The following is a 144,179-nucleotide window of genomic DNA, read 5'->3' as shown; positions in this document are numbered from 1 at the left end:
AGCTATTTTTATAAACAAATTATTTGTAACAAGGTTATATATGCAAATTTGTTTAACATATAGATTATTTTCAAAATGTATATATAAATAATAAAATATTATTTAAAGTAACAGATAACAGTTGAATAATTATTTGAAAGTAATGAATATTTAAGAAATAATTTTCTACAATTTAAATAATTATTTACACTTAATATAATACTCAGTGTATTTTTTTTAAGTGTTGGAATATAGAAAATAAAGAGGTTTTTGCTGTATACAGGGACTACTTTTTAACTGCGTAATGTTATTTAGGCTTATTTGGTGCTTCAACAGATCGCGGTTGGATGCTGCTTCGCGTTAGAGAGGATAAGTTTGTTTTAATTGTATTTTAGAAGTTAATGAAGTTAGTGTTAGTGTATGTGTGGTGTGTTTAGGTTTATGTAGATAGGGTTATTAAGAGAAGATTGTGTTTTCGGTGTTAGGTAGAGTGCACGATATTTGATTTTTACCGCGTTTTAGTTGTAGGTGTGTGACGTGAGCTAATATGTTTAAATGTTACAAAGATAATATGTTTGGTGTATAAATATGTGTTTTTATATATGTATGGGTGTTTTTGTGTGGGTGGGTATGTATTTTATTTTTTCCAGGTTATCGTCGCGTTTTACTGTTTTTGAGGAGGTCCTTCTTTTTCGATCAGAGTTGTGTGACGAGTATTATATACTCTTTTTTTTGCACACAAATATTTTGGTTTTCAAGTTTTCCAGGAGCGTTTTTTTCTCAAAATTACTATTTTCGGGTTTTCAATCGTATATCGTGTGTATTACATTGGAGAGGAGTCGCTATGGATTTGCCTGTATTTTTGCTTTTTTTTTGGGCTTCCATGGATTGTATGGGTTTTTGCAATGGTGTCGTATGGATTGCTTGGAATTGGATTACGTTTGAAGGTGCAACAGAAATGTAAGTATTTACAAAAAATTTTATGGGTGGGGAAACTGTTTTAATTTTTGCTTTAGTTACGTTGTATGTAACATTTTGTAAATACATTATCTAAATACATTTTATATATGTTAATATTATGTATTTGATAATTTAATTGCAAATTGTTACATGTAAAAATCAAGGAATTTAGAAAAAAAATGCTTAATGTAACGTGTATAGTTATGTTATGTTTTAAAGAATAGTTTTTGCAATCATTGATAGATATTCTAGTCCTTTGCTAGTTGGATAGAGGGTAACTTGACTTTGGAGTGTGTTATACATTTTTTTCGTTTCTTTGGTGAGTTTAGGTCCGATCAAAGTTACTGATTGCTCCATTCGGAGGTCCTGGTAACTCTGTTCTTTTTGTAAGGATTGTATTAATTTGTGAAGGGTAGGCGTTCCTCGGCCTGTAGTTGCTTGGAAGGCATTGTGCCATCCTTCAACTGCATTGTTTGTTTTTGCTTCCTTATTTAGTGTGCTAAGGTAGACATTCCACCAAGCTATTTGGTATTTGGGTTGTCTTCTATGGCCTGATCTGTTTAGCCTTCCTACCCATGTGTCTTCGAAGTAGTCAAGCATAGGGCTTAGTCTTTCTTCGTTTCTTTTATAGTAGGGGCTGTCTATTAACAAGTTATAGTGCTCAGTGGAACATAGGCTAGGGCGATGAGTTTTTTTATTTGATAAGCAAATGTGCTATCAGTGGCGTATTGGATACTCAAGGTAGATTTTTGTAGATGTCGCCAGATACATTGGTTAAAATGGTAATAGCAACCTTGTATTGCTGTGTGTGGGTATGTTTTAAGGATGCTGTTTATCATTGCTTTTTCAAAGTCAATGATCATTTTTTGTGGAAAATAGTTGTTAGTATGTTGATTGACTACAGTTAGTATTTCTTGATAGGTAGCTTGCTGTTTGTTTGGTAGAAGGGCATAAAGGAATGGAATATTAGCATTTTGGAAATGACCATGAATAGTGTATAATTGATAAAAAGGTTTGGGGCATACAGAAAAAGTACCGTCCATCATCCAAGTTTGGCATTGGGTAAGTTTAGTCATGTTGTTTGCTGTGGCAAACAGTATAATTGTTTTATCTTTAGATTTGTTGTCATAGAGTATAAAATCATCTTTATTGTGAGTTACAGAGAGTTCAGGGGGAATTTGCACTTCTTCAAAAGTTTTTGGTGTGGGAGGAGTAGTGCATGTTGCTCTTTTTTGTCTAGCTACAGTTCTTTTAAGGGATTCGATAGATGGTAATTGGCTAGAAGCATGTTGGGGAAGTACACTTAAATGGTGTTTCAGAATAGCAGTTGTTGGTTGATCAGTACTAGTACTAGCTTCTTTAAGGGAATCTAGCATTTGTCTAATCTCTATTTCAGTTACATTGGGTGGGTGATTATGTTCCTTAGTATAAGTAACAGTAGTTTCCTGAGTTATAGCTCTACCATAACATTTGTTGGCATAATATTTCGTACACTTCCAAAAAACTCTCAAATCTTTTTGTTTCTCTTGAGTGTAGACATATCCCATGTAACAAAGAAGCATTTTCCCTTTTTGTGAATACATGAATTTAGCTCCTTCAGTCATGATTGTATTGTAGTGCTAGGAGGTAATTAAAAGAAAATGTCATTACATTTTTTGCAAAAATAATGTTGTATTCTAATAATACAGTTTAATACATTTCTGATTTACCTGTAAATCTTTTTATGATTTGAAGTAGTTTTTTTCAGGTGTTGATGTTCTTCAAACTGTTATTTTCTGTGTATATATTTTTGTACCTGTGGAAGTTGAGAAAATGTGTACAAATATTTTATAACTATTTATGATATTTTGTTAGAGGTTTTCAGCTAGTTTCTATTTAGTTAGCTATCTATTAAATGTCGAAGTTACATTTAAATTATATACTTACTTATTTATATTTAACTTTTGATGTCCAGGTGTTGTCTAGGTCTTCTGTATTTTCTTTTTGTCTGTAGGATAAATAGTAAAAAAAAAACATATATTTTAGGTATTTGGCTTTTAAACATAGGTGTGAGGTTTGAGAGTTACATTTTCGATGGAAAATAATGTAGTAGTACTTACTTTAGATAGGTGTAGCTGTCTTTATGTTGAAGTCAATAAGTTTTCTTTCAGAAATCCTGCAGAGTTTCGTCTTCCTTTAGTTAGGATATTTAGGCTGCATTTTTAGTTTGCTGTAATCTTGTTTATATAGTATTAGTCTAATAGTTTCTGAAATAGGATTGGTTGTTTAAATTGATTGTCTGTTTTTATTTGTGGATTTGAATTTTTTAACCTGTTATGCTAATAGCTTTCCTTATATGGGTGACGCCAATTAACGTTTATTTAATGTGTAAGGCCTTATTTAGTATATGTAATGTTATCTTTATATTTTTAAAGTGGAGGAATATATATAATTTGCAGTAAGAAATGTTTAGTTGTTCGAAACATTGTTTATGTATTATAAAATGTATGTTTGTATTTATTTTGTGTTATAAATGTTAGGAAAATATATAGTATGTTTTATAGCTTTATAGAAACAATTAGTGAATAATTATGATTAGTATGACAAAATTTTAAGATAATAAAGTGATTTATTCAAGGATGTAGTAATTTCGATATTTTAAAAAAACGATATATTTGCTATCTATATTTTTGTATTCGATATTTTGACTGATTTTCATTTAAAGATGTGATAATCAATGTTTTAGAAATCGATAATGTTGTTAGTCGATATTGTTGTAGTCGTTGTTTTTTTTAGTCGATAATGTGGTTTCGATATTTTTGTGTTTTGTTGTTTAAGTATAGGCAATCGATAATTTTGGAGTCGATAATTTGTCATCGATATTTTGTCCAGTCGATATTCGGTCTGTCGAGGTTATGTCAGTGATCCTCAACGCCAGCAGCAGATTGCCAGTTAACTCCCTGGCGATCAGCAGCTGTACCACAGTGTTCTAATGAGCAACTAGAGTACTAACGTTCTGAAATTATTCCAAAAGTGTGGCACAGCTGAAATTCATCTTGATGGAATTGAAGTGGAAAACTGAAAGAACTTTCTACTGAGGATACTGCAGTAAGGTAAACATTTTCTAGCTAACGAAAAGGAAAGTTTAGATTCTTTTAAGGACAAAGAGCCGATGATTATGCATATCGTTCATCACTTTATTAATCCAGCAGCATTCAAAGAACATCTTAATAAAAAACAGCCTTAACTACATTTCCCATGAACCATCAGCGACTCCAAGAAAGGCATCGAGAAGCGCAGAGGGAGCATGGAATCCTAGGAGCAGCATCGAGCAGCGCAGAAGGAGTGCGGAATCCAAGGAGTGTTGTCAAGCAGCACAGAGGGGTGAAGGAAGTTAGCCGTTTAGGGTCACCCGGGTCACTAATGACCACCTCTCAGCCTACCACACAAAATGAAGAGTCTGTCAGACGGTAGAGAATACAAACCAAATACTGTTTATTCAAAATACACTCAGAGCAGAGCCCGGTTTGCCCAGTCACTAGGAGTGCTGCAGAGGGACTGACATCAGCAAACATAAAGATACATTATGTACATTTCAGAACCAATGAAGGCACGCCCATCACGGAATTTTCCAAGCAGATGTAGCTAAACAGTGAAATACAAGGAGTAAGTTCCTGTTGATTACCTGCTGCGCTGACTGTTGTTGTTTCTGCCCGGGGAGATTGAGGATCGCGTGCCAAGCGATGAGGGCCGCCATTGCCTGCATCAATGCCGGGGGGCAAGGAGACCACACTACCCAGTATCCATCGTGGCTGCTGACGCCGCGCTTCGCGCCAGGATGCGCTTAAAGCTCGCCCAGGGCTCCGGCAGCGCGGGACGCGAGCGGGCATGCCTGTGTGCTGCCCGTGAGAGGCCGAAGAAGTCCGGGCTGGGCCACCCCTCTTAGCGATCCATTAAGGTGAGTGGCATTAAGCAATATGGGGAAGCGTACAGTAACGTCAGGCCCAAGGCCTACTATTACCATTGACAGTATGCTTGAAAGAGCTGTTAGTATCGTCTCATCGGAGATTGAACTAACAGAGAGGAGACTTTCCTTGGGCCTATCAGTATCCCAGCTGCATTCGCCTGAAGGAGCTGAGCGGGGTAATTTAAATGCCCCTCTCCCCCTGACACCTAATGTACTAATTACCACCACCTGCCATCGAGAAACGCGGCCAGTAGATCCTGAGATTGATGAGGCTGATGTGGAGTTTCCTGATTGTCAATCCCTGACTCAAGCCAACGTCAGCACTGGGAATTTGACCCCAAATACTAAAGCAATTGGGTCAAAAAGGAAGAAAACTATGCCAAAACCCACTAGCAGTAAGAGGAAACAGCCACCTCGTCTAAAATCCCAACCCACACCCTTGAGTTCATGGATACAAGGGTCCATTGCTGTGTGCCCAGGTTCTATTGAGCAAACAATCGATATTACTGTGGACTTGACTACATTAGAAGCCGCAGCTAACACTACCAACACTCAGACTGAGCACACCATTACCCCTAGTATTCGTGTTAGGCCGGGGGATATTTCAATTGAAACCATAGTGGACTCCGTTTATGAACGTTTAAAGAATTTAGTAGATAAACAATTCAATGCCCTTTTTAAACGTTCAATCAATCAATCAATCAGGTCATTTATAGAGCGCACTACTCACCCGTAGGGTCTCAAGGCGCTGGTTTGGGGGGGGGTGCCGTTACTGCTCGAACAGCCAGGTCTTGAGCTTCTTCCTGAAGGAGAGGTGGTCTTGGGTCAGGCGCAGGTCGGTTGGGAGTGAGTTCCAGGTCTTGGCGGCCAGGTAGGAGAAGGACCTTCCTCCTGTTGTCGCTCTTCGGACGCGGGGGACGGCGGCGAGGGCGTGGCTGGTTGATCTGAGGAGGCGATTGGGGGTGTAGAAGTTGATCCGGTTGTTGAGGTAGCTCGGGCCTTGGTTGTGTAGGGCTTTGTGTGCGTGGGTGAGGAGACGGAAGGTGATTCTCTTGTTGACCGGGAGCCAGTGCAGATCTCTCAGGTGTCCGGAGATGTGGCTGCGTCGGGGGATGTCGAGGATGAGTCTGGCCGAGGCGTTCTGGATCCGCTGGAGTCTCTTCTGGAGCTTGGCGGTGGTTCCGGCGTAGAGGGCGTTGCCGTAGTCCAGTCGGCTGGTGACGAGTGCCTGGGTGACCGTCTTCCTCGTCTCGGTGGGGATCCACCGGAAGATCTTGCGTAGCATGCGCAGGATGTTGAAGCAAGATGAGGAGACGGCGTTGACTTGTCTGGTCATGGAGAGGGAGGAGTCCAGGATGAAGCCCAGGTTGCGTGCGTGGTCCGTCGGTTTGGGTGCGGTGCCCAGGGCGGGGGGCCACCAGGAGTCGTCCCAGGCGGAGGGCGAGGAGCCCAGGATGAGGACCTCCGTCTTGTCCGAGTTCAGTTTCAGGCGGCTGGTCGACATCCATTCGGCTACCTCTCTCATCCCTTCGTGCAGGTTGGCTCTGGCGGTGGCGGGGTCGTTGGTCAGGGAGAGGATCAGCTGGGTGTCGTCAGCGTAGGAGATTATGTTGAGGTTGTGTTGGCGTGCGATGGCCGCGAGGGGGCTCATGTAGACGTTGAAGAGGGTGGGGCTCAGTGAGGATCCTTGAGGGACGCCGCAGATGACTTTGGTGGCCTCTGACTTGTACGGTGGTAGGCGGACTCTCTGTGTTCTTCCGTCGAGGAAGGAGGTGATCCATTCCAGTGCCTTGTCCTGTATTCCGATGTTGCCGAGGCGCTGTACTAGGGTGCGGTGGCAGACAGTGTCGAAAGCCGCGGAGAGGTCCAGGAGGATGAGGGCCGCTGTTTCTCCGTTGTCCATCAGAGTTCGTATGTCATCGGTGGCAGCGATGAGGGCGGTCTCGGTGCTGTGGTTCGCTCGGAAGCCAGACTGTGAGGGGTCGAGGGATCCGTTCGTCTCGAGGAAGGCGGCCAGCTGTTTGTTGACGGTCTTCTCGATGACTTTGGCCGGGAACGGGAGGAGCGAGATGGGACGGTAGTTCTTGAGGTCGGTGGGGTCTGCTGTGGGTTTCTTGAGAAGAGCGCTGAGTTTGGCGTGCTTCCAGCTCTCAGGGAAGGTGGCGGTGTCGAAGGAGGTGTTGATGATGTCCCGCAGGTGGGGTGCGATGACAGCGTCGGCCTTGTTGAAGACGTGGTGAGGGCAGGGGTCAGTCGGAGATCCGGAATGGATGGAGTTCATTGTGCGGATGGTGTCTTCGGTGCTGATCGGAGTCCAGGTGCGGAGGGTGGTGGTGGGTGGCGTTGTTGTGGTTGTGGCTTGCGTTGGTTGGTTGCTGAAGCTGTTGTGTATGTCCGCGATCTTGTTGTGGAAGTAGGATGCGAGGGAGTTGCAGAGGTCTTGCGACGGGGTGATGTCATTGTTTCCGGCGTTGGGGTTGGAGAGCTCTTTCACGATGTTGAAGAGTTCCTTGCAGTTGTGTGCGTTGTTGTCCAGCCGGTCCTTGTATGTATTTTTCTTGGTGGCGCGGATCAGTTGGTGGTGTTTCCGGGTGGCGAGCTTGAGGGTGGTCATGTTGTCCGTCGTTGGTTCCCTTCTCCAGACTTTCTCAAGGGCTCGACAGTTCTTCTTGGAGCTCTTGAGTTCTTCGGTGAACCATGGTGTTTTTCTGCTGCAGGGTCTTCTGGGCGGGGTTCTCAGAGGGGCGAGTTCGTCCGCGCAGTTGTTGATCCACTTCGTGAGGTTGTCGGCGGCCTGGCTGGGGTTCGCTGAGCTGGCGGGGGGGTGCTGGCTCAAGGAAGCGGTGAGCTGGTCGGCTGTGATCTTGTTCCAGCTTCTTCGGGCAACCTGTTGCTGGTGGTGGTGGATCGTCGTTCTTTTGAAGCTGAAGTGGACGCAGCTGTGGTCCGTCCAGTGGAGTCCTGTTGCGTGGCTGAAGGTGACGTCTTTGCTGGATGAGAAGACGGCGTCGAGTGTGTGTCCGGCGAGGTGGGTGGGGGTGGTCACCAGTTGCTTGAGTCCGAGGTTGGCGAGGTTGTCGAGCAGGCTGATGGTGTTGCGGTCGCTGTTGTTCTCCATGTGGAAGTTGAGGTCCCCCAGGAGGATGTAGTCGGCGGAGGGGAGGGCATGCGGGCTGACGAAGTCGGCGATGTCCTCGCTGAATCGTGTGCGTGGACCCGGGGGTCGGTAGATCAGGGTGCCTCTGAGGGTGGTCTGCGGGTTGGTGTGGATCTGGAAGTGCAGGTGTTCAGCGGTGGTTAGGGTGTCGTCGGTGTTGGTCGTGATGCGGATGGTGTCTCTGTGAATGATGGCAATGCCTCCTCCCGTCAGGTTGGCGGTGCGGTCCCTCCGGATGATCTTGTAGCCCTCTGGGATGGTGATGGCGATGTCTGGGGCTGAGGAGGCGTTCATCCAGGTCTCGGTGAGGAAGGCAACGTCGGGGGCGGTGGTGTCGAGGAGGTTCCAGAGTTATACGGCGTGTCTGTGGACGGAGCGGGTGTTGAGCAGGATGCACTTGAGGTGGTTGCTGCTGAAGTTCGGCTTGGCGAGTGCTGGTGCAGGGTGAGTCCGGATGCAGGTGAACTTGCAGGCGTGGCAGCTGAAGGGTCCGTGGGTGTGCTTCGGGGCGGCTTGAAAATCTGGTAAAGAAATCTGAAACTCAAAAAAATGCAGTTACTATTGTTGATAAAATTAGGGGGGAGCAGCACTTAAAACCAATGGAAATAACTAATCAGAGTATGCCACAGCAGATTGGTGACCATATGCTACCCACTGTTAATTCTGTTAATACTGAGAGAGAGAGACCTTGTTTATTTAGTCCACACCGGATCCACACCAACCCCAACACCACCCTTAGAGGAATACTCATCTGCAGACCCCCCGGACCCTGGGCTCATTTCAGCGACTCCATCGCCGACCTCGCCAGCACCCACACACTCGCCTCCACCGACTACATCCTCCTCGGGGACCTGAACTTCCACCTCGAGAACATCAACAATGCTAACTCCGCCACCCGGATCGACAACCTCGCCAACCTCAGCCTCAGACAACTTGCACCGCACCCACCCACGCCGCCGGCCACACGCTTGACCCCCATCTTCTCTACAGGCTCCCACGTCACCTTCGAACTCACCACCGAACTCCACTGGACCGACCACCGCTGCATCCATTTCACCTTCAAGAAACCAACCACCGCACCCAACAGCTGCCTCGCCGCTGCTGGAGCACAGTCACCGAAGACCAGCTGATAACCTCCCTCGCCAAGAACCCACCCACTGACCCCACCACCCAGACACCGCAGCCCGCAACCTCAGACAGTGGATCAACGACTGCGCCAACACCCGCGCCCCGCTCAAGAAACCCTCCAACAGCCACGCACACAAGAGAGCCACCTGGTTCACCAACGAGCTCCAGGCCTCCAAATGCGCATGCCGGAAACTGGAGAAGACATGGCTCCACAAACGCACACCGGACAACCACGCAGCCCACATGGATGCCACCCGCAGACACCACCACCTCATCAGATTAGCCAAAAGATCCTCCTTCAAAGACTGCTTGGATAACAACGCACACGACAGAAAAGAGCTCTTCAGCATCGTAAAAGAACTCTAAAACCCCAGCGCCATCGCCAACGACATCCCGCCCTCACAAGAACTGTGCGACTCACTAGCCTTCTTCTTCCACCGCAAGATCACTGACATCCACGACAACTTCAATACCACGACCGCCCCGACTACGCCAGACTCCACCCCCCCTGTGAACAGCGCCAACCGCCTGACCTCCTCGTCCAACGTCAACGACAACGAGACACGCAAGGTCATGAACTCCATCCACTCTGGAACTCCGTCATACCCGTGCACTCACCACGTATTCAACAAAGCAGACGCTGCCATCGCACCCCAGCTACGGAAGGTCATCAACATCTCCTTCGAAACAGCAACATTCCCGGAAAGCTGGAAGCATGCCGAAATCAACGTCCTCCTCAAGAAGCCCAATGTGGACCCCAAGGACCTCAAAAACATCCGGCCCATCTCCCTGCTCCCGTTCCCAGCAAAGGTCATCGAGAAAATCGTCAACATACAACTGACCCGCCACCTGGAAGACAACAACATCTTGGACCCATACCAGTCCAGATTCAGACAAAACCACAGCACCGAGACATCCCTCATCTCCGCCACAGACGATAACAGGTGCCAACTAGACAACGGCGAAACATCAGCCCTCATCCTCCTGGACCTGTCTGCTGCCTTCGGCACGGTCTGCCATCGCACTCTAAAGACACGCCTCCTAAAAGCGGGAATCCAACAGAAGGCTCTTGACTTGACTGCTCTCCAGCAGAATCCAGAGCGTCCGCCTCCCACCCTTCCGATCCGAAGCCACCGACATCATCTGCGGCGTCCCCCAGGGCTCATCCCTCATCCTGACACTGTTCAACGTCTATATGGTCCCCCTTGCACAAGTGGCCCTCCATCACAACCTCAACATCATCTCCTACGCCAATGACACCCAGCTCATCCTCTCCCTCACCAAGGACCCACACACCGCCAAAACCAACCTCTTCTAGGGAATGAAGGCCGTCGCCGACTGGATGAAGAGCAGCCGTCTGAAGCTGAACTCGAACAAGACGGAGGTCCTCATCCTCGGACCCACCCCCTCACCCTGGGACAACTCCTGGTGGCCGACCACACTGGGAACAGCACCAAAACCCACCGACCATGTACGCAATCTAGGATTTATCCTCGACTCCTCCCTCTCCATGTCGAGGCAGGTCAACGCCATCTCCTCCTCCTGTTACAACACCCTCCGCATGCTCCGCAGGATCTACAAGTGGATCCCCACCGAAACAAGAAGAACGGTGACACAGGCCTTCGTCAGCAGCAGACTGGACTACGGCAATGCACTCTATGCAGGAAGCCCAGCCAAACACCTAAGACGACTACAACGCATCCAAAACTCCTCCGCCCGACTGATCGTCAACGTCCCCTTCCGCAGCCACATCACCCCCACCTGAGAGACCTACACTGGATCCCCGTCGCCAAGAGGATCACCTTCAAGCTCCTCACCCACGCACACAGAGCACTCCACAACGGATGTATGACGTTACAACGCATACTTTTACCACGACTACCTTTACCACGCAATTTTTACAACGCAGGATCCATCACAACGAAGTACCATTACAACGCATGTATTTACAACGCAGTACCTTTACCACGCATACCATTACAACGTAAGTATTAGTAAGTATATAATATTTTTTGAAATGTAAATTAATTAAAATTAATTTAATTTAATTAATTTAATATAATTTATTTTAATTAATTTAATTTAATTTAATATATTTAATGTAATTTAATGTAATTTAATTAAATTAATTTAATTTAATTTAAGTAATTAAATTTAATGTAATTTAATTTAATTAATTTAATTTATTGTAATTTAATTTAATTAATGTAATTTAATTTATTTTAATTTAATTAATTTAATTTAATTTAATTTAATTAATTTAATTTAATTTAATTTAATGTAATTTAATATAATCAATTTATTTTAATTGAATTTAATTATTTTATTATAATTTAATGTCATTTAATTAAATTAATTTAATTTAATTTAATTTAATTTAATTTAATTTAATTAATTTAATTTAATGTAATTTAATTTAATTAATTTAATTTATTGTAATTTAATTTAATTAATGTAATTTAGTTTATTTTAATTTAATTAATGTAATTTAATTTATTTTTATTTAATTTAATTATTTAATTTAATTAATTTAATTAATTTATTTTTATTTAATTTAATTATTTAATTTAATTTAATTTATCCTGTACCCCTTTACCCCAAAAACCAAAAACTGACCCTGAACCCTAAAAATACCCCTTTACCCAAAAACTGAAAACTGACCCTGAACCCTAAAAATACCCCTTTACTCAAAAACCCAAAAGTAACCCTGAACCCTAAAAATACCCCTTTACCCAAAAACTGAAAACTGACCCTGAACCCTAAAAATACCCCTTTACCCAAAAACTGAAAACTGACCCTGAACCCTAAAAATACCCCTTTACCCAAAAACTGAAAACTGACCCTGAACCCTAAAAATACCCCTTTACCCAAAAACACAAAACTGACCCTGAACCCTAAAAATACCCCTTTACCCAAAAACACAAAACTGACCCTAAACCCTAAAAATACCCCTTTACCCAAAAACCCAAACTTATAATATTTTTGATAAAATTATATACTTACCAATACTTACGTTGTAATGGTATGCGTGGTAAAGGTACTGCGTTGTAAATACATGCGTTGTAATGGTACTTCGTTGTAATGGATCCTGCGTTGTAAAAATTGCGTGGTAAAGGTAGGTCGTGGTAAAAGTTGCGTGGTAAAGGTTGTATACCCTCCACAACACCGGACCAGCCTACCTGAACAGCAGACTCAGTTTCCACACCCCCATCCACCAGCTCCGCTCCGCCAGCCTCGCCCTCGCAGCTGTCCCCCGCATCCAACCTCCGGCGGCAGATCCTTCTCCTACCTCGCCGCCAAGACCTGGAACACCCTCCCTACCCACATACGGCAGACCAAAGACCTTCTCGCCTTCAGAGGCTCCTCAAGACCTGGCTCTTCGAGCAGTAGCAGCATCCCCCCTCCCCCAGCGCATTGGGACCCTTACGGGTAAGTAGCGCGCTTTACAAGTACTCTGATTGATTGATTGATTGAATGTCTGTGAGCGCCTGCTCCTATTAGGGCCTAATCTTCGGGCAATCCCATAATATGTGTAGTAGTGTACCAGGGGTACCTCACTGTCACCAACACTCAGGAGATTTGGACTGGTTATACCGGTAGGTTGCAATCTTTGTGGCCATCTCGATACTGGCCATGTTGTGCATGTTGTATTGTGCCCTGTAATAGACGTCCTCCCATTCTTTAGTCGTGAGTTCCCTGCCGATTTCTGCTTCCCAGCCCATTGAGGAGTAAATCATGTGGTATAGGTCTGAAACAAGGCACTTGTTGGAAGACCTCGACAAGAGCCAGTTTTCGAAGGGGGTGAGTTGTCGTTCAGCACGGGGGCGCATAGAGGGTTGCAGCACCCACTGTCGGATTTGGGTGTAGTTCCAGTGCTCTCTTTCAGGAAGTATAAAGTTTTTATTCGAAGGGGAGTGCACCCTCCAGGTCAAATAGGTAGCCTACTGATCTGCAGCCTGTCTGTACCCAGACTTCGAATGAAGGGTTCTGAGAGTCCAGGTGAAAATCCAGGTTATTAGTTATGGGAGTGAGTGGTGAAGGGAAAGTCGTGAGGCTAGACTGTTCCAAACTGCCAGTGGTGCCTTAGTGATTGGAGAGAGATATAGAGATTTGGGCCTTGTGTGCTTCGGGAGGAACGGGATTCTCCATAGCGCTTGTCCCACTAGTGCCCAGCCATGGTAGGTGTTAGCTGGAGACCTAGATAAGGAATGGATACAGGGACCCTCTGTAAGGGCAAAGCATATCTTAAAGCGTTTAATATCTGTGGCCGGAGAGTAAGGTCGAGAGATTGTGATTTCTGGATGTTTATCTTGAAGTCTGATGCTAAGCCAAAAGCCTTCAACTCAGATCGGAAGGCGGGCAGTGAAGTAGAAGGTTCCTCCAGAGAAGCTATGACATTATCCATGTATACCCTTATAGTATGCGGCTCTCCACCAAATTAGACTACTTTTATCTGTGGGTTGGTGCGCACTTTCTGGGACATGGGTTCTATGTACAGGGCCAACAGCATGGGTGACAGTGGACACCCCTGTCTGGCCCCCCTGGCAACAGGGAAGGGAGAGGATGGGTGCCCATTGACAGTGGCTGTTGGGTGGGAGTAACTGCTGAGGATCCATCTCTGAAAGTGGTCCCCTGTGCCACAGTGGGTCAGAGTGGCTGCCAGATAGGGCTAGTGGACCCTATTGAATGCTTCCTTGGCGTCTTATCCTAAGAGCATTCTTTCGTCTGCATATCTAAGGGTCTATGATGCCGGGAAGGAGAGGGCCAAGCCGAGCGGCAAGAATCCCAGTAAAGATTTTGAGATCTGTGTTCAGGAGGAAGGTGAGATGAAAGGAAGCACAATGAGTCCTGTCTTTCCCGGGTTTGGGGATTACTACTATATCTGCTCGGAGGATCGACAGGGGGAGTGGTGTTGTGCCCCTAATCATGTTAAAGAGCCTCATGAGTTTTGGTGCGAGGCTTTGACAGAAAGTTTTATAAAAGGAGGCTGGAAAACCGTCTGGCCCTGAGGATGTGGAAGGCTTTAGGTGGGACATACTAGAGATAACATCTTCTATCCTGATCGGTTCTTCTAGATCCACAGCCTACGTGGGAGTCAGTGAAGTAGTGGAAGCGCCCTTTAGATAGGATGAGATCACGTCCAGCGACACATCTTGCGGTGTAGAGGATCTGATAGTATTTTCAGAAGGAATCTACAATGTGTGTTTCGTCTGTCCGCTCATTTCCCTCCCTTGCTGGACTCCTGACTCCTGGTGCTGGCCCCATAGCTGACTTGCCAAAAGGCGGCCTGAGCGGTCGCCACCTGTGTAGAACCTATGCCAGAGTCTGAGCGCAGTGTATTCAGCCCTATCAATGTCAAGCCCTGCTCGTTGAGCTCTGACCACTTCAAGCTGCTTCCAAATCCTGAAGGGCCCCTGTCCTTTTGGGTATGTGCTCTAATTCTGTCACTTGGCGAGACAGGCTCTCTCTTTTGTCAGCTGAAGCTATAGCTATAAACTCCCCTCTCACAACCGCCTTCAGGGCATCCCGCAGTATAGAGATCGAGATCTCAGGGGTGCAGTTAGTCATCAGGTAGTCCTGTATTGGCTTGGTTTTCTGGTCTTTGACCTCCGGCCAGTGGAGCAGGGAGTCCCAGAGTCTCCACGTTCAGGGGGAAGCTCTAGAGTGCGGCACTGAGAGGGTCACCGACACTGGGGCGTGGTCAGAAAGGGAGAAAGGCTCGATCTCTGTTGCTTGGACTGCTGTGGATACCTCTGGGGTACCGAGTAGGTTATTGAGTCTGGTATATGTTTTATAGGCATGAGAGTAAAATGTGTAATCGGGAGTTTTGAGGTGTGAGGTTCTCCAAAGGTCTATGTTAGAAATGGGGTTACCAATTCTACGGGGGGTAGAATGGAGCACAGCGGGCAGGCCAAACTCCTGTGGACATGTGAAGCATCCACGCAGTACCCACAGACAACACACCAGGCACACCACAAAAAGAGACAAAACACCAGTTTTGGTTGAAAAAGGATAACTCTTGTATTGTGCTAAGGATGCAGCAGTAAAGCACAGTAATCACAATGGGGCGCCAACTGGCGCCAGGGCAATGGATACCAGGGGGGATTATTTACAGGTAAAATGGGGAAAGCAAGGTGAGTCCATTATTTGCAATGCTGAAGTAGGAACAAAGCATTAACATAAGGCGTGACATTCACTGTGGGCACATCCATTTCAACGTGGGGCCTCAACAGGATCAATAAAACAGTGGTTCTGGATCATTAGATATAAAAACTTCTGCTGGCATGGACCGAAATCATAGGGGCAGGGAACACAGGGCGCAAAGGTCTCTTCCTTAGCAGAACCCTCAGGTAATACTTCTCCAGAGAGACATATGCAATGGTACTCAGCAAACCATCAACATTTCATGCTGTGGACAAGGCATTTGTATAGACAACAACATTCCCTTACAAACCCAGGCAACATTTCCTCATAAAAGCATCGTCATTCAGGGGGAATTCAATTAACATTTCCTTGGGCAGAAGTAGAACCACTATTGCAGCAGAAACAGGTAACATTTAATTAGGCAACCATATGCAAACCTATTCTGCTAGAGATCATTCCATGTTTCATTAGAGGGGCCTAGAATCAGCACTGGCGTAAGCAGGCTCAATAAAACAGCATTCCAGACTTATTTAACGTTTCAGCCACCATCTGCAGGGCACCCTATGAACACTAACCTGGTTTCCTGTTGAAAGGCAGCCTGTAAAGAACAATTCCCCAGCTATTAATTAATTGCGGGTTTCTAACGCGCTAGAATCGACTCCCGAAGGAGTATCTCTGCGCTTTAGACCACTGGGGAACCCATCCTGGCTTTCCCTGTGAGATGGTCCCTACTGGGTATCTCCAAGGTGAAACCAGGCATCCCCGGCGTTTGTGGGGGGCCGTTGTGGAGATGAGGCAAGCTAATGCCCAGAGTTGCAGAGTGTGATCCCTAGTTAGAGTAGGCACCGAGGCGAGAATTATCGAGTCCGCTGACCCTGGTCCAAGACCCTGCCGTGTCGGGAATTGAACGCTGGTCCCAGGCCGTCCTCTGCTCCCGGGTCTGCCGCCTCTATCCAGTGAGCCACACCACTCCTATGGGTAACCTTTCATTACCACCTAGTCACCAAAGGGCTGCTGCCCAATTCAGGGGGGTCCTCAGTCCCATCCTTACGCCACGTTCGGCTTCCTTAACTCAACTGGGGCCAACGGGGCCCAAGTACAGTTCCTCCCCCGGGGAGGGGCGGCGTGGTGCAGGGTGATACGGGGGCAGGCGGGGGCCCGCACGCTCTCTAGAGCACCCATGCCGGAATGGCAGGCCGAACGTGGCAGCAACACACTGGTCCCCGGGGCGGGCACCAACCCTGTGCCCCGACACACCCCCAACTCCTTAATGGGCCCCACTCACCGGCTGTCCCGCGGGGCCTCGACTCTCCTCAGGAGCTCCGGTCTCCCTCCCGGATGGCATCTGGTTCTGTGGGGCTCTCCCCTCCTCACGGGGGCCCCGCAGGCTCTTCCTGGCACTTCCTCAACGGCTCCCGCCCTCCGTACTCTCCTCCTCGGCAGCTTCACCCGGGTCCCTCACCAATCGGTGCATGGCTACCTTGGGGCGCGCCCGCAGCCGCCAATGACAGTGCGGCCTGCGGGGGTACGGCGTCAGCCACCAATCTGTGTGCGGCGGCTGGGAGGCCCGGCCGGTGATGTCACCGGCGCCCCAGCCTTGTGATGCCGCCCTTCCCGGCTTCTGCGGCCTAGCGCGGCCGGGCACTTCTTTCCAGCAGCCCTCTCCTGGCTCCGGGGGCTGCCGCAACGATACTCCTCCCAGCGGGGACCTCTACAGGCGGGCGCCGGGGCGCGGCGGTGATGGCAGCAACTTCTCGGCTGGGTGCCCGGGCGGCGGCAACAATGAGGGGTAGGCTCCCTCCGATCGGGATTTCGCTATGCCAGGTAGGCACTAGCTCCTTCTCTTTCCCCTCTGGCGACCCCCAGGTGGCGGCGGTTATCCTGGGCAGCACACACGCGGGGTAGGCACCGCTTATATTTAAATGAGCAAGAGGGGGCGCCAAAATGCAGGGTAGGCACTCGCGGCGCTTTTAAGCCCACAGTTCTTCCTGGCCCCACAGCGCTCAGCAGACACAGTGCTATGAAGGGGGCAACAGCACTTCAACATACACAGCAGGGCAGTCTTGGTCACGGCGCTCTGCAGACACAAGGCAGTCTCCTGCAGGCCAGCGCTTTCAAGAGCACAGTTCTAGGCTGGATAGCGCTTCCAGGCACACAGTGCTTCTTCTAGCACAGTGCTTTAGGATTGTGGCACTTAGGGGGCAGACATCCCCAGCATCAAGCCCCAGGGGCCACAGGGTAACGCTCCTCTCTTCCTGGGGGGGTCCGGTACAAGGTGCTCCTTCCTTTCCAGGCGCTTTTAGGCGCAGCGCTTGTGTGGCGCCAGGTCCAGCAGCTTCAGGGACCTAGGATGGCACTCCTTCTCCAGGGGCCAGGGAACAGAGCAGCAGGCACTACTGGGCCAGGTCAGCAGCTAGTGGGGACTCATCAAATCAGGGCGGTAGGCTTTCATCATCCTCCACTGTAGCGTGGCCCTCCTCCTACACAGCAGCCTGAACGCCTGAAGTGGGGCTTCCACTAGCCCTGGGGACAGCAGAGGGGTTCTAGATAGGTGCAGGGTCCAGCACACAGGTCCAAGTGTCGGTATCCTCTGGCAGCAGGTCCCCTCAAGTTCCTGTCCCAGCTCTGTCTCAGCACATGGTGGCACATCCCTCTTATTTATATTCCCCCTCACCCCAACTAGTTCTAACTGGCTCAGGGGGAGGAGTAGAGCACCCTGGGTGCAAGGCTTTCCCTCCAAAAGCAGGGGTGGCTGGGTACCTAACATCTAGACCGCTAACCTACTGCAGTCAGGTGGCACAACGCACAGCCATGGCATCCATTTTAAAGATTAGCAGTTCACCAGGGTACATTTCTATCATGGGGTTATCACAGGCGCGCACACCATTGCATTACATTTTCATATTGAACAGGGCATCTCATACCACACGTGGCCTATATATGTCGTTGCCATGGGGGAGACATCCTAAAATAGAGGGGCGAAAGGCGAAAAATTTCGGGGGAAAAGGGTCAAGTCCAACAGTCCACTAAGCTAATATACCTCAGCCACTCCCGACCCGCTGTCGTGAGGGTCCCTGTCTGTCCATGGCGTTGTGCTGAACAATCTGGTTGATCTATTTTGCATTAGAAATGAACATTCAGACATCCTTGTATGTACCAATAACCCTGTTTTAACTACAAGTCACTTCATTTTCACCTATGTCTATAAGTCTGGCTATGGTTACTTCACTTGGGGTTCCTTTATCACTCTCTTTCACTTTTTTCAAAAAGACCACTCACAAAATCTAATGCAAATCAAATAAAAATGTATTTGACCAATAATGACCATAAAAGCACAATTGCACGAATGTATGACGTTACATCGCGGTCTTCAAACTGCGATACGTTTACAACACAGCCATTACAACGCAAGTCATTCCAATGACTTGCGCTGGATGGCGCTGGACTTGGGAATAGTGTGATTTACTATTCCAACTCCAGCCTACGTAACAGTAGGGAAGGTGTTGGAATAGAAAATCATACTATTCCTTAGTGTATAGCGCGATTCAGCGCAAGTTGTTGTAACGACTTGAGTTGTAATGGCCACGTTGTAAACATATCGCGGTGTAAAGACCGTGTTTTAATGGATGTCTCCCCAATAGCGCAGCCCTGGAGTAACATTTTCAAAACTTGTGCAATACTTAATAAAAGGGCGAAACCGATAAATCATGCACAAATTTCCATGTATGAGTCATAAAGCCCTAGTGTATATTAATTTTAATAAAATATAAAAACTACTACATGTCAAAACTACCACCCCTTTTTTGACCTGGATAAAGAGCATTCTGTACAGTACTAAGAAATTATTTAAAACAATGCCCATTAAAATATATCAATTCTAGGGACAAATCAATGCACAATCACATTTTTCTTTCTGCGTAGGGCTCCTTTTAAGAAACTTCCAACCCCAAAGCATATCAAAGGTGAGGACAACATTTGCAGATATATCAGTGCTGGCCTCACTTGTGCAAAATTACAGTGTTTTAAAAGTGGTAAAATGTATCTTGACCGAAGATCATTATAAAATCCACTGAAGAACATAACATTTATGAGATCTTGGTCCAAGAAATCATCACGAGGGCAGAGCTTTACAGCCCCAGGCTTCGAAAAGCCCTTAGGAACTGTGAGGGACCAGAGGATATGATTGAACCTAAACCGGTGGTGTAGAATTTTTAATATAAGACCAGAAGGGTTGTTCTAAATTCCCAGGACTCAAGATTAAGTACTGTCCTATCGTAGGTTTTGTAAGTTCATTATTTTCCCTTTCCACCATCCGCTTAGCTAAAACTTGTCTTTTAATTACCTTCAACTCACCAGGGTGCATTTGTCTAGGATGTATAAAAAGCTCAGAGCGACCTAAATACGCCAGCTGCTGTGAGATGTAACCCAGCCAAGGAATGTCAGCCACCTGTCGAGGCTCATACAATCTTCTAAAACAGTTTGGTTCAGGGTAGGTGTGGGGCTAGACCATATTGTAAGCCACCATATTTAAGGGGCCACTGTTATGCGGTCAGAGATATAACCCCGTCCTAATTCTTCATGCACCATAAAAGATGGGTGCTTGGGGGTACAAATAATAGTTTCCGCAGGAATTTATCTCCTGCCACCTGCTGATCACCAACCTCCTTATAGCCCCATACCTCGCTGTCATATGTGAAATGAATGGAATGAAATAAAAATTGTTCTTCTATAGCGCATGGCTACCCGGGGGCATCCCGGCACTTGGAATCGCAGAAAGGCAGAAAGTCTGAGATTGCTCTTGAGTGATCTTAGTTATATAGCTTCTGGGAAAAGCCAAGTTTTTAGTTTCTTGCGGAAAGTAAGGAGGTTGGGTTCCTGACGAAGGAAGAGAGGTAGAGAGTTCCACAGTTTTGAAGCATTGTAAGAAAAGAGGCGGCCTCCGGTGCGAGACTTACTTATTCTGGGAACTTCTGCCAGATTGAGGTCATTGGACCGCAGGTTTCTGGGCGTTTTATAGGGTCTGATAAGGTTGGCTAAAATTGGAGGACCTTTACCTTGAAGATTTTTATGGATGATACAGAGGGCCTTGAAATGTATCCGTTCTTTTATCGGTAGCCAGTGGAGAGATCTTAGCGCTGGTTTGGCTGAAGAGCGGTGGTTCGTGCTCGTCAGCAGTCTCGCCACTGAGTTCTGGACCACCTGGAGCTTGCAGATCACCGAGGTCGGGGCTCCCAGGTAGATCGCATTTCCATAGTCAAGCCTGGATAAGATCAGGGCCTGAACTAGAATTCTTTTAGCTTTGTCAGGTAACTGGGGAAGGATTTTGCGTATAGATTTTAGCAGGCCAAAACAAGTGGCTGCTGTTTTCCTGGCTTGTACTTTAAACGAGAGATCCTCGTCTAACCAGAGTCCCAGGCTCTTGATCTCACTTTTTGGGGTAGGACCAGGGCCCATACAAGGTGGCCATAGTGTGGGGGCATTGAATGATGCCTGCCTGCTTAATAACATAAGTTCGGTCTTCTCACCGTTGAGTTTGAGATGGGATTGACCCATCCACTTAGCTACTTCCTCCAGACAGACACTCAGACTCGTGGGGACAGCTCTGCTTGGTTCAGAGAGACCACGAGCTGCGTGTCGTCGGCATAGCTGACCAATTCGATCCCATAGGGAGCCACTTTCTCAGCTAAGGGAGACATATATACATTAAAAAGTGTGGGGCTTAGGGAGGAGCCCTGCGGGACCCCACACTGCAAAGGTATAGGGGAGGAATGGCAATCCCCTTCAAATACCTTGAAATACCTCTCCTGAAGGAATGATTCCAACCATGCGAGGGCCTTTCCTGAGACTCCCAGTTTGTTTAGGCGGGCTAAAAGGATGCGGTGATTCACAGTATCAAAGGCGGCGCTGAGGTCCAGGAGGATAATGGCCACATTACCACCTGCGTCCAGAATCCTCCTAGACTCCTCAACCACCTTTACGAGAGCCGTCTCCGTCCCTCGCCCGGGGCGGAAGCCTGTTTGAGATGAATGGAGTAGATTGAAAGTTTCCAACAATGAGGACAATTGGCGGTTTATGAACCTTTCCGCCAATTTACTGATACCTGGGAGAAGGAAAATGGGGCGATAATTAGACAAGTCTCCCGGGTCAAAGTTGGTATTTTTTATCAGTGGTTTGACCATGGCCAGTTTCCTGTCCCCTGGGACTATACCAGCTTCAATCGAAGAATTGACCAAATTACTGATTGGTGCAGTGATAATGGGTAGAATTGATTTCAAGATGTTAATTGGTGCAGTATCGAGCGGCGAGCCACTTTTTATTGCATTGAGCAAAGGAGGTAACAGTTCCTCAGTGAGCGGGGTAAAGGAAAAGAGTTTGGGGAGATTCCCTCGAGAGAGTATTTCAACCTGCAATTGTAGTTCGGAAGTGGGAATGGGTGGAAGGCCCAGAAGAATCTTTTGGATTTTGGTGTGAAAGAAGGTTGCGAGTTCTTCACAGCGGGATCCTGTTGCATCAGGGATTGGAGGGGGGTCGGGAGCTTTCAGAAGAGATTTAACAATTCGGAAGATCTCTTTCGGTGCGTTAGAGGATGCAATAATTTTCTCTGCATAAAAAGCGGTTTTGGCTGCCTTTAAAGCAGATTTGTAGGCCTTGATGGAGGTTCTATATTTAATTTTTTTCTCTAGATTAAAGTCTTTCCTCCATTGTCGCTCCTCTCGTTTACAGTATTTGTGAGAAGTTGGCCTGGTAGGGGATGTTTCCAATTCTGGAACCACCTACTACCTGACCAAACAATCCCCTTATGGTGTCTGGTTGTAAGTCAACCTTATTAGACAAGCTATCCTAGGGGTAGCATGGACTAAGCAGCCTAAAGGCTTAACTTAAGAGGTCGTGTTAAGCGAGCTGTTTTACCACATACAATCCTGTAATACCAAATGAAAGGACACCACACAAGTATATATTATAAAAATATATGTGTTTATTACTAAAAACAATCCCCAGTATTCTTTATGAATAAAGGGGCACAAGCGTTAAATCAAAAGCACTGTTTAAACATACAAGTTGCACAATTATGGATGAGGGCGGGGGGCCACTCAAACCATATACTAAACAAGTGGTATAAGAGAGGCCACTCGAACAGTGGTTAGGCCTAGGGCCTAGGGAATCGCTGGGAGCAGTCAGGACAAGCAATGCTGAAGTCGGGAATGGCCCTCGGGATTCGGGAGATGTGCGGAAAGCGCACGCATGCACCAATGTTAACCAATGGTGCGTAAAAGTCAAATAGTTAAAGTTTAAGGACACTTCCGCTGAACCTAGAGGAACAAAACTTAACACACAGACCCTAGAGGTGTGCACCAGTGTGGGAACACCGGCGGAGCAAAGTTACCTCACCCACAGGAAGTGGGTGCACAGGGTCGAAGTGGCGTCGGGTTTTGACACGCAGGCTCTTGGTGCTTGAAGCTGAAAGGGCTGCAGGCAGGGTGAAGACGAATTGTCCGGTGGAGTCCAAGGGTGGACTCAAGTTGTAGAGTACCTGAAAGCAGAGGGGACAGAGTCTGGGTCACTCAGCAGTGACCAGGGTGGAACCAGGACGGAACCAGGCAATGTCGGGCGCAATCAGGTGGTCGTCGAGGCGCTTCTCTTCGCTGTCACGTGGGCTCTGGGGCATCTGCGACGTCCAGGAGCAGGTCACGATCTGTCCCACGCAGGCTCTCACCGTCGGTGCAGTCGGCTTCCGGTTTGGAGCAAACAAGCCTTGGTAAGAGCAATCCACGTGGGATTGGAAGATGGCGTCTCACTCGGACCAGGAAGGTCAGAGTCGGGGCTCCCTTTCAGGGGAGCTGGTGTGGATCTGGAGCAACCAGAATCACGAGTCTTCTTTTGTAGTTCGTCGGCACAGGGACCACAAGCCAGCTGGCAAGTGACCGGGCCAACGCGTTGAGCCAAATCGTGCCAAAGGGCCCCACGCAGCACTCGTCGAGTGTGGAGGGCTGAACTTCGGCTCAGGAGTAGCTCAGGGTGGGGGCTTCCCAAACCCCGGTGTACAGCTTCGAGGGTCACTCGTGGGCTGCACGGTCAGCGTCTCGTGGTCACTTCAAGATGGCGTGCCCCACGCTTCCGGTCGCCTCCACGGGTCTCAGCTTTGCAGGGACTGTGGATCGGGCTGTTAGAAGCTGGGCAGGCTTGATCTCGTCGATCTCAGTCGCTCGAGTTCCGGCGGGAACTGCAACTAAGTAGACGTCGAGGGCTGGATGGTGCCTGCTGCTGCAGGGTGGTCACTCCTTGACCACAAGGGAGATTCTTCGGGCTTCCACGTTGAGATGGAGGGCGAAGGGTCCAGAATATTGTTTCAAATGTTTCTTCCAGGAAATCTGATGTGCATTGGCACTGCTCCCACTCTTATTCGAATCTGGTGGGCGTGATTACCTGCTAGGTCCCCTCCTATGGGTGGGACCCAGGAAGTGGGTGGATACACCCCCTTCCTTTGATCCAGGCCGCCCTGGCACGAGGGCTGGAGTGCCCCAGAACCGGTTTGGCCGGATTATGCAAGGGGCAGCCTTGTGCGCCCCAGGCAGTGTCTGGTTTCTTTCAAACCTCCCTGCTACAATACACTATCTCCTGTCTGGAGGGCGGTGACACCCTCCTGTGACAGGAAACCCTTTGTCCAGGACCCCCTTGACTGGGTTTCGGTCAGCTCCAGGGGTCCAGACATTTGTCTGTGGCAGAGGCATCCATTTTGTGGATCTTAAGGCCTTTGGAGAAATCAACCGCATTAAAGTGAAGTAACATGCCTTACCCCTCTAGAGGGGTGGAATGCCATCCCCGTCGCCAGAACTGGCGAGGGGATGGTATTCCAAAGCGTATGACACCTTACACGACATGTTTTGATAAAGCCAAACCAGAGTTGCTAAATAACCGCGAGGATTATAAGGCACTTAATAGTATATGGTATGGCATTATCCTGAAACAGCTTAGGGATTTGTTCCCGACGGCTGCAGACAGGCTCAGCTCATGCTAGAGCTCCATCTCACATAAAAACCATGCACCCAGCCTCCAGGATTGGTGAGGCCTGTCTATAGGAGTGGCTCACAGGTTTACATGTGTCCAGATATAGGTTTAGACATAGGTATACTATATCTAAGCAAGGGGTGTGTACACCACCTTACCCCAGCTGAGTGATCAGCCAGTTGTGTCAATTTAAGAACCAGCCAGGGGTGGCAAAAGATATGCTGCAGCCCCTGGTAGGCCTTAGTGGCTCCTATGCCCTGTGCACCTATAGTGCATTCTACAGGGGCTGACAAGGAGTCCATTTCCAATTGGTATGTACCTAGGGTACATGGAATCCATTTTACAGAGAGAGCAGATGGCCTGGGGCCCTGATTAGCAGGGAACCAGGTCAACTAAGTCAAAAAACCAGCTAAACACAGGCAAAAAATCTGGGGTAACCATAGTCAGGTAGCCACCTTCCTACATAACCCCCCCCCCAAACGAAAGGAGATAAGGCTATCCTTGGCCAGGTAAGCCTATATTGCCTGAGTGGCCATATAAGGAAGTACCTGCACTAGCATGGGTACCCCCTGTCTCATGGTCCACTAAGCAGTCCCTCACCCTTTGGGTATTAGAGGGTCTCCACCATAGGGAATCACTACCTTGGGTGTGTTTATGCAAAGTTAAAGGCTGGTTTGGATATGGAGTATTGAAGTGAGGCTCTACTAATTTAGGGCTTAGCTTCCTCCAATTATCTTCCACCATGTGTGCCTTTCTTTCTTTAACTGAGTTGCACTGTGCTCTCAGGGTCAACCTCTGGCTACCTAAAGCTGGAGGCTGGGTCCCTCTGTTTGGCTTGCTGGAGGGACAGTTCAGGTTTGGGCCCTTTGGGTCCCAGGTTTGGCTGTGCCCAACAGAATCCATCTGTGGGAGGTCCCTAACTGTTTTTAAGGGGGCTCCCTTAGGAGTTTTTAAAGTTTTCACCTTACTAGGGCTACTAGTTTTGGTGCACCTAATCTTTTGATGGGGGTGCTTTATTTGACAGGGGGCCCTCTGGGTCTCACTGTCCTTCTTGTCCTCTGCAGCCCTGGGCTGGCTAAGGCAAGGTAGAGAGGGGCAGGTTACCTGCTCCAGACTGGGTCCCACCTGAGAAGGGTCCACCGCCATCAGAGGCTCTGTCAGGCCAGGCCTAACAACCTCTGGGGCAGTTCCTTCATCAGGGGTAAGATCAGTTCCCTGAGGAGGCTGATCCTGTTCTAAAGTCTGGCGAGGGGGAGATTTCTCTTCCTCCTCCATGCTCTCAGTTTGTGTGGAGTTATCCATCATTTCAGGTTTCACAACACACATATCAGTTTGAGTTTGGGCTGTGGCCATCACAGCCCCACCAACCTTTTCAGGAGGAGACTCAGTTTGGGTTTCTGCTGTTATCATAACAGCTTTGCTATTCTGTTCAGGAAGAGCTTTTGCTAAAGATGGGGCAGAGAGTTTCTCAGCCCTACCAACCTTTTCAGGAAGGACATCTTGAATTGGGGCTGTAGCCAGTACAGCCTCACTAACCTTTCCATGGGAATTCACCATTCTAGAATGGGTTTCCTGTTCAACCTCAGCCCAGGCTGAGATTTCTAAATCATTCCCCAGTAGACAGTCTACAGGCAAGTTTGGGGACACTGCCACTCTTTTTGGGCCAGTGACACCTCCCCAGCTGAGACTTACTACTGCCATGGGATGATTTGTTTGGATGCCATCAATGTTTATTACCTGGTATGTGGCACCAGGTAAAAGTTGCTTAGAGGGGACTATGCCATCAGCCACCATGGTGATGCTAGCCCCTGTGTCTCTAAAAGCTTCAACTCTTAAACCATTGATGATGGGTTCTTGTCTATACTTGCTCAAAGTATTTGGGCAAGCAGAGAAGTTGGCAAACCCCATGCCAGCCTCATAAACAAGATCATTGGGTGATGGGGACCTGGATAGGCCAGGGTCCACCTGATTTCCAAAAGTAAACCCACCCAGATTCCTGGGTGTGCTTCCACTTCCTGGGGGATTACTGCTGACAGTAACAGGAGGTGTTGAAGCTGGCTTTGGAGGTATATTTTCTTTATTGTTATTCTTGGGACAACAGCTGTCTGTTTTGTAATGCCCCACCTGTTTACAGGGATAACAATAGGGTTTTTTCTCAGTTGAAGAAGTGTCTTGGGACCCACCCCCATCCTTGGAGTTTTGGGGCCCTGGGGAAGTCTTTTCTTTACTTTTATCCCCACCCTTATCTTGAGGCTTGGTAGACTCCTTCTTCTGGTTACTGTCCTGATTCTTAGGCCTAATCCTGGTTCTGACCCATTTGTCTGCCTTCTTTCCCAATTCTTGGGGAGAGGTCAGATCAGAGTCTACCAGGTGCTGGTGTAAGAGCTGGTTCTGACAATTACTTAGGATCTGCTCCCTCATAATCAAATTATACAATCCTGTAAAGTCATGTACTTTGCTGCCATGTAGCCAACCCTCCAGAGCCTTAGTAGCACAATCTACAAAATCAGTCCAGTCCTGAGTCTGTGTCTTCTGGGTGTCTCTGAACTTGAACCTGTACTGTTCAGTGGTTAAGCCAAACCCATCTATCAGAACACTCTTCAGGACTTTGTAATTGTTTGCATCCTCATGTCTGACAGTGAGGAGCTTGTCCCTCCCTTTCTCTGAAAAGGAGTACCATAAGATTGCTGCCCACTGTTCCTCAGGAACCTGCTGTACCATGCAGGCTCTCTCAAGAGCAGTCATCCATTTGTGGATGTCATCCCCTTCTTTGAAGGGGGGCACAATCTTTGTCAGGTTTCTACTATCATAGGACCTGGGTTTCTCTTTAGGAATATTGCTGCCACCAGTGGCATCTAAGCCACACAATTTCTGCTCTCTTGCCAAGGCAAGTTTAGCTTGAGCCAAGGCTACCTCCTCCCTCTCTATCTGGAGTTTGACAGCCCTCATTCTGGCCCTATGCTCTAACTTTTGAGAAGCATTCATGCCTCTCTGTGATTCCCTGGAGGCACTAGAAAGATGAGAGTCCCCTGAGGGAGATCTCACTCTTCTGTTGCCTGGGGGAATCATATGTTGGGTTCTGGGGAGGTGCTGGCCCTCTCCATTCCCCAGTAGGTCCAAGTTGGCCTGGCTAAGCCTACCAACTGGAACCTGGCTACCCTGATCCTGTACTCCTAAGTCCTCAACATCTGAGTCCTCATCCAAGTCATCATCATCCTCTTCTTCAAGGGGATCAACTGCAGGGGGGTTCCCTCCAGTTCCTGTATCTAGGGAAGCTGCTTTTGCCTTCTCTAAGTCATCCTGTTCTAGGATTTCTACCAGGATTAGGCAGGTGGGGCTTCTGCCCCTTTTTAACCCTCTTGCTTTGCACAAGGCAATCAAGTCTCTGCGGGTTAGTTTGTCATATCCAAAAGTTGCCTGGGTAGGGTCAACTGTCACAGGAGTAGACCCTGAGGCTTTTCCTGTGTCAGACATGGTTACTAGTGAGGTGTAAGTGGTGCACTTACCTACACTAAGTGTTTTCCTACTGGACCTTGCTAGTGAGTTGTAGTCAGGGGTGTGCTACTCCCTTCAACCTACAACTACTAAGTTCAGTAGAACTTAATATGCTAAGCTTTTGATTTTATATGTACCTAGAGGTACTTGATGTGATCTTTCAATTTGATATAAAGATTGCAATGGTAAAACAACAGCAAGCTCAAATCCGCACCGCTGCTCACCAATGTGAGAAGTTGGCCTGGTAGGGGATGTTTCCAATTCTGGAACCACCTACTACCTGACCAAACAATCCCCTTATGGTGTCTGGTTGTAAGTCAACCTTATTAGACAAGCTATCCTAGGGGTAGCATGGACTAAGCAGCCTAAAGGCTTAACTTAAGAGGTCGTGTTAAGCGAGCTGTTTTACCACATACAATCCTGTAATACCAAATGAAAGGACACCACACAAGTATATATTATAAAAATATATGTGTTTATTACTAAAAACAATCCCCAGTATTCTTTATGAATAAAGGGGCACAAGCGTTAAATCAAAAGCACTGTTTAAACATACAAGTTGCACAATTATGGATGAGGGCGGGGGGCCACTCAAACCATATACTAAACAAGTGGTATAAGAGAGGCCACTCGAACAGTGGTTAGGCCTAGGGCCTAGGGAATCGCTGGGAGCAGTCAGGACAAGCAATGCTGAAGTCGGGAATGGCCCTCGGGATTCGGGAGATGTGCGGAAAGCGCACGCATGCACCAATGTTAACCAATGGTGCGTAAAAGTCAAATAGTTAAAGTTTAAGGACACTTCCGCTGAACCTAGAGGAACAAAACTTAACACACAGACCCTAGAGGTGTGCACCAGTGTGGGAACACCGGCGGAGCAAAGTTACCTCACCCACAGGAAGTGGGTGCACAGGGTCGAAGTGGCGTCGGGTTTTGACACGCAGGCTCTTGGTGCTTGAAGCTGAAAGGGCTGCAGGCAGGGTGAAGACGAAGTGTCCGGTGGAGTCCAAGGGTGGACTCAAGTTGTAGAGTACCTGAAAGCAGAGGGGACAGAGTCTGGGTCACTCAGCAGTGACCAGGGTGGAACCAGGACGGAACCAGGCAATGTCGGGCGCAATCAGGTGGTCGTCGAGGCGCTTCTCTTCGCTGTCACGTGGGCTCTGGGGCATCTGCGACGTCCAGGAGCAGGTCACGATCTGTCCCACGCAGGCTCTCACCGTCGGTGCAGTCGGCTTCCGGTTTGGAGCAAACAAGCCTTGGTAAGAGCAATCCACGCGGGATTGGAAGATGGCGTCTCACTCGGACCAGGAAGGTCAGAGTCGGGGCTCCCTTTCAGGGGAGCTGGTGTGGATCTGGAGCAACCAGAATCACGAGTCTTCTTTTGTAGTTCGTCGGCACAGGGACCACAAGCCAGCTGGCAAGTGACCGGGCCAACGCGTTGAGCCAAATCGTGCCAAAGGGCCCCACGCAGCACTCGTCGAGTGTGGAGGGCTGAACTTCGGCTCAGGAGTAGCTCAGGGTGGGGGCTTCCCAAACCCCGGTGTACAGCTTCGAGGGTCACTCGTGGGCTGCACGGTCAGCGTCTCGTGGTCACTTCAAGATGGCGTGCCCCACGCTTCCGGTCGCCTCCACGGGTCTCAGCTTTGCAGGGACTGTGGATCGGGCTGTTAGAAGCTGGGCAGGCTTGATCTCGTCGATCTCAGTCGCTCGAGTTCCGGCGGGAACTGCAACTAAGTAGACGTCGAGGGCTGGATGGTGCCTGCTGCTGCAGGGTGGTCACTCCTTGACCACAAGGGAGATTCTTCGGGCTTCCACGTTGAGATGGAGGGCGAAGGGTCCAGAATATCGTTTCAATTGTTTCTTCCAGGAAATCTGATGTGCATTGGCACTGCTCCCACTCTTATTCGAATCTGGTGGGCGTGATTACCTGCTAGGTCCCCTCCTATGGGTGGGACCCAGGAAGTGGGTGGATACACCCCCTTCCTTTGATCCAGGCCGCCCTGGCACGAGGGCTGGAGTGCCCCAGAACCGGTTTGGCCGGATTATGCAAGGGGCAGCCTTGTGCGCCCCAGGCAGTGTCTGGTTTCTTTCAAACCTCCCTGCTACAATACACTATCTCCTGTCTGGAGGGCGGTGACACCCTCCTGTGACAGGAAACCCTTTGTCCAGGACCCCCTTGACTGGGTTTCGGTCAGCTCCAGGGGTCCAGACATTTGTCTGTGGCAGAGGCATCCATTTTGTGGATCTTAAGGCCTTTGGAGAAATCAACCGCATTAAAGTGAAGTAACATGCCTTACCCCTCTAGAGGGGTGGAATGCCATCCCCGTCGCCAGAACTGGCGAGGGGATGGTATTCCAAAGCGTATGACACCTTACACGACATGTTTTGATAAAGCCAAACCAGAGTTGCTAAATAACCGCGAGGATTATAAGGCACTTAATAGTATATGGTATGGCATTATCCTGAAACAGCTTAGGGATTTGTTCCCGACGGCTGCAGACAGGCTCAGCTCATGCTAGAGCTCCATCTCACATAAAAACCATGCACCCAGCCTCCAGGATTGGTGAGGCCTGTCTATAGGAGTGGCTCACAGGTTTACATGTGTCCAGATATAGGTTTAGACATAGGTATACTATATCTAAGCAAGGGGTGTGTACACCACCTTACCCCAGCTGAGTGATCAGCCAGTTGTGTCAATTTAAGAACCAGCCAGGGGTGGCAAAAGATATGCTGCAGCCCCTGGTAGGCCTTAGTGGCTCCTATGCCCTGTGCACCTATAGTGCATTCTACAGGGGCTGACAAGGAGTCCATTTCCAATTGGTATGTACCTAGGGTACATGGAATCCATTTTACAGAGAGAGCAGATGGCCTGGGGCCCTGATTAGCAGGGAACCAGGTCAACTAAGTCAAAAAACCAGCTAAACACAGGCAAAAAATCTGGGGTAACCATAGTCAGGTAGCCACCTTCCTACAGTATTGTTTAAGTTTCCAGAGCTCCGGACTAATCCATGGATAATTGGTTGCTCCCATCTTTTGAATTATAGATTTCCTGGGGAGCACTGTGTCCAGTGAAAGTTCTATCCAATGATTAAACTCTGAACTTGCTGTAATGATATCATGGTTAGCGGGGGGTTGGGTAGCCCTTAATGCTTGCGACCATTCATTCATCTGAAGTTTGGGCCAATGTCTTGCCTGCGTTCTGCAGAAGGGTTTTATCAGGATCGGGTGGGGAGCACTCCAAGTAAATGGAATTACGGAGTGGTCTGACCATGGGACCGGGCTTGGATCCTTGGTAAATAAGTCTGTAATATTGGAGAAAATAGGGTCAAGAAGGTGTCCCTATGTATGAGTGGCTTGTTGGATTTTTAAAAGCATTTCACATGTCGCCAGGTCTTGGGTCAGATCCATAGCAATTGTGTCTTGTTTATCATCAAAGTGAAGATTCATGTCCCCTAATACGGTAAAGTTAGAGGCTGATCTGGCCAGGTTCACTATCGTTTCCAGTAGTGCTTTATGGAATTGTCCTAGAGATCCTGGTGGGTGGTATACCAGAAGCCCTGAGAAAGAAGCTAATGGTGACAGGGCGATAGAGAAGTGGGCGTTTTCACAGTCAGGGAGTGGGTTACCTAGCAGATGACAAACTAGATGTTCCTTGAAAATGATAGCAATCCCTCCTCCTACCTTCCCTGATCTGTCAATATGCTGAATCAGATACCCCAGGGGCAAAGCCTGGACAATGTCTGGGCCCGAGCTTGATCCCAACCATGTTTCCGTAAGAAACAATACATCAAGTGCCATGTCGTGCAGAAGGATTGAAATATCTATGTCGTGTTTAGGCAGGGATCGACAATTCAATAGTGCCATCTTAAGCTTACACTCAGGTTTCCGTCTATTCTCCTTTATCCCAATCATTTGGAAGGGACAGTGTTGGCATCCGTGTTGGTTTTTCGCTGGGTTTAGCGAGTGCCTACATAGAGAGTTGGTCGTATCTCTTAATTGCAGGAGGGCGGTGCGCGAGTATCTAAGAGGGGCTAACGTGACAGGAGCAAGGGTGCTGGTCCCTGGGCCCGACCTGGTGCGGACGGGCGCAGACGGGCTTCCCTTTGGCGACCCTTCGGCACGCCGCCGACGCGCCGTGTGCGCACGTCCACTGCGCGTCCGGTCAGGCATGTTCATTATATTGAGGATGAAGAAGTCAGGTGCCATTGTGGCCATTGGTATACATTTCTCATTACAGACCTTCAGTAATGCTCGTAGTGATTTGCTCTCCAGTCTCCTAGCAAACTCAATGTCGCTCCGGCTGATCTAGACGGTGTTTTTTTTTGTGTTCGCTGAGCTACCCAAGACCCTTCTTTGTCAAACAGGACAGCAGATTTACAAGAAAGTGACGCAAGATGCGTCACTTTCCCTGCGCCAACCTTTGAAACCCTTGCGCCACTATGGATGCATCATATTTCCAATATGGCGCACCATGGTGCAAGGATTGACAGATGCGTCAGAAAATCAGACGCAGCTGTTGACGCAAAAGTCGCGCATTGCTGGAGTTGTGTCGCAAGCACAACGCAACTCCAACAATGCAGGGGAGGCCTATTCTCCCTGTGCTGTGTCCCTTATTACGCCTGCTTCAAGCAGGCATAAGAATTTGACAGAGTGGCGTCCTAGAAGTGGCGCAGTGAAATCTTGTAGATTTCACTGCGTCACTTCTATGAGGCTTTTTTGCGTTGGAACGCCCACCCTGCATACATTATACCTGACGCAGGTATAATGTGATGCAGGGCTTTACAATGTGACGCGTCTCCCTAGATGCGTCACGTTGTAAATGGCCGCATTTTTACGCGACTGTTGCGTCACAAAAAGTCAAGCAACAGCGGCGCAAAAATGACACAGGGGGCTTGCAAATCTGCCCCAGGATACCCAAACAGGGAAATGAAGCAACATTTGTCAGTTCTCCATGTGTGCATAAACGCGTACGCTTGTCTCGCTTTATTTTACCAGATGACATTATGTTGGACTTCGAGAAATTGATAGAGAGGTTGAGTGGGACCATAAAATCTATAGACGTATTTACAAGTTTTTGCAGCGCCATTGGTGTCCTTGCAAGTAGAACTGCAATATCTGCGTATAAAAGAGCAGGGATGGGTTTAGCACCTGCTCTAGGAGTGTCTTTGATAGCCGATGATAGGGCTGCACCCAGATTGTTAATATATAAGGTAAACAAAACAGGGGCCAAAATACATCCCTGTCTCACCCCTCGCTTAACGTGCCAGGATTCTGTAAGGGAACCATTTTCATTGTATTTGACAGAGGCTGTTAAATGTGGGTGGGACCAATGCAGAAAAGCCACTAGATTGGCATCCACTCCAATCTCTAATAATAAAGGCCATCATTTTGACCTATTTACTCGGTCAAAAGCGGACATTAAGTCCATGAATGCCATATGCATATGTCCCTTTATAGTGAGTGAGTATTTGCCGATAATCATAAGTAGATTTATGCATTGATCCACTGTCTCCATTCCCTTCCTGAAACCGTATTGCAGGTCAGATATTATATTACTTGCATCTATGCATATTGTTACGCGTTGTAAAATCGCCTTCTTCATAATTTTTGCAGCACAGACTAATATTGAGATCGGGCGATAACAAGCAGGGTCATCCCAAGCGCCCTTTTGAATATTGGGTAAAATAACCCCTGTAGATCAAGAGTGGGGTGAACCGCCTACCGTTGCACCATTAAAGACCCTAGCTAGGATCTACGCCCACATCCCAGGGTCAGCTTTATACAGATCTGCAGGGACCCCATCAGGCCCAGGGGCTTTTCGTCCTGATGTGTCCATGATTGCTTCCTGTACCTCAGCTACCTCAAAGCATAGCGAGCGTATCTCTATGCAAGGTACCCGGGGGGGTGATGTTTCTTTCCAAATCCTTTCCTCTATAAATCTGCTCAAAATAACTAACCCATACATCAGCAGGGATGACACGGTCTGTTCTCACAGAGTGCTGTTCTATTAAAAAAAGGACTGTTTATGATTTTTCAAAATGTTTAACTATTCGACAAAACACTAACCTGCTTCAGATTGTGCCATGCTTGTTCCCATATCTTGTCTTTCCTTTGATTTATGGCCAGTTTACAGGCTTTCCTACATGCATTTATCTGTTCTTCATTCTTGGGTTTATATTTTAAGGCACTCATTAGAGCTTTGTGAGATTTAGAGCAGTCTGCGTCGAACCACTTGTACCACTCTAATGTCCCTATCCTTCCTCTCCCCGTTAAACTTTCTGCAATCCGCTTGACAAGATTTCCAAAATCCCCTATTGTCACACTAGCCCCAGCCTGGGAATCAAGACACAATTTAATATCTTCAGCACCCTTCGTATATAACTTATCTAAAAAGGCCTCCCCCACCTCATTTTGCAGACCTGATTTGTTGGTTTAAAGTCCCAATTTGATAAACTCTTTCTCTCCGCTCCATGGAAGTCCAGCTCTCCCATCATTTGTAAAATCAGCGGATTGTGATCACTATAGCAGCTCCACATAGGGTTTACTTTTAATAATATGTCAAGGAACAGGGGAGCAGATACCATATTAAAGTCTATATTCAAAGAACAGCCCCGCCAATAAAAGATGGTACTAACTCTGTCTCACCAGTGTGCTCAAGGCAGTGTAAATTATTTGTGGCAAGTTTTCCGGTCCCTTAAAAATTATTAATGTCTTATTACCCTTGTCCCGAGGAGGCCAAAGAACAAAAGGCTGAAACGTGGTCACGTCGACACTTCTAAGGAGGAGTCCTTGGAACTACAGTTTTCCTTGGAATTGTGTAGTGACACACTAGCGCTAGACCTTAAGTGTTTCACCCGGACTACCTCTGAGTGGTTCACCAAGAATTTATGGGTGGACACTAGTAAGAATAATATTCTACGGTTTCCGTGTAATGTATAACTGTGTTTATGTTGATGATATAATGTTGTGGTATATGTTATTTTCTGTTTTCTTCATTGATTAGGTGCCATTGTTTATGTGTGTTGTAAATACATTGTGATACGTACATTAAGAATAACAACATTTCGGAGAGGGTAATTAAATGTGCCATACTCATAAACTTTTTTGAATCTTTTCCCTCATACCATTTCTTCTTGTATTAAAGTATGTCCCATACCCGGGTATATGAGGGTAATTTGGGTATTTTTTTATTTTTATTTATTTATTTAAAGAGTTTTATATAGCGATGGCTAGACCCGGAGGTATCGGTATACCCCTTTTGTTTATGTTTGCAAGCCCACTAGCAGCATTTGGTGTACAGGCCCTGGGCACACACAGTGCACTGTACTAGAGACTTAACAGTAAACCAAATATGGAAACACTAATCCATGATAACAATTTACAGAGGGAATACTTGCACTTGGGCACTCAACAGCAGTTACCCAAAGCATCTAGACCAGCAAAAACAAAATCCAACACACAGTAAAACACAGGAGGCAAAGGCAAAAAATTCAGGGGAAACCCATGCCAAGGCTGCCAGGTCTGACACTTTTCGGGTTACGCCTAATCTGAGCCATGGTATTTCCTCTAGTCACTTCCTTGAATGCTTCCCAAACTGTAACTGCTGCAGGTACTGGATTTGTAAGTGTGGAACTTACCTGTTAAACTGCATTATTGTTTTCACCATAGGGAATATTGAACTGCTTCAAACATATTCTAAATGCCAACTTTTAAAAGCAAGAAGAATTTTTATTTAAAAACGTACTTACCTTTTTGCGAAGATCTTGGTCTTAAAATAAAATACAAACAAAGTATATTTTTCCAAAAGTGGTGGATCTCCTTATTGCGCCGTGTGTCCATTATTGATCAATGTTGTGCAATAAATGTCTCCCACTCCTCTGTGTGAGGCCTAAGGCTGCTCGCCCTCACTCCCACTAATAGAGCACTTTGGGTTTTACATTGAGCCCTGTACACTTTTGGGGAACCCCTGATCTCTGTGCATGGAATGACCACGGGCATACCATATACAAAGCCAGATTCATACAGCGTCAATGTACATTTTGAAGGGCTTCTCTGAGTGAACCCACCTCGGCTCAGAATTTGACTCACTTTAGTCAAATCCAAGAATCAGCAGAAACATAGACAGCGCCTTTAACCACTTTCTCCAGGAAACATAAGTTTGACTTCTCTCTCAGAAAAGACTGTATGCTCTATCGAGGGCAATTTAGTTGGAGAAACAGCACAGCGTAAAAGTTAAGAGACTGAAGGTACTCGTAGGAACGCAAGTGAGGAACCACTTTGTGGCCATTGTAAAGTTCAACAACTCTGACATGAAGTGTAATTAAACTGAAACACACATGTCATATCTTTTTGCAGAGAGCAGCACTCCTCTGGTCTGAATGCCGGTAGCATAGCTTGGCAGGAACGTGCCAGGGGAGCGCCTATACTGCTTCCAGATGTTTTCATCTGTCAGCAAAGACTATGCTCCTCCCCCTTACTCAGAGGCGCAACTAGAGCCAAATTTCGAGGGGGGGCTACAAAACTTTTCGGGGGGGCTAATTCTTCCAGCAATAGGCGGAGCAGAGTTGCAGGAGCTATAAGAAGGGGTGAAAAAGCAACAAAGCCTCGCTAACAAGTAAATGGCCTTTTAAAGACCTGTGAAGTACTCATGTGCAGCGGCAATGAGACGGACGCTAGACCAGCGGGGCTACAGCAGCTTAAAAACTGTCTGTGTGTGTGCACGGGAAGCTGTCCAAGCCTGGGCTGACACCCAAGACGGGGGGGGGAGAGGGGGAGGCTGAAGTCCTTTGAGCCCTATGGGCGTTGTGTGCCTGCCCTTACTCCAAATGAGCGCTAATGTATGCGCTTCACAGAGCTCGAATCTTTTAGATTCTTAGGAGCCAAAATAAACTATCCTACTGATGAACTCACAGGAAGTGATGTCACATAACATTTGACTATGATAATGTCAGCAGAAGAGATATTAGTGAAATTATAGGAATGATGAGTACACAGTTAAAATCCAAATCATTAATACAGACATCTAAATTAACATTACACCGAATGTATAATCTGTGCAGCCGTCAAGGTGAAATATTGAAGATGTAGTGATATCAAAATGTAGGACAGTGGGTTTGCTGAACTCTATGAAGTGAATAGTGTCTCCCTCTTTAGTTGTAAGCGTCTACTCTGCACACAGTAGAAGTGCGAGCAAAGTCACATATGGAATACTAGGACCCTCCCCCGTCTCCCAGTGATAAGATTCAGCAAGGTGTGAGTGAGACTTCAGCACAGACCTCTAAATGTGTGAGTGTCACTCATGATGAGTGAGACTTGACTGGTCTGATGTGTGCCTGTCGGATCTGATGTCAGTGCCCAGGCATCAAATGCAACTTGCCTGACAGTGCTACGAAGCCCTCCTGCACCCGCACATTGATAGTGCGTGGTCGAGGAGTGACTTATGCTAGGAGAGAGGGTTACCACCTGGCTGGTATATTATAGGCGTGGCATGGGCAGTATTTTAATGATCCGGCCAGTACAAAAAGTAGGAAAATAACCTACCGCTGGTATTGTTTTCTTCAATAAGTGCAAAGTTAAAATATCAAATATAAGAAAAAATCACTTGTTCAATGTGTTCTAGAACTGCCTTAATGAATCATGACTGATAGTTAAAGTAAACAAAGACCGCAAAAGCCATGTTAGTAAATAATACAAACAATTTTACACAAAGTCTTATTGAAGAATAATATCCGGGTCTTTGCAACATGACCAAAGGTGGTAACTCTAATAAGAGCCTGTATGAAGGAGTCTGACATTAGTTAGTGATGGAATACCCTCTCATCCTCAGAGCCGGCACCGGTCACTCACTGCCATGACACTATCCACTGAGGGAGAAATCTGTGAGAGTCAGACCTGATTGTTCTGTCTTATGAAGTTATTGTGACTACAATCTTCTTAATCTTTCTTTGTTTTATAAGTGAAACTTTGAAGGGAGTGAGGAGGTAAACAATGCAGAGAAATGCAAAACTTAATTTGGGGCAAACCGTTGAAATGCTGTTTGAGTATACCCAGCTCTAACAGATATAAAGAATTACCCACAGAAACAGGGAAATTAGAAAAACGCTGTCTAGTTTTATTCTAGCAGTGAGTTGCATACACATTTTCATCTATTTAATTAAATTCAGGCTGTCATTTCAAATTCAGTCCTAGAGACTGGAGGCGGCACTTCCATCAGTGGCCACCAGAGGGCGCTCCTCGCCTGCTGATGAAACCAACGAACTGCACATGGGGTGAAAGGGAGAAAGGTTTCCTCTTCCAGGTCAGTGGCGGCAGAGACAGCACCAGCAGCGTTGGCAACATCATTTCCTATCTCTACTCGTGTACTGCAGAGGAGGAAGGAGCCCTGTCTGGTATGCAGCGACCTTCATCTTCAGGCCCCCTCAGACCCCAGACCTGTTTCCCCCTCAGACCCCAGATCTGCCCCCCCAGGGGGAGGAGAGCACAGGTCTCTGCTCAGGTAGGAGATTGTCAGCACCTTCTGCTGTGTTTGTAGAAATAGACTGAATAATCCTGGGGGGAATCTCTGCAGGAGCCGGGCTGAGCTGGACTCTTCTATCCGGGGGCCCCTGGGGCTGAGCTGGGCTCTTCTATCTGGGGCCCATGTGGCTGAGCTGGGCTCTTCTATCAAGGGGCCCTGGGGCTGAGCTGGGCTCTTCTATCCGGGGACCCCTGGGCTGAGCTGGGCTCTTCTATCCAGGGCCCTGGGGCTGAGCTGGGCTCTTCTATCTGGGGACCCTGGGGCTGAGCTGGGATCTTCTATCCGGGGGCCCCTGGGGCTGAGATGGGTTCTTCTATCCGGGGGCCCCTGGGGCTTAGATGAACTCTTCTATCTGAAGCCCTAGGGCTGAGCTGGGCTCTTCTATCCAGGGGCCCCTGGGGCTGAGCTGGGCTCTTCTATCCGGGGGCCCCTGGGGCTGAGCTGGGCCCTTCTATCCGGGGTGCCCTGGGGCTGAGCTGGGCCCTTCTATCCAGCGGCCCCTGGGGCTGAGCTGGGCTGTTCTATTCGGGGGGCTGAGCTAGGCTCTTCTATCCGGGGCCCCTGGGGCTGAGCTGGGCTCTTCTATCCAGAGGCCCCTGGGGCTGAGCTGGGCTCTTCTATCCAGGGGCCCCTGGGGCTGAGCTGTGCTCTTCAATCCGTCAACCCTGGGGCTGAGCTGGGCTCTTCTATCCGGGGCCCCCTGGGGCTGAGCTGGGCTCTTCTATCCAGGAACCCCTGGGGCTGAGCGGGGCTCTTCTAACCAGGGGCCCCTGGGGCTGAGCTGGGCTCTTCAATCCGGGAACCCTGGGGCTGAGCTGGGCTCTTGCATCCGGGGGCCCTGGGGCTGAGCTTGGCTCTTCTTTCCATGGCCCCTAGGGCTGAGCTGGGCTCCTCTATCCAGGGGCCCCTGGGGCTGAGCTGTTCTCTTGTATCCAGGGCCCCTGGAGCTGAGCTGGGCTCCTCTATCCAGGGGCCCCTGGGGCTGAGCTGGGCTCTTCTATCCAGGGGCCCTTTGGGGCTGAGCTGGGCTCTCCTATCCGGGGAGCTGGGCTCTTCCCTCCGGGGGCCTCTGGGGCTGAGCTGGGCTCTTCTATCTGGGGACCACTGGGGCAGAGCTGGGCTCCTCTATCCAGGGGCCCCTGGGGCAGAGCTGGCACATCTGTCCAGGAGCCCGGGGGGGCTGAGCTTAAAACTTAATTTGGTGCAGTCGGAAAGTTGTTTGAATACACACAGTCCTACCAAATATAAACAATTACCCACAGAAACAGGAAAAATAGAAAACATTGTCCAGTTTAATTCTAGCAGGTTCTTACATTTGCATATAATTAATGAAATTCAGGCTATTTCCAATTCACTCTTAAAGAATGGAGGTGGCGGTTCCGTCAGCGGCCACCTGAGGGCGCTCCTCGCCTGCTGATGAAACCCACTGAGCTGCACATAGGATGAAAGGGAGAAGGGTTTTCCTCCTCCGGGTCAGCGGCGGCAGAGACAGCACCAGCAGCGGTCACATCACTTCCGGCCTCTCCTGGTGTTTGCAGCCTGCAGCAGAGGAGGAAGGAGCCCTGTCTGTCATTGCAGTTACATTCATCTGCAGACCCCCCTCAGACCCCAGATTTACCACCCCCAGACCCCAGACCTGCCGCCCCCTCTCCCCCCAGCCCTAGGAGGAGGAGAGAGCCTGGACACGTCTGCTCAGGCCTCTGCTCAGGTAGGAGATTGTCAGCACCTTCTGCTGTGTTTGTAGAAAGAGACTGAATATTCCTGTAGGGAATCTCTGCAAGAGCCGGGCTGAGCTGGGCTCTTCTATCCAGGGCCCCTGGGGCTGAGCTGGGCTCTTCTATCCGGGGGCCTTGGGGGCTGTGCTGGGCTCTTCTTTCCTGGGGCTGAGCTGGGCTCTTCTATCTGGGGCCCCGTTGGTCTGAGCTGGGCTCTTCTATCTAGGGGCCCCTGGGGCTAAGATGAGCTCTTCTATCTTCAGGCCCCAGGGGGGCTGTGCTGGGTTCTTCTATCCAGCGCCCCTGGGGCTGAGCTGGTCTATTCTCTCCAGGGGCCCCTGGGGAGGGCTGGACTCTTTTAATCGGTGCTGAGCTGGGCTCTTCTATCCAGGACCCTTGGGCTCTTCTAACCGGGGGCCCCTGGGGCTGAGCTATACTCTTCTAACCGGGGGCCCCTGGGGCTGAGCTATACTCTTCTATCCGGGGGCCCTTGGGGCTGAACTGGGCTCTTCTATCTGGGGGCCCCTGGGGCTGAGCTATACTCTTCTATCTGGGGGCCCTTGGGGCTGAGCTGGGCTCTTCTATCCGGGGGCCCCTGGGGCTGAGCTGGTCTATTCTCTCCGGGGGGCCCTGGGGACGGCTGGGCTCTTCTATCTGGTGCTGAGCTGGGCTCTTCTATCCAGGACTCTTGGACTCTTCTATCTGGGGGTCCCTGGGGCTGAGCTGGGCTCTTCAATCGGGGGCCCCTAGGACTGAGCTGGGCTCTTCTATCTGGGGGCCTCTGGGGGGGCTGGGCTCTTCTATCCGGGGCCCCTGAGGCTGAGCTATGCTCTTCTATCCGGGGGGCCCTGGGGCTGAGCTGGGCTCTTTTATCCCGGGCCCCTGGGGCTGAGCTGGGCTCCTCTATCCGGGGGCCCCTGGGGCTGAGCTTGGCCCTTCTATCCAGGGGCCCCTGGAGCTGAGCTGGGCTTCTCTATCCAGGGGCCCCTGGGGCTGAGCTGTGCTCTTCTCTCCGGGGCCCCTGGGGCTGAGCTGGGCTCCTCTATCCAGGGGCCCCTGGGGCTGAGTTGGGCTCCTCTATCCGGGGGCCCTAGGGGCTGAGCTGGGCTCTTCTATCCTGGGGCCTCTGGGGCTGAGCTGGGCTCTTCTTTCTGGGGGCCCCTGGGGGGCGGAGCTGGGCTCCTCTATCCAGGGGCCGCTGGGGCTGAGCTGGGCTCTTCAATCCAGGGGCCCTTTGGGTCTGAGCTGTGCTCTTGTGTCCGGGGGCCCTAGGGGCTGAGCTGGGCTCTTCTATCCGGGGGCCTCCAGGGCTGAGCTGTGCTCTTCTATCTGGGGGCCCCTGGGCCGGAGCTGGGCTCCTCTATCCAGGGGCCCTTGGGGCTGAGCTGGGTTTCTTCTATCCAGGACCCCTGGGGCTGAGCTGGGCTCTTTTATCGAGGACCCTTGGGGCTGAGCTGGGCTCTTCTATCTGGGGGCCCCTGGGGCGGAGCTGGGTTCCTCTATCCAGGGGCCCTGGGGCTGAGCTGGGCTCTTCAATCCGGGGTTCCTGGGGCTGAGCTGGGCTCTTCTATCCGGGGGCCCTGGGGCTGAGCTGGGCTCTTCTATCCAGGACCCTTGGGGCTGAGCTGGGCTCTTCTATCTGGGGGCCCCTGGGGCGGAGCTGGGTTCCTCTATCCAGGGGCCCTTGGGGCTGAGCTGGGCTATTTTATCCAGGGGCCCCTGGGGCTGAGCTGGGCTCTTCAATCCGGGATCCCTGGGGCTGAGCTGGGCTCTTCTATCCGGGGGCCCTGGGGCTGAGCTTGGCTCTTCTATCCGGGGTCCCTTGGGCTGAGCTGGGCTCTTCTATCCGTCGGCCTCTGGGGCTGAGCTGGGCTCCTCTATCCTGGGCCCCTGGGGCTGAGGTGGGCTCTGCTATCCGGGGGCCCCTTGGGGCCTGAGCTGGGCTTTTCTATCCTGGGGCTGAGCTGGGCTCTTCTATCCGGGGCCCCTTGGGCTGAGCAGGGCTCTTCTATCCAGGGGCCCCTGGGGCTGAGCTGGGCTCTTCTATCCAAGGGCCCCAGGGGGGGGCTGTGCTGGGCTATTCTATCCAGGGCCCCTGGGGCTGAAGTGGTCTATTCTCTCCGGGGGCCCCTGGGGAGGGCTGGACTCTTTTAATCGGTGCTGAGCTGGGCTCTTCTATCCAGGACCCTTGGGCTCTTCTAACCGGGGGCCCCTGGGGCTGAGCTATACTCTTCTATCCGGGGGCCCTTGGAGCTGAGCTGGGCTCTTCTATCTGGGGGCCCCTTGGGCTGAGTTGGGCTCTTCTATCAAGGCCCCTGGCGATGAGCTGGGCTCCTCTATCCTGGGGCCTCTGGGGCTGAGTTGGGTTCTTCTATCTGAGGGCCCCTGGGGCGGAGCTGGGCTCCTCTATCGAGGGGCCCTTGGGGCTGAGCTGGGCTCTTCTATCCGGGGGCCCTTTGGGGCTGAGCTGGGCTCTTGTGTCCGGGGGCCCTAGGGGCTGAGCTGGGCTCTTCAATCCGGGGTCCCTGGGGTTGAGCTGGGCTCTTCTATCTGGGGGCCCTGGGGTTGAGCTGGGCTCTTCTATCGGGGGGCCCCTGGGGCTAAGCTGGGCTCTTCTATCCGAGGCCCCTGGGACTGAGCTGGGTTTGTCTATCTGGGGGCCCTGGGGGGCTTTCCATTGGGCCCTGGGGGTGTTTGTGGGTATCATGTGTGTTAAAGAGGGGATCTGTGCACTGCATCTTACTGCACTGTGAGGAATCTGTGCACTGTTGGGCATCTTGCTGCACTGTGTGTAATCTCTGCACTGTGGTACATCTTGCTGCACTGTGAGGGACCTGTGCACTGTGGTGTATCTTGCTGCTCTGTGAGGGATCTGTGCACTGTGGTGCATCTTGCTGCACTGTGAGGAATCTTTGCACTGTGGTGCATCTTGCTGCACTGTGAGGGATCTGTGCACTGTGGTGCATCTTGCTGCACTGTGAGGGATCTGTGCACTGTTGTGCATCTTGCTGCTCTGTGAGGGATCTGTGCACTGTGGTGCATCTTGCTGCTCTGTGAGGGATCTGTGCACTGTGGTGCATCTTGCTGCACTGTGAGGTATCTGTGCACTGTGGTGCATCTTGCTGCATTGTGAGGGATCTGTGCACTGTTGTGTATCTTGCGGCTCTGTGAGGATCTGTGCACTGTGGTGCATCTTGCTGCATTGTGAGGGATCTGTGCACTGTGGTGCATCTTGCTGCATTGTGAGGGATCTGTGCACTGTGGTGCATCTTGCTGCATTGTGAGGGATCTGTGCACTGTGGTGCATCTTGCTGCACTGTGAGGGATCTATGCACTGTGGTGCATCTCGCTGCACTGTGAGGGATATGTGGACTGCGGTGCATCTTGCTGCTCTGTGAGGGATCTGTGCACTGTTGTGTATCTTACTGCACTGTGAGGGATCTGTGCACTGTTGTGCATCTTGCTGCACTCTGAGGGATCTGTGCACTGTGGTGCATCTTGCTGCACTGTGAAGAATCTGTGCACTGTTGTGCATCTTGCTGCACTCTGAGGGATCTGTGCACTATGGTGCATCTTGCTGCACTGTGAGGAATCTGTGCACTGTGGTGTATCTTACTTCATTGTGAGGAATCTGTGGACTGTTCACCCACTGTCATGACACCATCCACTGAGGGAGAAATCTGTGACAGTCAAATCTGATTGGTCTGTCTTATGAAGTTATTGAGACTGTAATCTACTTGTTTGTTTATTTTATAAGTGAACCTTTGAAGGGAGTGAGCGGGTAAACAAAGGAGACAAATATAAAACTTAATTTGGTGCAGAGTCGGAAAGTTGTTTGAATACACACAGTCCTACCAAATATAAAAAATTACCCACAGAAACAGGAAAAATAGAAAACATTGTCCAGTTTAATTCTAGCAGTTTCTTACATTTGCATATAATTAATGTAATTCAGGCTATTTCCAATTCACTCTTAAAGACTGGAGGCGGCGGTTCCGTCAACGGCCACCTGAGGGCACTCCTCGCCTGCTGATGAAACCCACTGAGCTGCACTTTGGCTGAAAGGGAGAAGGGTTTCCTCTTCCGGGTCAGCGGCGGCAGAGACAGCACCAGCAGCTGCGGTGACATCACTTCCGGCCTCTCCTGGTGTTTGCAGCCTGCAGCAGAGGAGGAAGGAACCATTGTCTGTCTGTGCAGTTACCTTCATCTGCAGACCCCCCTCAGACCACACACCTGCCCCCCCTCCCCCAGCCCTAGGAGGAGGAGAGAGCCTGGACATGTCTGCACCGGTCTCTGCTCAGGTAGGAGATTGTCAGCACCTTCTGCTGTGTTTGTAGAAAGAGACTGAATAATCCTGGAGGGAATCTCTGCAGGGGCCGGGCTGAGATGGGGTCTTCTATCCAGGGGCCCCTGTGGCTGAGCTGGGCTCTTTTATCCGGTGGTCCTGTGGCTGAGCAGGGCTCTTCTATCTGGGGCTCCTGGGGGCTGAGCTGGGCTCTTCTATCCGAGGGCACTTGGGGCTGAGCTGGACTCTTCTATGCGGGGCTCCTGGGGCTGAGCTGGGCTCTTCTATCCGGGGCCCTGGGGCTGAGCTGGACTCTTCTATCCGGGGGGCCCTGGGGCTGAGCTGGAGCATCTATTCGGGGGGCCCTGGGGCTGAGCTGGGCTCTTCTATCTGGGGGGCTCTTGGGGCTGAGCTGGGCTCTTCTGTCTGGGGGCCCTGGCGCTGAGCTGGGCTCTTCTATCCGGGGGCCTTGGGAGCTGTACTGGGCTCTTCTATCCGGGGGCCCCTTGGGCTGAGCTGGGCTCTTCTATCCGGGGCCCCTTGGGCTGAGCTGGGCGCTTCTATCCGTCGGCCCCTGGGGTTGAGCTGGGCTCTTCTATCCGGGGCCCCTGGGGCTGAGCTGGGCTCTTCTATCCGGGGCCCATTGGGACCTAAGCTGGGCTCTTCTATCCTGGGGCTGAGCTGGGCTCTTCTATCCGGGGCCCCTTAGGCTGTGCTTGGCTCTTCTATCCAGGGGCCCCTGGGGCTGAGCTGGGTTCTTCTATCCACGGGCCCCAGGGGGGGGCTCTGCTGGGCTCTTCTATCCAGGGCCCCTGGGGCTGAGCTGGTCTATTCTCTCCGGGGGCCCCTGGGGATGGCTGGACTCTTCTATCCGGTGCTGAGCTGGGCTCTTCTATCCGGGGGCCTCTGGGGCTGAGCTATACTCTTCTATCCGGGGGCCCTTGGAGCTGATCTGGACTCTTCTATCCGGGGGCTCCTGGGGCTGAGCTGGGCTCTTCTATCTGGGGGCCCCTGGGTCTGAGCTGGGCTCTTCTATCGAGGGCCCCTGGGGCTGAGCTGGGCTCTTCTATCCGGGGGCCCTAGGGGCTGAGCTGGGCTTTTCTATCCGGGTGGCTCTGGGGGGGCTGGGCTCTTCTATCCGGGGCCCCTGGGGCTGATTTAAGCTCTTCTATCCGGGGTGCCCTGGGACTGAGCTGGGCTCTTCTATCCAAGGCCCCTGGGGATGAGCTGGGCTACTCTATCCTGGTGCCCCTGGAGCTAAGCTGGGCTCTTCTATCCAAGGCCCCTGGGGATGAGCTGGACTCCTCTATCCTGGGGCCTCTGGGGCTGAGCTGGGTTCTTCTATCTGGGGGCCCCAGGGGCGGAGTTGGGCTCCTCTATCCAGGGGCCCCTTGGGCTGAGCTGGGCTCTTATATCCGGGGGCCCTTTGGGGCTGAGCTGAGCTCTTGTGTCCGGGGGCCCTAGGGACTGAGCTGGGCTCTTCTATCCGGCGGCCTCTGGGGATGAGCTGGGCTCTTCTATCTGGGGGCCTCTGGGGCGGAGCTGGGCTCCTCTATCCAGGGGCCCTTGGGGCTGAGCTGGGGTCTTCTATCCAGGACCCCTGGGGCTGTGCTGGGCTCTTCTATCCAGGACCCCTGGGGCTGAGCTGGGCTCTTCTATCTGGGGCCCCTGGGGCTGAGCTGGGCTCTTCTATCCGGGGGCCTCTGGGGCTGAGCTGGGCTCTTCAATCCGGGGTCCCTGGGGCTGAGCTGGGCTCTACTATCTGGGGGCCCTGGGGTTGAGCTGGGCTCTTCTATCCGGGGCCCCTGGGTCTGAGCTTGGCTCTTCTGTCTGTGGCCCCTGGGGCTGAGCTGGGCTCTTCTATCCGGGGCCCCTGGGGCTGAGCTGGGCTCGTCTATCCGGGGCCCAGGGGGGCTTTCCTTCGGGCCCTGGGGGTGTTTGTGGGCATCATGTGTGTTAAAGAGGGGATCTGTGCACTGCATCTTACTGCACTGTGAGGAATCTGTGCACTGTTGTGCATCTTGCTGCACTGTGTGGAATCTGTGCACTGTGGTGCATCTTGCTGCACTGTGAGGGATCTGTGCTCTGTGGTGCATCTTGCTGCTCTGTGAGGGATCTATGCACTGTGGTGCATCTTGCTGCACTGTGAGGAATCTGTGCACTGTGGTGCATCTTGCTGCACTGTGAGGGATCTGTGCACTGTGGTGCATCTTGCTGCACTGTGAGGGATCTGTGCACTGTTGTGCATATTGCTGCTCTGTGAGGGATCTGTGCACTGTGGTGCATCTTGCTGCATTGTGAGGGATCTGTGCACTGTCGTGCATCTTGCTGCATTGTGAGGGATCTGTGCATTGTGGTGCATCTTGCTGCTCTGTGAGGATCTGTGCACTGTGGTGCATCTTGCTGCATTGTGAGGGATCTGTACACTGTGGTGCATCTTGCTGCATTGTGAGGGATCTGTGCACTGTGGTGCATCTTGCTGCATTGTGAGAGATCTGTGCACTGTGGTGCATCTTGCTGCTCTGTGAGGGATCTGTGCACTGTGGTGCATCTCGCTGCTCTGTTAGGGATCTGTGCACTGTGGTGCATCTTGCTGCACTGTGAGGGATCTGTGCACTGTGGTGCATCTTGCTGCACTGTGAGGGATCTGTGCACTGTGGTGCATCTTGCTGCACTGTGAGGGATCTGTGCACTGTTGTGCATCTTGCTGCACTGTGAGGGATCTGTGCACTGTGGTGCATCTTACTGCACTGTGAGGGATCTGTGCACTGTGGTGCATCTTGCTGCACTGTGAGGAATATGTGCACTGTGGTGCATCTTGCTGCATTGTGAGGGATCTGTGCACTGTGGTGCATCTTGCTGCTATTTGAGGGATCTGTGCACTGTGGTGCATCTTGCTGCACTGTGAGGGATCTGTGCACTGTGGTGCATCTTGCTGCTCTTTGAGGGATCTGTGCACTGTGGTGCATCTTGCTGCTCTTTGAGGGATCTGTGCACTGTGGTGCATCTTGCTGCACTGTGAGGGATCTGTGCACTGTGGTGCATCTTGATGCTCTGTGAGGGATCTGTGCACTGTGGTGCATCTTGCTGCACTGTGAGGGATCTGTGCACTGTGGTGCATCTTGCTGCTCTGTTATGGATCTGTGCACTGTGGTGCATCTTGCTGCTCTGTGAGGGATCTGTGCACTGTGGTGCATCTTGCTGCTCTGTGAGGTATCTGTGCACTGTGGTGCATCTTGCTGCACTGTGAGGGATCTGTGCACTGTGCTGCATCTTGCTGCACTGTGTGGGATCTGTGCACTGTGGCGCATCTTGCTGCACTGTGAGGGATCTGTGCACTGTGGTGCATCTTGCAGCACTGTGAGGGATCTGTGCACTGTGGTGAATCTTGCTGCACTGTGAGGGATGTGTGCACTGTGGTGCGTCTTGCTGCACTGTGAGGGATCTGTGCACTGTGGTGCATCTTGCTGCACTGTGAGGGATATGTGTACTGTGGTGCATCTTGCTGCACTGTGGGGAATCTGTGGACTGTGGTGCATTTTGCTGCTCTGTGAGGGATCTGTGCACTGTTGTGTATCTTACTGCACTGTGAGGGATCTGTGCACTGTTGTGCATCGTGCTGCACTCTGAGGGATCTGTGCACTGTGGTGCATCTTGCTGCACTGTGAGGAATCTGTGCACTGTGGTACATCTTGCTGCACTGCGAGGGATCTGTGCTCTGTGGTGCATCTTGCTGCACTGTGAGGGATCTGTGCACTGTGGTGCATCTTGCTGCACTGTGAGGAATCTGTGCACTGTGGTGCATCTTACTTCATTGTGAGGAACCTGTGGACTGTTCACTCATTGTCATGTACCATCCACTGAGGGAGAAATCTGTGACAGTCAAATCTGATTGTTCTGTCTTATGAAGTTATTGAGACTGTAATCTACTTGTTTGTTTATTTTATAAGTGAACCTTTGAAGGGAGTGAGCGGGTAAACAAAGGAGACAAATGTAAAACTTAATTTGGTGCGGAGTCGGAAAGTTGTTTGAATACACACAGTCCTACCAAATATAAAAAATTACCCTCAGAAACAGGAAAAATAGAAAACATTGTCCAGTTTAATTCTAGCAGTTTCTTACATATAATTAATGAAATTCAGGCTATTTCCAATTCACTCCTAAAGACTGGAGGCGGCGGTTCCGTCAGCGGCCAACAGAGGGCGGTCCTCGCCTGCTGATGAAACCCACTGAGCTGCTCATTGGATGAAAGGGAGAAGGGTTTCCTCTTCCGGGTCAGCGGAGGCAGAGACAGCACCAGCAGCTGCGGTGACATCACTTCCGGCCGCTCCTGGTGTTTGCAGCCTGCAGCAGTGGAGGAAGGAACCATTGTCTCTCTGTGCAGTTACATCCATCTGCAGACCCCCCTCAGACCCCAGATCTGCACCTCCCACCCCCAGACCGCAGGGGGAGGAGAGAGCCTGGACATGTCTACACAAGTCACTGCTCAGGTAGGAGATTGTCAGCACCTTCTGCTGTGTTTGTAGAAATAGACTGAATAATCCTGGAGGGAATCTCTGCAGGAGCTGGGCTGAGCTGGGCTCTTCTATCTGGGGCCCCTGGGGCTGAGCTGGGTCCTTCTAGGGGAGCCCCTGTGGCTGAGCGGCGCTCTTCTATCCGGGGCCCCTGGGGCTGAGCTGGGCTCTTCTATACGGGGCCCCTGGGGTTGAGCTGGGCTCTTCTATCCAGGGGCCCCTGGGGCTGTGCTGGGCTCTTCTATCCGGGGGCCTCTGGGGTTGATCGGGGCTCTTTTATCTGGGGACCCCTGGGCTGACCTGGGGCCTTCTATCCGGGGGCCTCTGGGGCTGAGCTGGGCTCTTCTATCCAGGGGCCCCTGGGGCTGAGCTTTGCTCTTCCATCTGGGGCCCCTGGGGCTGAGCTGGGCTCTTCTATCCAGGGGCCCCTGGGGCTGAGATGGGCTCTTCCATCCCGGGGCTCCTGGGGGGCTGAGCTGGGCTCTTCTATCTGGGGGCCTCTGCGGCTGAGCTGGGCTCTTCTATCCAGAGGCCCCTGGGGCTGAGCTGGGCTCTTCTATCCGGGGGCTCCTGGTGCTGAGCTGGGCTCTTCTATCCGGGTGCCCCTGGGGTTGAGCTGGGCTCTTCTATCAGGGGATCCCTGGGGCTGAGCTGGCTCTTCTATTTGGGGCCCCTGGGGATGAGCTGGGCTCTTCTATCCGGGGCCACAGAACTGAGCTGGGCTCTTCTATACGGGGGACCCTGGGGCTGAGATGGGCTCTTCTATCCGGGGGCCACTGTGGCTGAGCTGGGCTCTTCTATCCGGGGCCCCATGGGTTGAGCTGGGCTCTTCTATACGGGTCCCCTGGGGTTGAGCTGGGCTCTTCTATCCAGGGGCCCCTGGGGCTGAGCTGGGCTCTTCTATCCGGGGGCCTCTGGGGTTGATCGGGGCTCTTTTATCTGGGGCCCCTTGGGCTGAGCTGGGCTCTTTTATCCGTGGGCCCCTGGGGCTGAGCTGGGCTCATTTATCCGGGCCCCTGGGGCTGAGCTGGGCTCTTCTATCGGGGGCCCTGAGGCTGAGCTGGGCTCTTCTATCCGGGGCCCCTAGGACTGAGCTGGGCTCTTCTATCTGGGGCCGCAGGGGCTGAGCTGGGCTCTTCTATCCGGGGCCCTCTGGGGCTGAGCTGGGCTCTTCTATCCAGGGGCCCTGGGGCTGAGCTGGGCTCTTCTTTCCGGGGCACTGGGGCTGAGCTGGGATCTTCTATCCGGGGGCCCCTGGGGCTGAGCTGGGCTCTTCTATCCAGGGGCCCCTGGTGCTGAGCTGGGCTCTTCTATCCGGGTGCCCCTGGGGCTAAGCTGGGCTCTTCTATCAGGGGGTCCCTGGAGCTAAGCTGGCTCTTCCATCCGGGGCACTGGGGCTGAACTGGACTCTTGGGGCTGAGCTGGGCTCTTATATCTGGGGGCCCCTGGGGCTGAGCTGGGCTCTTCTATCCAGGGCCCCTGGGGCTGAACTGGGCTTTTCTATCCGGGGCCCTTGGGCTGAGCTGGGCTCTTCTATCCGGGGGCCTTTGGGGCTGAGCTGGGCTCTTCTATCCGGGGCCCTGGGGCTGAGCTGGGCGCTTCTATCCGGGGCCCCCGTGACTGAGCTGGGCTCTTCCATCCGTGGCCCTGGGGCTGAGCTGGGCGCTTCTATTTGGGGCCCCTGGGACTGAGCTGGGCTCTCCCATCCGTGGCCCTGGGGCTGAGCTTTGCTCTTCTATCCGGGGCCCCTGGGGTTGAGCTGGGTTCTTCTATCCGGGGGCCTCTGGGGCTGAGCTGGGCTCTTCTATCAGGGGCCCCTTGGGCTCAGCTGGGCTCATCTATCCGGGGGCCCCTGGGGCTGAGCTGTGTTCTTCTATCTGGGGCCCCTGGGGGTTGAGCTGGGCTCTTCTATCCGGGGGCTCCTGGGCTGAGCTTGGGCCTTCTATCCGGGGGCCCCTGGGGCTGAGCTAGGCTCTTCTATCCGGGGGCCCCAGGGGCTGAGCTTGGCTCTTCTATCGGGGGCCACTCGGGCTGAGCTGGGCTCTTCTATCCAGGGATCCTGGTGCAGAGCTTGGCTCTTCTATCTGGGGCTCCTGGGGCTGAGTTGGGCTCTTCCGTCCGGGGCCCTGGGGCTGAGTAGGGCTCTTCTATCCGGGGTCCCAGGGGCTGAGCTGGGCTCTTCTATCTGGGGGCCCTGGGGCTGAGCTGGGCTCTTCTTTAAGGGGCCCTGGGGCTGAGCTGGGATTTTCTATCCGGGGCCCCCTGGGGCTGAGCTGGGCTCTTCTATCCAGGGCCCCTGGGGCTGAACTGGGCTTTTCTATCCGGGGCCCCTGGGGCTGAGCTGGGCTCTTCTATCCGGGGGCCTCTGGGGCTGAGCTGGGCTCTTCTATCCGAGGCCCTGGGGCTGAGCTGGGCGCTTCTATCCAGGGCCCCTGGGACTGAGCTGGACTCTTCTATCCGTAGCCCTGGGGCTGAGCTGGGCTCTTCTATCTGGGGGCCCTGGGGCTGAGCTGGGCTCTTCTATCCAGGGGCCTCGGGGCTGTGCTGGGCTCTTCTATCCGGGGGGCCCGAGGCTGAGCTGGGCTCTTCTATCCTGGGGCCCCTGGGGCTGAGCTGGGCTCATCTATCCGGGGGCCCTGGGGCTGAGCTGGGCTCTTCTATCTGGGGGTCCTGGGGCTGAGCAGGGCTCCTCTATCCAGGGCCCCTGGGGCTGAGCTGGGCTCTTCTATCCGGGGGCCCTGGGCCTGAGCTGGGCTCTTCTATCCGGGGGCCCTGGGGGTAGTGCTGGGCTCTCATATCCGGGGGCCCTGAGGCTGAGCTGGGTGCTTCTATCCGGGGCCCCTTGGGCTGAGCTGGGCTCTTCTATGCGGGGGCCTCTGGGGCTGAGCTGGGCTCTTCTATCCGAGGCCCTGGGGCTGAGCTGGGCGCTTCTATCCAGGGCCCTTGGGACTGAGCTGGGCTCTTCCATCCGTAGCCCTGGGGATGAGCTGGGCTCTTCTATCCGGGGCCCCTGGGGCTGAGGTGGGCTCTTCTATCTGGGGGCCCTGGGGCTGAGCTGGGCTCTTCTATCCGGGGCCCCTTGGGCTGAGCTGGGCTCTTCTATCCGGCGGCCCCTGGGGCTGAGCTGGGCTCTTCTATCCAGGGCCCCAGGGGCTGAGCTGGGCTCTTCTATCCGGGGGCCCCTTGGGGGCTGAGCTGGGCTCTTCTATCCTCGGGCTGAGCAGGGCTCTTCTATCCGGGGGCACTGGGGCTGAGCTGGGCTCTTATGTCTGGGGGCCCCTGGGGCTGTGCTGGGCTCTTCTATCCAGGGCCCCTGGGGCTGAACTGGGCTTTTCTATCCGGGGCCCCTGGGGCTGAGCTGGGCTCTTCTATGCGGGGGCCTCTGGGGCTGAGCTGGGCTCTTCTATCCGAGGCCCTGGGGTTGAGCTGGGTTCTTCTATCCGGGGGCCTCTGGGGCTGAGCTGGGCTCTTCTATCAGGGGCCCCTTGGGCTCAGCTGGGCTCATCTATCCGGGGGCCCCTGGGGCTGAGCTGTGTTCTTCTATCTGGGGCCCCTGGGGGTTGAGCTGGGCTCTTCTATCCGGGGGCTCCTGGGCTGAGCTTGGGCCTTCTATCCGGGGGCCCCTGGGGCTGAGCTAGGCTCTTCTATCCGGGGGCCCCAGGGGCTGAGCTTGGCTCTTCTATCGGGGGCCCCTCGGGCTGAGCTGGGCTCTTCTATCCAGGGATCCTGGTGCAGAGCTTGGCTCTTCTATCTGGGGCTCCTGGGGCTGAGTTGGGCTCTTCCGTCCGGGGCCCTGGGGCTGAGTAGGGCTCTTCTATCCGGGGTCCCAGGGGCTGAGCTGGGCTCTTCTATCTGGGGGCCCTGGGGCTGAGCTGGGCTCTTCTTTAAGGGGCCCTGGGGCTGAGCTGGGATTTTCTATCCGGGGCCCCCTGGGGCTGAGCTGGGCTCTTCTATCCAGGGCCCCTGGGGCTGAACTGGGCTTTTCTATCCGGGGCCCCTGGGGCTGAGCTGGGCTCTTCTATCCGGGGGCCTCTGGGGCTGAGCTGGGCTCTTCTATCCGAGGCCCTGGGGCTGAGCTGGGCGCTTCTATCCAGGGCCCCTGGGACTGAGCTGGGCTCTTCTATCCGTAGCCCTGGGGCTGAGCTGGGCTCTTCTATCTAGGGGCCCTGGGGCTGAGCTGGGCTCTTCTATCCAGGGGCCTCGGGGCTGTGCTGGGCTCTTCTATCCGGGGGGCCCGAGGCTGAGCTGGGCTCTTCTATCCTGGGGCCCCTGGGGCTGAGCTGGGCTCATCTATCCGGGGGCCCTGGGGCTGAGCTGGGCTCTTCTATCTGGGGGTCCTGGGGCTGAGCAGGGCTCCTCTATCCAGGGCCCCTGGGGCTGAGCTGGGCTCTTCTATCCGGGGGCCCTGGGCCTGAGCTGGGCTCTTCTATCCGGGGGCCCTGGGGGTAGTGCTGGGCTCTCATATCCGGGGGCCCTGAGGCTGAGCTGGGTGCTTCTATCCGGGGCCCCTTGGGCTGAGCTGGGCTCTTCTATCCGGCGGCCCCTGGGGCTGAGCTGGGCTCTTCTATCCAGGGCCCCAGGGGCTGAGCTGGGCTCTTCTATCCGGGGGCCCCTTGGGGGCTGAGCTGGGCTCTTCTATCCTCGGGCTGAGCAGGGCTCTTCAATCCGGGGGCACTGGGGCTGAGCTGGGCTCTTATGTCTGGGGGCCCCTGGGGCTGTGCTGGGCTCTTCTATCCAGGGCCCCTGGGGCTGAACTGGGCTTTTCTATCCGGGGCCCCTGGGGCTGAGCTGGGCTCTTCTATGCGGGGGCCTCTGGGGCTGAGCTGGGCTCTTCTATCCGAGGCCCTGGGGCTGAGCTGGGCGCTTCTATCCAGGGCCCTTGGGACTGAGCTGGGCTCTTCCATCCGTAGCCCTGGGGATGAGCTGGGCTCTTCTAACCGGCGCCCCTGGGGCTGAGGTGGGCTCTTCTATCTGGGGGCCCTGGGGCTGAGCTGGGCTCTTCTATCCGGGGGTTCCAGGGGGGGCTGTGCTGGGCTCTTCTTTCCAGGACCCTTGGGCTCTTCTAACCGGGGGCCCCTGGGGCTGAGCTATACTCTTCTATCTGGTGGCCCTTGGGGCTGAGCTGGGCTCTTCTATCTGGGGGCCCCTGGGGCTGAGCTATACTCTTCTATCCGGTGGCCCTTGGGGCTGAGCTGGGCTCTTCTATTCGGGGGCCCCTGGGGCAGAGCTGGGCCCTTCTATCTGTGGGCCTCTGGGGCTGAGCTGGGCCTTTCGATCTAGGGGGCCCTGGTGCTGATCTGGGCTCTTCTATCAGGGGCCCCTGGGGCTTAGCTGGGCACCTCTATCCAGGGGCCCCTGGGGATGAGCTAGGCTCTTCTAACCGGGGCCCTTGGGATGAGCTGGGTTCTTCTATCCGGGGGCCCCTGGGGCTGAGCCGGGCTCTTCTATCCGGTGGCCCCTGGGACTGAGCTGGGCTCGTCTATCAGGGGGCACTGGGGGGATTTCCTTTGTGCCCTGGGGGTGTTTGTGGGCATCATGTATGTTAAAGAGGGGATCTGTGCGCTGCATCTTAATGCACTGTTAGGAATATGTGCACTGCGGTGCATCTTGTTGCACTGTGAGGGATCTGTGCACTGTGGTGCATCTTGCTGCTCTGTGAGGGATCTGTGCACTGTGGTGCATCTTGCTGCACTGTGAGGGATCTGTGCACTGTGGTGCATCTTGCTGCACTGTGAGGGATCTGTGCACTGTGGTGCATCTTGCTGCACTGTGAGGGATCTGTGCACTGTTGTGTATCTTGCTGCACTGTGAGGGATCTGTGCACTGTGGTGCATCTTACTGCACTGTAAGGGATCTGTGCACTGTGGTGCATCTTACTGCACTGTGAGGGATCTGTGCACTGTGGTGCATCTTGCTGCACTGTGAGGGATCTGTGCAGTGTGGTGCATTCTTACTGCACTGTGAGGAATCTGTGCACTGTTCACTCATTGTCATGACACCATCCACTGTGGGAGAAATCAGTGACAGTCAAATCTGATTGTTCTGTCTTATGAAGTTATTGAGACTGTAATCTACTTGTTTGTTTATTTTATAAGTGAACCTTTGAAGGGAGTGAGCGGGTAAACAAAGGAGACAAATATAAAACTTAATTTGGTGCAGAGTCGGAAAGTTGTTTGAATACACACAGTCCTACCAAATATAAAAAATTACCCACAGAAACAGGAAAAATAGAAAACATTGTCCAGTTTAATTCTAGCAGTTTCTTACATATAATGAATTAAATTCAGGCTATTTCCAATTCACTCCTAAAGACTGGAGGCGGCGGTTCCGTCAGCGGCCACCAGAGGGCGCTCCTCGCCTGCTGATGAAACCCACTGAGCTGCACATTGGATGAAAGGGATAAGGGTTTCCTCTTCCTGGTCAGCGGCGGCAGAGACAGCACCAGCAGCTGCGGTGACATCACTGCCGGCCTCTCCTGGTGTTTGCAGCCTGCAGCAGAGGAGGAAGGAACCATTGTCTGTCTGTGCAGTTACATCCATCTGCAGACCCCCCTCAGACCCCAGATCTGCCCCTCCCACCCCCAGACCCCGGGGGGAGGAGAGAGCCTGGACATGTCTACACAGGTCTCTGCTCAGGTAGGAGATTGTCAGCACCTTCTGCTGTGTTTGTAGAAATAGACTGAATAATCCTGGAGGGAATCTCTGCAAGAGCCGGGCTGAGCTGGGCCCTTCTAGGGGAGCCCCTGTGGCTGAGCTGGGCTCTTCTATCCGGGGCCCCTGGGCTGAGCTGGGCTCTTTTATCCTTGGCCCCTGGGGCTGAGCTGGGCTCTTCTATCTGGGGGCCCCTGGGGCTGAGCTGGGCTCTTCTATCCGGGGGCCCTGGGGCTGAGCTGGGCTCTTCTATCTGGGGGTCCTGGGGCTGAGCAGGGCTCTTCTATCCAGGGCCCCTGGGGCTGAGCTGGGCTCTTCTATCCGGTGGCCCCCGGGGCTGAGCTGGGATATCCTATCCGGGGGTCCTGGGGCTGAGCTGGGCTCTTCTATCCGGGGGCCTCTGGGGCTGAGCTGGGCTCTTCTATCCGGGGGCCCTGGGGCTGAGCTGGGCTCTTCTATCTGGGGGTCCTGGGGCTGAGCAGGGCTCTTCTATCCGGGGCCCCTGGGGCTGAGCTGGGCTCTTCTATCCGGTGGCCCCCGGGGCTGAGCTGGGATATCCTATCCGGGGGCCCTGGGGCTGAGCTGGGCTCTTCTATCCGGGGGCCTCTGGGGCTGAGCTGGGCTCTTCTCTCCGGGGGCCCTGGGGCTGAGCTGGGCTCTTCTATCTGGGGGTCCTGAGGCTGAGCAGGGCTCTTCTATCCGGTGGCCCCCGGGGCTGAGCTGGGATATCCTATCCGGGGGCCCTGGGGCTGAGCTTGGCTCTTCTATCTGGGGCCCCTAGGACTGAGCTGGTCTATTCTATTCGGTGGCTCCTGGGGCTGAGCTGGGCTCTTCTATCAAGGGCCCCTGGGCTCTTCTATCCGGGGCCCCTTTGGCTGAGCTATACTCTTCTATCCGGGCCCCTGGGGCTGAGCTGGGCTCTTCTATCCAGGGGCCCTAGGGGCTGAGCTGGGCTCTTCTATCCACGGGCCTCTGGGGGGCTGAGCTCTTCTATCTGGGGCCCCTGGGGCTGTGCTATACTCTTCTATCCGGGGGCACTTGGGGCCGAGCTGGGCTCTTCTATCCATGGGCCCTGGTGCTGAGCTGGGCTCTTCTATCTGGGGGCCTCTCGGGCTGAGCTGGGCTCTTCTATCCGGGGGCCCCTGGGGCTGAGCTTGTCTATTCTATCCGGGGGCCCCTGGTGAGAGCTGCGCTCTTCTATCCGGGGCCCCTTGTGCTGAGCTAGTCTATTCTATCTGGGGGCCCTGGAGCTGAGCTGGGCCCTTCTATCCGGGGGCCTCAGGGGCTGAGCAGGGCTTTTCTATCTGGGGCCCCTGGGGCTGAGCGGGGCTCTTTTATCTGGGGGCCATTGGAGCTGAGCTGGGCTCTTCTATCTGCGGGCCATTGGGGATGAGCTGGGCTCTTATATCTGGGAGCCCTGGTGCTGAGCTGGGCTCTTCTATCCGGGGGCCTCTGGTGCCGAGCTGGGCTCTTCTATCCGGGGGCCTCTGGTGCTGAGCTGGGCTCTTCTATCCGGGGGCCCCTGGGGCTGAGCTGGGCTCTTCTTTCTGGGGCCCCTGGGGCTGAGCTGGGCTTTTCTATTGGGGCCCTGGGGCTGAGCTGGGCTCTTCTATCCGGGGGCCCTTGGGACTGAACTGGGCTCTTCTATCCTGTGGCCCCTGGGGCTGAGCTGGGTTTTTCAATCTGGGGCCCCTGGGGCTGAGCGGGGCTCTTTTATCCAGGGCCCCTGGGGCTGAGCTGGGGTTTTCAATCCGGGGGCCCTGGGCCTGAGCTGGGCATTTCTATCGGGGCCCTGGGGCTGAGCTGGGCTCTTCTATCCGCGGGCCTCTGGGGGGCTGAGCTCTTCTATCTGGGCCCCCTGGGGCTGAGCTGGGGTTTTCAATCCGGGGGCCCTGGGCTGAGCTGGGCTCTTCTATCTGGGGACCCTGAGGCTGAGCTGGGCTCTTCTATCCGGGGGCCCCTGGGGCTAAGCTGGGCTCTTCTATCAGGGGGTCCTGTGGCTGAGCTGAGGTCTTCTATCTGGGGGCCCCTGGGGCAGAGCTGGACTCTTCTATCTCGGGGCCCCTGGGGATGAGCTGGGCTCTCTTATCCGGGGGCCCCTGGGGCTGAGATGGGCTCTTCTGTCCGGAGCCCCTGGGGCTGAGCTGGGCTCTTCTATCCGGGGCCCCTGGGGTTGAGCTGGGCTCTTCTATACGGGGCCCCTGGGGTTGAGCTGGGCTCTTCTATCCAGGGGCCCCTGGGGCTGAGCTGGGCTCGTCTATCCGGGGGCCTCTGGGGTTGATCGGGGCTCTTTTATCTGGGGCCCCTTGGGCTGAGCTGGGCTCTTCTATCTGTGGGCCCCTGGGGCTGAGCTGGGCTCATTTATCCGGGGCCCCTGGGGCCGAGCTGGGCTCTTCTATCCGGGGGCCCTGAGGCTGAGCTGGGCTCTTCTATCCGGGGCCCCTAGGACTGAGCTGGGTTCTTCTATCTGGGGCCGCAGGGGCTGAGCTGGGCTCTTCTATCCGGGGCCCTCTGGGGCTGAGCTGGGCTCTTCTATCCGGGGGCCCTGGGGCTGAGCTGAGCTCTTCTATCCGGGGGCCCCTGGGGCTGAGCTGGGCTCTTCTATCAGGGCTCCTGGGGCCGAACTGGGCTCTTCTATGCAGGGCCCCTGGGGCTTAGCTGGGCCCTTCTATCTGGGGCCCCGGGGGCTGAGCTGGGCTCTTCTATCCGGGGGCCTCGGGGGCTGAGCTGGGCTCTTCTATCCAGGGGCCCTGGGGGGCTTTCATTCCTGCCCTGGTGGTGTTTGTGGGCATAATTTTTTGTTGAAGAGGGGATCTGTGCACTGCATCATACTGAACTGTGAGGAATCTGTGCACGCTGCACTGCATCTGACGGCACAATGAGTAATCTCTACACAACCTCCCTCTGCACAATGGAAATCACTGCATGCTGCACTGCATTTTACTGCATGAGGAATACGTGCTACTGCACTGCATTTTTACAACACTGTGAAGAATCTTTGCACTCTACACTGCATCTTACTGTAATGTGAGAAATCTGTCCACGCAGCCCTGCATCATACAACACTGTAAGAAATCTCTGCACGCTGCACTGTATATACTGCACTATGAGCAGTCTGTACATGCTGCACTGCATCTTACTGCACTATGAATAATCTATGCACACTGCATTGTTTCTTACTGTACTGTGAGGATTATATGTGCACTGCACCTTACTACAGTGAGAAATATGTGCACACTGCATCTTACTACTATAAGAAATCTGTGCACACGTCACTGCATCTTACAGCACTATGAGGAAATTGTGCACACTGTACTGCATCTTACAGCACTACGAGAAGTGTGTCCCACTGCACTGTGAGACATCTGTGCACACTGCACTGCATTGTACTGCAATGAGTAATCTATGCACACTGCACTTCAGTTTAGTGTTCTATGAGAAATCTGTGCACACTGTGCTGCGTCTTTTTCCACTCTGAGAAGTCCGTTCACTCTGCACTGTAACGTAGTACACTCTGAGAAACCTGTGAACGCTTCACCGCCTCTTACTGCACTATGAGGAATCTGTGCACACCACAGTGCACCTTACAGCACTATGAGGAATTCGGAGTACTGCAATGCTATTTACTGCACTGTGAGAAATCTGTGCACACTGCACTGCATCTGATTGCATTATGAGGAGTCTGTGCAGTGCACTGAATCTTATTGCATTATGACAAGTCTATGTCAGTGCACTGTACTGTATCTAACTGCACTGTGTGAAATCTATGCACACTGCACTGCATCTGACTGCATTATGAGGAGTCTGTGCAGTGCACTGCTTCTTATTGCACTATGACCCGTCTATGTCAGTGCACTGCACTATATCTAACTCTACTGTGTGAAATCTGTGCACACTGCACTGCACCTTGCTGCACTATAAGGAATCGGTGTCACTGCACTTCGTCTTACCGCACTATGAGAAATCACTGAAGGGGGTGGACCGAGCTGGGTTCTTCTACCTGGGGACCTCTGGGAGGGTGAAGGGGCTTTCCTTCAGGCACTTGGTACTTTTGTGGTCATTATGTGTGTTTAAGGATGAATTTATGCACACTGCACTGCATCTTACTGCACTATGGGAAACCTGTCACACTGCACTGCATCTTACTGCACTATGAGAAATCTGTGCACACTGCACTGCATCTTACTGCACTATAAGAAACCTGTCACACTGCACTGCATTATACTCCACTATGAGAAATCTGTGCACACTGCACTGCATCTTACTGCACTATAAGAAACCTGTCACACTGCACTGCATCTTACTGCACTATGAGAAACCTGTCACACTGTACTACTTTTTACTGCACTATGAGAAATCTGTGCACACTGCCCTGTATCGTACTGCACTGTGTGGAATCAGTGCATGCTGCACGGCTATTTGCACTATGAGCGATCTGTGCATGCGGCCATGCATTGTACTGCACTATGAGTAATCTGTGCCCCCTGCACTGTGAGAAATCGGTGCACATTGCTCTTTTTTTTACTCCACTTTGAAGATGCCTGTGAAAACGGCACTATTTTTTGCTACTTTGTGAGAAATTTGTTCTCAGCTTACTAATAATCTCTGAGAACCGAGAAAATCTGTACATTGCATTGCTTTTCCTTGCTCTGTGAAGGCTGTTGGCAGGAAATCTAATGTGCACACTGCACTGCTTTTTATTACACTGTGAGGGGGGTTACAATAAAAGAAGAAATCTGTGCAGACTCCTCTGCCTTTGACTATTCTGTGCAGGGTGTTTAGAGCCCATCTGTGGTCTGCAAATAGAATTACTTTTTACTACAGTCCGAGGGGCGTTTAAAAAAGAGAAATTCTGGGCACGCTGCACCGCTCTTTGCTCTTCAGTGTGATAAATCTGTCCATACTGTACGTCCTTCAACTACACTTAGGGGCACGCAGCGCAGCACAACAAGCCACCTATCTGCGCTGCGTGATAGGGAAAGGGCAGGAATGTGCTGTATCTATCTGCGTGAGTGGATTTATGAGTGGCTCTTTGGATGAGTCACTGGTTGTGTGAGTGCTGGTATGGGTCTGTGAATGGGTATGTGACAGGTTATGTGGGGTTGGGATTGGGTGTATGAGAGGTTCTATGGGGTAGGAGTGGGTGTGTGTCTGTCTGTAGGTATATGCGGGTGGTTGTATTGGTGAGTGAGTGGGTGCATGAGTGGCTGTATGGGTGACTTAGTGGGTATGCAAGTGGCTGTGTGAGTGAGTGGATTTGTGAGTGGCTCTTTGGATGAGTCATTGGTTGTGTGAGTGCTGGTAAGGGTCTGTGAATGGGTATGTGACAGGTTATGTGGGGTTGGGATTGGGTGTATGAGAGGTTCTATAGGGTAGGAGTGGGAGTGTGTCTGTCTGTATGTATATGCGAGTGGTTGTATTGGTGAGTGAGTGGGTGCATGAGTGGCTGTATGGGTGACTTAGTGGGTATGTAAGTAGCTGTGTGAGTGAGTGGATTTGTGAGTGGCTCTTTGGATGAGTCATTGGTTGTGTGAGTTCTGGTAAGGGTCTGTGAATGGGTATGTGAGGGGTTATGTGGGGTTGGTATTGGGTGTATGAGAGGTTCTATGGGGTAGGAGTGTGTGTCTGTCTGTATGTATATGCGGGTGGTTGTATTGGTGAGTGGGTGCATGAGTGGCTGTATGGGTGACTTAGTGGGTGTGTAAGTGGCTGTGTGAGTGAGTGGATTTGTGAGTGGCTCTTTGGGTGAGTCATTGGTTGTGTGAGTGCTGGTATGGGTCTGTGAATGGGTATGTGAGGGGTTATGTGGGGATGGGATTGGGTCTATGATAGGTTCTATGGGGTAGGAGAGGGTGTGTGAGTGGTTCTGTGGATGTTGTCATTAGCGATGTCACTGACCATGTCATGAGTGATGCAATATGTGAGGTCATAAGCAGTGCATTACAGGGGCATAAGTTATAGTTAGCTCAGGTAACTGTTCCAGCTGAATTTCTATGTTTTGCACCAGTGAAATCTGAGCCTTATTCTAATGTCCATGTAACCTGTAGTTTTTTCAGTGAATATATATGTATATTCCACATGTATTCCACTTTGCCTGTTACTCCTGAGAAAACAGCCACACCAAAGCAGTAGTATTTTATCACTGGTATTTATTTGGCAAATGAAACTGGCGCGTTTCGATCTGTCAAACTTTTTCACATAACCCGTTTTTCTCTATGTTCTTTGCATTTATACAACGTGCAAAAACGCATTCAAGTAGACATAAACAAAATACTTCACATTCTGTAATTCCTCCTCAACTCTTTGTCAACAAAAACTTTATCAATGACGGACAAAAGTTGTTATTTAGTAAACTAAGTTTTACCAATAATATTGACTTTAGCCACCATATATTAGGTATAGTACTGTTTCTATGACAGTTCAGCTACGTTTGGCTTATTTCTGAATTATATTTTTATTTTAATAAATAATTTCTTGTTAGGTCTAGTGCCCTAACTCAAAACTGACAAACAAATGCTGCTGTACTTAAGGGTATAGTACCCAAATGAAACTAAATCGTACTCCCACCTCAGTGAATAAAAAAAGATGTTGCCACATGGGGTCGCCTTCTATAGTCTCCTTAACGCTACCAGCAGATATGCATGGAAGCTTCCAAATATCTATAAGGGAGAAAAAGAACGATTTAGTATACCAGCGTAACGTAAGTACAACCTTAGTACAGCCTTCTTTGTGTTGCATCTTGGAAAACCATTATAAGAGGAGAAAATAATATCGATGATGAATGTGATATGTCTACAGAAAGAAATATATACATTTGTGACCATTAGAAATATCATCAAAAGAAAAGAAAAATGAGTTTCGCATAGGAGCTTCTAATTTACAAATGTGTGTAAAGCTCTTCCTCCTGCTTCATATCATGTGGAGCAAGACTTCCTGCTTCTAGTATGTACCAAGATTTAATTCTGCGAAATGCAGTAGTTCTGTTGCCACCCCTAGGGTGTTTCACAACAGTATCAATGCCAAACAATCTGGCTTTGATCCAATCTCGATCATGGTGTTCCCTGAAGTGTCGTGCTGTGCTGCATTTGTGATGGCATGCCAATGTTCGAGTATACGCTTTTGTATGGGAAAGGTAGTTGACCCTATATACCATCTGTCACATGGGCAGATGATTACATATACTACATAGTCTGTTTCGCATCTGATTGGTTAGTGATACAGTGTTTCTTTCTAATCCTGTCTCGGGTAATCTCATAGACGTTAGTGCTCAATTTGCAAGCCTTGCAGTGACTACATTTTCTGAAACCTCAACTCTGTTGCATCCAAGTTTGTCTGTTACTTGTGAGATGGCTGTGTACTAACATGTCTTTTATGGCAAGATTTCTCTTAAAAGTGATGTTGGGTGTATTGTCTATCTTCGTTCTCAAGGTGGTATCATGTGTTAGTATTGCCCATCTACTCTTTAAGATCTTGCATAAGTTGTTTGTTTGACATGTAAACTTGGTGATAAATCATATCGGTTCTTTGTCAGGTTCCCTTGATATATGTGGTTTTCCTTGTAAAAGTTAATCTCTCTATTTTTTATCAGCCCTTATGCTAGCTTTTATAATGCTTTTCTTAGAATATTTTCTGGCACTAAAGCGATCTAGCATGTCCTGTTTGGTTCTACTACAGCATTCATTGATGCCACTGTTTCTTTTGGCTCTGAGAAACTTGCTATAGGGGATACTCCAGCAGTAGCTTGGTGGATGATAGCTCCGCAAGGAGGATCGAGTTGCCAGCAGTGTTCTTCCTATAGAGATCAGTCTGCAGTGTGCCATTTTTGAGTGAAACTTTGATATCAAGGAAATCTACTGTTTCCTGTCTGTAATTCGTGGTGAATCTCAGATTGATGTTGTTGTTATTGATGACAGATGAAAAGATTTTGAGGTCTTCCTCACTCCCCTCCCAAACGAGGAAGACATCATCAATATACCTGAACCCACACTGATTTGATCAATGACTCTATTCTGATCTTGATTCCATAGGACGTGCTCCTCCCACCAGCCCACCAAAAGATTGGAATAGTTGGGGGCGAAGCATGTCCCCATGGCTGTTCCTTGTATTTGCTTATACAATGTATTTTCAAAGAGGAAAATGTTCTCCTTTAGACAAGTTTCGATCATTTCCATGATCATCTGTGTGTATTGTAGTACCTTAGCATCTCTCATTCTGAGAAAGTATTTACAGGCATTCATTCCATTTTGATGCCTAATACTAGTGTACAGACTTTCCACGTCCAAGCACTCTAGCCAACATTCCTTGTCCCAACACAGATTACTGGATTTTTGGATGAAGTCTTGCGTATCTCTAATGTAGTAATCCAAATTCTGTGCATATGGCGCCAGAAAATGATCTACATAGATTGAGGTATTTTCAAATATACTATTTTTTGAGGAAACAATGGGACGACCTGGTGCGTTTAGTGCATCCTTAAGTACCTTTGGTAACAGGTAGAGTGTTGGTAGGTGTTTCATTTTATAGGAACTGTAGTTCATCCCAACTGAGTAGTTGGTGTTCATGCCACTCCAGTAGTCTTTCTTTATAGTGTGTAATTACTTTTTGTAAATATTCCCTGTCAGTTCTAACGTAACAGGTGCTATTCCTCACCTGTCTGAGTCCCTCTTTTACATAGTTCTCTCTACACATTATCACTATGTTGCCCCCCCTTGTCGGAGGTTTTGATGACTATTGTCTGATCTTTCTTTTACTCAGTTAATGTGTTCCATTGTCTCTTGTTCAAGTTACTCTGTTTCAAGTGTTCTCTACTTAGTTTCAAAATGTCCTCTTCAACTGTGTCTGAGAATACGTCAATATTGTCTTTGGGTATTTGGGGTATGGATCTAGATGGCATTCTAAAATTTGTCGCCTCAGTACCCCCTGTGTCGATACCAAGGATGTTGTTAATATATTCAATATTAGTGGGATCTAGAGAGTCATTGGAATTACTAGATATGATTGTGGTCTCTTCCATTCCTTCTAAACTGTGTAGTGTTTGTAATATCTCAAGGTCTCTTATTGTAAGGGCAGTCTGAGGAGAATTTGTAGTTGTTGTCACATCAATTGTTTCCCTGTTTGGACGTAATGCATGTATTTTGTACAATTTCACCTTCCTAACAAACTTAAATAAATCAATACTTAATTGTACATAATTTACTTGTGATGTAGGACAAAAGGATAGTCCAAGTTTAAGAGTCTCAATGTCCTCATGTGAGGCTTGTGTTTTAGAGTGGTTTATTACTGTTACTTCCTTCGATTGTACTGCCATTACTTGTTCTTTCTTTGCTGGCCCCGTATTCCCGTTCCGCTGTTCGTTTTCCTTCGCTGCCTTCTTCTCTGGCTTTCACTTTTATGCCCCTTCCTCTGCCTCTTTGTTTTGACTGAAATGAGTGTTCGTTTTCTTTTTGGAGCATCCGAAGTTCCTCAGAAAAAAAACATCTTTGGTGCCATCTTGTTTCTCAGGTCTTCCAACGATCCGAGTTCATTGCTCTGGCCTGTGCCTCATTCTGATACTTTTGCAGCGTGAATCATTCTGGATTCACTATGCTGTGCATTATTCCGCGGTCTAATGGTTGGGTCCGGAATCGTAGTCTTTTCTTTCTTTTTTTTTCATAGCCCAGGTGGGCGTCGACGTCCCACCTTTTGGTGTACTTCCTGTGACGTCGGCACGCTTCCTGCGGAAGCTCCCACCTTTGGGAGCCATCTTCAGATTTGTTTTTTCCGCCATTGGGTCTGGATTGTCACCGAGCGGCTCCAGAGTTTTTGGAGAAAAGAAGAGGAAAAAGACGAATTTTACACAGAAAAGATTGGAGAAGATACCGAGGAACGAGATCACCAACCCGGGACGACGAAGAAGGAGGAGAACTTTGAGATCTTCGACGTCCAACGGAGAATGGGCACACAGCGGGCCCCCTGAGCGCAGGAATGGACAAAACACCTTTTAAATTCTGCCGTAACTGCCACCACAAATACGCGCAGAAGGACCAGCACCTGGTATGCAACCTCTGCTTACCGGTCGACCACGAGAGCAAGGATTGCAATGTTTGCTCCGCCTTCACCCCGAAAACACTCAGGGTTAGAGAGAGACAGAGAAGAGGCAACTACACCAAACAAGGCAAAGGCCAACCTCTGTCGCTTCGGGACCTGGGCCTCTCCAGCGACGAAGAGGACAACATCACCGAGGGACCAGATGACTACACGGTCATAAGCTCCCACCTTTGGGCGCCATTTTCAGATTCTTTTTTCCGCCGTTGGGCCAGGATCGTCACCGAGAGGCTCCAGAGTTTTTGGAGAAAAGAAGAGGAAAAAGACGAATTTTACACAGAAAAGATTGGAGAAGATACAGAGGAACAATATCACCAAACCGGGACGACGAAGAAGGAGGAGAACTTTGAGATCTTCGACGTCCAACGGAGAATGGGCACACAGGGTGCCCCCTGAGCGCAGGAATGGACAAAACACCTTTTAAATTCTGCCATAACTGCCACCACAAATGCGCGCAGAAGGACCAGCACCCGGTCTGCAACCTTTGCTTACCAGTTGACCACAAGAGCAAGGATTGCAATGCCTGCTCCGCCTTCACCCCGAAGACACTCAGGGTTAGAGAGAGACAGAGGAAGGCCAACTACACCATGCAAGGCAAAGGCCAACCTCTGTCGCTTCGGGACCTGGGCCTCTCCAGCGATGAAGAGGACAACATCGCCGAGGGACCAGATGACTATACAGTTGTAGAGACCATTAAGAAGGCATCTAAAGAGGTAGGAGAGACATCGACCCCTAAACCCCCGACAGGCTCTCGAAAGCCCGAGTCAGACTCTCGAAAAACAGAGTCTAAGTCCTCGAAGGGAGCACTGGCGCCGAAAATCTCGACGGCTGCAGCTGCATCCAAGGACAAACAGCCCAGTGGATCCTTCGAAAAGGACTCCCAGGCAGCGAAGACCGTCGAAAAGCCAAGGTCGTCTCACCAGACATTCCAGCAGGCACACCAGGGCGGCAATCAATCGCAGCAGGGACAGCAAAAGCAAGCCTGGCAGTACCAACCTCGGGGCCAGTCCTTTCGTGGGAGGGCGAATGGACGTGGGCAAACAAGAAGAGTGGGCCAACAACCCACCACAAAGTGACTCCGTCACGCAAGGCGTGCCCACCCACACGACTCCTCCGAGGGTGAGGTACAACAAGGTCAACAAGAGGGAGTTACACAGACCAAACATCGACGAACATGTAACACCAATAGGAGGCGGGCTAAGACACTTCTTCCAGGAGTGGAAGAAGATAACTACAGACAAATGGATACTCAACATCATACAGTTTGGATACTGCATAGAACTGGAAAAGAAACTACCAAACAGAAAACCAAAGAGGAAGGCACATTCAGGAAAAGAACTAGCGTTACTCCTAGAGGAATCACAAGAACTCCTCCGAAAGGAGGCTAACGAACCAGTTCCATTCAGAGAAAGGAACAAGGGAGTGTACTCAAACTATTTCCTAGTTCCAAAGATGGACGAAACGCTAAGACCCATCCTTCACCTAAACAAATACATAAAGACACAAAAATTCCAAATGACATCCCTACAAGAGGTCATTCCTCAGATAAGGGACGGAGAATTCATGTCCACCATAGACCTCAAAGATGCCTACCTGCACATTCCCATGAACAGGCAGCACAAACATCTACTAAGATTTACCATCAACAAAGAACACTACCAGTTCACAGCCCTAGCCTTCGGACTAAAGTCCACACCAAAGATGATCACCAAATGTCTCACAGCCGTGCCAGCGTACCTGCGCAGGGCAGGGGTTCATGTATACCCTTACCTCGACGACTGGCTAATAAAAGCAAGTTCACACAGGACATGCAAGGAACACGCACAGCGGGTCACAGAAACACTGACAGACCTGGGTTTCTCCATACACTGGGGGAAATCCTCAATGGAACCAGAGCAAGTGAAGATCTTCCTGGGGGCACAGATCAACACCATACAGCGCAAGGTGTTCCCCAGCGACAAGAGAACACTGGCCCTGCTGAAGGACACATGCCTCTACCAGAAGGGGCGAGCTCTGACAGTGAGGACAGCGAGCAAGATCATGGGGATAATGGCGTCCTGCAAACACCTGGTCCCCAATATACGGCTCCACATGAGACCTTTCCAGGAATGGCTGCAACAACAATGGTCACAAGCTACAGGAAGTTGGGAAGATCTAGTGGTTGTAATGCATGCAGTGCAGGAGGAGATTATGTGGTGGAACAGGGAGACCATAACAAAAGGGAAGCCTTTAACACCACCAACCCCAATGGTGACCATCACCACAGACGCATCCCAGATGGGATGGGGAGCACACATGAACAAACTCAAAGTGAGGGGTCTGTGGACTCCACCAGATGCGGTCAAACACATTAACTACCTGGAACTGAAGACTGTGTTCCTCGCCCTGAAGGCATTCCAGAAACAACAGTACAAACAGAGAGTGTTGATACAAACAGACAACACAACAGCGATGTTCTACATCAACAAACAGGGAGGAACACAATCAGTCGCACTATCCAACCTAGGGCAGGAAATATGGAGATGGGCCATCCCACTCAAAATAGACCTGCTAGCCAGACACCTACCAGGGAGGAAAATGTGGAAGCAGACTGGCTCAGCAGACAGACTTCAGCATCCCACGAGTGGAAGCTCAATGCACAGGAAACGCAAAGGCTATTCAGGAGATGGGGACCACCGACAATAGACCTAGTTGCAACACACCAGAATGCAAAATACCGACACTTCGCATCCAGGTAACCAGGGGAATGATCCCGGGGGACTGCCATATGGATAAGCTGGTCGAAAACATTTGCCTACGCTTTTCCCCCGATACCACTGATACACAGGGTACTCAACAAGTGCAGAACCAGCAAAATGACACTGATCCTGGTGGCACCACAGTGGCCAAGGCAGACCTGGTACTCAGAAATGAAAGAGAACGGACTTGCACAGCTCAGTGTGACCAAAATTGAACAGTGGTAATTTGTGGCGTGCTGCCTGGGAAGAACGCTGTCTGTGCCTAAACAGCGTGGGACAGTAACACTAATGCAAAGCTCCCTCCACTGGGAGGAAGACTCCCAGGTGCACAGCGCAAAGAGACACGGAGTGTCTTATAAACAGTTCATCTGATTAAATCCAAATGTTAAATCCAATGCTCAGAGAGGTTCCATGATAGTTTAATTCACATCAAATCAATAGTTCATCAATGTTTTGAAGGGACGTATACATCATCCAACTTAAAAGGTCATCCAACAATTAATCCTCCCAATGCATTTCAGGCAGATGACTAGCCCTTCCTCAGGGGACAGCTCTACAAACATAAAAGAAAATATTCAGATATCATGGGTGTTCAACTGACTTCACTTTAAAACACCAACTAGTTCTAAATGCGGTGTGGTGAACCTTAAGCGTGTAACATAAAAAATCCATGAAGAACCATAAACAACTAATCTGTATCAGCAGAAAAAAGACCAGCGTGAATGCCCGTGCGGGATTTATGGACAGTGAACAAGGCAAACATAGTCAAAGCTCAAGACATCACTGAATGCAAAGAGAACGGAAACGAAAATTCTCCTGTTGTGAACGTGAGGAAAGGATAGAGTGCCAGATAGTCTCAAGCCACCAAGGTTACCCAAAGATGCCGAATCACTGAGGGATTCATGAAAACACACAGTTCAGTACTCACGGATCGATTACATCCGTGGTTGATCGTAACGCCAAATCTGCGAATGAACGCATAACCATAAGTATCACATTGTTAACGTGAGCGGACTTGTATGCATGATAAGTCAGGTCCCCCGTAGGGAGTACTTACAGGCTATCCGGTGTGTGATCAGCCTCTATTCAGCGCGGTGACTAGGAACCCCTAACTCACTGGGTCCCGGTGAGTTTAAAGTCGGCGTGTGACGCGCACATAAAGATAAAGATAGAAAGTGGACTAAGAGTGCGACGCCAAATGGGCGCCATCTTAAGGTAACGAAGAAGAATGAACACTGCTAATGAATAAGCTGAAAAGAAGTCCCAATGTCAAAAGGAAGCCAAAACGTAAATGCAACGTGTCAAAAAAACATCACAATGATAAAACAGAAGTGTGCAAACGTGTTATAGAAAGTAAACATAAACAATGAAACTGGAAAGGTGATATCACCATGAATGTAAGCACGCAAATATTCACATCATCAAATCAAAGAGTCACCATGATAAAACAAGCATATATAAAACACACAGAAATTCCGTCCGGTCATTTAAACCGTGTGGTTGCATCGTCGCCATATAGCGGATCCAGAAATTCTCTCTCTTCAGGAGGGTCTGTTTGTTGTTGTGTGTGGGGGTGACTTGTTCCAATACAAGATACTTAAGCTGAGCCACTGTGTGTTTTTGTTCAGCAAAGTGTACAGCTATTGTGGATTTATTGTTTCCAGTCCTTATGTTACTCTTGTGCTCCAGTAAGCGGGTTCTGATTTTTCTTTCCGTATGGCCAACGTAACATTTCCCGCAGGGACATTTCAACATGTAGATCAAGTTATTAGAGTTGCAGGTGGCATTCACTCGCAGTTTAATCGGGTAACCCTTCATGGGATGGTTGGTGATATTACCCTGTATACAGTTATTACAATTGCTACAGTTGTAGCAGGGTCTGAGGCCTTTGAAGGTTTCGGGTTCGATCTGTACACTGGGCTTAGACAGGATCTCCTTGAGATTGCGTCCCCTTGTGTATGCAAGTCCTGGTACTCACAAATAATGGAAATGGCACAGGGACCACCCCACAAGTTCGGGAAAAGAAAAGACTTACTCTCCATGCAAAATGGAGAAGTACTACACCCAGAGCCAGAGAGCCTCAGCCTAGCGGCATGGCTCCTGAAGACTTAGAGTTTGCACACCTAAGGTTACCTGAGAGCACCCTGCGGGTGCTACGAGAGGCAAGGAGACCTACCACACGAAGGTGCTATGTGGCAAAATGGAAGAGTTTACACAATGGTGCATCAAGAAGAAACTACACAAAAAGATGAGGGAATCAACAGTGCTAAGATACCTCACGCACCTGCTGAAAGCAAAACTAAGTTCATCAGGAGCGATAGTAGCCTACACAAGAGGAGAGACAAGAAAGAGCTTCTTTACCTCACAAGTAGTAAAGAGATTCCTGGAAGGGGCAAAAAGGATTGCACCACCTAAGAGGATGCCGCCACCGGCATGGAACCTTAATTTAGTCCTAAAAGAGCTTATGAAAGTGCCCTTTGAACCCATCCATAAGGCCTCCCTACAAATGCTGGCAATGAAGACAGCCTTTCTGGTGGCTATCACCTCGCTGCGCAGGGTAAGCGAACTGCAAGCGTTGACACTGCAGGAATCCTACATTCAAATACACAATCATAGGGTGGTAATGAGAACTGACCCACACTTTATGCCAAAGGTGGTATCTAGGTTCCACATGAACCGGACAGTACAAATACCAAGCTTCTTTCAGAAACCGTCCACAAGCGCAAAGAGGGCACTGCACACTCTGGATGCTAGAAGAGCAGTAATGCATTACATGGAAAGAACTAAGGAGCACAGGAAAACAAATCAGTTATTTGTGTCCTTCGCAAGCAGTTTCCTAGGTAGACCAGTAACAAAGGATGGATCGCAGAAACTATACAATTCTGCCACAAACAGGCAGGCCAACAACTAGCAGAGGGGGCACAAGCCCACTCTACCAGGAAGAAGGGAGCAACAATAGCCTTCCTGGATAATACACCCATTCAAGAGATATGCCTTGCGGCAACATGAGCTTCAGTGCACAAGTTAACTAAGCACTACTGTGTGGATATACAGATGAACAAGGAAGCACAAGTAGGACAGAAGGTTCTTCAACATATATTCAACAACCAACGCTCATCTTCCACCCAGCCGCCACAAACATTGCAAACCGCTACAAAGTCTATGCACAGCATAGTGAATCCAGAAAGATTCACACTGCAAAATGAATGGTTTCTTACCTGTCGGTGTAGTTTTGCAGCTTGAAGATCTTTCTGGATTCACCACCCACCTCCGACAGAAAGAGGAGGCAGGAGAAGAAGGTGGAAATAAAAAGGACAATATACAAACAGACACCTAAATAGACAAAGCGGCAAAAATCCTTTACTTGGAGGAAAAACTAGAAAACATTGCCAAAGGATTCACAAGCAGAACACAAAAAGAAGAAATAAGAATCCGAAGATGGCGCTCAAAGGTGGGTGCTTCCGCTGGAGGCATGCCAACATCACTGGAAGTACACCAAAAGGTGGGACGTTGACTCCCACTTGGGCTACGAAAAAAAAAAAAAGAAAGAAAAGACTACGATGCCGGACCCAACCACTAGACCGCGGAATAATGCACAGCATAGTGAATCTAGAAAGATCTTCAAGCTGCAAAACTTCACCGACAGGTAAGAAACTATTTGTCTCTGCTCCATTGCTATCTTTAGCAATTTGTTGGTGGGCTTTATCAAAGTTTTGGGCAAATATCACAATCCCTACTGCTGCGCAATCAGTTCATCTCAAAGGAATTTACGTTGTTTGCGCTCTATTACATCCTTTTCATGGGTCTTGAGGTGTTCTTCAATTGGCTTAAGTATTTTCTTAACGCCTTCCTGATCTATTTCTTTCTCAAATTCATCCATTATGCCCTTGATTTTAGTTGTTAAATCCGAATGCTCTATCCATGCACTCTTGATCAGGATTCTAAGTATTTTCTGTCCAATCCTTCAGTAGCTCAGGTCTAGGATTTGCCATTGTGGGCATTATAAAGTTTCTCAGGCCTCTCGTTATTCTGTTTACATCCAGCAAATTTTGAAGTGATGTGGCTTCCCACCATTGACTGATTTCCCTTTTCCTAATTTTTTCCAGTGTAATTCCTCGTTTTTTCAAAGTGCCGGTTGGTTCTTCGGCATCACTTACATCGGCGACGCCGTCTCGTCTCACAGCTGACCTCGATTTAAAGATTCTATGAGCCGATGCTTCGCGTTTCTTTAACGCAGTATACGTCATGTGTATTGCATAAACTGCGTGGCATAGGTGTAAATACCTAACGCACCTTAGTCACTGCAGGTTAGATCCCTTCTATGTGTTGCCGGACCCCCCGTGTGCGAGACAATGCGCGCAATGTATGTATATATAAAACACTAGCTGTCACCAGTAGGTAGTTATAGTTAGGACCTAGTTTCCGTAGAAATTATTTTTTGTTTTGCTAATAACTTTGGCTCCATTTGACGAGTCTACAAAAGTATTAAAGCTAGTTTACTATTCAATTCAGCTGCTATCTGGAAAGCTTTGGGGGTCATTCATCAGTAGAGGCCGAGAAAAAGGGTGGTCCAAAATGCCTTTTCCCCATGCAATTTCCCATAGGGTTTTAGACATGACTACAGCCCGGACCGCTGAAAAATATTACACCAAATTTGGCAGCAAGCTAGCGCTTGTTCCAGAAAGTTCTCATTTTGTAATTTGTTGCAAATCCATTCATTAGTCTTTAAATAATTAAAAAGAAAAAGATTTAGCAGCATGACCATCTCGCGGAAGCACCTTGCAGCTCTCTCCTCCATGGTCAGCGGACAGCCCCGCTTCAGCCATGCTTCAGCCCCTGGGCCCCCTCTACATGCTGAGCTGCATGGGAGCCCCCAGGTAATTGTTGCACTTTGCATCAGGTCTGCATATGCTTTAGGCAGGGCATGGATAGGGCACTGGGGCTGGCACTCTCAATAACCATGTGCTTATTGGGAAGTACTTGTTTGTGGTGCATGTGAACAGAGGTGAAAGGTGCTTGCTGCTTTTAGGGCTTGCAGTGACTTCTCTGCTCTGTTAGATCCGCTGTCCGAGTGCAAAGTAAATCCCTGCGTGGACAGGGTCAGCGAACTGACAGGAGCGCAGTGTACGCTTCCTAGCAACCGAACTGACAACGTGGGCCACATACCGGTGCATGCACATCCCACAAAACAGACATGAGCATCCCACATAATCTTTGTGCTGAGACACACAGGAACGAAATGAAGTACTAAGCAGTGCATGTTTCTTAGGCATCTAGGATCTGGGTAGTCACACACGGTTGGCTGTGACACTTCTGCTATAACCAGCAGTAGCTACATAATCATGCATGCATTACTAAACCGTGTGTTCTCTCCATATTTGTTTGATTATTTGTTATAAAAGTCAAGCTCATTTCATTTACTGTACCCTTGTGCACACTGCAGTACCTTGCATGCTCACTGTACTTTGCTGTAGTACACACTGCTGAGCAATACATGGTTCCTTGAGTGCAATTTAGCGCCGTGGCGAGCCATGCATCCCTATACACCACTATTGTAACCCCTCTGCTGAGCATTGCATGCTTCCAGTCAGACGCTCACGGCTGCGCCTTGCATACTTCTACGCACTGTAATGGGGCAATCACTGCTGAGTCAAACATGCTTCGTATATTGGGTAGTTGTGCACACTGCTGAACCAGGCGTGCTTCATCTTCATTTCAGTTGTGCCCACACTAATGAGCCACAAATAATTTCTATATGGCAAAATTGCGCATGCCCTCTGCTGCGCCTTTCTTAACCAGGCATTCTGATGATACTGTGCAGTTGTGCACACTGCTGAGCTGTGCCCTCAATGCATCCTATTGCCAAATGTGCAACACTCTCTCTTGCCTTGCATGCTTCATTTAAGGTGCAGTTGTGCATAGTGTTCGGCTGTAAATGCTTACCGTGAAAATAATGTTTGCATACTGCTGAGCCATGCTTTCTTTTTACACAGTACAATTGTACACACACTTTAGTAGCATACATGCTTTATATAGACTGCTGTGCTGCATGAGTAGAAACAGTTACGCCTTGCATGCTTCCTGTATGGGGCAGTTCTGCACACTGTTAACTCCTACCTGGTTTGCTGTACAGGTCAGTTGTGCACATTACAACACAGTACAATTGTGCACACTGTTGCTCCACCCAGCTTTCAACTGCTGTGCATGTAGTTTCACACACACACACACTGCCACACCTTGTATGGTACTGATACAGCGCAGTTGTGCACAAGACTGTTGAGCTCTGCTTGCTGTGTTTGTATCCTCTACAGCACAACTGTGTGTGCACACAGACGAGCCATGCACAAATTTTACACAGCATAAATGTGTGCGTGCGTGCACAGAAATCGCCTCTCATTCTTCCTACATAGAGTATATTTGTGATGCTGGAATCCTGCTGCCTGCATGCAATGCAACAGTGTGACAGTGCACACTGCTGAGCCATACATCCTTCAGATGCATTTGTGCTCTGATTGTTGAGTCATGCATGCCTCTTAAGGGTTTTTGCAGACAGGCTGCTGAGCCGTGCATCCTTCAGATACATTTGTGCTCTGATTGCTGAGTCCTGCATGCCTCTTGAGGGTTTTTACAGACAGGCTGCTGAGCCATGCATTATTCAGAGATATTTGTGCTCTGATTGCTGTGTCATGCATGCCTCTTAAGCGTTTTTGCAGACAGGCTGCTGAGTCATTGCATTCTTCAGATATATTTGTGCTCTGATTGCTGCATCATGCATGCCTCTTAAGGGTTTTTGCAGATAGGCTGCTGAACCGTGCATTCTTCAGATATATTTGTAATCTGATTGCTGCGTCATGCATGCCTCTTAAGGGTTTTTGCAGACAGGCTGCTGAGTCGTGCATTCTTCAGATATATTTGTGTTCTGATTGCTGCGTCATGCATGCCTCTTCAGGGTTTTTGCAGACAGGCTGCTGAGCCGTGCATCCTTCAGATATATGTGTGCTCTGATTGCTGCGTCATTCATGGCTCTTCAGGGTTTTTGCAGACAAAATGCTGAGCCGTGCATCCTTCAGATATATGTGTGCTCTGATTGCTGAGTCATGCATGCCTCTTCAGGGTTTTTACAGACAGACTGCTGAGCCATGCATCCTTCAGATATATTTGTGCTCTGATTGCTGTGTCATGCCTGCCTCTTAAGGGTTTTGGCAGACAGACTGCTGAGCCATGCATTCTTCAGATGTATTTGTTCTCTGATTGCTTCATCATGCATGCCTCTTCAGGTTTTTTGTAGACATACTGCTGAGCTATGCATCCTTAAGATATATTTGTGTTCTGATTGCTGTGTCATGCCTGCCTCTTCAGGGTTTTTGCAGACAGGCTGCTGAGCCGTGCATCCTTCAGATATATGTGTGCTCTGATTGCTGCGTTATTCATGGCTCTTCAGGGTTTTTGCAGACAAAATGCTGAGCCGTGCATCCTTCAGATAAATGTGTGCTCTGATTGCTGAGTCATGCATGCCTCTTCAGGGTTTTTACAGACAGACTGCTGAGCCATGCATCCTTCAGATATATTTGTGCTCTGATTGCTGTGTCATGCCTGCCTCTTAAGGGTTTTGGCAGACAGACTGCTGAGCCATGCATTCTTCAGATGTATTTGTTCTCTGATTGCTTCATCATGCATGCCTCTTCAGGTTTTTTGTAGACATACTGCTGAGCTATGCATCCTTAAGATATATTTGTGCTCTGATTGCTGTGTCATGCCTGCCTCTTAAGGGTTTTGGCAGACAGACTGCTGAGCCATGCATCCTTCAGATATATTTGTGCTCTGTTTGCTGCATCATGCAGGCCTCTTAAGGGTTTTTGCAGACAGGCTGCTGAGTCGTTGCATTCTTCAGATATATTTGTGCTCTGATTGCTGCGTCATGCATGCCCCTTAAGGGTTTTTGCAGACATACTGCTGAGTCATGCATCCTTTAAATATATTTGTGCTCTGATTGCTGCGTCATGCATGGCTCTTAAGGGTTTTTGCAGACAGACTGCTGAGCCATGCATCCTTCAGATATATTTCTGCTCTGATTGCTGAGTCATGCATGGCTCTTAAGGGTTTTTGCAGGCTGACTGCTGAGCCATGCATTCTTCAGACATATTTCTGCTCTGATTGCTGAGTCATGCATGCTCTTAAGGGTTTTTGCAGGCTGACTGCTGAGCCATGCATTCTTCAGATATATTTCTGCTCTGATTTCTGCGTCATGCATGCCTCTTCAGAGTTTTTGCAAACAGACTGCTTAGCCATGCATTCTTCAGATATATTTCTGCTCTGATTTCTGCGTCATGCATGCCTCTTAAGGGTTTTTACAGACAGAATGCTGAGCCATGCATTCTTCAGATATATTTGTGCTCTGATTCCTGAGTCATGCATGCGTCTTAAGGGTTTTTGCAGACAGGCTGCTGAGCCATGCTTTCTTCAGATATATTTGTGCTCTGATTGCTGTGTCATGCATGCCTCTTAAGGGTTTTTACAGACAGGCTGCTGAGCCATGCATTCGTCAGATACACTTGTGCTCTGATTGCTGAGTCATGCATTCCTCATAAGGGTTTTTGCACACAGAGTGCTGAGCCATGCATCCTTTAGATGTATTTGTGCTCTGATTGCTGCATCATGCAGGCCTCTTTAGGGTTTTTGCAGACAGACTGCTGAGCCATGCATCCTTCAGATATATCTGTGCTCTGATTGCTGAATCATGAATGCCTCTTTAGGGTTTTTGCAGACAGACTGCTGAGCCATGCATCCTTCAGATATATTTGTGCTCTGATTGCTGTGTCATGCCTGCCTCTTAAGGGTTTTGGCAGACAGACTGCTGAGCCATGCATTCTTCAGATGTATTTGTTCTCTGATTGCTTCATCATGCATGCCTCTTCAGGTTTTTTGTAGACATACTGCTGAGCTATGCATCCTTAAGATATATTTGTGCTCTGATTGCTGTGTCATGCCTGCCTCTTAAGGGTTTTGACAGACAGACTGCTGAGCCATGCATCCTTCAGATATATTTGTGCTCTGTTTGCTGCATCATGCAGGCCTCTTAAGGGTTTTTGCAGACAGGCTGCTGAGTCGTTGCATTCTTCAGATATATTTGTGCTCTGATTGCTGCGTCATGCATGCCTCTTAAGGGTTTTTGCAGACAGACTGCTGAGCCATGCATCCTTCAGATATATTTCTGCTCTGATTGCTGAGTCATGCATGGCTCTTAAGGGTTTTTGCAGGCTGACTGCTGAGCCATGCATTCTTCAGACATATTTCTGCTCTGATTGCTGAGTCATGCATGGCTCTTAAGGGTTTTTGCAGGCTGACTGCTGAGCCATGCATTCTTCAGATATATTTCTGCTCTGATTTCTGCGTCATGCATGCCTCTTCAGAGTTTTTGCAAACAGACTGCTTAGCCATGCATTCTTCAGATATATTTCTGCTCTGATTTCTGCGTCATGCATGCCTCTTAAGGGTTTTTACAGACAGAATGCTGAGCCATGCATTCTTCAGATATATTTGTGCTCTGATTCCTGAGTCATGCATGCGTCTTAAGGGTTTTTGCAGACAGGCTGCTGAGCCATGCTTTCTTCAGATATATTTGTGCTCTGATTGCTGTGTCATGCATGCCTCTTAAGGGTTTTTACAGACAGGCTGCTGAGCCATGCATTCGTCAGATACACTTGTGCTCTGATTGCTGAGTCATGCATTCCTCATAAGGGTTTTTGCACACAGAGTGCTGAGCCATGCATCCTTCAGATGTATTTGTGCTCTGATTGCTGCATCATGCAGGCCTCTTTAGGGTTTTTGCAGACAGACTGCTGAGCCATGCATCCTTCAGATATATCTGTGCTCTGATTGCTGAATCATGAATGCCTCTTTAGGGTTTTTGCAGACAGACTGCTGAGCCATGCATTCTTCAGATACACTTGTGCTCTGATTGCTGCGTCATGCATGCCTCTTCAGGGTTTTTACAGACAGACTGCTGAGCCATGCATTCTTCAGATACACTTGTGCTCTGATTACTGAGTCATGCATGCCTCTTCAGGGTTTTTGCAGACAGACTGCTGAGCCATGCATTCTTCAGTCCCTGCAAGATACTGTACTGCGCTAGCACTATCCAGTGCTTTCACACAACGGGTGCAATTCGGGCAAATGTAGGGGATGCATGTACCGATTTGACAAAGACATTTACCCACTCACAACGGTGCTAGAATCGCCTCTTAGCTTGGATGTTGCTTGCATTGCTTTTGTTGCAGTTTATCCAAGGGTGTTGCTCACACCGGGACATGAGACAGGGCATTGTTTGTTGTGTGCTCCTGGAAGCCTTCAGTGGTATCCAGGAATAGATAATCACTTATTGCTTTGATTCTTCTTGCGAGACCTAGTGTACGCAATAATAATTATACATTAACAATAATAATAACAATAACTGAAATGAGTCTAATAACTGCAACAACAACACAAAGAGAGCTCAGTTTACACATCCTCCCATTCTGAACACACAATGCTTTTTAAGTGCATTATTGCACCTAATAAGACTGACATTTTCGACACTGCCGCCATTTCTGGCCCCTTATCTGTTCTTCTTGCCCTTCTGTTGAAGGGCAAGAAGAAAAGATAATGGGACCAGAAAACAAGCTAATGTTTACGCCTGCCGCTCTCCTGGTGTTCCTCGTTCACCCTCTTCACTTTTCCATGTTCCTGTTCGCCTTATTATCATTAGTATTATTATTTATTGAATTTGTAAGGCGCAACAGCTACCCAAAAAGGGTTTCCCCGCGCCTAGACGAAGCAAAATACAGAGGAGTAGTGATGAAAGACATTACTGGTCAAACAACCAGGTCTTTAAGGATTTGCGGAAGCTTGTATAGATGGTTTCATTGTGAATAGCGATCGGGAGGGGGTTCCAGAGCATTTGGCTAAGATCAGAAAAGGACCGGCCACCCATCCTAGCAAGATTGAACCTCGGGACCGTAGAATTTTCAAGAGTAGCAGAACGAAGGTGGCGTGTAGGGATGTAAGGCTGAGCAAGAGGCTGCAAGTATTGTGGAACGGAACCCCATTTGATCGTAAACATGTAGCTGAGAGCTCCGAATTTTATGCGGCTTTCCACTCTGAGCCATTGCAGATCACGGAGATGGCCAGAAATAGAAGTGGAACTAGGGACTCTGCAAAGAAGTCTAGCTGCAGAGTTTTGTTCCAGCTGCAGTCTACAGGTTACAGCCTTATTCGCGCCCAGAAAGAGGACATTCCCATAGTCCAGCCGTGAGGTGATAAGGGCATGGACCACAGTTTTCTGGGTGGCATTAGGTAGCATCCAAAGGATATTCCCAAGCCATTTTAAGATGGTGAAGCAAACAGCTGTGACCTTGGCTGCATGATATGCATGGCAGGGAGTCATCGATGTGAACAGCAAAGTTCCTGACATGGCTGGATGGTCACGGAGGTGCACCCATCTCAGCGGGCCAGTGAAGCGGACCCCATAGATTTTTAAAAGGGTCAGACTGGTCTGTTCGGCAATGTCTTTTTTTGCAAGGCTTTCGCAATGGCTTGATGTCTCTCTAACGTTGTATGAACTGAAAAGGATTTATAGAGCACAAACAAATGCCCAAAGGCGTCAAGGCGCTGATAGCAGTTAGTCCTAAACAAAGAAAAAAAGATGGAAATAGAAATTCCATGCTCTAAAGCCCCGAAAGCATCCATGACAGAATAATAAGTCAGGTTTTAAGGCCTTATGGCATGGGGTGTGAGCCTGAAGACTGGAGATGGAACGGAGAAGAGAGTTCCATAGCTTTAATATGGCTACAGAAAAGGCTCTGGACTCCCCAACTTGCCTTTTGGTATTTAGGAACAATTACAAGATTTTGACTTGAGTATTGAAGCTGTCTGGAGGGAATATATCATTGAAACATGTCTTTAATTTTTCCAGGCCCAGTGTTATGCAGTGCCTTGCGAACAATGCATAAAGTTTGAAGGTAACAGGTTTGTCACAGGTAGCCAATTGAGCTTCAGAGTCTCTGCCAAAACTGATTGAGATTTAGGAATATCAAGAATCAATCTTGCCGCCGCATTTTGGACCAGCTGCAGTTTGGCTTTTACAGTCTTGTTGATAGACAAGTGAAGCTCATTGCAGTAGTCTAACCTGGATGAGATCAGTGCCCCGGCCACTTGCTTATGTGCCGGGAGGGAAATGTAAGGGTCTCTCCTTCTCCAGGTGCCCTTTCTCTTCCTTCCCTCGCACTTCCTCTTCCTGGCTTTCTCTCTCTCTCGTAGCTTTACTGCTGTTCCTCGTTTCCGTCTTGTCACCCCCACTGCGCTTCCCGCCCATTGAATACGGACCACGAGGGCTTCAGGAGGAACTATGGCTGGTGATGGCAACTTCTGTGCTTTGTCCTTGTGTATAGTTAAAGCTCTGTTATTATTATTATTATTATTATTACTAATGCAGTTTATAAAGCGCACGGCTACCTCCGACGGAGGTGTCCCAGCACGAACAGCAGCAGCAGCGGCATGACCAGGTGATTAGGTGGGCTTAAGAAATGTTTTCAATGCTTTCCTGAACAATCGTTCCGACTTGGCCTTCCGAAGATGTTCTGGCATAGAATCCCATAGCAAGGTTGTTCTTACAGAGAAAGCTCGTCCACCAGTCCAAGTTTCCTAAAATGCGGAGTCACCAGTAACTCCTGGTGGTTTGACCGTAGGACCCTCGTTTGATACTATTTCCGAAGTCTTTGCGTAAGGTATTGTGGACCAGAGCCTCTGATTGCTCTGTAAGCCACAGTCAACGCCTTAAACTCAATTCGTCTTTTGACAGGCGGCCAATGTAGGCTTCGGAGATCTGGTGAGATATGGTGGCAGAATGGCACGTTCCTAATTAGCCTGACTGCCGCATTTTGTATAGTCTGCAGTTTCCTGATTAGATAATCTGGCATTCCCAAGAACAGACTATTTGCATAGTCCAGCTGTGAGATGACTAATGCATGGACCACTGACCTTCTACATTCCATCGGCAGAAGATGTAAAAATCTTCTCATGGGCTTTCAACTTCCAAAAACACGTGGAAGAGACCTGGCATATTTGAGATTTGCCAGTTAGATTGGAATCAAACCTAAACCCAAGGTTCCTAGCTGATGTAGCCGAAGAAGGTGGAGGATTTAGCTCTGAAGGCCACCAAAGGTCAGGCTTGGGAGGAGAGGATTGATTAAAAAAAATGACCTCTGTTTTATCTGCATTTGACTTCATGCAGCTATCAACATACACCGCTTAAAGTTTATAAATACAGCCTTTGAGTGTTCCCTGAAGGAGAACACAGCTGAGTGTCATCAGCATATCATATGACCTTCACCCCTAGTTGTTCAATGATTGGAGCTAAAGGGGCCAGAGATACATTAAAGAGAGTAGGGCTCAAGGCTGAGCCCTGCGGGATTCCACAAACTGAGGGGCTGGAAGACGACACGTGTGGTCGTAGGAACACTTTTTGGGACCGTCCCTCCAAGAAGAAGTGGAACCAACTTAAGGTAGTCCCCGACACTCCCAGGAGTGCAAGTCTTTCCAGGAGGATCTGGTGTGACACAGTATCGAATGCTGCGGACAAGTCCAGCGTCACCAACATCGCACAGCTACCCTGGTCCACCATTTCCCTTATAGTTTCTGCCACTTCAAGCAAGGCCGTCTCAGTCCTAAATCCCGACTGAGAGTCATGCAGAAGATTGTGGAACTCTAAGAATTTGGCCAGTTGTTTTGCCGGTGCCGAGAGAAGTGAAATAGGTCTAAAATTCTTTATGTCTGCTGGGTCTGCATCTTCTTTCTTCAGAATTGGTTGTTCAAAAGCTGTTTTCCACCTTGTAGGATAGATGCCTTCTTTCAGAGAAGAATTCCAGATAGAATTAAGGAGGGGGTTCAGCCTGAAAGCAAGAAGTTTATAAAACCTAGGTGGGCAGGGATCAGCCGATGAGCCGGACTTAAGTTTATAAAGTTCCAGCATAGAGGCTTCTGGGCTAAAGGGCCGAAATTCCGACCTGCTCTCCACATGCTGGATCGTAGGCAGCGTCTTGACTGAGAGACTTGCTGGAACTATCTTGGGGAAAGAAGAGTAGATAGTCTGAATTTTGTCCTGGAAGAAACGAGCTAACTCTTCACATAGACTAGCTGAAGGGGCAATCGTGCTCTTTAAGGCTTGTGGTTCAGAAATCCTTGCACAATCTTAAAAACTTCTCTTGAAGAGTTGAGGCTTTTATTTGATCTGCGAAAAATTCCATCAGAGTATTGCGGTTTAGCCTGTGGAATATTTTTAATGCTATTCTATATGTGTTCTTAGCCTCTAGGTCATACTTTTTCCGTCATAGACGCTCAAGTCGCTTACATAGGTGGAGTTCGAGTGAAAACCATGGAGCTGATGTTTTTTTCCTAGCGGGTTTCAAGGTTTTTATGGGGGCTACTTTATCAAGGGCTGAGATAATCCAATCATCAAAGGCAGACGCATCTTGATTGGGATGTCATATAAGTAATGGGAGCGTTTCCTGTAATTCTAGACCCATACGCTTGGGTGTAACCTTCCTCCAATTTCTTCTCTCTTCAGCATCCAGACAGGACTGATTAGTGCAGACTAAACTAGTGAGGGTGATGCATCCAGGTCATCGGTAAATAATCTAGCACTTTCATGGTGTGTTCGTTGGAGAAAATCAGATCCAACGTGTGGCCGGCTGCGTGGGTAGGTGCAATCACCATTTGTGCTAGATTTAGCCCGTTGAGAGTGTCAGCCAGTTGGAGGGCCTGTGGACAGTTAACCTTATCCATATGGACATTGAAGGCCCCAAGAAAAAGGAAATTAGAGTATTTTAAGGTAAGTCTGCAATCGTATCAAACAATTCCGTCCAATGAGAGGGCACGGAGTCTGGGGGTCTGTATATGAACAGGCCCGCATAAGAGGAAGTAGGAGAGAATCTAACACTAAAGGAGATTGCCTCTAAAGATCCTGCCAACTCAATTTCTTTTGACAAGATGTCCTAATCCTTTCTAAGAATTACTGCTAGCCCACCCTCGCCTGTTACCGGCATGATTAGCTGTTACCATACTATAACCATCTGAGATGGCCAGACCTACATAGGGGTTGGAACTTTCTTTTAACCAAGTTTCGGTTAAAAACATGGCATCCCAAGACTTAGCTTCAAGATTGAGCCAAATCTCGTCTGCATGTTTTGGCAGGGATCTGCAGTTGATTAAGCAGGCCTGCATGTGAAACCACGGTATCTGTGGATGTACTATAGATGGCTGCGGCGAAGCTGCAGCCATGCTCCTACTGCCATCCTTCCCTTGCCATCTCTCCAAAGAAAAAGCGCAGTAATCAAATTGTGGCCTCAGGTCGTCTTTCCTTTCAGGTGGTTCAGTGATCTCTGACGAGGGGCTGTTGTGGACGGATGTGATCATATCTGTGATCCTTGAATACTAATCTAGCGGGCAGTAACCCCTCTTGGGACATGGTCATCTTGTCTGCCCAGTGGGCTAAACAGTAGCAGGTATCAGAGCTTCCTACCTGTTACCGACCCACTTTGTGTCGTAAGCTATCGCGTCGCTATCCCTAATCCCTGGCCATGCAAGATCGGGCTGAAGATTTAGTGGGAACGGCACCCCCAGAGCACTAGGACAAGTTAGGCTCCCATCTTCTGTGCTGCTGTAGAGACCCTAGAACTTGGAATTCTACTTCATTCCCTAACCGGTGTCATTCTCTGCCATGCCAGCAGGGGCACAGCACCCAGGCGTGGTATTTGGGGCGTTACATCTCACTAGTAAATGTATTTTAGCTAAATAGTTGGGCACAGGTGCTTACAGTCGGGTATGGTGAGATGTCTGTTGCATTTCGACAGGAGTTTTTATCTACACACCGACACAGACGCGCGCACACACTTTTCCCTTTCTGTTTTGAAAGTCTTCAACAATGTTGGTTGTTTTACAAAATAACGTGTTTTCTCTCACTCCGCATGTGTCTCCTTTCCATTGCCCCGTTAGCCCCTCTCATGCACCCTGCTTGTCGTATAATGTGTTTTAACATTATATATATGCTGTCTCCATTCATGGAAAATCTGCAGCTCACCCCCTCCAATCTTACTGCCCAAGATATGCTCCTGCCTGCCAGTGTCTCGTTATTACCAATTTACTTTAGTGTCAATGATGTGTGTGCTGGCTTACGTGTCTGAGTGTCTTTTAGCCTGTGTGTTTGCTTATGTGTGCATGTTTGTGTGCATCTATTTGAATATCTGTTTGTGGGTGTTATGTTTTTCTATTTGTATTTATGTGTTTATGGGTTGTTAGGTGTCTGTGTGTTCATGTGTGGTGTGTGTGTTTGTGGGTCTGTGCATCTCTTTGTATGTGTATTTCTGTGTGGGAGCACTCTTTCTGCCTTTATCAATGTAGATTACAGTAAATTACATTAGCACACACTCAATTTTCTATGTATTCACAATCAATTAGTAGGATACCATTTTCAGTGTAAAAACTGTACTTGTAAATCATTATTTTTATCTCAAACACAAATTGTTTATCCTCCACTCCAACTTTTAAACACAGCACGTAAACTAGAGGCATAGCTTCCATTGGTGCAGCAGGTGCAGTGGCACCAGGGCCCACGGAACCCTAATTATTGCTGTATTTCACAGTTCAAACAGGGACCAAAGACGGCATTTCTTTCCTTTCACTTGGAGCCGTGACACACTGGCTACTGCCGTCATCTAGCCTTGTTATTTGCGAGAGGGATGCTGTATGAAAGAGGAAAGACGCGTTGGATATTGATCTACACGTGAAATACACCTGCTTTAGAGTTGGAAATGATTATCAGCCCCTCAGTGGCGGGAAGTTCCATCGGGGAGCATGGCAGTGCCTACCAGGACTGAATGTAAACACAGCTAATTACAAGAGGCTGCCGGTGCATTACAGGTACCTGTATATTCTAGGCCATGTCAAAACGTTTGGAAAACTTTATGAGAAACGGCGATCTCCGTAGGTGCTGCAAACAAGTACACTATCCCGCCAAGATATTAAGGCATAAAGAGCCTTGTTCCTTGGGGAAGTTTACTTGCGAACCATAGAGACTCGAAGAGAGAGAGATAGCTAGATAGATATTTTCACTGAAAAAAGCAAAAGTTACAGGGACGATATAGGTAGGAAATAGCATAAAAAACCTTAGAAATACACGGAAAAAACAAAGGTTACAAGGGCCTTTTTCCTTAGGTTCACATTTTACACACTCAAAACCATAGAAACTGAGCAGTTATAGTTACCTGGGCTAACTCTAACTTACACTCCCCACAATGCACTGCTTATGAAGCGGGCAGAGAAACACATGAAAACATTGCTCCTGCCCGTAGAGGACAGGATTGTAAGCTGCTCCCTATGGGTAGGAACAATACTTGCTCCCGCTGGCATCACCGGGGCTTTGGGACACCCCCCTGGCCCTCAACAATGATCATGTGGGTGCCCTGGGTGGGCTCAAGGGCACCCACCCTTTACCGGCAGGGCCATTTGTAAATCTTTCTTTATGCGTGGTCAAGGTATATGCATGGTAAAGACTTGCGTGGTAACGGTGTTACGTGGTAAAGGTGTTACGTGGTAAAGGCATTTGTTGGAATGTATGACATTATAATTACTCTAATCCTGCACTATCTCTTGGATTGAAACTAAACCCTGGGCCTTGATAAACTGAAAACAGCCAGCCCAAAAAAAGTGTAAAAGCAGGTTTAGTGGGAATGTCATGTCACATTGTCATCACATGCCATTTCCTCAGTGCATTGTACCATTCCCCCAGTTTTGCCCGGATAAATGGTGCTATGAACCGTATAGCACTACTCGCCACCACGTTTAGAGGGTGATCCATTTCTCTTCCTACCCCGGAAAGAGAGTTACTCCAGCATTTTGTTGAAGTGAAACTCTAACTGTTTCCAGTGTCAGAAATAGTCAGATTTGGGTCTGTCAGTTTGCTCACAAACTGACAAGGTGAATCATGCATGCAGTACAGTTACTAGTGTGTGATTCTACATGTGCACAACATGTACACCTGGAAGCGATCATCTGACTAGTTTTGTTTTCAGACATTGTTGAAAGAGTTGCTTAGCCCTAAAAACTCCAACTCTTTGTGCATAAATAAGATAAGCTGTAACCAACTCATCTGGGGACACAGACAAGCCCACTGACACCAAGAGAGAAACTGTAATAACGGTTATTCACAGGCCCTGGGAAACCCCCTAGTCCTGCTCATCATACAGACCCATCTCCCTCCAAAACGTTTCTTGCTAAACTATTCGCAGGCATTCTGGCACACAACTTAGTCTGTTCATAATGGCCTTATGACTGCAAGTCACAGCAGTGGTGAGATAATACTGTGCCGTTAATGCAATGGATGCTTTCCAACACTGAGAAGAAACTAGACACAATGTCTGCCAAGGGCCCGATTTATATTTAGGCGGATGGTTTATTCTGTCATAAATGTGGCAGGTATCCCGTCCAACCTATTAAAAGTGCATTATATCCTGTGGCATTTGTAATAAAGCGGATGGAATCTGTTATGTTTGAGGAAATAACTTGTCCGATAAACTCTAAATCAGGCCCTATGTCTGCAACAAGTGTTGTAGAAGGAGCAAGAGCTAGCATTATAGGAAGATTTTAACTTTAAATACGTTAGGAAGAACTGAAGTCTTACTTTTTAGGTCGAGCCTAGCGCAGCGCAAATGTGCTGCTCTATGGGATTCTTCTTGTGAGCTCTCTAAACTTCTCCATGTGGGTCTGACTCCTCCTACACATTGGATTGGTCTTTGCGTGTGTCTTTCAATAATGAAAGCACGCAAATTGCCAAAGGCGGGTGCATGTCCCACCTCTTCTCCAAAGGTTCACTCCCACAGCGTTTTTCTCTTGTGAGCGAGCTGCGGAGTGCAGGGTGGCAGCTGCATTCCATGTCATGTTCACAATGCTCCCATTCCTCTCCCATTGTCCGCATTTCCATTGTTCCCGCCCCCTACCCACTTGCGGCAACCCATGAGGTAACCCCCCTCCCCCTCCCATTGTCCATGTTCACCAGGCTCCCGCAGCCCCCACTGTCCGCATACCCTTTGCTCCCGCCCCCCTCCTTTGTCCATGTTAAACATGCCTACCGCGGTCTGCATTTTTTTATTTCTGCCCCCCTCCCCATTTGTGGTGGCCCATGTGGTGCTCCCCGCGGCACACCAATGTTTGTTAAAAAGCTGAAAAGAGTCAGCAAAAAGCATTGGCAAAGCCAAAAGACGGGTCCTATCGGCTTTGCCAGTGCTTTTCTGCCATGCCGATACACGAGGGGCATCAGTGTTGGAGTAACGGATCCTTTGAAGAGCAGGATGGGGGAGGGGAAGGACTGAGAAAAGGGATGTCAGAAATCGCTGACTCTTCTGCAGGACCAATCTCTCTCTTTCTTCCCTGAAGGGAGACCGAGCCTCTTTGTTTCGGCACGAGATTTGTCACTGTTGCTGTAAAAGCCTTCCCAATACGTGCCTGGCACGGCAATCTCTCCCCGGCATGGGCACTGGTTGCCAGTTTAGCAATTTGCAACATTCATTTAAAAAACAAAAAACGTCAAGCTGGAACAAAATCGTGCCAATTCTTGTCTTTCTCATCACAACAACCCCCCACCCCTCACTAAAAGCCAGATTGTCATGTCCAGTGACCCCCGCCCTACACCCTTGAAAATTAGGACACCTCTGGCATTCTGTTAAACCAGGCAACAAGACCCACTGTCTGGGGACCTACATCTTTTCCCAGTTGTCACCTTTTTAAAAAAAAATATTTTTGTAACTTTTTTGGTTTAAAGAGAGGTGCTTTGTAAAAAAACAACTTTATTTATTATTTTTCATCAGTAACATTACAATTAACAGTGCCATAGTGCTTGCTGTCACAGTATCCATGATATCATCGATTTAGTCACTCCGGATAATAAAAGAGACGTGCCTAACGCATCTGGTACAGTGTGTGGGGGGCTCTGCTTGGGCAACACGAGGAGCGGGGGACAGACTCTGGCTGGCAGATCAGGTGCCAATATTTTGGAAATAGGGGACCCCTATATAGTACTATTGCACTTGCTATACATAGTGAAGAAATTGGGTTAGGAAAGGTCTATAGCCAAGTGACAAAAATAAGCAAGTTATTTTATGGTTATCTAAAGTGGAAGCAAGAGATAATTTAAACAAGATATAAATAATATATAAAGTCCAACTGTATGCAAAACCAATAAGCATTAGATATTTCAGATATGGCTTTATTTGTACATGATACATATATTATTTCTGTTAAGGTGCAGGTTTTCATATATTTTCTTCTCTTTTTATATAAACTTTTCTTTTTTCTTCTATTTTGTTTTCTTTTCTTGTGATTATTTTTTGTTATACAACATTCAGTTAAAATTACATTAGAAAAGGTACATAATCAATAGACATGAAGCTGTGTAGAATGTTGAAGGCAAAGCGGTAGACACCACTACGCGCGTTTCGGCTCTTGAGCCTTCTTCAGGTGACCGTCTATTGTTAAAATTTCATAGGGTAAATGACCCAGATATGAATGTGGCGTAGATGTAATAAGTCGGTCGGTAAAGAAGGCTTCTTGAAATCTTTCAAAAAGCTGATTGATGCAAACGATGTAGAGGATTGTAGTAGTAACCGTAGCAAGGCGAATTTGATTTCTCAAAAATGAAGCAATGTAATCCTATAAGATATTATGTTACAATATGGTCCCAAAGGTGATGAGGGTAGTACAAATTTAAAACGAGGTTTCTGTTGATATCTCCACAGTTATGTTTCACTTCAAGCAGAGGGAAATGGCGATGGAAATGTGAGAAGAGTAGATAGCTGTCTCCACATTTAGAATTCACATCAGGTAGTGGAAAGTGGTAACGGACGATGAATACGAAAAGTAGTTGACCATCTAAAGATAGGCTAAAAATAATTTCCCAGGAGCCAAGATCTATGCAGTTGAAGATTTGTCCATATCCTTATCCGTGGGCTAAGATTGAGTTGTTTAAGGCTCCTGGTATCACGGAATCATGTCAAGGACCGACCGCCGACAAACAGAGACGCTGGATGCAAGATCAGGTGCAAGATCAGGTGCCTGCATGCTCCTTCTTCACTGCCTACTTGCATGAGTGTGTAGGCATGTGCATGTGTGTGGATATGCTTGGTTCTGTTTGTGGTTGATTTGTTTTGTACATGTACGACCCCACATACGGTAGCTTCAAAGATTAGTGCAAGCCTAAGCAAACCCATTCACTCCCCAAACCCTGTTCTCCTGCATGGCTAAACACTTATTTGGTCCCGTTGGTGAGACCCATTGGCTATGCCAATGCTTGTTTAAGTTGCCATTCAATTCAGAATCAGGCACTAGTTTAAGGGAGATGGATATATATTATGCCGATAGAAAATCTACCTCAACTCAGGATAATGCTTCAGTCTTCCAGGTTAGAATGATCCAGGAATGCTTGAACCAGGAGGGGAAGTGTTGAAGGTGGCTTAAGGCCTGATTACGAGTCTGGTGGGCTTCCAATGGGACCACCTCCATGGTGTTCCCAGGAAGATCGCCAAGCCCTTGTTGAGCCCGCCCACCGGATTATGACATTAATCCAGGGCGGGTGGTGCAGCTGAAGTCTCATGGCAGCGGCTGTGTTAGGTCCATTGGAGATCCTAAACAGCATACCACCACCCTGAGAGGGCCTGCAGCACGTTCCTGCACTGTATGGCATGCACCATGTTTTGCATGCCACACCATGCAGGAACAAGGGTGCAGTTCCGGGGAGGCACAACATGTGCACCCCACATGCAACCCTAGGCTCAGACTTGTCAGGAGGCCCTGCTAGGGCCCCTTTACCTGCATGTCTACTGCCCTTTTCAAGGTGGTGTCCCCACCATGAAACGGGCAGTGGATATGCAGATTGTAATAGGCTCAGCAGGGCCAGCATATGTACCGCACGTATATTCAGGCCGTTTGCAGACCACCGCGGATGCAGGATACTTGATTCAGGTGGAGGTGGAGGTCTCGTTGCAGTTCGACCACCACACTCATATTATGGTAGTCAGACCGCCAGCGTGGTGTCAGTCAGACCGCCACCATGAGTAAGACAGTCCTGAGGACCCTTTGGTAGATACTTCATGAAATTGACCTAACTGCAATGCTTTGTGCTTCCTCTCTTTTTCACAATCTGTTCTTGTTTAAATGAGTATCTAGCTAAAACTCCATGTGTATCTAACTAAAACTGGATTTGTAGCATGTGAGGGCTCAGTGGCTGCTCTTTCTTTAGTAAGTTACTCTGTGAACCATGGTAAATCACTGCCTTTTTATGAGTAAATAAGCTGTGACCTGCTCAACAGAACTTTTAGTGAAATATCCATGTATGTTGAAATATTCCTTGTTAAGTTTCAGATATGGTAAAGCAGAGATTTCTTTCTTCTACAGCCAGATAAATATTGTGTATTCACATTCCATTACATTTGCATTTAGTAATTTTTTATTTCTTTACATCCAACAGAAAATAAGCCTAAATGCACGGATTGATTATGAATAATGAAGATAACACAGCAAATCAGCAAAAATAGTCAAAAATAAGGAGCTCAAAAAGCATCAGTGAAATCAGAGACAGAGGACAGATCCAGGAAGAAACAGTCAAAGGCAATTCAGTGAATACAAGTCTGAGCTCTACTCTTCCACACCACAGGATGAAGAAATGCCCTTTACAGAATTAAGGCAACAACACTGACAAACCACCTCCTGTATAAACAAGCGTCCAACACCAGCTTTGACCATGAGGTCGGAATGAGAGTTGGAGGAAGGTCTTATGACTATTTGAGATCCATAGCTTGGAACAAACTCCCTCTTGAGCTTTGCGCTCTTGGCAACATGACAATGTTAAACAAAGATTGAAAACTTTGCTATTTGTCCATGTTCGAAACAACCAGCTTTACTTTCTCTACAGACCTGTGCTTGACCCTGGGACCCTCTTCAGAGTAGCTGTACACATTACAAGTTGCTTCATCATCATGATATGGCTAGAGCAGTGCTCCACTATCTAAACTGGCAACAGACCACCATTCAGTGCTCTAGGTGTATTGTAAACTCTTTCTAGCCAAACCACAGAAACCAGGGAAAAGCACAACGAAGTGGAGCCGAACAACTGAAGGCTAGAGAAAAGAGGGCTTCCGCTCTCCAAAGCACAGAGTATTGTCCCAATTTGCACCGACCAGAAGGAAGACGAATCTTTACCCACAAGCACTCAAAGCCATTATCCAATGTAAGGACGCAATCACCCAGAAAGACCCCTTACTTATATTATGGATGCGATAGGTATTTAGTGAGTCTTGTATTTTATTGTTAAATCAGAAATCAAGCATCCAAAATACCACACACATGCATGGAATGTGAGAATAACGCTAGTGGTCTGTCAACCATGTTGTCCCTTCAGGAAACACAGTCATGTGATGTAGACAAATATATATCCATCCCAAAGACACTAAGCAAGAAAAAAGAATCATACACATACAGCGAGAGCTTTAGTTTGTCATCACTACTAAACAACCATCAGCAAACACACACAGGAGAAAAATCGTGCAATTGCACTGAATGTGTGAAGAACTTTAATCAGTTAGTAATCCTAAAATATCATCAGCGAACACACACAGGGGAAAAACCATACCATTGCACTGAATGTGTGAAGAGCTTTAGTCAATCATCAATCCTACATAGACATCAGCGAACACACACAGGGGAAAAGCCATACCAATGCACTGAATGTGTAAATAGCTTCAGTCAATTATCAAATCTCCAAATACATCATAAAACACATACAGGGGAAAAACCATACGATTGCAGTGAATGTGTGAAGAGCTTCCGTCGGTTATCACACCTCCAAACACATCAGCGTACACACACAGGGGAAAAACCATACCATTGCAGTGAATGTGTGAAGAGCTTCAGTTGGTTATCACTCCTCCAAACACATCAGCAAACACACACAGGGGAAAAACCATTCCATTGCAGTGAATGTGTGAAGAGCTTTAGTCATTTAACAGACCTCCGGAGACATCAGCGAACACACACAGGGGAAAAACCATACCATTGCAGTGAATGTGTGAAAAGCTTCAGTCGGTTTTCACACCTCCAAATACATCAGCGAACACACACAGGGGAGAAACCATACCATTGCGGTGATTGTGTGAAGAGATTCAGTCGGTTAGCAGACCTCCAAAGACATCAGCGAATACACACTGGGGAAAAACCATACCATTGCAATGAATGTGTAAAGAGCTTCAGTCAGTTAGCAGACCTCCGAAGACATCAGCGAACACACACAGGGGAAAAACCATACCATTGCAGTGAATGTGTGAAAAGCTTCAGTCGGTTTTCACACCTCCAAACACATCAGTGAACACACACAGGGGAGAAACCATACCATTGCGGTGAATGTGTGAAGAGATTCAGTCGGTTATCAGACCTCCAAAGACATCAGCGAATACACACTGGGGAAAAACCATACCATTGCAGTGAATGTGTGAAAAGCTTCAGTCGGTTATCACTCCTCCAAACACATCAGCAAACACACACAGGGGAAAAACCATTCCATTGCAGTGAATGTGTGAAGAGCTTCAGTCAGTTAGCAGATCTCCGAAGACATCAGCGAACACACACAGGGGAAAAACCATTCCATTGCAGTGAATGTGTGAAGAGCTTCAGTCAGTTATCAGACCTCCGAAGACATCAGAGAACACACACAGGGGAAAAACCATACCATTGCAGTGAATGTGTGAAAAGCTTCAGTCGGTTTTCACACCTCCAAACACATCAGCGAACACACACAGGGGAGAAACCATACCATTGCGGTGAATGTGTGAAGAGATTCAGTCGGTTAGCAGACCTCCAAAAACAACAGCGAATACACACTGGGGAAAAACCATACAATTGCAGTGAATGTGGAAGTAGATTTAGTAGTTCCTCAAATCTCATGGTTCATCAACGAACACACACAGGGGAAAAACCATTCAAGTGCAATGAATGTGGGAAGAGCTTTAGTCAAGTATCAAATCTCCGAAGACATCTGCAAAAAAATCACAAGGGAAAAAACATACAAGAGCAGTGAATATGGAAGTAGTTCTAGGCTATTATCAAACCTACAAAGCCATCAGCAAACACACACAGGGGAAAAACCATTTAAGTGCAATGAATGTGGAAGTAGATTTAGTGATTCCTCACATCTCATGATTCATCAGTGAACACACACAGGGGAAAAACCATTGAAGTGCAGTGAATGTGTAAAGAGCTTTAGTCGATTATCAAACCTACAAAGACATCAGTGAACACATAATGGGGGAAAACATATTTTTGCAGTGACTGTGGCAAGAGTTTTATAGAGTCCTCAGCAATAAAGATTCATCAGCTAACTCACACAGGGGAAAAGCCATTTAAGTGCAGTGATTGCGTGAAGAGCTTTAGGCAAATCTCATACCTACAAAGACATCAGAGAATGCATAGCGGGGAAAAACCATATAAGTGCAGCGAATGTGGTAAGAGCTTTTGTGAATCAGCAAACCTAAAAAAGCATCATAGAGCACACACAGAGGAAAAGCCATTCAAGTGCACCTAATATTTGTGACCTTATACGTTGCACAAAGAAAGTATGGACAAAAACAAGCCAGGAAATGAGTTGAGTATCATTTCTGATAGTGGTGAAACAGCTCGGGGACACTGTAGATCGGGAGCTTTGGATTACTGGAGCTCATGGATGTGAGAGAAAATGTAATTAATATTTAAGAAAGAAACACAAGTTGCACATATATTGTGACACAGATTCTCAGAAGCAGCCAACACTAAAAATGTTCCATTTCTGTGGCAAAGACTGGCATCACAATGAGATATTTGTAATACTTTTAATGAATTATCAGATGTTATTTACTCCCCTGCCCACCTAGACTGTTAATCTATTCCTTTTTCCAGTGATCTAGGAAGGGACATTTTATTGAACGAAGGAAATCACCTTGTTGTAATCACTTCTTTAAATGCCACTGTAGACTGAAGCTGTGTCCAGTTAGCTCAGTGGAATTCACTATTTCAAATTGTGCGGATGATAAGGACTTAGTTGGTGGCCCAGAACTCATCACACTCCTTCGACAGGACCCAGATACTGCAACACCTGAAAAAGAGAAAAAACAGCACAACAGTAAAGGAAACTAAAAAGGGTCTAGAATAGAAAAACACAAAACAGAAGAAAGAGAAAAAAGGCTATCTTCTACTCTCACCACATGTTCCAGCACAGGAAACCGCCAGGAAACCCATGGTGTCAGTGCGCTTACAAATACCACTTAACATAACATAACTGTGAAGCAGATGCTTGTGAACCCATAAGTTATTTCTAAACACAGTGCCCCCAAGGTCAGCACCAGGTGCGGTTCCACCGGTTGCACCACCCTAAAGCAAGCCTTGTGTGCATGTGTGTCCACACACATATACTGTGTCTTTTGCTTGTAGTAGATAAGACAGAAAAGGATAGTTTAGGAGGACGTAAAGAGATGGAAGTCAGATCACGAGAGAAAAGACGCCGAAAGAACAGTCAGAGGGAGGAGAGTATCACGTGGTGAAGAGGAGAAGACAAATGTGCCAATAGTTAAGGAACTGCTGGGCAAAACTGACCTGAAAAGGAACTGGACCTGCACTACACCCCCAACATTTCCAGGAGGAAACATTATTATCAGAAGTTTGATAACAACAAGAATAGTGCACATAGGGAGTCAAATGTTGAAGCTGAAGAGACAAAAACAAAACAGAGATCAAGAAAGGGAATAGAGAAAGAAGAAACAGGGGAAAAGGAAACTTAAGAGTTATAGGAATCCTTACCTGACAGTTATATTATATTTTGTTCCTCCAAGGGGGACAGCCACGCTGCACTGCCTGGTCATCCCAGAATACCTTGAAAGGAAGAAAAGAAATAGTTTTGCGTCAGACAACTATCACACTTCATCACATTTTACAAATAACCGTCCTGAACTTACAAAACAAAATAATCTCTTGTTCTCTTGAGGCCTTTGTGAAGCAACTATGGTTAATGAATTAATACTTTTTTCGGTTCAAGAGCCATGATCCCTTGCTGGAGAAAGTCTCTGTGAATATAGAGTGAACCCACAGTCTCAGAGAACAAACCCTAACAACCCAGTCCACTTCTTCATAACCCCCATCTTTCCATTTACAGACCATGAAACTTGGGAATCAAAACAATCTGGTTTGCAAAGGTATGTGAATGTCCTTGTACATAATTCTGTCCACACTTCATAAATCAGTCAACCAGACTCTTAGATTCATACAAACCATGCTCTCAGAGCAACTGCAATACAAGCCAAGCTGAGGCAGAGTTTGAATGCTGAGCAATTGAAGCAACAAGGCATCAATGTGTTGCCGCTTTTTATCTCTAAATGATCTGAAGGGATGATGCGGCGAGTCAGTGTCTTGTGAGCCCTATAGGATGGCGACCCAGGGACTGGAATTCAGAATAAATCCTTTGCGAGACAAAGCTTAGAACATTGAAATGTTGAGACATCCATTGAAGACAATGGAGTAGCAGCAGCCTATACAATCTGATATAGGCCCGCTGCTCTCAACATTGCAATGTCCTAATACACAGCCTCTGCCTTTCTCTTTCCACTGCCTCTCCGAGTTATATGGATTGGGCAGGAGAAGGCAGAAGATAGAGCCTGCAGCAGGGCACAGGAGCCTCCACCCTTCCTCTTCCCATAGCTCGCAGTGTCACTGGTGTCACTGCTCATCTCCTATATCTCACTCGCTCACCTGCAAGAGGAAAAGCAGTTTAGCCGAGCCCAGGGAGAGCCAGTGGCTGACTTCAGCCTCCTTTCACAGTTATTGCTGTGAATGTTCAACAATTAACCACTGTGGTCCTGCATGGTAACTCAGTCAGAGAAATAATTATCATAATATTTGCAGGAGGATCACATAAAGGTAACCTCTAAATTATATCAAAAGCCAGAATCAGAAATAACTCCAGCTGTAAAGTCAATAGTCAAACCACCACAACAAATGTGTGCTAAGAAATAAGAAATCGTTTATCTACAATATCAAATAGCAAACTGCCATAGAATCTGCTTAATTAACCCGTTTAGTGCTGCCATCGGCCGTTGAACGTCACGAGCACTACTTTCCTAGAGCTGGGCACGTTCAACGGCTGACGCGGCCCCGCCCGCGCAACAAAACGCCCGCACGCGGTGGAATTACAGCTGCGGTTAACGGGTTAAAAATCAAGGAAAAGTTCTTAAGTACAAAATCAGTAAGAGGACTGACATGTAGCCTGCCTTTAGGAAAAGTGTAAAATAAAACAATCCCAGCAAATATCCCGAAACCGTACATTGTATACGTTTTTAGACAGGGAGAACACATTATTGACATGGTTCATGATGAGGTAAAAATGACAGCAATCAATGAATGTTCAAAAAAACACGGCACAACAAAATGTAATTTAAAAAACCACACTTACAAAATGAATAATAAATTGTGACTATTCCCCTAAAAGCCACAAGTCATTTTACAAGGTTATTCCCTAACAAATTAACTGGATCTTAATCACGGTTTAAGTTTGTGGCCTTTCATCATTGACCCAATTTGTACGGAAACATTTGCTGACAGCTTATTAGTTGTTTATTTGAAATGCCTACAACTTGGACTCCTTTCCCAAGAGGGGTGGGTTGGGCGCTCCCGTCAGTCTGACTGTGGAACGGGTAGCACATTTATTGATTAAAAGTGATGCTTGATTCCCATTTACTTCTTCTACAAAGGGGCAACTCTGGGTGACCTCTAGGACTGCACCAAGCATGCAATCCTTCTCCCGTCTCAGGCACGGTTATTGAGTCTGATTCAGTCCAGTAGAAACTCCTAGTGCAGGAGGAAGTTGTGGAAAATCCTTATTAATCACTGAAGGATTTTGTTGAAATACTGAATTTGTTGAGAATTTGGCGTTCTATTCTGCACTGGGCTGTGGGACCATCGGGACTGAAGGCATGTTCCAATATATCTGCCTTTGATTCTGCATGCTCGGCACAGAGGCCAGTTGGGCTGGGACCATTGACTGTGACATCCCATTCTGGCCATCTGATTCATGTTCCAGTTTCGCAGCTTCCTGCAAACATCGCAAGGAGCGTGTCTTATTCTGCACACTATTAGTGTTTGATGTATTTACATTGCCACTGTCAGTAAAACCGACACCCTGAGCAGGGCCGGACTGGCCGTAACGGGCTTCGGGTGTTTCCCCGGGGGGCTGGAAGAGTGGGGGCTGATTCTTCAGTGCTGGGAAGCGTATTTGTTACTGGGGGCTGGTTTTGCACTGGTGCTGCTATATCACCCCCGTCGTGATAAAGAGTGTCAATAAAATATAGGCCATAATAGGAAACTATATTCATCCGCTGTCCAGCCGGACAGGGTATTTATTTTAACCAAGATCAAAAACAGATATGTGGATAGTACAAGGCACAGTCCTGTACCTTACTCTAGAGGGACAAACAACACATAAAAGGGTTTGCACAGGCAAAGAAGAGCAATACTGGGAACTTGTACATCAATGTTATATTAAAGCTCTCCAGTTAGTACTAACAAGCAACAAGGTTCAACACAATGGCTATGTTGCATAAGTACTAGGAAAAGTCGACGTTTCGATCCCTTAAAGCTCAAATTATATGGGATCATCATCAGGACAACATTTAGAAAACATTTGCCTGTTAATATTTGAAATATGACCGCCTGTTGTAGAGGAAGAAAGGAAACAAGGAAAACAAGGAAAGGACATAGCCAAGGCTAGATTAGAAATTATCCTTTCAAAAGATCAAAATATCAACATAGTCCAAACACTCTGTACAGATTACATTATTCGGAATCGGTTTATCGTGTAATAATAGGTGTATTAAGAGAATTGTGCAATTAATGGCGGCTGGCAAACTCGGGTGCAATAGTGCAAGGTGTTCATTAATCTTGATCCTCATCATGAACCATTCCACTCTTGAGTTCAGTTTTACACATTTAAACATTTAAACATTTAATGGCCTATATGCATTGAAGGACAACGTCCATGGTTTCTTAATTGGGATCCGATAACATGCATACGTGTACATTCATACCGTGTTTAAGGGTGGGGAGGATTTACTGGGATTTTTGGTAGGCACTTACTTATTTGTAAGTGGTTCAATTGTGCTCCACTAATCATTAATAGGAGCAGGGTGTGGTCCGTGCGACTGGTTGTCAACAAGGTTCAGGGATTTACGCTCGGCTGCAGTGTCTGGAAAGGATTAAATAATCATTATTCATGCTAAGGAATATTGTGGTGCCTGGCTGTGGTAAAATATTTAAAGTTTACCTGCGATTGGACAGTCTGCGTTATATGGCCGGGTCGAAATTGAAGCTGTATCTATAGAGTGGGGTAGGGCAGGGATTAGAGCTACAGCCACAGAAATCACGGGTTTTTTGGAGTGAAAGTATGGATCATTAAGTGCATGGACCGCTTACCGGAATGACGAGTGTGTCAATCTTCCGATTGGATTCTGTCTGCTCATTTGGAACTGGAAATTATGTCCATGTTCCGTGTTGGTCGCGGTAACGTGTAGGTCCAGTTACTGCAAGCTGAGAGAAAAAAAAGGGGTTGGGGAGAGCCAGTGAGAGGGACGCGACCATGGTTGGCCGAACGGAGTTGCCGTCTGCACGGTGCCAACTGGAATGACGCTTACCTTATGGAGTCCGGTTGCTCCGTCTTGATAGGGGGGTCGGGTGGGGCAGAGGATCGGTGTCCTATCTGCCCGTTGCAAAATTAGCAATGAGGGCAGGCGTTGTGGTCGTGTTACTTGAGATCACGTAATGAGGGAAATGGAAGACGGACTATGTCAGAGTGAGTCTGAACTGCGATGGTGGCCATATTGGAGTGGGGCAGTTCAAGAAAGGACAGTGTAGAGTGGGTGATCAGACACGGTTGCCATTTTGGATTGGGGCGACTAGTCGAGTGTGATGGTGTCCGGTGTGAATAAAGTGCCTACAGATAGCATGCGTGCTCAGTGCGGGTGCATTCTGTGACAATAATTGTGCTGAATATAAAAATTAAAATTAAAAATGATTCTAAATAATTATAGAACATGATATATAAAACATTCGGTAATAATTTTAGAACTTTGCCATATCATTTGTCAGTAAGGGGCTCGATCACTGGTTTAGCCCTGTGTCAGATTTTACACTATTCAGTTCAGCGTGATCATTGTTCCGGCAAGAAAAGGAGTCTTTAAAGTATAGTTACAGAGCCAAGGGTGAAGGGTCCAGATGTTGAATCATAGTAGGGTGGTCCAGTCTTCTGCGCGATTCAGACCATTCTTTATTGTGTCGAATTGGATCATTGTCTTTAGCTCCTCTCGGTTTAGTATTTGGGCAATGTCTCCTCCTCTGGTCGGTAGTTTAATTACTTTTAGAATTGTCCATTTTATATCATTTTCGTTGTGACCTGCTTCCTCAAAGTGATCCACCAAAGGGGCATTGGCTGTCTTGCATCTCAGCCGGCTCCTATGTTGGCTTATGCGTACTTTGCACTTTTGTGTGGTCTGTCCAATATACAGTTTTGAGCAGGGACATTGTATTGCATAAATTACATTAGTGGTGTTACAATTGGAAAGTGAGCGTCTTGCAAACGTGGTGTCATTGTGAGTGAATTCTTTTCCCTCCACCGTGTATTCACACACATTGCAACATCCACATTTCACATGGCCAATCAAAGGAGGTAGGCCCCAGGCTGCCTCGAGTGTGGTTATGTTATGTTATGTTATGTTAAAATAGCTCTTTTATAGCGCGCGGCTACTCCGTGGAGTGTCCCGGCGCTTTGGCAAAGAGAAAATCAAAGAAAATACATAACACAGTGCCCTGCTCAGGAGGTACAGATATTACTGAGCAAAAAGCCACGTCTTTAGCTCCTTACGAAAGGCGAGCAGATTGGACGACGAACGCAGCGTAAAAGGAAGCTCATTCCAACTGCGAGCAGCCAGATAACGGAAGGAGCGGCCTCCTATACGGGCACGCTTAATTGGGGGAATCGTGGCTTTAAGTAGTTGCGCGGATCTCAGAGACCTCCTTGGAACATAAAAGGCCATTCGTTTCTGAAGATATTTAGGGCCAATATGATGGAGGGCCTTAAAAGCCAGAGTCAAGGTCTTAAAAATGACTCTCTTGGCAATAGGAAGCCAGTGGAGTTTCTCAAGCAGCTCCGACGCGTGCGCCCTTCGTGGCAGTCCAAAAATTGCTCTAGCGGCTGCGTTTTGCACAACCTGCAAACGAGTTAAAAGGTATTTAGGGAGGCCCAGGTAGAGGGCATTTGCATAATCAAGGCGAGACCCTATCATGGCTTGGACTATGATTTTTTTGTGTTGAAGAGATATTAGTGGGAGAAATTTCCGCATCATCTTCAACAGACCAAAGCACTTTCCAGTCAATCCTATGACCTGGGGTCTAAAAGAAAGATCTACATCACAAAGAATTCCCAGGTTCTTAGCTTTTGACGAGGTTTCCATCGGCGGCGCCATGTCCTGTGGCCACCAGGACCTCCACTCCGGATTAGGCGAACTACCGAAGAAAAGCAACTCCGATTTATCGGAGTTACATTTTAGGCTCCTCCTGATGTTATGGGTAATGCTGCTCTAACCAAATGATCCTTTAGATTTCTGCTTTTGCAAAATGCAAAAAGAGGTTTTTCAATGAGAACTGGCCCTGCGTTCACTGTATGCCAATGTTTAAGAATTGACTTTTTTATTTTGTTTGAGACTGGGGAGAAAGTCGTGACGCAAGCAATTCTCTCATTTGGATTCTTTTCTTTTGGCGTCAATAAGACCTCCCGAGGGCAATACCATGCAGAGTTTGGTGAGAAGTTCACCCTCTGAGTGATAAATAGTCAGGTCCAGAAAGGGTATCGAGGATTTGTCGTGGCTTAGTGTAAATGTCAGTCCGCAGCAATTGTTATTCAACCAGTTAAGGAAACTGTTTAGAGTTTCAACTGGTCCATAAACAATATGGCCAGGTTGGGGGCAATATTGTTTATGGACCAGTTGGAAGTTGGGTCAATACTAACAGCATCCAACCCCTTCCTGGAAGGCATAAAAATGTGGAGGCGCTATATAGACGACATTTTCCTAATTTGGAATGAAACCATTGAAACTCTAAACAGTTTCCTTCACTGGTTGAATAACAATTGCTGCGGACTGACATTTACACTAAGCCACGACAAATCCTCGATACCCTTTCTGGACCTGACTATTTATCACTCAGAGGGTGAACTTCTCACCAAACTCTTCAGGAAACCAACAGAGAGTAATACGCTTCTAGAGTACAGTAGCAACCATCCAAGAGCTTTAAGAGACTCCCTACCATACTCACAATTCCTCAGGATCAGACGAAACTGCTCCAGCAAAACCGACTACTTCGGAGAGGCTGCTGTCCTCTCTAATAAACTAAAGGACCGAGGCTACCCAAGAAGGGTAGTCAAACAGGCCCTCAAACGAGCATGGTATTGCCCTCGGGAGGTCTTCTTGACGCCAAAAGAAAAGAATCCAAATGAGAGAATTGCTTGCGTCACGACTTTCTCCCCAGTCTCAAACAAAATAAAAAAGTCAATTCTTAAACATTGGCATACAGTGAACGCAGGACCAGTTCTCATTGAAAAACCTCTTTTTGCATTTCGCAATAGCAGAAATTTAAAGGATCATTTGGTTAGAGCAGCATTACCCATAACATCAGGAGGAACCAAACTCGAGGCAGCCTGGGGCCTACCTCCTTTGATAGGCCATGTGAAATGTGGATGTTGCAATGTGTGTGAATACACGGTGGAGGGAAAAGAATTCACTCACAATGACACCACGTTTGCAAGACGCTCACTTTCCAATTGTAACACCACTAATGTAATTTATGCAATACAATGTCCCTGCTCAAAACTGTATATTGGACAGACCACACAAAAGTGCAAAGTACGCATAAGCCAACATAGGAGCCGGCTGAGATGCAAGACAGCCAATGCCCCTTTGGTGGATCACTTTGAGGAAGCAGGTCACAACGAAAATGATATAAAATGGACAATTCTAAAAGTAATTAAACTACCGACCAGAGGAGGAGACATTGCCCAAATACTAAACCGAGAGGAGCTAAAGACAATGATCCAATTCGACACAATAAAGAATGGTCTGAATCGCGCAGAAGACTGGACCACCCTACTATGATTCAACATCTGGACCCTTCACCCTTGGCTCTGTAACTATACTTTAAAGACTCCTTTTCTTGCCGGAACAATGATCACGCTGAACTGAATAGTGTAAAATCTGGCACAGGGCTAAACCAGTGATCGAGCCCCTTACTGACAAATGATATGGCAAAGTTCTAAAATTATTACCGAATGTTTTATATATCATGTTCTATAATTATTTAGAATCATTTTTAATTTTAATTTTTATATTCAGCACAATTATTGTCACAGAATGCACCCGCACTGAGCACGCATGCTATCTGTAGGCACTTTATTCACACCGGACACCATCACACTCGACTAGTCGCCCCAATCCAAAATGGCAACCGTGTCTGATCACCCACTCTACACTGTCCTTTCTTGAACTGCCCCACTCCAATATGGCCACCATCGCAGTTCAGACTCACTCTGACATAGTCCGTCTTCCATTTCCCTCATTACGTGATCTCAAGTAACACGACCACAACGCCTGCCCTCATTGCTAATTTTGCAACAGGCAGATAGGACACCGATCCTCTGCCCCACCCGACCCCCCTATCAAGACGGAGCAACCGGACTCCATAAGGTAAGCGTCATTCCAGTTGGCACCGTGCAGACGGCAACTCCGTTCGGCCAACCATGGTCGCGTCCCTCTCACTGGCTCTCCCCAACCCCTTTTTTTTCTCTCAGCTTGCAGTAACTGGACCTACACGTTACCGCGACCAACACGGAACATGGACATCATTTCCAGTTCCAAATGAGCAGACAGAATCCAATCGGAAGATTGACACACTCGTCATTCCGGTAAGCGGTCCATGCACTTAATGGTCCATACTTTCACTCCAAAAAACCCGTGATTTCTGTGGCTGTAGCTCTAATCCCTGCCCTACCCCACTCTATAGATACAGCTTCAATTTCGACCCGGCCATATAACGCAGACTGTCCAATCGCAGGTAAACTTTAAATATTTTACCACAGCCAGGCACCACAATATTCCTTAGCATGAATAATGATTATTTAATCCTTTCCAGACACTGCAGCCGAGCGTAAATCCCTGAACCTTGTTGACAACCAGTCGCACGGACCACACCCTGCTCCTATTAATGATTAGTGGAGCACAATTGAACCACTTACAAATAAGTAAGTGCCTACCAAAAATCCCAGTAAATCTGTCCCCACCCTTAAACACGGTATGAATGTACACGTATGCATGTTATCGGATCCCAATTAAGAAACCATGGACGTTGTCCTTCAATGCATATAGGCCATTAAATGTTTAAATGTTTAAATGTGTAAAACTGAACTCAAGAGTGGAATGGTTCATGATGAGGATCAAGATTAATGAACACCTTGCACTATTGCACCCGAGTTTGCCAGCCGCCATTAATTGCACAATTCTCTTAATACACCTATTATTACACGATAAACCGATTCCGAATAATGTAATCTGTACAGAGTGTTTGGACTATGTTGATATTTTGATCTTTTGAAAGGATAATTTCTAATCTAGCCTTGGTTATGTCCTTCCCTTGTTTTCCTTGTTTCCTTTCTTCCTCTACAACAGGCGGTCATATTTCAAATATTAACAGGCAAATGTTTTCTAAATGTTGTCCTGATGATGATCCCATATAATTTGAGCTTTAAGGGATCGAAACGTCGACTTTTCCTAGTACTTATGCAACATAGCCATTGTGTTGAACCTTGTTGCTTGTTAGTACTAACTGGAGAGCTTTAATATAACATTGATGTACAAGTTCCCAGTATTGCTCTTCTTTGCCTGTGCAAACCCTTTTATGTGTTGTTTGTCCCTCTAGAGTAAGGTACAGGACTGTGCCTTGTACTATCCACATATCTGTTTTTGATCTTGGTTAAAATAAATACCCTGTCCGGCTGGACAGCGGATGAATATAGTTTCCTATTATGGCCTATATTTTATTGACACTCTTTATCACGATATACTTAGGACCCTTGTCTTCTTAAACATAATTTCCCACGATCCTCAGTTAACTGTTTGGGTTCCCTTGTTACAATAATAAGCTATATCACCCCCAGCAACAAAAGAGGCAGGGGGCTGGTCCGTCAAAATTGTCAGGCCTGGTTTGGGTTCCCAGTCTGGCCCTGACCCAAAGGAACAACATTTCCTCCTTGCACATACTGAACATCATTATTCTGCACACCAACGCCATGCATATCCAAATTCACACCAGCAACAAACCCAGAATCAAAAAGAGAATACAATCCGTGAAAGCCACTTTGGAACATGTTTGTCTGAGCGCTCATTATTTCTTCTTTGGTATTTTTCTCCTTAGTAACAAAATTCTCACTACAGAACTTTGCGTGAACTAACCTCTGGATGCAACACTAAAAGATGCGCCCTCTTTTACCTGGTCTTTGCCGTTGCAATATTGTCTGTAACTCTGCATTAATCTCTTGTACTATACAATAAAATATTTTGAGGCGCTTCACTCTGTGGCTCTTCAATTGGCCAGTTTACAAGGAACTTACACTCATTCCACAAATCTCTTGGGCCAACAATTAACAAACTTAAACTCAGCTCTCGACCACCCCGCCGGGACGAACAGGCCTCATCTCCACTGCATCCCTCCTGGAGAGGCCCCATCTCCTTTGAACCACCCAAACACAAGACAGACCTCACCTCCTCTACACCCCCCTGGACAGGCCTCACTCACCTCCTCTGAGCCCCCTGGACAGGCCTTGCTTCCTCTGCATCCCCCGACAGGTCTCGCCTCCTCTGCACCTACCTCCAAACAGTCCTCACCCCCTCTACATCCCATGGACAGTCCTCCCCTCCTCTGCACCTGCTGGACAGGCCTCACCTTCTTTGTGCCTCCCCCTGGACAGGCTTCACCTCTTCTAACCTCCCTCCGACAGGACAGGTCTCACCTCCTCTGCACCCCTGAACAGGCCTCACCTCCTCTGCCTTTCTTCACAGGTCTCACCTCCTTTGCCCCTCACCCCCTCTCCACAGGTCTCACCTTCTCTGTACCACCCGGACAGGTCTCACCTAGGCTGCACCCCCCTGGACAGAACAGGCCTTACCTCCTCTGCACCCCTGGACCGGTCTCACCTCCTTTGCACCCCTGGACAGGCCTTACCTCCTCTGCACCCCTGGACAGGCCTCGCCTCCTCTGCACCCCTGGACAGACCTCACCTCCACTGCACCCCCCTGGACAGGCCTCCCCTCCACTGCACCCCCCTGGACAGGCCTCACCTACAATGCAGCTCCATGGACAGGCTTCACCTCCTCTGCACCCCTGGACAGACCTCACCTCCTTTGCACCCCTTAAACATTCCTAACCTCCTCTGCACCCCACTAGACAGGCCTCACTTCCTGTGCACCCCCCTGGACAGGCCTCACCTATTCTGCACCCCCCAGCTCTGGACAGGCCTCACCTCCTCTGCACTACCTTGGACAGGCCTCACCTGCAGCACCCCCCTTCCCTGACAGGCCTCACCTCCTCTGCACGGCACCACACCACAGAACAGGCCTCTTTTGCAACCCCCTACCAGAAAAGCATCACCTCCTCTGCCCCCTGGACAGGCCTCACCTCCTCTGCACCCCCTCAGGACAGACCTCATCTCCTCTGCACCCCCAACCCTTGCAGGACATGCCTCATCTCCTCTGCCCCCACATGGACAATGTGAGAAGTTGGCCTGGTATATGCTGTCCACTAGTTATAATGGGCACCTTATACCAGTCCAAACAACCCTTATTGATGATAGCTATGGAGAGCAGCCTTCAGGCTAAGTCTTGAAGGAATGTAAAGCAGCTTTTTTTTACCAGTCTATGATCTCATGAATGACCAAATGAAAGGAGAACCACACCAGGTATATATATAAAATATATGTATTTATTCTAAAACACACCCCCTAGTCTCTTTACGAGGCTAGAAGTCGAAGTACACAAGTTACAAGTCAATTACTCACAGTAAATAGCACAATAGGCCCCAGGGGGGGACCAAACCATATTCTAAAATAATGATATAAGAACCACGACTTGACTATACACAAGGCCTAGAGCCTGTAGAATCAATGGGCCCCTTCGGAACCACCCAAGGTAGTGACACAGGGGACCCACAGGGGACGCGTACAGTGTGGGAACACAGCCACAAACGTCGTTAGCTTCTATGGGGAAAGTCGCGGTTGGAAATTTAAAGTTTCAGGACACTTAGCAGAGGACTAGGAACCAACCCTTTTGGACTTAGATGGTTCTAGGCCCAACACCAATGAGGGCACTGGAGTACTCGTGTTACCTAACCCAGGAAAGCCGTGAACATAGGTGCCAAATGGTATTGGGTTGCGTCGTCGTTTTCAATGGTGAGTTGCTGCAAAGTGCTGCTGACATGAAGAGGAGAAATGTCCGAAGAAATCCAAGTCTGGATCGAAGATGAGAAGAACCTGAAAGCAGAGGGGACAGAGTCTCGGTCACTAGTCAGTGACCAGGGGCACGATAGTCGAATGCCCACTGATGTCGGGTACTTCAGGTGAGATGAGGGGAAGCTTGACTCTTCAGCCACAAGGACCAGGAGGTGTCGACGACAACCAGAAGCAGGATTCAAGCTCGCCCACAAAGGATGTCAAACGCTGCAGCGTCGGTGCCCCGATTGGACACAACAAGCCTTGGCAACAGCAACCGATGCAGAAATAAAACAATGGCTTCGGAGTGGACCAGCAAGGTCCAGGCGACTCACCAAGCGATGGCGAGTCAGGGCACGTCTGAAGCAACCAGGGAAGCCCAAGGAAAATCAAAATTGCCTTCTCAGGTACCCACAAGTCAACGAACAATGGATCGTGAAGGTACCTCGAGCTGAACCACAAAATGGCAGCCCTTGGTTCACTCAGAGTGGGTAGGCCAGCAAACCTCAGTGGATTCTCTGCTCGGGGTCGGGCTACAAGTAATCCAAAGCACAGCTTCAAAGAACGTCGAGAAGCTGATGTACTTGCAAATGTGCATGGTGTCCAGGGGTTCCGGTTCCACATTACCCACGATGGCTACAGGTCTCGGCTTTGCTGGGGACTCAGATCAGCCTTGGGGAAGTCTGGAAATCCACCTCTGGTGTTGCAAAGTCTTTGGCGTCTGGCGGGAACTTCGGAGATGCAGACCAGTCAGATGCGTCTTTGGTGTCTGCCAAGCAGGGGAGTAACTCCTTTACTCCTAGGGAGATTCTTCAGTCATTTGGCGTTGAACAGATCATCGAAGGTCCAGGATTCAGTTTCAGAGTTTCGTCCAGGGATATCTCAAGTTCTGGTTACAGAGGTTCCTTCATTATACCCAAGGAATGGGTTGGACTAGCTTTAGGGACCCATCTATGGGAGGGTTTGGAAAGAGGAGGTACTACACCCATTTCCTTTGTTCAGTTTTGCACCAGAGCAGGGGCTGGTAGCCCCTGGGGCTGGTTTGAACTGGACTATGCACAAGACACCAAATGTGCCCCCAGTGCAGACTTCAAAGCACTCTTGGAGTGCTCCCACCCAGCTCCAATACACAAAAGCCTGTCTGGGAGGTGGTTACACCTCCCTGTGACAGGAAAACTATTGTCAAGGCCTCCCGTGCCGGAGTTTCGGTCAGCAGCAGGAGGTCATACTTGTGTCTGTGGCTGCAGCAACCATTTTGTGATGCCAGGGTTCATTTAAGCTGGCACGAGGTATACCTGTGCTGTCATGTCTCTCCCTCTAGAAGGGTGGGATCAAACTCACACACCAGTTGCTGGTGTGGGGGTATGATTCCAAGGTGTTTGACACCAAACACGACATGTTTCCATGCAGCCAGTCCAAAGTTAGCATTTACCGCAAGGTTATAATGCAGTTAAGAGTAGATAAAGCCAGGCTGTGGTATTTGATTTAGGTAAAAAAGCGCCACATAGAATAATTACACACATTATTTTAAGGAACCCAGTATTTTACGGTGCTGAAAGGTGAGGAGAACCACCCCACTCCTCAGGATAGGCCTCTGGCTTCTGGAACAAATGACACTCCTTAGCACACGTCTCACTTATAAAGTAACATAAGTATGTAACACGTTTCCACAAATTCAAAATTAAATAATGCGCAAAAGATTAGTCTTCCTTCTTTTTTGTTGGTCACTTTATTATGTGCAAGTCTTCCCAGAAATTATCTACAGCAAACACGTGTTTCGTCGCAAACGGGAGGTCGTCCCGTGACTATCTCAAGGCTGTGTGATTTAGAAAAAAGACACGAAAAGACCAGTTTATATATTGGGAAAAACAGTCCTATTGATAACAAACAAACCATACTATATCAGTATTGGGAAAGTCACCAATCAAGAGTAACTCATGCTATGGTGGGATAAGAAATCAATACAAAAATCCAACAACACAATAACACAGAATATACCTCTGTGAAACAGTAGATCTCTGAACCTAATAGCGATGGAGAGACCAAGTAAGTGCGCTTAGGATAGTAAGAGCCAGCTAAAACTCTCCCACACTAAACTAAGTGAGAACTTTCCGCTGTTAGAGTGATCGTGAGACGTGTGAATCATTACGAGGGATAATTGTCATATTAAAAGAAATCTGAAGCGTGCACTGAATAGGTAAAATAAAATAGTGATGTGAGCAAGTGAAATTTAGACACTAAAAGCAAGTCTTATTTGAGGTTATATAAATACCTATCTCCTGTATGAGAACTGATTCTGTAAAACAAGCAGAAAGATTTGTATATATCAATCCATAATTTGAAATTCAATGTTTGAGATTAGGTTTAAGACAAGTGCCTTTAAAATGGACCTACTTAATATGCGGTGATAATTCCAAACCGCAATGGGTTTCAGGTGTGGTAGCGTCTATGATTTCGAACGGATTTCACTGGTTTCTATTTCTTCCAGGAACAATCTTCTTAGTGCTGCAAAAATGTGAAATCACTAAATAATGCTTATTTGGAACCGTATTTCCTACTTAAGTCACTAATCATTACTAGCAACAAAGTCCTTGCTATTCTTTATTAAAAAGGCTTCAGAGCAACTGACGTGCTGTTTAATATTATAGTTTGCTTAATGAACACGCAGATTGACAACTCAATCGAAATGAAGTATCCTAAACCAAAAGCCATGCCAACGAAAACCCATGCAGTATACTGTTTGTAATGAATACCTGCATATTTGGGCCATAGTTACCAAAATCTGCCTTCTTATGCTACGTGTAAAGAAGCATATTGTGAGCGTCATAGTCTTAGATTACCGTCGTATCGCAACCATAAGTTGGTGGATATGAAGAGCCGGTGTAGTTAGAATGGCCGCCAAGTTAGAATAGAGCGCTAAGTCCTTCCTCTCTGTTTACACCATGAGAGTAGGGAGTGAATTCACCAACAACGTGAACACGCTGTTTACACTTCCGGTATTTAAATTAGTTTGGGAAACTTCTTCGCACAAGCATACTCGGCATCGAAGATACATGGTGGCATCGCGGAGGATTCTCTTAAGAGTGGAACAAGGTAAAAAATAATGCTAATGCTGAGGAGGTAGCACGATTCTCCTAATGTTGAGTTTGGGATAACATTAACATCGTTATATGTCTTCATGACAACTTTTAAATATTTTGTTTTTTTAAGGGGGCATACTATAGCCAGTTGGTGCTTTTGAGCCGCATACATAAGTACATTTGGAAGAATGTGTAATTTTACGTGTCACCTCTTGTTCTAACATTAACAAGATGTAACTCTCAGAGTGTTTAACATTCTAACTAAACCGGCACTTCACAACCACCAACTTATGGTTGCAATACGACGGTAAACTAAGACTATTTTTTGGTTCCTCTCGAGGTACCTTCGCGATCCCCTGTCCGTTGACTTGTGGGTCCCTGAGAAGGCAGTTGTAACTTTCTTTGGGCTTCCCTGGTTGCTCCAGACGTGCCCTTACTCTCCATAGCTTGGTGAGTCCCCTGGACCTTGCTGGTCCACTCCAAAGCCATTCTTCTCTTCCTGCATGGGTTGCTGTTGCCAAGGCTTGTTGTGTCCAATCCGGGCACCAATACCTTGTGGGACAGCTCGACTTCAGCTCCTGTTTGTCGTCGACACCTCCTGGTCCTCGTGGCTGAAGAGTCAAACTTCCCTCCATCTCACCTAAACCATCCGACATCGGTGGACATTCGACTATCGTGCCCCTGGTCACTGGCAAGTGACCCAGACTCTGTCCCCTCTGCTTTCAGGTTCCTATCATCTTCGATTCAGGCTTGGATCTCTCTGACACTTCTCCTCTTCCCGGCAGCAGCACTTTGCAGCAACTCACCATTGAAAACAACGATGCGACCCGACACCATTTGGCACCTATGCTCCTGGCTTTCCTGGGTTAGGTAACTCAAGTACTCCGGTGCTCCCGTGGGTATTAGCCCTAGAACCATCTAAGTCCAAAAGGGTTTGTTCCTAGTCAAATTCTAAGTGTCCTTAAACTTTAAATTTCCAACAGCGACTTTCCCAATAGAAGCTAACGGCGCTTGCGGCTGTGTTCCCACACTGAACGCGTTGCCCGTGGGTCCCCTGTGTCACTACCTTGGGTGGTTCTGAAGGGGCCCAGCGATTCTACAGGCTCTAGGCCTTGTGTACAGTCAAGTCGTGGTTCTTATGCCACTATTTTAGTATATGGCTTGGTCCCCCCCAGGGCCTATCGAAAACTGTGCTATTTACTGTGAATATTTGACTTGTAACTTGTGTACTTCGACTTCTAGCCTCATAAAGAGACTAAGGGGTGTGTTTTAGAATAAATAGATGTATTTTATATATATACCTGGTGTAGTTCTCATTTGGTCATTCAAGAGATTATAGACTGGTAAAACAAGCTGCTTTATATTCCTTCAAGACTTAGCCTGAAGGCTGCTTTCCATCTCCACCACTAGGACAGCTTTCAATAAAGGTTTTCTTTAATCTATCATCAATAATGGTTGTTTGGACTGGTGCATGGTTCCCACTATAACTAGTGGACAGCATATGCCAGGCCAACTTCTCACACTCACCTCCTCTGCACCCCTGGACATGCTTCACCTCCTCTGCCCCCTGGACAGGCCTCACCTCCTCTGCAGCTCTGGATAGGCCTCCCCTCCTCTGCACCCCTGGACATGCTTCACCTCCTCTGCCCCCTGGATAGACCTCACCTCCTCTGCACCCCTGGACAGGCCTCCTCGGCTCTGCCCCCTGGACAGGCCTCACCTCCTCTGGACTCCTGAACAGGCCTCATCTCTTCTGCCCCCAGGACATTCCTCACCTCCTCTGCCCCCTGGACAGGCCTCTCCTCCTCTGACCCCTGGACAGGCCTCTCCTCCTCTGCCCCTGGACAGGACTCTCCTCCTCTGCACCGCTGGACGGGCCTCACCTCCTCTGCTCCCTGGACAGGCCTCTCCTCCTCTGCAGCCCTGGGCAGGCCTCTCCTCCTCTGCAGCCCTGGGCAGGCCGCTCCTCCTGTGCCCCTGGACAGGCATCGCCTGCTCTGCAGCCCTGGGCAGGCCTCTCCTCCTCTGCCCCTGGACAGGCATCACCTACTCTGCACTCTGGGACAGGCCTCACCTCCTCTGCACCCCGGGAGAGGCCTCTTGGTGCTTCTGACAGGAGCTCTCAGTGAAGGATTCATATTAAGGACAGAGGAGCCCAGAGTTCATTCCCCCCATACAGCGCCTCTGACTCCGCCCTGAGCTTCGTGGCGGTATGAACAGGGCCTGAAGAGAGACACTGTTCCCCTGGACAGGCCTGACCTCCTCTCCAACCCCCTGGACAGGTCTCACCTTCTCTCACCTCCAATGCACCCCTGGACAGGCCTCACCTCCACTGCACCCCTGGACAGGCCTCTCCTCCTCTGCACCCCTGGACAGGCCGCACCTCCTCTGCACCCCTGGAGAGGCCTCTTGGTGCTTCCGACAGGAGCTCTCTGTAAAGGATTCTCATTAAGGACAGAGGAGCCCAGAGTTCATTCCATCCCATCCAGCGCCTCTGACTCCGCCCTGAGCCTCGTGGAGCTATGAACAGGCCCCGAAGTGAGACACTGCTCCCCTGGACAGGCCTCACCTCCTCTGCACCCCTCTAGACAGGCCTCTCTGCTTCTGCACCGCTGGAAAGGCCTCACCTCCTCTGCACCCACTGGACAGTCCTCGCCTCCGCCATCCCCCTGAACAGTTCTCTCCTACTCTGCACTCCTGGACAGGCCTCACCTCCCCTGCAACCCTGGACTGGCCTCTCCTCCTCTGAACCACTGGATAGGCCTCACCTCCTCTGATCCCTGGACAGGCCTCACCTCCACTGTACCCCTGGACAAGCCTCACATCCTCTGTGCCACTGGACAGGCCTCTCCTCCTCTGCGCCCCTGGACAGGCCTCTCCTCCTCTGCGCCCCTGGACAGGCCTCACCTCCTCTGCACCCTTGGACAGGCCTCTCCTCCTCTGCCCCTGGACAGGACTCTCCTCCTCTGCACCGCTGGACGGGCCTCTCCTCCTCTGCACCCCTGGACAGGCCTCTCCTCCTCTGCACCCCTGGACAGGCCTCACCTCCTCTGCACCCCTGGACAGGCCTCCCCTCCTCTGCACCCCTGGACAGGCCTCACCTTCACTGCACCCCTGAAAAAGCCTCACATCCTCTGTGCCACTGGACAGGCCTCTCCTCCTTTGCGCCCCGGGACAGGCCTCTCCTCCTCTGCGCCCCTGGACAGCCCTGTCCTCGTCTGCACCCCTGGACAGGCCTCTCCTCCTCTGCGCTCCTGGACAGGCCTCACCTCCTCTGCACCCCTTGGCGTGGCCTACTCTTCTACATGTGCAGCCCAGGACAGGCCTCACAACCTCTGCAACCCTTAGACAGCCCTCACCTCCTCTGCACACTTGGACAGGCCTCTCGGTGCTTTTCACAGGAACTCTTTGTGTAGGATTCTCATCAAGGACAGAGGAGCACAGAGTTCATTACACCCCATACAGCGCCTCTGACTCCTCCCTGAGCCTTGGGGTGCTATGTATGGGTTGCAAAGAGAGACGCTGCTCCCCTGGACAGGCCTCAACTCCTCTGCACCCCTGGACAGGCCTCACTGCCTCTGCACCCCTAAACAGGCCTCTCAAGGAAGGATTCTCATTTAGGACAGAGGAGCCCAGAGTTTATTCCACCCCATACAGCGCCTCTGACTCCACCCTGAGCGTTGGGCGCTATGCACAGGCCCAGAAGAGAGACACTGCTCCCCTGGACAGGCCTCGCCTCCTCTGCACCCCTGGACAGGCCTCTCCTCCTCTGCACCCCTCGACAGGCCTCTCCTCCTCTGCACCCCTGGACAGGCCTCACCTCCTCTGCACCCCTGGACAGGCCTCTCGGTGCTTCTCACAGGAGCTCTCGGTGAAGGATTCTCATTAAGGACAGAGGAGTCCAGAGTTCTTTCCACCCCATACAGCGCCTCTGACTCCGCCCTGAGCCTTGGGGCGCAATGTACAGGCCCCGAAGAAAGACACTGCTACCCTAGGCTGGCCTCACCTCCTCTGCACCCCTGGACAATCCTCTCCTCCTCTGCACCCCTGGACAGGCCTCATCTCCTCCCGACCCCTGGACGGCCTCACCTCCTCTGCATCCCTGGACAAGCCTCACCTCCTCTGCATCCCTGGATAGGCCTCACCTCCTCTGCACCTCTGGACAGGCCTCATCTCCTCTGGAACCCTGGACTGGCCTCACATGACTCTCCTCCTCTGCACCCCTTGACATACTTCACCTCCTGTGCACCCCCTGGAGAGTCCTCTCCTCCTCTGAGACCATGGACAGGCCTTGCCTCCTCTGCACCCCTGGACAGGCCTCTCCTTCTCTGCACCCCTGGACAGGCCTCACCTCCTCTGCACCCCTGGACAGGCCTCTCCTTCTCTGCACCACTCTGGCCAGGCATCACCTCCTCTGCACCCCTGGACAGGCATCACCTCCTCTGCACCCCTCTAGGCAGGCCTCACCTCCTCTGCACCCTTGGACAGCCCTCTCCTCCTCTGCAACACTGGAAAGGCCTCTCCTCCTCTGCACCCCTGGACAGGCATCTCCTCCACTGCATCCCTGGACAGGCTTCTCCTCCTCTGCACCCCTGGACAGGCCTCTCCTCCTCTGCAACCCTGGACAGGCCTCTCCCCCTCTGCACCCCTGGACAGGCCTCAGCTCCTCTGCACCCTGGATAGGCCTCACCTCCTCTGCACCCTTGGACCGGCCTCACCTACTTTGCACCCCTAGACAGGCCTCACCTCCTCTGCACCCCTGGACAGGCCTCACCTCCTCTGCACCCCTGGACAGGCCTCTCCTCCTCTGCATCCCTCTGGACAGGCCTCTCCTCCTCTGCACCCCTGGACAGGCCTCATCTCCTCTGCACCCCCTGGCGTGGCCTACTCTTCCACATGTGCAGCACAGGACAGGCCTCACAACCTCTGCAACCCCTAGACAGCCCTCACCTCCTCTGCACCCTGGACAGGCCTCACCTCCTCTGCACCCCTGGACAGGCCTCATCTCCTCTGCACCCCCTGGCGTGGCCTACTCTTCCACATGTGCAGCACAGGACAGGCCTCACAACCTCTGCAACCCCTAGACAGCCCTCACCTCCTCTGCACCCTGGACAGGCCTCACCTCCTCTGCACCCTGGATAGGCCTCTCCTCCTTCGCACCCCTGGACAGGCCTCTCCTCCTCTGCCCCTCCCCTGGACAGGCCTCTCCTCCTCTGCACCCCTGGACAGGCCTCTCCTCCTCTGCCCCTCCCCTGGACAGGCCTCTCCTCCTCTGCACCCCTGGACAGGCCTCTCCTCCTCTGCACCCCTCTGGACAGGCCTTTCTTCCTCTGCCCCTCCCCTGGACAGGCCTCACCTCCTCTGCACCCCTGGACAGGCCTCTCCTCCTCTGCCCCCCTGGACAGGCCTCTCCTCCTCTGCACCCCTGGACAGGCCTTCCCTCCTCTGCACCCCTGGACAGGCCTCTCCTCCTCCGCACCCCCGGACAGGCCTCTCCTCCTTTGCACCCCTGGACAGGCCTCTCCTCCTCTGCCCCCCTGGACAGGCCTCTCCTCCTCTGCACCCCTGGACAGGCCTTCCCTCCTCTGCACCCCTGGACAGGCCTCTCCTCCTCCGCACCCCCGGACAGGCCTCTCCTCCTCTGCACCCCTGGACAGGTCTCACCTCCTCTGACATCACCATGAATTCCAGGATTAATAAATTGCAGCCAAGTGAGTTGGCAGCTCTCCTACCTGATCAGAAACCTGTCCAGGATCTCTCCTCCTCCTGGGGCTGGGGGGGGGGGCAGATCTGGGGTCTGGGGTCTGTGTGGGTCTGAATCTGGAGGTAACTGCAAACACAGTCAGACAGGGCCCCTTCCTCCTCTGCAGCAGGCTGGACACAGAGCACAGGGAGGAAGTGATGTCACCATTGCTACTTGTGCTGTCTCTGCCACCGCTGACCCGGAAGAGGAAGCGATTGTTCCTTTCATACAATGTGCAACTTATTGGTTTCATCAGCAGGCGAGGATCGCCCTCTGGTGGCCGCTGACGGAACCGCCGCCTCCAGGCTCCTGGAGTGAATACATTTCACACAAACAAGCATTTATACCTGTAAAGACCTGGGATTTCAGATGTCACAGACAGGAATGGTTTTAAGGGTCAGACAGTTCAAGTACAGGGCCTCACACTTGGCTGCTGCTGTAAAAAAGTATTTATAGCTTCACTTCAGATGAGCATCTTCCAAACACTGACGAAAAGGACTTGAGAGTGTTTACAGAAAGGTGACAACTGGAAGAGGCAGTCTGTATTTCAATGAATAGATCGGTATTTTAATGAATATATGAGTATTTCGGTCAGTTTTGCAATTCAACTGGACAGCTTATTTATTCTTTTAAATAATTTATTTGCAGTTTTTCAAATCCAAAGCGTGCTAGATAGCAAAGTAAACAGAGGTAAATACCATGGAGTTTTAAACACCAGATCAGTGACAATGAGGCATAGGTCATATGTTAAAGCGACAATTAAAGGAACAGCTTATTTCCTTATTTCTAATTTGTGGCTTATTCCTTATATTTGATACGATTTTATATCCTCGAACAAGACTGAATTGTAGGTTCTAATTAGGTTTTGAGTTTCTGATTTAAGAGCACAACTGTCTCCTAAAATATTAAGATACCGGTCTCTGCCAGGCTTTGTTGTTTTGTTTACTGTAACTACCATCCTCTCTCAACAAAGATTCACTGACAAAAAATAAAGCAATTTATCTTTGAAACAATTATTTCCTAACATAGAGATATCAAGTATGAACCATACATTTCTCACACAGGTTCCATTGTATCATAAAAATGAGTGGGTGTTACTGGTCTGAAGAACAGGGGAGGGGCATTTCATTACTCGAAAATATTCTACTCCGTCACATAGGCCCCTATATCACAGTACGCTCGTCATCAACACACAGTTGATTAGTGAGTGTGTCAACTCTTTGTAGCATTGTCATGCAAGCAGCCTTGAATGCCTTGATATCACGAGTGACACTAACACATTTAGGGGTTGGTCTGAAGTCTCACTCAAACCTGGCCCATTCTTCCAAACTATGGGGATTAACTAGAACTTCACAAGTGACTATTCGGCACAGAGCAGACCCTCTGTCCCACATTTTGTTGGGAAAACTATTTTTCTATAACTGCTTGTGGTGTCCGTTTGTAGCTTCTTCCATGCGTTATTGTGTATGGTCATCAATGCTTCAGACACTGCCACTTAGATAGGCCCCTCTGCTCGTGCTACATTACCACAGGGTTGAGCAGGGGTAATCAAAGGGTGTAGCCCCCCTACTCTGGCTTAGGAAGAAGGATCCCTCTTTGGACCTCGGCGCCAGCCGCTGCCAACTAGAGATCCACATTTCTAACAGTCAGTCTTTAGATCGTAAGGGGGAGCACCCAGCATGTGTGGCAGGCTCTGCATGAGCTGTCCATACTGTCAGTGATGCAATTGTGGCATCCCATAATCACGCATGAGTGTAGCAAAGGGGGCCATCTCACCGTCCCCTACTATATCGTCAGCAGAGTGTATCCCTCTGGTCCTCCACTCTGTAATGGGACTTCAGATCATACTTGGCCCCAAGCAGCTCCTTGAGAAGAGCAGGGATCAGCAATGCATTATACGTCTGAGCCAGGTGAAGCCTGAGGTCAGTCAACCAACGCTGTTGTGCCTCACAGTGGCACTTATAGGCAGCCAAATCGTTCATCGGCCTTCCTGCCTGCTTACAGCATCTGTACAGAGGAGATGGACCCAGCGTTCTCCTCCAAGTACTGGCTCAGATATTGGAACCGTCTGTGCTTGTCTTCAGGGGCTTTATACCATGCTGTATACATTCTCCAATGGGCCTGAAGGGTTTACAACAGTCGAAGATTATGGTTGAGTTGCAGAAGATCATGATCAGAGGTACTGTTTGGGAGGATGAAAGCGTAAACGTTTACAATGGACGCACGAGGTGAAAGTATAGTCCACATCCCTCAGGTGCGTCAATCACCATGGATCCATCAAGGCATGAACATCAATAATGTCAGAGAGGATGAACCGGTCTCGGGGCTGCCTGGTCGTTTGGTTTCTGGACTTGTCAAGGTGCCATATTCCAGCACCCCCCTCATGAATACCCCGGCTGTCCAAAGGAGAGCAGGAGTTTGGTCAGCCGCCGGGGCATAGATGGAGCCCACACACAAAGACTCATTGAGAATCTGAACCTTGGCAAAAATATATCTGCCCAGGGTGGTCCCAGCATGTCTGCAGAGTGCAAACCCCCAGGGATTAGTGAAAACAGATGTCCAACCCACTCTCCCTGTGTTCCAAAGGAGTAGATGGCTGTGTAAGGGTAGTCAGGATCCTGCTGGCATGTAGTACCGTACTCATCCAATCCCTTCTGAATGTATCATGTTCACTAGGTGACAGGTGTGTGTCCTGGAGCAATGCCACATCAAGGCGGTGCATCTTCTGAAATGAGAGGATTTTCTGTCTCTTGATAAAATAGGCCAGGCTGCTGTCATTAAGGGGCATATTTACCAGGAAGAGTTGGAGCACGGCGTTGGCCTCCTTGGCTTAACGCCACACTCTCCACTTCTGAAATGCAGGACTACACCGTATTTACAAGAATACAGTGCAGCCTTGCATTTCTCCCTGTGCTGGTGCTGAATTTAGCTGCCTAGCGCCAAAGCAGGCAGCCTTGCACCATACTGCAAGGTTGCCTGTGTTGAGGGGAGCAGGCCTGCCAAGTACCACGCATCAGGGGTTAGAGTAACACATTTCAATGTGGTGGTCCGCATCACCGTATTGAAATGCAAAGACACACATTTTTATGGCTTCCTGAGCTGTCAAGTGCTGAAGCGCTGCTATAATAATTAGAAGTCAAACCGAGCAAAGCTAGCAGCGCACATTTAGGGGTTCTGGTTTAGCTACATTCAGGCATGTTATGTATGTTGTTATGTTACGTTAATTTCTGTAGCGCATGACTCACCGGGGGGCATCTCAGCGCTCGCCTAGAAATTTAGCCAGAGGACTGAAAGTCAGAACAGAGTTAGAACAGGAATGCTTTTAATTGTTTCCTAAAGGTGCTGTATATGGAAATTTAGTTTAGGGACAGCAGTAGTTTATTCCAGTATCTTGGGGTCAGATACGAAAAAGCTTTTAGACCAGTCTGACTCAAACGTATACAAGGAACCTGTAGAAGGCCTAGAGTACTGGATCTGGGATTTCTGTTTGGTGTATGAAAGGCGAGTTTCTTTTGTAGATAGTAAGAGCCTCTGCCATTCAGCGCATTGTAAGTGAGACAACAGATTTTGAAAAAGGATCTTTTCCTTACAGGTAACCAAAGCAGCTCTCTCAGCAAGGGAGCAGAAGGGGAGCCAGCAGGGCCGTTCAGTAACATTCTGGCCGCTGTGTTCTGAATCACTTGTAATTTAGTAAGCAGGGTCTCTCCCACTTCCGCCAACAAAGCATTACCATAGTCTAATTGGCTGATGACCACGGCTTGAACTAAGGTTCTGCGGTGATTAGTGGGCAAGTAGGGCAGAATTTTTCAGAGTAAACGCGTACTATAGTAGCAGGAGCTAGTAGTGGCAGCAATGTGGTCTTTCATGGTTAATGACTGATCTAATTTTAGGCATAGATTTTTAACACATTGTTTAGGAACAGGAGCTGGTCCCAATTGTGGGGGCCACCATTCATCAGACCGGCTTGCTGAGGCTTTCCCCGTTAGCATGACCTCGGATTTTCCAGGATTCAACTGGAGGCAGTTCTGTGTCATCCAGCTAGAGATTACAAGCATTCTGCTGGAGAACCGCAATTTCTCTGCTTCTATCTTTGGGCCAATAGTAAATATAAGCCGAGTATCATCAGCATATGAAATTATCACAAAACCTAGCTGTTCTACATTTTTTTCTAACAGATATGGTCCTAGCATGATAGTTTGCGTTCTGTCTGACAAAGTTCTGCAACCACTTCAAGGCTGCCCCTTGAATGCCACAGGAAGATAGTCTCTCCGCGAGCACTAAATGTGAGATGGTATCAAAAGCCGCCGAGAGATCTAGAAGGATCAGTACTACCGATCCTCCAATGTCTATTTTCTGTCTGATCGAGTCAGTTACAGCGAGGATGGCAGTCTCTGTACTGAAGCCCGGTTGAAACCCGGATTGTGATTGATACAGAATTTCCTTCGACTCCAGGCATAGACTTAGTTGCTTGTTAATTATACTTTCCAGCAGCTTGCCCAATAAGGGTACCAAAGAAATAGGGCGGTAGTTGCTGAGTTCTCGGGGATCCGCAGTTGGTTTCTTCAATGTTGGACGTACGAATGCTCCCTTCCATGTTATTGGAATGGTACCTGATTGTATTGAATACTTATAGATATTTAGAATTGCTGGCACGCAACGAGGGGCTAATAGGGCCATTGTCTTTGGAGGACAAAGATCTTGGGGTGATCCAGATTTTGAGAAGGAGAGAGCATTGGAAACTTCCTCAAGCGTGGTTAACTCGAAACAATCTAAGGTGCTAGCTGCCATTTTTTCTAAGCCCTCTGGTCTAGTAGAGGCTTCAAAGTTTGAGTGGTGATCGATGAAAAGTTAGCATAAATATCAATGATCTTTTCTTGAAAATAGATTGCTAACGAATTACAAAAATCTTGTGTTTCCATAGGCAATTGTCTACAGACATGAAGAGATACGAAGTCTTTTATTATATTAAAAAGTGCCTTTGGGACGTTACTGGCACGTTCAATTTGGTTAATAATAAATAGACGTCTGGTTGATTTTAAATTCAGATTACAGCTAGACAAAAATTTTTTAAACCGTAGTTTGTTTTGTGGGTTTTTACTAACTCGCCAAAGTCTCCAATCTCTTGCATTTGGATTTTTCAATCTTTAGCTCTGAAGTGCACCAGGGGGCTGATGGTGGACATTGGGGAGAATCCAAAACTGTCACAAAGGCGGTATTAAGTTCTTCCAACGTCGTAGGAGCATGCTTATCCTTCTTTGGTGATTCCAGGTGAAAATCCTCATTATAGGCTTCGACAGAAAGATTTCGCCAAGGTCTTGCGCCACTTGTTTTTTCCCTGCACTTAAGTCTGACCCCTTAGGGCATGGATGTTGGATAGAGAACTTAATCATTGAATTATCGGTCCAAGTGAGAGAGTCTGGGAGGTTACAGGTTAGATGATCAATATTAGAAAAGATTAGGTCTAGCGAGTGGCCAGCTGGATGAGTTGGGCCTGTAACTCTTTGGGTGAGTCCAATCATGTCAAGAGTAGAGAAGAGTTTATTAACCTCAGGGTTCGTATGATTTTCACCATGAAAATTAAAATCCCCCAACAAAAGAAATGTGTTTGAGGAGAGCACATGTATAGCAATTAGATTTATGAGTTGGTCCGTGAAATTGGTCTTAGGAGAGCTCTTCCGGGGAACCCTCCCTGCTCCCGGGACCGACGTTACAAAGCAACCTAGGTCTGCTGCCGATGCCAGACACAATTCTGCCCTCCTCCTGCTGTGCCATGGCCGAGCAGGGGAAGGTAGGACAATAGGTTTCCTGTCACAGGGAGGTCGCTCCCCACACTGCAACAGCACCACCTGTCTGCCCGTGTCTCCCAGGTCGCTGCTGTTGCCTCGGACATGAGGTCAAGGCCCTCCTCCACCCGCAGGCTACCACCTGTCCCTCATCCCTGATGGCCAGTGGTAGGTTTCTTTGTGTAATTGTATTGCTTGTTGTATTGTTTATTTTGTTTGCTTCATTCCCCATGTTACCTCTTGCGCTAATTCTGTGCCCTGTGCCCTTCTGCCTTCACGCCGTTCCTCCTGTGGTTTCCCTGCCACTGCGTCCCCTGCGGCCTGCCCCCCGCTCGCTACACTTCACCTTAGTGTATTTTGTATTGCATTTTGTTGGATTGTTAGTTGTTTTCCTTTCCATTCCTCCTTTTCCTCTTGTGCCATTTCTGTGCCCTTTCTGCCTTCTGTACCCTCGCCGTTCCTCCCCAGTTTTCCCGCCGCTGAGCCCCCGCTCCACCGCTCGCCCATTCGTCTGCCCCCACCACCCAGCTGCTCCTCCCTTCTACCTCCCCTTATTATGGCGTCCGCGCCAGGACCACGCCCAGTGCCAGAACACCTGGCCCCCGCGAACGCCACAACGCCCGTCTCCGCTACTACTTCAGCTCCCTCCACGCACTCAACCCCGGACGATCAAGCACCTGCTGCCTGGCTGCCCCAAAACGCACCCAAGGACGCTTCTCCTGCCGGAACTGCAGCTTCGCCAGCATCCGGCCCGCCAACCCTCCTATCAGGAAAGAACCCAACTACCTTAGATGCATTCATCTCAACACTCGCGACACTAGAAAGCATGTTAAGACTCACTTACCAGCCGGGATGAGATGAAAACTGTGGATCAATGTTTTGTCCACAGGGCAAAGTAAGATCATTAGAAAAATTAGTTAAATTAGGATTGCTATACAAGATACAGTGCCAAAGTTCATAATGCCATCTTTGATGGAATCTTTCCTAGTTTTTCAGTGCAGGGCAGTAGAAAAACGAATTTGCAGTAAGTCGCGCTGAGTGTGGCACTTCTTTACGATCCCAAAGGGATTCTATAAGGACAGTATCCACTTGTTCTTGCTAAAATGTACATTTTGTTACAATCAGTCAGGGAACTTAGAGTCAAAGAACTTACAGTATAAGTAAAAGAGTCATTTATTCATTTGAAATTTAAATGCTCCACGTTCGATTTCTGAAGAACGAATACATTATTGTGGCTTCTCTCCGCGCTTCTGGTTAACGAAACATGGCAGAGAAGACCTACAACATAAACGGGATGCAGCAGGCAGCCGCAGCGTGTGCATGCAGTGTTCAAAGGTCTCGTGTAAGATGGCCAATGAGTTGAGTGGCGGTTTAGCTGGCGCTTGCTGTATGGTACAAGTGGGATTATACGAAGTATGCATCTAAGACTACCCAAGGTTACAGTCCAGTTTTTCTATTACAAACTTACTTCAAAAGTTTTGTTTCAGTTAAGCTATTCCTGTAACTGTTCAAAACAAAGAGATTGATCTTGAGAACACAATTTGTCACAAGGGTAGGCTGAGAATTAAGAAAAACAACAAATCTCCTGGTTTTATAGATGCCATCTTGTTTTTTAGTGGATGTCACTGTCTGTGATGGTGAGCCCGGGACTGTTCTTATCAAGGAAATGCCACTGACTGCGAGCTGCCCAGACCTTGAATAGAGAGTTCTCAACCACAATATTTTGGCAAAGAGGTGAGGTTTGGGTTTGTGGCTGCCCAAATCAGTGAACACCTTGTTGGGGGGGGGGGGGGGATTCACAAGGATTTTTTTAAAGCACTCGCTACTTTAACAGAGCCAGTTTCCAAGCACTCAAAGTGTTTACCGATAAGAGACTAAGGGCCAGATGTAGGTAGCTAAATACCGGTCGGTAACAGCCAAAAATCTGTGAATTTTCCGTTACAGCCTGGTATTTAGCCCTTTCTAATGTAGGAGTCTGTAAATAAGGATTCAGTAATTTACGGATTCGTTATTTTAAGGAATCGGTAAAATACCGATTCCTTATTTGGAGGAATCAGTAAATTACAGAATCCTTAAAACCTATGTTGGTAGCACTTAAGTTGTAGTGTAGGTCCTATATTCCCAATAGGCTCTGCGCATTGGAATAATATATCCTGTAGTTTAGACGTAGGATTGAGGTCTACTATGTCTCGACCAGCTATATTAGACTTAATTGTGAGTGCCAGCTAGCTCAGAGGTCACTAGAAACTTTCTCGAATAAACAAGAAGGGATTAGTTTCTGACAACCGCATAAAACATGACAACTTTGTTTCCCAAGAATAAGAAATCAAATCTCTAGAGTCGCGGAAACAATAGATAACTATTTCACTCAGTCAATCGTGCATGCTTAGTTTCACCAGAGGTGCAAGAGAAATAGAGAGACGGGCGTTTTTAATAAAAAGGTATTTATTGAACAGTCTTCTTTCTCAAGCGTTGAAAATGAACTGCTACAACAGCAAAGCTTACTATGAAGTACAATGCATATAATACGAACAGTACTGTAAAAGCATGTTATGGTTTCTAAGCCATAAAGTGAATAAAATGTATAAAATACATAAAATACATACAGTGATAAAAGGATGACTAAAATACTCAACTGGTGCTTCTAGAATACGCCGACCCCGGTGTACCTAACCTAAGTCTGGTAAGAGGGAGGGAGTATTAGAGGAGGAGTTTAAGTCTAGGAGTTCTCTGCCAGGAATCAGATTCCAATAATTCTCTAGGAGGTCTAATCAGCTCCGTACCTTTGTTCTAGAATGAAGGAGGTCTTGTATCTCGTTCTCGCGACTCGATTTCCCAGATACCCGCAAGGGTAGCCCGGAAACACTGGAGCTGGATTTCTCGGCAAGAGAAACGACAGAGTCTCGCAGTGCGTCTGCTGGAGGGTCGGCTTCCTTCTGCACTTGCTGCTGCAGGGCGTCGGGCAAGTAGATAGTCGATCTGCTCCAAACCACCGTGCATTTGTTTAGGCAAATCAAGGCGTATTTATACTTTGAAGGTGCCGAGTTTGACGCATGTTTGGACTTAATAACGTCACTCAAAGGCTCATTTCTTGGAAAATGCCGGGAGTTCTAGGAGAACTTAATATTCAAGCAGGGGGAAGTCCCGGGCTGCTGAAGGCGGGTTTTTCTCCAAGAAAAACGTTGTTAATTCTTGGAGCTTAGTGGAAGTATCCATGCCGTATTTGGGCTGTATGGTTTGGGCCAAATATGGTAATGATTTCTATGCCTATATAAGGGAATGATAAAGTATACCTATATAAATGCATGAATCGGGAAATTTATACTAGGGTCCGAGATTCATTTACAACAACCACTCCACGGATATTAAGTTCAATAAAGCTAGTATAGCAAGCACTGAACATATCTAAAGCTAGTGTTTACAATCCAACACCAAAACAAAGAATGCATTTGAACTGGGTAAGTAGAAAAATATTTTTAGCATTTCTACAGTACACAAAATACTTAAGGGAAAAATTTCTAAGCATACAGTCTTTTAGTCTAATTTATGCAATTTGAAAAGAATCAAGAGATTACATTCATAAAAATGTCTCTTAAATACAGAAGAAAAAGACGAAATCATTCCATAATATAACATCTCATAGCAATCTTTCTATTAATAGGGATGAGGCCTAAATAATTCTTTTAGTCAGACTTCAAAAAAGGACTTGTTCTCTAGGAATAGTTCTACTTTAAGCAGATTAGTCTGTGCCAAAAAGTTCAATGTTTTGGAAAGAGAAAAAAATTACAACTTTGTTGTAAAAATAGAGTTCCAAATGTTAGAAGTCATTGTTTAAAAAAAAACAAAAAAACGAAGGCCGAATTTCAGAGTTCAGAGAACACTGTGTGCATGACTCAAAAGTTATTCTCGGTGTCAGGAGAAAACATCAAGTCGTGTAGGCTGGCAAAGAAATCGTCTACCACAGTACGTGAAAGTGGAACCATTTGATCCAGCAGATCAAATGTGCATAGATGAGAAGCATTGCCGTCAGCGCTTGTTGCCGCATTAGCAATGGTCATATCAGATGGTACCTGTGGGCCTGGTGTTTCTCGTACCTCACCCTCAGTTAGACTTACTGGTGAGATCTCAATGAATGCCATCATCAGGATTTGCAGCCGGACGGGGCAACACAATGCATGAGCCGTTACAGGACCTAGCAAGGCGTCGACATCCGATGGCAGGACTGATGGAAGTGTAAGACAAATGTCTAACACGCATTCCTCTCCGCAAAGCAGGCATCGTAGAACAGGTAAGATGCAATCTTGCCAGATTGGTCTGAATGATAGAAGCCATGTCGTATTCAGATCTCTTAAACGAGCCAAGACGAGAATCTGTGTTATCCTCTCACGATACCTCTGAGCACGAACCGTCTGTTCCATGAGGTTCTGTGTATCGCCGGTTACTGGACTTGCTATATCGGAGCAGAAGAAATAAAAATAGTATTCCTGATACGAGTCCCAAGATGAGAGGCAGGCCGCCGAATACAGAGTGCACGAACTTTGGGAAAATGCCGAGGACTGCTTCAAATGGTGCTAACCGTCCCGAAAAAATCGTTTTAAATACATGTGCGATGCCACTGGTATCAGACATGTTTAAGATTTGACTTAACATTTCTGTGAAATGTACAGGGCAGTTTGTTGATAATAATGCATGTATCTCTGCAGATGTCCTTGCAACTTACAGATACGTTTCTTTTGATGATGTCAGTGGTACAGATTTTTACAAAAGAATAGACTTTAGTCTGCTTAAAGTATCAATTCGTATAGAAGAGATATTCAATGAAGGCCATATTGCCGTCTGACTGTCAGACTTGCGAGTTGGATACAATACTTGCATACAACAAGTGACCATGGACGACACACTAACCAGATAAGCTTTTCCTGGCACCATTCCACAGCAGCTGTGATCATTTAACATAACGTAACTGCCATTGAATAGCTGCCTGAAAACGGGTTCTATCAGTGTGGAGGGAGTACCGTGCAGGTGGCATGAAAGGTTATTCGCAGAACCATCGCAGGCTCCGTGTAAATTAATACCCTGGCACAGAAGTGTACCACTTAGTGAATTTGTACAATTTTTCCCACTAAGGAATACTTCTTTCCCCTTATTCCAACAGCTGTGTGTATATGGTAAAGTCCATTTCGACTTAATGTATTCTTTAACCAAGCGTTCATACAGGCCTTCTGGTATATGCTGTAGACCTTACTGAAACTGGAAAATCGTCACTGGAATCATGATGGGGCCATGAATTATCCATTCTATTACAGGTTTCTCAGAAACTGTCAATGGTAATCTTTCCAGTTTTTCAATGCTCAGCATCGTATAGTCTGCTCCTCTTTGTGCCAAAGAGATTTGTTTATCTGTAAGGTTAAACCCAGTAAACAATGACGTTGTGTTGATAAGCCTCCATGGCACTTAGCCTGAATGCAGATTTTGCAATGTCCAGCCTAGCTGCATTATAGAACGTAATTGAGACTGGCCATGTTGTAACATTAGCAAGTCTTGTTTCATTAATCCAATCAATCAATCAGGGTACTTGTAAAGCGCGCTACATACCCGTGAGGGTCTCAAGGCGCTGGGGGAGAGGGGGTGCCACCACTGCTCGAAGAGCCAGGTTTTGAGTAGTCTTCTGAAGGCGAGTAGGTCTTGGATCTGGCGTAGGTGGATTGGGAGGGTGTTCCAGGTTTTGGCGGCGAGGTAAGAGAAGGATCTGCCGCCGGCGGTCGTACGTTGGATGCGGGGACATCTGCGAGGTCGAGGCTGGCGGAGCGGAGCTGGCGGGTGGGGGTGTAGAAGCTGAGTCTGCTGTTCAGGTAGGCTGGTCCGGCGTTGTGGAGTGCTTTGTGTGCATGGGTGAGGAGCTTGAGGGTGATCCTCTTGTCGATGGGGCGGCAGTGCAGGTTTCTTAGGAGGGGGTGATGTGGCTGTGGCGGGGGGAATTGACGGTCAGTCGGGCGGAGGCGTTTTGGATGCGTTGTAGTCGCCGTTGGTGTTTGGCTGGGATTCCTGCGTAGAGTGCGTTGCCATAGTCCAGTCTGCTGCTGACGAGGGCCTGTGTCACTGTTCTTCTTGTTTCGGTCGGAATCCATTTGTAGATCCGGCGGAGCAAGCGTAGGGTGTTGTAGCAGGAGGAGGAGACAGCGTTGACTTGTTTGGACATAGAGAGGGAGGAGTCAAGGATGAATCCTAGGGTGCGTGCGTGGTCGGTTGGTGTCGGTGCTGTCGCTAGAGCGGTCGGCCACCAGGAGTAGTCCCAGGCTGAGGGGGTGGGTCCGAGGATGAGGACCTCCGTTTTGTCCGAGTTCAGTTTCAGACGGCTGCTCCTCATCCAGTCGATGATGGCCTTCATGCCCTCGTGAATGTTGGTTTTGGCGGTCCTTGGTGAGGGAGAGGATGAGCTGGGTGTCGTCGGCGTAGGAGATGATGTTGAGGTTGTGGTGGCGGGCCACTTGTGCGAGGGGGGCCATGTAGATGTTGAACAGTGTCAGGCTGAGGGATGAGCCCTGAGGGACGCCGCAGATGATGTCGGTGGCTTCTGAACGGAAAGGTGGGAGGCGGACGCTCTGGGTTCTGCCGGAGAGGAAGGACGTGGTCCAGTCATGGGCCTTCTTTTGGATTCCGGCTTCTTGGAAGCGTGTCTTTAGGGTGCGGCAATAAACCAAGAAAGGGTTCGGGCTCTATGCAGTAAGGTCAAGCCTCACTCAACTTCAAAACGAAACAACAATACCAGTACTGCAATGTTAGTCCTGAAACAATTGCACAAATATAGTGACTCAAAACACCATATGGACAAGACTACTTGTTCTGTCTGAAATAAATCTTTTTTATATAAACATTTTATGAAACCAAGCACATTTTACATTTTTTGTTGACACTTTAACACAAATGACACAGATTACAATTTGATTCTTTACATCACAAATATAAGACAACACTTTACTTCACAGCTCTCACCATTACCAATCATACCATCCAAACTCACATTCACCCACTCAAAAAATACACTGCTATTTACACAATATACATTACACAACTGATATTACAGTTTCAATAAGTCAGAGTTCAAAAAAATAGAATTCGAAAAACGACCTTGGAACGAATTTCACTTCATTCTATATTTTTTAATTACTTAGAACAGCCTAAGGTCGCATTGATAGGTCTACGCGTTTCGAACACCCTTAATGAGGGGTGCTCTCGTCAGGACCACATATCTTTGCCTTGTAATGGCGCAGGGTGAGAGAAAAGGGAAATGTAATTTTTTCACAACTGGTGTGTGCTGTCTTGATGGAACACTGGTTTTTAAGTTTTGCGTGTCGGACTCTGGTGTATTGACGTCCGGCCGCCGGGTTTTGTTCGTGCACTCGTTATTCGTGCACCGTCTCGCAGTCGACTTTCTCTGTGGTTCACCTCTGTTTGCTTCTCAAGCGTAGTCACGTGATTTGCCAACACACCAGTTGTGAAAAAATTACATTTCCCCTCATTAAGGGTGTTCGAAACGCGTAGACCTATCAATGCGACCTTAGGCTGTTCGAAGTAATTAAAAAATATAGAATGAAGTGAAATTCGTTCCAAGGTCGTTTTTCGAATTCTATTTTTTTGAACTCTGACTTATTGAAACTGTAATATCAGTTGTGTAATGTATATTGTGTAAATAGCAGTGTATTTTTTGAGTGGGTGAATGTGAGTTTGGATGGTATGATTGGTAATGGTGAGAGCTGTGAAGTAAAGTGTTGTCTTATATTTGTGATGTAAAGAATCAAATTGTAATCTGTGTCATTTGCGTTAAAGTGTCAACAAAAAATGTAAAATGTGCTTGGTTTCATAAAATGTTTATATAAAAAAGATTTATTTCAGACAGAACAAGTAGTCTTGTCCATATGGTGTTTTGAGTCACTATATTTGTGCAATTGTTTCAGGACTAACATTGCAGTACTGGTATTGTTGTTTCGTTTTGAAGTTTAGGGTGCGGCGGCAGACCGTGTCGAATGCGGCTGACAGGTCCAGGAGGATGAGGGCTGATGTTTCGCCGTTGTCCATTTGGCGTCTGATGTCGTCTGTGGCAGCGATGAGGGCTATCTCTGTGCTGTGGTTTCGTCTGAATCCGGATTGGGACGGGTCCAGGATGTTGTTGTCTTCGAAGTGGCGGGTCAGTTGAATGTTGACGATTTTCTCGATGACCTTTGCCGGGAACGGGAGCAGGGAGATGGGTCGGACGTTCTTTAGGTCATTGGGGTCCGCTTTGGGCTTTTTGAGGAGGGCGTTGATTTTGGCGTGCTTCCAGCTTTCCGGGAATGTCGCTTTTTCGAAGGAGATGTTGATGACCTTCCGTAGTTGGGGTGCGATGGCTGCGTCTGCTTTGTTGAATACGTGGTGTGGGCATGGGTCTGACGGACATCCTGAGTGGATGGAGTTCTTGATCTTGCGTGTCTCGTCGTCATTGGTGTAGGTCCAGGAGGTCAGGTGGTTGGCGCTGTTGGTGATCGTGGGGGTGGTGGAGTAATGCATCGTTGGTACGGTCGTGGAGTTGAAGCTGTCGTGGATGTCAGCGATCTTGCGGTGGAAGAAGATGGCCAGTGAGTCGCACAGTTCTTGTGAGGGCGGGATGACGTTGGCGCTGGCGTCGGGATTGGAGAGTTCTCTCACGATGCGGAAGAGCTCTTTGCTGTCATGTGCGTTGTTGTCCAGGTGGTCTTTGAAGGAGGATCTCTTGGCTAGTCTGATGAGGTGGTGATATCTGCGGGTGGCGTCCATGTGGGCTGCGTGGTTTTCTGGCGTTCGTTTGTGGAGCCATTTCTTCTTCAGCTTACGGCAGGCGCGTTTGGAGGTCAGGAGCTCGTCAGTGAACCAGGTGGCTCTCCGGCTGGCGTGGCTGTTGGATGGTTTCTTGAGTGGGGCGAGGGTGTTGGCACAGTCGTTGATCAACTGTCTGAGGTTGCGGGCTGCGGCGTCAGGGCAGGTGGGGTCGATGGGTGGTTTCTGGGTGAGGGTGGTGGTCAGCTGGTCTTCAGTGACTTTGTTTCAGCAGCGGCGCGGCGGCTGTTGGGTGCGATGGTGCATGGTTGGTTTTTTGAAGGTGAAGTGGATGCAGCAGTGGTCGGTCCAGTGGGGTTCGGAGGTGTGGACGAAGGCAACGTGGGTGCTTGTGGAGAAGACGGCATCCAGCGTGTGCATGCGGCATGAGTGGGTGCGGTGACGAGTTGTCTGAGGCCGAGGTTGGAAAAGTTTTCGATCAGTGTGACGGAGTTGGCGTCGTTGTTGTTCTCGAGGTGGAAATTCAGGTCCCCGAGGAGGATGTAGTCCATGGAGGCGAGTGCGTGGGTGCTGGCGAGGTCGGCGATGGAGTCGCTGAACTGAGCCCGGTGTCCGGGGGGTTTGTAGACGAGTGTTCCTCTGAGGGTGGTGTTGGGGTCAGTGTGGATCCGGAAGTGCAGGTGTTCGGAGTGTGTTGAGGGTGTCATCTTCGTGGGTGGTGACCTTGAGGGTGGACTTGTAGACGATGGCTATTCCTCCTCCGACTCCATTGGCGCGGTCCCTGCGGGTGATCTTGTAGCCGTCCGGGATGGCTATGGCGATGTCGGGTGCCGAGGAGTCGTTCCACCAGGTCTCAGTGAGGAAGGCCACGTCTGGGGCGAAGGTGTGTCGAGCAGGTCCCAGAGCTTGATGGCGTGTTTGCGTGCAGAGCGAGTGTTGAGCAGAATGCAGCGGAGGTGGTTGGGTATAGTTCTAGGAGGTTTGGTGGGTCTGTCGCAGGTGAAGCTGCAGGTGCGGCAGGAGAAGGGTCCATGCGTCAGTTTCGGGGCGACCTGGAAGCAGGTGTTGTGTCGGCTGGCGTTGAGTGCGTGGAGGGAGTCGGCGTCGTATCTGAATCTGGCATTGTGGCGAGCGTGGGGTCCAGGGGTACTGGCGCTGGGCGCGGTCCAGGCGTGGACGGGCACAGCAGCCTCCATTATGAAGGGAGCAAGGGAGGGAGGAGCAGCTGGGAGGGGGAGCGGGTGGCGAATCAGGCACGGGGCGGGGCCGCAGGGGAGGCAGCGGCGGGAGCGGGAAAGCTCAGGTTATGTCAATTGCAGAGGATACAATGCTGTCCAATGAATATATTCTGGAGGACAGAGTAGTTAACCCATTGTCCACTACAGAGAGAGCTTTCTCCAAGTTAATGCAATCAAGTTCTCGTATTCTTTCTGCAGTTTCTAATTGTGTCACTTTCCAAGCTTCGTTGTACGCAGCATATATACCGGTGTATATGAAACGTTTTTGCCGTGGTTTGCGAGGTCCCAATATGAAATCTCGCAAATCATTGCTTTCTTTACGTAAAGTCAAGTGTTGTTTAATTTCGGGAAGTGTAGACGTTTTCAGCCATTCAAGTCATAGTTTCCCTACACTATATGTTGTTACTATCCCTGGATGTTGTCTCTAGGAGTATCTTGGATCTGGCCTGTTAAGAATTAAACCCTGTGTTTTGTTCAGGAATCTATCTTGACAGTTATTGGTGTCTGTGGGCCAGATTAACCATTTTCTCCAATTAGGAGTTGTTCTGTTTAATTTGAAAACATATTGTACGTCTATCTCTACTTCTGTAAGTTTGTTATTTTCAGGTATGGGCTTTGGTATAGACAGTTTATTTAAATCTTTTATTTTTGCTATACCAAGACAAGAGGTTTGTTGCACAGTGTCATTTAAAAACATCATTTGTTCAGGTATAATGCAGGCTCTGAATAAAGCTTCCAGACCTTGCACCTGCCATTCTTTTGTGCCCCAGACAGTTTTTGTCTCGATGTTGTCTTTCCAGAAGTCGTAACCCAATGTGGACAACTTAGCATAAAAGTTTGCAGAATAAATTTGTTTGGTATTAGTCAACATTGTTTTCAATCCTGTCTTATTTACATTTTTGAAATAAAACGTTTCTGGGTCTGTAACATTAAACCCTGAGAAGTAAGGAAACATTTCATTAAATGTTTTAGTACTGCCTTTTTGTTCCCATTGATTATACCTAAAAACATTTCTCTGGCTTGCTTATTTGTGCAAATAGTGATGACCAAAATGGTTAAAACAATACATTTGTTCATAGTCTGATGACCCTTCTAAATAGTCCTGTTCAGTATATTTCGCAGACATTTCTAAATCTGACATCATATTATTAATTGTCTCAAAGTCACAATCAGAGAATCTGCTGGGTGTTACAAAGTCATTCACAGAAACCTTGAACTGATGTGGAATCCTTAGCATCTCTACGGGGCCATATATATCATAATCAGTTCAATCCCATACTATATCTCCTGGTATAGGGATGGCTGTGATGTTTACTGATGACAGTTCTCTTTTTTCAACATGTGATGATTTGTGCAGTTTTAGGACCAAGTTGATTTTCTGACTTGCTGTGTCCATTGTACTGTATTTTTCATCTATCATTTGCCCCAGGCTTAAAACCAATATTAGCCAGCGCAGTAGGAAAAATGCACCTAAACCAATCCAAAATTCAGTCCATGGTGAAACCAGATATATTTTATCAAGTTCATGAAAAGGTTCTGTCGTTTTTTCTTTGAGAGATTTCTTTGTTGTTGTATCCTCAGGTTCACTTGGATCCTCAGAAAAGTAATCAAAGTTGATGAAATATCCAGATGCAGTTCTGTCAATTGTTTGAATGGCATCGGGGTTTGTTGAAATTGCTGGAACTGATTTCTCCTTTGTCATGTTAGTGTATTCAGGTGCTACATCATTGTAGACTGGTGTTACTGGTTGAACAGATATTTGGGTCTCAAGCGGCACGAGTTCCATTGCTTTGTTGCATAGTCCTTCTTTTATTACTGCAGGTTTATCAAAGGTGATAAGTCTTTCAGTTTGAACCTCTTGAATTTTAGCAAGATTTGGCTGTCTGCTACATCTTGGGAGTCCACTTGGCCTACTACTTATTATTGTCCACATTTAAGTCCTGTAAGACAGCCAAACGATCTTTGACATCAAAGGGTTTCTGTTTTACCACTGAAGTCTGACAATTGAGATCCTCGATTATCATTCTAGTACCAAATAGTAGCTCATAAGGAGAGATTCCCCCCAGAGAATTTCTTGGCAGATTGTTAAGACTACGTTGGACACTTATTAGATGTTTCACGCACCCGTCACCCGACCCTAATACCTTTCCTGTTATGGATTGCTTTATGTCACGTTTTTTTCTTTCCACTACCGCATCACCCTCAGGATGGAAGAGACTAGAATACCACAATGCAACACCCAAACTAACCATGGCCTCTTTGTAAGCTCGAGAGCTAAACGCAGGACCCTGATCCGAATGTAGTGTGCCTATTGCTTATGTGCCGATAAAGACTCGCAAATCCTTCATAACAGTTCTGGCGTCAGCCGAGCGCTGGGGGCCATAACCAAATAAATCTCGTGCTAGTAGTTGTGGGACCTCATTTGTCTGTAGGGACGCCTGCGGGTAGATAGCCTAATGCTGTCTAACAGAGGTGTCTATATCTGGCTGGCTACTCTGTAGTCAGGTGTCTGGGGCGGTTCATTACTGCGATCTCTGTTGCAGCCTGGGCAATTAATTGCAAATTCGTAAACTTGCATGCTCATTCCTGGCCACCAGTACAGCTCTTGTAATTCTATTAAAGATTTCAAGATCCCTTGATGTCTTAGACCCTCTCCCATATGTGCTTCTTGAATCAAGAAAACTCTCCGCTTCCTGTTTGAAATTACTCTGTCCCCCACTCCAGGGATTTGAGCAAAAGAAACGGAGTTTGCCTCAATTATGTAAGTATTTCCGAGTGGATAGTTTAAAGGTAACGCTCCTTGATTGCCGTCTATTGAGGCTTTTACTGCTAATAGCGTTTCACCATCTATCAATCTTTTTGAGCATTTAATTGTAGCTACGGAAGCCGCTTGCACAGCTGACTTCGAGGCTTCATCAGCCAATGAATTCCCTGCAACGTGAACGCCATCACGCTGATGACTCAGTGTATGTATCACGTGAGTCTTTTGTAGTTCTTTCTGCAAAAGAACTACTTGTTCCCAGAGCAACTTATGCTTGATTGTGCCACCTTTAGCGTCTTTGAATCCGTTTCGAACCCAGTTATGCAGATACTCATTGTAAGATTGGACGCAGTAATATGAATCGCACACTATAAGTGTGGAGAATATGCGGTCGGTATTTTCAAGCGCCATCTTGAAAGCCTGTAGTTAAGCTCGCTGAGCTGTACAGTCTCCGAGTGTTTGAGTTTTTGTGACCATAGGTCTAAATTTGCCTTCGTGCCAGCGAACTTTAACTATCGCGCACGCAGCACTATAGGCTTGTTTACCCCCAATTGCAGGCTGTGCGGATCCATCTGTATATATTATACAGCCATAATGTGCATTGGAGAAATTCTTGTGTCTTTAGTCTAGGGTCAAAAAAGTATTGAACGTCTGTTGCAGCAAGAGAGTTAACCCATTATATCCATCTCGGATGTAGAGCTTTTGAATTAGGAATGCTTGCTCTTGTCACTGCCTCTAAAGCAGGTACAGGTGTAACGATCATTATGCGTTTACCCTGTGCGAGAGCTCTCTCTTTTGCTACAGCAGTTTGAACCGCTGTCAGAATTTTCTCTGTAGAAGTGAACTTCATTTCTGCTTGTGTGTACAAGTGTGATTTGTAAACTATTGGTACCGTTTCGCCTTCATTAAAGGTTAGGTACGTAAATCCACATCTTCCTGGGATGATTCGGATTACAAGGTTACGCACGTTTTCGCGCGTGTCTAGTTTAGTTTTTACTAACATGTCTGTTTGGACTGAACGCAACATTTCTGTGTGTGTTTGAGTCCAATGTGTTGGTTTAAAATCGGGTTTGATTAATTCGTAGAGAGGTTTAACCCTTTCTGCGTAATTCAGAACGTAAGTTCTTCCAAAATTCAGAAAACCTAGAATTGATTGTAAATTATTCAGCGTTTTTGAGGGTTGGAGCAGCGCACATTTCTCTAGAAAGTTTGCTGCTAGGCTTTTGCCTTCACTTGACAATTCATATCCCAAGAATATGACATTGAGGTGGGCAATTCTTGATTTTTTTAAATTGAATTTATACCCCTCAGAAGCGAACCCAAGTATTATGGTGTTCACTCTTCTCAAGTGCTTGTCCAAGTCGTCATCCGTAAGATATATGTCATCGACATAAGATAATGCCTCATCATCGTACGTTTGCTGAAAATACCCCTGGGCTATTCTTGAATCCTTGGGGGAGACGACAAAATTGTCCTGTGTCCCCAATATTGAGAAAGCGGTCAAATGCCTGCTTTCTGGTGCAATATTTTGACAGAAAAATCCATTTGAAATATCTAATGTTGTTTTATATATTTTGCACACGATGTTATTCATCAGTGCTGCACTGTGTGAGTTTTGTACTGCAAATGTTTTGCAACAAGAGTTTAAGTGTCTGTAATCCAATACTAGACGATATGAATTGTCTGGTTTGGATACAGGAGACAAAGGATTGTTAATAGATGAGGTGCATGTTTCAATCACCCCTTGGTATTCAAGTTGATTTAAAATCTCCCTCACCTGTTTTTTAGCTTCTTGCTTAACTGGGTACTGCCTTTGTGCAGTGGGCTGGTTTTTTAACTGGATTTTATGGTGAGGAGAAACCTCATCCCATCCTGCGTGGTTTTTATATAATTCTAAAGCTTGGGCTACTGCCCATTTTCTGGCATATGTATATTTTTTATGAATTGGAATATGATTAGAGAAGGCTGGCATAATAATCTCTTCGCCATGTGGGCACTCCCTGACAAATTAAGGTGGCCAGTCTTGTTCATCTAGAAGGATGTCATAGCCCGTAGAGAGCTTCTCCCAAAAGAGTGCTCTTATTTTTCTAGTTATGTCCCCCTCCATCCGGAGTGTTACTTCATATAACTTATGGGGTATACTAACCCTGGTGTCTGCAGTTTCAACCTGAATGCATTCATTCAAGTCCACTGTCTCCAGATGATCCTTCAGGATCTTGCGAACTATGGTTACTTCTGCTGCGCTGTCTAGCATTGTCTGAGCCCATTCCCCGTTCTTGAGTTGTGTCCTCAAGATTCTCGGCATGTCTGACTTTTATGCTTGCTACCTTCTTTTTAGAAAACTGAGCTTTTATACTTTGGTGAACGGGTTCCTTGTCTTTGGACTTGACGCGTTCTTCCTTGTGTTCTGATCGTCCTCTTTTTTCCGATTTCTGCGAGGAAGTCTGAAAAGATCGAGAGGGACGTTTATCATTTTTTTTTAAATCGTTTTTATTGAAGCATAGTGGTAGTAATATACGGTACAGTAATACATTGACGTCATGTATCATACATAGTCATATTCCATCCCTGTACTTGCGCTTCATCAAACTTTTTAGTTCGGTGTGAAAATAACTCGTTCCCAACTCCCCCCCCAGTCCCTCCCCCCTTGGCACTGTTAGGGACATGCCCATCATCACGTTACACAACCTCTCACCCGCCAACACATTATGCGCATCGCCTATGGCTCAGGACCGCTGTGTGCACAACTAGGAATCCCACTGACCAATATTGACTCTGGACTTGTACTCAGTTGCCGGCATAGCAGCGTGTAGTAAGGTGCGCTAATCTCAAAACACTAGCCGCTCCCTTCTATAGAGGTGTCAGGTGTGTCACTTCCTCTTCCTTCAAAGGCCCCCATCAAAGTGTTCCAGTCTAGTGAGATAGGGTTTTTCCTGAGCCCCCTTCGCTCCTCCCTTTGTAATGTCACTCCTTCCGCCTTACCCCACCTTAGCATTTCCGCCCTCCATATCTCTGGATCCGGCGGTCTCTGCGATTTCCAATTCATTGTCAGGGTTCGTTTTGCTAACAGCAGATCCATGTCAGTGAAGCGCGTACCTACACTTTTCTTCCTCTCCACAGGACCCAGCCCCAACAATGTGTATTCCGGTGCGGTGTATGGTTCAGAAGGAACCAGCCTGGCCAGGTCATCATGGACAGCTGTCCAGTAGTATCCCAGTTTTGGACATTCCCAGAGTATATGGAGCAGCGCTGCGCTTGCCGCTCCACAACGAGGGCATGTGTCCGGTGCAGTGGGGAACATTGCATGTATGCGGCGCGGGGTTAGGTATGCCCTGTATAGTAACATGAGTTGTATAAATTTGAACTTCGGGTTCCGGGACACCTTTTTTGGAGACGCTAAGATCTTGTTCCATTCCGCATCGCTAATAGGTCTTCCCAAGTCCCGCTCCCATTTGTCCCGTGTTGAGTGCAACGGGAATGCTCTACCCTCCCGTATGCCATGCGTCAGCCATTTTGTTAGGTGACTTCCGGAACCCATCAGGTGTAGCATTGTGATCAAAGGGTTCGTGGACGGCTCCTGTCCGTCTGCTGCCCACACCCGCGTGAAGTAGTGTCTCACCCCAGCATGCAACAGGAACGACCCTCCAGGTGCGTGATGCGTTGCGCGGAAGTCCTCAAACGACATTACTCTGCCATTATTAAAGAAATCGCCCACCGTTGTCATCCCCGCCTCACGCCAACCCTCCAGTTGCACACTCGAGAGTGGCCTTAGTCCCACCGGCAGTCCCAGCAGCGGTATCGTGGGGGCATAAGAGGACGTGTTGGAGGTATACCTCACTGCCTGTCTCCAGTATAGGATCGCAAGACGTAGCAGCGGCGGTGCCTGTCGAGGTATCTCAGCTCCATTTGACAATAAAGCGTGTACTTCCCCCCTGCCCCAGTCCGCTTCAGAGACATTTATTTCATGCAGGTTCCTTCCTGCCACCCAATATGCCAGCCATTGCAGTTGGCAAGCGAAGTTGTATGCCCGCAGGTCTGGCACACTCATACTGCCAGCCGACGTGGGTAGTTGCAATTTAGCCAGGCTAACCCGTCTCCTTCCGGCACCCCATATTAGGTCCGTCAGCAGCGTGTTCAGTGTGGTAAACATTGATGCAGGAATCAGAAACGGCATGTTTGTAAAATAATAAAGGAGTCGCGGCAAGACCACCATTTTAGAGATGGTCACCCTGCCCGGCACGGACAATGGCAGCGCCGTCCAGAATTGCACCTGGGACTTCAGTGCCCTAATCGCCCTCCCTAAGTTGCCGTCTATCATGTCCTTTGCTCCTCTGTAAATTTGTATTCCAAGGTATCGGAAAGTAGCCTCCGCCACCTGGAAGTTATACGGTGCGAAAGGGACCCGATCCTCGCCCATCTGCACGGAGAAGTAGAAGCCCTGCGATTTCGTCTCACTTATGGTGAGCCCAGATAGCAGGCGGAAAGTCTCAAATATGGTTGGCACCGGTTCAATAACCCCCCTCAGGTCTCTGAAGTACAGGATGATGTCATCAGCATATGCCGATACTACATGTGTGGCTCCATTCCTTCGAATGCCCCCGTGGTGCGCCTGTCCTCGGAGTCGGCCCAACAAGGGCTCCAACGCCAGGATGAACAGCAGCGGGGACAGCGGGCATCCCTGCCTCGTACCCCTCGCTATCTCAATGGGCGCCGATATACAACTATTCGTGCGGACCCTTGCCGTGGGGCAAGTATATAGCAGTTGAACCCAGGACAGAAATTTGGGCGGTATGCCGAATTGTGCAAGTGCCTCCATCATGTAGTCCCATCTTATGGAGTCAAAGGCTTGTTTGAGATCTAGAGAGATACATTCCTCTCCTCTCGTTGCCTCACTTCTGCTTAGCATTAGTTGGCTGAGCCTCCTGAGGTTCATGGCCGTGCTCCTTCCCGGCACAAATCCACATTGGTCAGGGTGTATCATGTGTGGTATGTATTGCGCCAACCTTGTTGCTAGAATTTTGCTTAATATTTTATAATCCATATTTAGTAATGATAGGGGTCGATAATTAGCCATTTGTAGGCCATCCCTGCCCGGTTTCAGGAGTGACACTATGAGAGCTTGGAGTGACGTCTTAGGTAAGCCACCCACTTGTAGCGCCTCATGGTACACTGTTTGGAGGCGTGGGGCAAGAAGGTCAAGGAAGGCCCCATAGAACTCGGCCGGTAGGCCATCTGTTCCCGGTGTTTTATTCCGTGGTAGTGCTCTAATCGCTTGGCGAATCTCAGCGGTCGTGATAGGACGGGACAGTTCCTCACATTGGGCATCCGTCAGTTGTGGTAGGTCTATCCCTTCCAGAAACTCCCCCAGCGTCTGTGGGTCGGGTGGGCCATATAGGGACTGCCGTGAACGCAGTGTTTATGCCTATCTGTGTCGAGGTTCGGGATCACCACTGGTCAAGTATCTCCATTATCGGCACTGGCGAGGGGTCGGCACGCACCATACGAGCCAGCAGTGGCCCTGCCCTCTCCGCCTGCGCATGCTGCCTGCTCGTGTATTCCCTGTAGTCAAGCACTCGCAGCTCCTCTAACAGCTCAGCATGTTGTATGTGTGCTTCCTGCAGTGGTGTGAACGGTACGTTCGTGCCGGCTGCTTCACTCTCCAGTGCTGCCAGTCGACCCTCTACTTCCCGCAGTTTATCCAGCACAATGTGTCTCATTCCTATGCGTGTGCCCATTGTTATACCCCGTATTGTTACCTTGAATGCGTCCCATTCCACACTGCGGGAGCTCGCCGATCCCGTGTTCGCATCAAAATAGGACGTGATTGCCTCCGCAAGTGTTGTGCGATAAACCGTGTCTTCTAACAATTCCGGCGCGAGGCGCCAGGTAGGTATTGGTGCCAGGGTCCTGCCCCATCTGAACGTGACCTCTACCGGACTGTGGTCCGACAATGTCTTACCCATGTGTTCCGCCAGAGCGACCCGCCCCACCAGTGATGCAGTGCAAAAGACATGATCTATCCTGGTGTGTAAACTGTGGGGAGGTGAGTAAAAGGTATATTCCCTATCCAGCACATGTTTGGCTCTCCGCGCATCCAACAGTCCCCACCCCTCCGCCCACCTCTTCAGTGCATCCGCATGTTTCCTACTCTCAGCAGCCTGCAGTGGCGGGTGTGACCTATCTAACGAGATATCTAGCACCGCATTGTCGTCCCCACCTATGATCCAACTGTAGTCAGCCCATTCCGCCATAATACTATTTACTTGCCTTAAGAAGTCGGACTGACCCGAGTTGGGGGCATAAATACTGCCCAGTACCACAGGGACACCATCCAGTAGCCCACTAGCAAACACATACCTGCCTTTTATATCAATGCGTTTCTCCACTAGTTTAAACGGTACAGAATTACGTATCCATATCGCAGCCCCTCTTGAGAATACAGAGTAAGAGGTAGCAAACAATTGCCCCTTCCACTTCTTAAGGAGCTTCCCACCCTTTGCAATGTTCAAATGAGTCTCTTGGAGGCAAGCGATCATGACTTTCCTGCGATTTAGCTGCGCCAGTAGTCTTTGACGTTTATGGACAGAGCCCATTCCTCTGACATTCCATGTGCACAGTTTGTACTCATTGTTAGTCTCCATTATTCCCAGTTGTAGGCCTGATCAGTGAGTGCTGCGTTGCAAGTGGTCTCAACAATGCGGACCAAGCCCATAGTGCCATGTGAACATAGAACCCCCGAACTTTCAGGTCCCTAAGCAAAAACTCTCGGGGACCAAACCAGGTCGCCCAACGTGGGCGATCAAACAATCTAGTCATTTCCATTAGGTAGGGCGGTGGGCCACTCGCTCCGGATCAGAGCCTGGTGACAGTACAGTTACTTGCCCTTAGCCGGTGCTCCCCCACCCACATCCGCCCCTGTGACATGTATACGTTACCAATCGAAGCCTGTTAGCGTCACAGTCATATTTCATTGGCCACTTGCGCTGTGATTTTGGGGAACAGTTGCAGACTGTCAGCCGATCCCGATACCTCCGTCAGTGTTTCAGATCGGTTGTCCGCTGTCGCGTGAACAGTGGCGTCGTGCGCCGCCAGGGCAGCCTCCGTTAAGTGTCCTATGCGCGCCTGGCTGCCAGATCCCGACGACTTTTGGCCCCCGCTGGACGGCGAGCCCTTGTTGTTGTGGTCCGAGTTGGGTGCCTTGGGGTCCCGCTCCTGGTGTGAGGGTCCACCGCCCCGGTCGTCCTCGAAGAGGTCTTGGGTAGTCGGCGGTGTAAGCGTCACCTCCATCCATTCCGCAGCTTCCTCCGGCGAGTCGAAGAAGTAGGATTTGTTGCCATGCAGTATCTTGAGGCGAGCAGGGAATAATAGGGCATATTTAAGGTTCCTGTCCCGTAACTTGCGCTTCACTCCCAAAAACGATGACCTGGCCCGTTGGACCGTCGGGGTAAAATCTGGGTACACTGAAATGGTTCTATCCTCATACCGTATCGGGGCCTTCTCTCTTGCCACTGGTAGTACAGCGTCCCTATCTTTGTAGTTCAGCAGGCGGGCAATGAGCGGCCTCGGCGGAGCTCCTGGCTTCGGTGGTATCGCCGGCATCCTGTGCGCCCTTTCCACGCTGTACAGCGGAGTGAGATCTTGCGGACCAACTACTGTCTTCAGCCAGTCTTCCACGAATTGCGTGGGGTTCCTCCCTTCGCTGCGTTCCGGAATTCCCAAAATTTGCACGTTGTTGCGGCGGGAGCGTCCTTCCGCATCATCCACCTTGTTCCACAGCAACTTGATTTGTTTCTCCATGCTTTCCAATCTCGTGGAGTGGACCGTCTGCTGCGGTATTAGGTCATTCAGCGCTATTTTGTGTTCGGTTACCTTTTCCGCTAGTTTGTTATGGTCTGCCCGTAGTAGCGACAGGCCCATCGCCATATTGTCCATTCGCATTTCCAGAGCTTCTCTGGACGCCTTGATTTCCGCCAGTATAAGGTCCAGTTTAGCTTCTTGGGTGGCTATCCCGGTTGGTGGGATGATCTCCGCATTAGAGGAGGCCAGTGGGTCCTCTGAACCTGTGGACTGCAGTTCCGCGTTGGCGCCCACGTCTTGCGCCTTAGCTCTGTTCCTCCCCATGATGCGCTCCGCTTCCGGGCGTGTGTCCCTCACTAGCAATCTCCATGGGAGGTGCCCACCAGTCCTACCAGGGTATGCGTGGGCGTCGCTTTGCCGCTTCGGGTGTCCGTCTGTATGCTTCTGTGCGCCGTATGGATGTCTCTGAGCACCACCCTGTGTCTCCACTCTCGTCCACCACCAGGCAGTGGGTGAGTCCAGCGCAGATCGATATCTCCCCAGTTCCCTGTCGATTACTGTGCCCCCTGTCGATGCAAGTTTATGTGGGTCCTCTCAGCCCCAGGAATGGTACTTATCGCTGGGGGCACGGCTGCGGCGTCTCCGCCCGATATAAAATGGTGACTGCGCTAATATTTCCGGGTGCTATGCGTACAACCCATGCATGCGAGGTCGGGGGTTGGTGAAGGTGTTACTGGCAGCCCTTGGAGGTGTGGAGGCCCCTGTTGTAGGCGGACCGCCATGACTCTTCCAGCCCCAGTGAAGGCACGCAGCGCCAGGGGTCCTGCCGCAGGCTCAGCCACGGTAGCGCCGCAGCCCAGGACAAGATGGCGGCCGCACTTCCCGTGTCCGTTTCCAGGCAGTCACCTTGTGTTGGCGAGGTCGGGGTCCAGTGGCCAGATCCTCGACGGACTCCACTCCACGCCGGGCAGCTTCGGAGTCCCCGTCGGTGTGCTTGTATCCTCCGATTCGAACGCCGAGCCGCGCGTCCCAGCGCTGCGCGGCCGGCGCCTCCCCCTCGCAGTCTCTCAAGACTCTTCTCACTTCTCAGCACACCCGCGCGGCCCGATGAGTTGGACGCCACGGGGCACCGCTATTGCGGGCTGTGTCCTGGCTCCTCGGGGTCCCCCTTCAATCGCGACTCACCGCTCCGCTGGGTCACGGCGATCAGGTGCCTCCCCCGGCGGCAGCGCGCATTCACTGTGGGCCACGGCTTCAGTTGGCTTGCTAGGCCTCGTATGTGGCGCTCTTCCAGTCCGGCCTTCCTGGATGACACACGCTCGGCGGCGACCTTCTCGTGATCACCGCAAGCTCCGCTTCGTTTTAGTTGTGAGTTGGGCGGCTTGTGGGTCAGGGTATGCAGGATAGTTCGCTTGTGTCGAGGGCCTCGGACTGAGCTACCCTAGAACACGTCCGCCATGTTCAGCTCGTGGCCATGCCCCCGAGGGACGTTTATCATTATCTTAATATCTGTCAGGTTTTTTCAAATTATCCCCATTCCTAAGATTATATCTTTTTTCAGAGGGCTCCCTTCCGGGAGACTTGTCTCTGTTGGGGAGATCTTCCTCTGGGTTGAGAATATTTTTCTCTAGGAAGAGTTTGTTTATTACTCTCCCACTTCTTTTTTGGAGTAATGAGATTATTCTTAATAAAAGCTTTTTCAGGATTTTCAGTTAGTTGGGGCTTCAATGGTTTTCCACCCAAACTATCTTTACCTAATTCTTCATATGATTTTTCAATAATTCTGGCAAGCTCATAAGGTTGGTCTGCTATATCTGTTTCTTTTAACTTCTGGTAGCAGGTTGGACTGTCAATTGTTAATTGAACTAATTGTCTATATGCTTTGATTAATTGTTTTAGCTGAGCTAAAAAGTTCTCTGTCTGACATTTCTTCAATGTCAGGATGTGGTGTATAGCTGGCTAGAACCGGCCTTGTAGCTCCTGGTCTACCTAGTGGACCGAGCCTGGTA

The 144,179-nt window shown here is 48.7% G+C and overlaps 1 long non-coding RNA gene and 1 pseudogene across 3 annotated transcripts; one reads left to right on the top strand and one right to left on the bottom strand.

Annotated features, from left to right (window-relative positions):
- Window positions 1-39,839: 39,839 nt before the first annotated feature.
- LOC144806031 (uncharacterized) lies at window positions 39,840-93,980 on the top strand (annotated as a pseudogene). The gene is made up of 5 exons (XR_013605658.1): window positions 39,840-40,036; window positions 90,860-93,396; window positions 93,482-93,673; window position 93,722; window positions 93,758-93,980. The product of XR_013605658.1 is annotated as an uncharacterized LOC144806031 (transcript).
- LOC144806032 (uncharacterized) lies at window positions 62,028-115,920 on the bottom strand. 2 transcript variants are annotated; one of them, XR_013605660.1, is made up of 4 exons: window positions 115,791-115,920; window positions 95,212-95,283; window positions 94,355-94,510; window positions 62,028-62,151 (listed from the first exon to the last, which is right to left on the bottom strand). It is a non-coding gene; the product is annotated as an uncharacterized LOC144806032 (long non-coding RNA). The 2 variants fall into 2 exon arrangements; XR_013605659.1 differs by lacking the exon at window positions 62,028-62,151 and having other exon boundaries at window positions 94,203-94,510.
- Window positions 115,921-144,179: the final 28,259 nt, after the last annotated feature.

Source organism: Lissotriton helveticus, assembly GCF_964261635.1.
Source record: "Lissotriton helveticus chromosome 1_1 unlocalized genomic scaffold, aLisHel1.1 SUPER_1_unloc_4, whole genome shotgun sequence".
Taxonomy (NCBI): Eukaryota; Metazoa; Chordata; class Amphibia; order Caudata; family Salamandridae; genus Lissotriton; species Lissotriton helveticus.
This window is presented reverse-complemented; position numbering and strand designations above follow the sequence as displayed.